This window comes from Erithacus rubecula (assembly GCF_903797595.1).
Source record: "Erithacus rubecula genome assembly, chromosome: 17".
Taxonomy (NCBI): Eukaryota; Metazoa; Chordata; class Aves; order Passeriformes; family Muscicapidae; genus Erithacus; species Erithacus rubecula.
The window spans coordinates 15,112,295-15,234,190 of NC_136669.1; the positions used below are offsets into that span (position 1 = coordinate 15,112,295).

Here is a 121,896-nt window from a genome sequence, read left to right on the forward strand (position 1 = left end):
GCGGCGGGCCAGATTCTGCGGGTGGAGGAGAAGCCCCTCGCGTGCTATTCTCCCCATAGAAAAAGGGCAGATCTTGGATAGATCTGAGGCATGAAATTGGTGTAAAGAGATTGTCAGGGAAGCATAACCATGCTGCTCTTGCTGTCATCAGCAGCTGCAGGGTGATAATTCATCCTGGTAGGCTGCTGCATCCCATCCCACTACAGCAGCACCTCTGGCAGGAGTTTGCCAGACCCAACACCAAGAGGTGTCCAGGCATGTTCCAACCCAGTCATGCTCTATGGTTGGTCTTCTCTGGTTCTTCACTGCCACTCTTGAGCATGGACAGAGCTTGGTCATGGTCTGGGGGCTGCATTGGCAGGTTGGGGACACCTTGCCTCATCACGGACCATGCACCATAGGAAAGTCTCCAGCCCCCCCCTTTCCCTGCTCCAGCTCTCAAAGAAGGCAGAATTCAAGCAGTGACTGTAAAAATATCACAACTGTGGGAACAAAGGGTGAGGGAACAGAGCCTGGCCCTGATTTGTGACTGCTTGCCTGTGTGGGAATAATTTTCCCACTGGGGTTCCTGTGTCAGAGGGCGGCCAAGCCTGGGGCTAGCCATGGCATGCCAGCTGGAGCCCTCCCAGTTCACTGCCAGCCTGGCAAGGCTGTAAGCAGCTCCCTGTGCTTCCAACAGCCAGAAGAGAATGAAGTGGTGCAGTCCAGAGAAAACAGGATCCCACATGGGGGATGCCTTGTTAAAGAGATGCAAAAGAGGACACAGACATCCCGCCCCTCACCTCCCTAAGGATGCTGGCTCTGCAGCCATCTCAGTAGCTTTTCCTAGGTACAGGAGAGGCAGCAGACACCATATCTCCCCATCTAAGCACCAAGCACATCCGTGTCTGCTGGAGGGAGCTGGGGGGCCAATTGGGGGGCTCCACCACAGGCAACCAGTCAGACCCTGCTAGCACCATGGTCTGGTTACTGCAGGGTGAAGGAGTCCATCCCTGCCCCTATAGCACAGTGACAGCATCAGGACAGATCTCTCTTCTCTTCTGAGAGCTCCACAGCTCCTCCCACTGCAGCATCTCCTCCATCCACCCTCATCAGCATGGTCCAGGCAAGAACCTGACCAGGCCAGGAGGAGGCATAGAGCAATCAGCTGGGAGACAACAGCTCAGTGTCAGCATCTCCCCGGAGTCTCCACCCCAGCAACCCCTGCAGCCTCAGGCAATGGGCTGTGCTTTGCTTTTTCTGGGGAAAGGCACAAATGAGCATATGTCAGCTTAATCCAGACAGCCACACAGAGGTGATGGGTTATGATTTTAGGGCCAAAGTGACATCACCAGCCACCTGCTTCATCTCATGTGGGCTCTGGAATGGTAGAGCAGGCAGGACATCCAAACAGTTCCAGCCACTGGGCTTACTGGGCTGGGGACAAGCTAGAAGACTGGCAGCTGTGAGGAATCTCCTAGCTCCAGAGCAAGAAGAGCCACTGGGCTCCCACCACTGCTCCACCAATTTGAAGCAGAACAGAGAGCAAAAATGAGCTCAACTTCCAGAGCAACTGCTGGAAACCCATGAGCTCAACTTCCAGAGCAACTGCTGGAAACCCAAACAAGCCATCCAGCTGCACCACAGAGAGCTGGGACTCTCCCCATCCCTCCTTTCCAATCCCATGGACCACTTCTTTGCAAGACACTGCAAAAGCTGTGCACCAGCTCCTCAGCCTGTAGAAACCACAGATCCCATGCCTTACACACTCTGTTGTCTGTCAGTCGCTCACCAGACACTGTGGCTTGGCCCGTGCCCCACAGAATTGGGCAAGCACACCCAGAGCCCCAGTTAACAAACAGCCTTTCCTCCAGGGCTGACGCCTCCGGCCACCACAGCCACCTTTGGCTGGGCCAGCTGTGCCACCACACAGCTCAGGGCTTCAGCAAGGTCCAGCCCTGTGGTGGCTGTGGGCTCAGCTGCCAGCCACAGCCTCCCACCAAGGCTGGCTGAAACAAGGCACAAACAAGGAACATGCACAGCTTGGCTTGGCCTGCACACTGGAAACAGAGATAAGCTGCTCCAAAAGCTGAGTCCTGGGCAGGCAGTGGAGCAGGAGGAAGAGGATGGTGGAGCTGCCATGGGCTGCTGAGGAGGAGACAGCCCTGGCAGATGCCTGATGCCACGTCTGGGTGCTAGGGAGAGGGAGCACCCCAAAGTGCGAGCAGAAGTGCTGAACTCTGGCCACAGGATGCAGGAGGTCTGCTGGCCAAGCACACAGTGATAGTGGCATACAGTGGGCAGAAAATCATTAAACTGTTAATTAAGCAGTTAAATTAAACTGTTCCGACTGCTCAGTTAGACCCTCCACTGGAACATCTGGGTACCTCACCCTGCCGGTGACTGCATAAGGGCTAGGGTCAGGGTCTGAGTCTCACCACTCTCTCCCTTGTACAGACCCTTTTGCTTTGCCCCAGAGAGCAGCTGCCTCGCCCCTTCAGCTCATTATAATTTTCTAAGCAACCGGTCTTGCAAGGAATGCTTAGTGCAGAGCATCTGCTGGGTTATGTCTGCAGCCCTGATTCTTTGGAAACAGCTGAAGCAGGCAAAGTCCCCTTGAATGCACCCAACCTCCCCAGAGAAGGTGGCTGAGAGTGATTTGAGCAAAAGACTTTTGCTTTATTCCCAGCTCAGCCACTGACTCACTGGGTGGCTTTGAATCACTTCCCTTTTCCTGTGCTTCCATGTGAGAAGTGCCAGCCCCACACTGCTGCTGCTCCCCAGGTACCAGGTGGACGTACCTGGCTGGCTGCAGGACAGGCAGCAAGGGCACAACATGTTGGAAAGGGGCACCTTTCAGGACCCTGAGGACCAGGATATCCCTTCTAAAAGGCCCAAGGTAAAGCAGCCTGACTCCCCAGCAGTACCCAGCCTGCCACTGCAGACACAGAATGGACAACACCTCACCAAAGAGGTTTACTCCCTCTCTCCCTTCTGTCCCCTTCTGCCACCCCTACATCCTTGGAGCCCATCTTGAGCTTGGACAACCTGATACTCCATCAGGCCAGGTCAGATGGGGTTCCTCCACCCTCCTTCCTAGTGCCAATTGAAAAGACCCAGATCAAACACAGCAGCAGTATCCCCAGGATTTCAGATCCTTTGGGAAAAAAGAGTCTTGGTGCTAGAAATAAAACTATAAATGGTCTGGATAATGATGACTCAATGCTGCTAATGCTGCACAAGCTCTGCATCTTGTGGGTTTGCACTAGCAGAGATGCACAGCACCAGAGGAGCTGCACTTACAGGCCTGCAGGGTACTGCTCCCATGGCACTGGGCTGGGCAGTCAAATCCATCAGGGGGTTGTGGTAGGGATCACCAAGTTTCTGGAAGAACTTCCAGAAGAGTGGTCCCTGGGATGTTATGAAGGGATGAAGTGAAGGTAAGAAATGCAGGAAGTGGTCGAGAATGTGGACAGGTGTCCCAGGCCAGGACAAGCTGGGAGGTGCAATGGGCATCATTTGGTTGTTTGGAAAACAAATGTCAGTCCATGAACACAAATTCTGCATTTTCTTGAAGAGAAAATCGTGACAGGAGTCAGGTGTGGAGATTAGCAAGTGTATGAACATAGAGAACAAGCTTGGAGCACCCTGACCAGCACCTCCACCATGGACAGCGTTCTCACAAGGGCACTGTTCCCCTCTGCAGGGTACAGAGGTACCTCAGGTGCACAGCCGGGTGCCAGACTCATCACAGTGCACAATGAGCAGCCACAGAGACAGAGAGAGGAAGAATACATGTGCCAGAACTCAGGTATCTTCCACAGATAATGCAACTACTGGGATCTCAGGGGGAAAACAGGATGGGGAGCAACACACCAAAAGTAACACTCAGTGGTCTCAGCTCTGTCCAGCTCTGTCCCCAGGGCTGCAGAGGTTTGGGATCATCTCTCCTCTGCCCCAGACTCGGCTGTGGCCCTGGGCATATCAGCCCCAGTGCCACTGAGGGCATTCTGCAGGCCATGGCAGCCAAGCTCCCTGCCAGGGAGTCTGCAGGCAGCTCCTGCTGCAGCCGTGTCATGACAGAGCCCAGTGAAAGAACAGGGATTTCTCCTGGGGCACCACAGGAGCCACCTCCAGTCAACCCACTCCCAAACTGAACAGCCTGCTCCCTTCCCTTCCCAGCTGGCTCCAGGTAAGGTAGGGTTGAGTGTGCACTAGGCAGGCAGCTCTGCTTGCCTGCCTGACTGGGCAGTGGGCAGGGTCAGAGCACTCTCTGTTGCTGCTCCTGATCCAGCACCCAGAAAAGGAGAGAAACTCCAAAGCCCTGGCTTGTCACCTGTTTAATAGGGACAGTAAAAGAAGTATATAAATCCAATTTACTCATCTAAATGGATTTGCATTTGGCATCCCTTTCAACAAGGGCAATGAAAACAAACCTTTTAATATCACATGCTACAATTTTACTAATCAAAACAGACCCCAATTGCCAAATACATCTGAGCATCTTAAAAGTGCTCTGTGAATTAAAGTGACATTGCCAATTTGAAGGGCAAGTTCTTAGTTTAGAAGGTAGCGTGCATCGGTTAGACACAGGACAGCAGCAGAGATGAGGGACACACTGAGTACCCCAGTGCGCTCCTGCTCACAGCTCTACGTGCACACAGCTGCTTGCACGGTCTGGCCTCCGCACAGCTTCTCCAGCAGCAGCATCCCCGGCTGCCGAGCGGATGTCCTGGGCCAGCTCCCTCCGCACACCTGCCTGGGAAAGGCGGGCTCCCGCAGGAACCGGGCGCGGAGCTGCAGGAAGACGCAGGCTGCAGCTGCCCGTGCGGTGAGCAGCGCGCCTTGCCAGCGGCAGCGCCTCTCTGCGCTCTCCCACGGCTGCGCAGCCTCCCGGGGCGGTCCCACCTGCGGAAAAACCTGGTGGGTGAGATCACTTCGGGAATCAGCCGGATGCCGAGGTGAGTTCACAGCGCAGAGCTGGGAGCCCTCGGGTTGGATCCGTGACCTGCACTCAGATGGGAGCCAGCACCTCTCCAGCTCCGAGCATCTCCTCCAACGTGACTGCCTGCAGTGAGACACCGGCAAAGGTGCTGCTCCTGCCATCGGCAGCTGCTCCAGAGCTTGGCCCACAGGGGTGTGGATCAGGGTATCAGGGTCCTGCTTTTGGGAGAGAATGAGGACTCAGCAGCTGAGACAGCTACAAAGCCTGTCCCTGCACATTTCCATCTCTGTGTAACTGGCTGATGCAGGCTAACAATACAGGCAGTTATCAAAAAAGCAATTGTTAGAAGGGATAAGTCTGATTGCTCTTGTCACTGTCTGCCTAAACCTGTCTGCATACCATCTCACAGTGTCAATACAGTCCCCAAGGCTTGGAAAGGCTCCCACTTCCCAAGTCAGCAGTTTGGAGGGCTGCTTTGAGGAGTCCCAGCTTCCACTCAGCATGCAGGAATGTGCAGAAGACCGGCCATCACTCCTGCTGGCCTTGTCCCCTGGCGAGTGGGGACCTCTGTGCTGGCTATAGATGCCAAACTCTCTGCATTCCAGGGCTCCTCTTCTCAGCTCCTCACAAAGAGGTCTAAAATTGGGAGAGGTGAATCACCCCCTTCTTTGCCCTTAAGGCAAAGTTGGTCAGGAATTTTCTGTCATTGTAATTTTCCTAAAGGAAAATCCACTTGTGCCCAGCCACACTTTTCAGCTCTGTGACCTTTAAGACTGGCTGCTTGCTGGGAAAGCAGGAAACAAACAGATTTGTTTGGATCAGTTTGATCCAACTTGAAATATTTTCGGTTGTGGTCCTGATCCAAAGTGTTTCATCTCAGAGCAGTTGCACATTAATCTGTAATTCCCTGGCAGGCTCCACTGCCAGCAGCACTGTGGCTGGGACGTTGCTCCCTCCTGAGGCCCTGCTCCTATGCCAGGATGAATCTCTGTGACTGTCTTGACCAGCCCTGGCCAGGTGTACCATGAGAGTCTCAGAGAGCTCAGCAGGAGTGTATTTCAGGAGGTGCAGTTTGGGCAGTTCAGTGCCCTCATCTGTGCACTGGCTGAGGACTTGGCCTATGGAGCATCAGGCTTCAGAGTTCAGCAGAAGGCTCCTCCGAAGCAGCTCCTCACTGTCTTCTCTGTAACTGTTTTTGCTTCTCTCTGCTTTGGGACAATCTCCTTTCTTCCTAGTATTTGCCCTATCCCTAGATCTTTGTCTTTTGACACTGTACCCCTGCCCTGCTCATAATGCTGTGTGTGAGCAGCATGGGGGAACCTGAGCCCTGCATGACCAGACAATAAACCTTTGCTGTCTTTTGCTGCCTGGTGTCTCATTGGTGTAAGGCAGTCAATGTTTTGCAACACAGAGCCATAGCAGGGGAAGAAAAGCGAGGGCACCGTGTCAGGATCAACAGTGAACAGGGGCTGCAGACAGCCTCTGGCTGTGTGTGCCTGTCCCACACCAGCCCCAGGCAGACACAGCCCCAGTGCAGGAGGTGTTGATGGAACCACAGGCCTGGGTGGAGCCTGCTCACAGGCAGCTTCATCTGAGACAGAGCAGAGCTGCTCTGTGACCAAGGGAAACCTCTCCCTGTGGGTAGAGACTCCAGGCTGGGTCAGGTCCTGATGTAGTGTGAACTTGAGGTGCACATAGCACAACCATGCTGTCCTTCTATTTCAATCCTGGGTGTCCTCAGCCACAAGCAGAAAGGGTTTGCAAAGCATAAGGGTCTTGTCCTTCCCCTTGTTGGGATGCAACAGGTGTGCATACTCAGAGAGCTGGCCTGTAGCAGGCTCAGCCCGAAGGATGCCTCTGTTGGACAGGCACACCCTGCCCTGCTCTGTAATCACAGAGGAGGCCTTCTAGCATCACTCACCTACCACCACTTGCTGTAGAAGTTTATCCATGCACCAAAACATCCCAGCCAGTCTCAGTGGCATTATCTGGAGGGTGGGAAGGAGCAGCCAAATGAACCTCTATGCCAATATTAGTCTTCCCCTACCTATTTCAGAGCAACTGCTGGGGATGTAGGAGCCAGCTCACTTCCTCAGGAAATGGAAGCAGAAGGCATTTTGAAGCTAAGTTCAAGTTACAACAGTGGCCTTGGGTGGAGGCAAGATGTGCAAGGATCCTGATGAATACCATGAACCTCTGTGGTCCAGCACAGCACAGAATCCACAGCCAGGACAGTGAGTTCAGAGGGGGAATCTGCAACTTACCTTAGCATCTCTGTTTCCAACTGTCCTGTAAAATGGTTTCATACATGGCCAGTTTTTGCCATGGCAGACAGGTATACACACAGCCTCCAAGACTTTCAGATTGGTTCTGCAGAAAAACCTTATAGTGTCTGGGCATTTCAGCCGGCCTGACTGTAATAACAGACACACACTATCATCTCAGGTAGCCAAGGTTCCCAGGAGCAGCATTGAGAAAGCAAACATTTGGTTATTTGAGGTTGTGCTCCATGGACCCTAGGCACATCTTTACTGTCTTGTTTATAAAGTACTCCAGGTCTCCTGGCCAGGTCCCACACAGGGCTACAGGACACACATCTACACAGTTCAGCAATTTAGCACGTGAGTACCCAGCTTCCTGAGCTCATTTCCCAAGTCTGAATACAAGACTACCTGCCCCAGCAGGGGAGCACCTCCCACACCTACAGACCCCGGGTGCAATGCCAACCCAGTACCAGAACATCCTCCCCTGTAGGGGGGAATCCTTACTGTGTAGAATGCTTGAGGGTGGAAGGGACCTCCAGAGGTCACCTTGTACAATCCACTCAGGTAGGAAGGGGACTCACATGGAAAACACATAGCTCCAGGGCCAGGCTATTCTGAAGTGTCCAGGGACAACCACCACAAGACAGTGCTGACATGCTGATGTGTTGTTGCTGCTTGGCACATTGCTGCCAGCTGCCATCCATGACTGCATGGGTGCTGCAATCAGTGGGAAATGCATGGAATACTGCAGCCATGAGTTGGCTTCACAAACTGCTGCATGACTGCAATGCATAGAGCTGACAGGCAGAGTCTCATGCCAGGAACTGCACTAGGAGCCAGACAGGTCACAGACAGCATTGGCATGGCAGGAACCATCTCCATCTACCACTGGCAGCATATCTGCTCTCATGGCATCACAGCACCAGAGAGGCTGCAGGAGGGAGATAAAGGATGGGGCAGAAGGGTAATGGATGTTCACAGAGATGTGGAAAACTCAGAACCATAGAATATAATGAGTTGGAAAGGGACTCACAAGGGTCATCAAGTCCAGCTCTTGGCCCTGTACAAGACAACCACAAGAATCTCACTATGTGCCATGAGAAGAACTGGGAAAGGGAGACTGGCTGTGTGACTGGTCATAATAGAAAACAGGAAGAGTATTTTTTGTAATGTAAAAATAAGATCTTTCAGCTCTTCATCTTTGCTCTCCAAGGGTTTCTGTGATGAGAACTGAGAAGTATGAGACAGTCCAAAGAAACAACAGCTATACCCAAACTGTAGGATCCAGAAACACATTTCAGCACCAGTATTTTGTGGGAATCAAATCACATCACAGCTCTGCAGCAGGGTAACAGTCATCCATCCCACTCGATGCCAAAGTCAGTCAGTCCAGGCAACAGGAGCTGAGCTGTCAGGCACTGTCCTGGACTTAGAGTCCACCACTACACCACTGTCTTTAGCAAGACCTCAAGGTGCTGGGAAGATGTTTGCAGAGCATCAGACATGTGGGAATGATGTGCCTGGGAGCTCTGCCAGGCTCCTCCTTCAGGTTCAGAGGAGGTCACAGCCTTCCCAGTTGTTCATGGTCTCTTTATTCAGACTCCCTTTTAAAATGGTTGCAGTTCTTTGTCTAGAAACACCTTTGTTGCTCTCAGCAATTGTTCTAACCCACCAGTAACTCACTTTGTATTGCTTTGTTTATCTTACCAAGGATAGTTTGCTGGGTTCTCCTTATCTCTTCTATGCTTCATAAAGAGTCTTGAATCACACCAGGGCAGCAACTCCACTCCCCATTTTTGGATTCAGAATATGTTGTCTGTGCTAAACCATCACTCACACCAGCTGCAGACTCTTTGACCTGCCCTCTCCCTCACCGGGTTTTGTGGGAAGGAAAGATGGTCTCAGAACCTGGAAGGAAACGGTGACATGCTTGAATCCTGCTGATTAGGCGTACTTTGCTGACACACATGATGAAGAACCAAAGCATGAATCTTTGTCAGAGGAGGTTTAGATAAAATATTAAGAAAAGACTGTTCACCCACAGGGTGGTTGGGAACTGGAACAGGCTCCCCAAGCAGTGGTCATGTCCTGAGGCTTCTCAGAGTTCAAGAAATGTTTGGACAAGGCTCTCAGGCACATGGTCGGATTCTTGAAGTTGTCCTGTGCAGGGCCTGGAGTTGCACTTGATGATCCTTGTAGGTCCCTTCCAATTCAGGAGTTTCTAAGATTCTATTATTCTGCTGTGGTGCAGAGGGAGACTGGGCCCCAACTTTTACATTTGCATCACAAAGAGAAGTCCCAAGCTGTGAGTAAAATCAGACCAAAAAACTACTTGGGTGACCTCTCCCAGTATCTTCGTCCCCCTGCTTGTTGAAGTCTGGTAGGAAGGACCTATCTAGAGCAAGCCCACTCTACCAGGGCCAGTATACTCACTTTGAAAGGCCCCAGCACCTGAGAACAGGACTGGTCTTACTTCTGTGTCCCCACTGTGTCAGCGGGTCTTGCTTTCTTGGCAGAAGCCCAAGATCATGCATTTCTTCACCCAGTTTTCCTCTCTGATTGCCTGTTCCTTGAAACCCTGGTGCATCAGGATCTACCATTTCAGGCCAGCTGTTGCATATCAAGATCTGTCAGCTGTTTCCAAAGGCACAGAATGAGTTTACACAAACAATAGATCCCATGCAGGTACCAGGAAGCATGACCTCTGCAATGTTTTTGGTCACAAGCAATCCCATAGGGAATGGTGGAGCTGGCTCTGGTTCTGTACTGAGGATGTCACAACCATAAAACAGCAAATTTAACACTGATAAGCAGAATGATGGGAACACCTGCACCTGATGGGCAGAAGCAGCCCCCCACTTTGTGAGACCAGCACCCCAAAATGTCAGCATCAAGCACATGGCAGCATCAACCACGGCTAGGTGCCAGAACAGCATAAGGGTCTTGATTTTCTCACCCTTCTAGATAATTTTCAATGATAATGGTGTTTTTTCTCCAGGCTTCACCAAACACTCAGAGCAAAATCCAGGCGAAACAATTGATGTCAGTGACTGATGTGCCCACTACAGTGCTTAAGTTGGTCATACGAAGAAGCACAAAAATAATACAATTTCATTGTTTATCTAACACCAGCTAAGGGCAAAATCAACAAACAGTCTTGGTATCTCTCAGGAGACACAAAGCTGATAGCCCCAGCCTACCCTCAACAGACACAGGACACATTGACTTTGGCAGCACTGACTGCTGCATGCTGTCATGTCAATAAACATACCCATACAGATATCCAGGGGAGGTGAAGAGTCATGGAACATGGAGAAGAACAGTGTTTGCTATAAAAAGACAAGGGAGAGAGAAAAATCAGTCTTATTAATAATAACTCCTCACTTTATGATATGCCCATAAATAAGGAAAAGTAGGAACATAGATGGAGGAGGCTGTCTCTGATGTACTCCAGAAGACACAATATTGCTTGTACTGCTGTACAGCTGGTCCCAGCTAAGGAGGCGGTGATGCTGCTGCTTTCCTGTGTGCTTACAGAAACACCTTTACCTCACCACACAGGGTGAACCACTCAGGTTACTCCTCTCTGAAAACACAGTCCCCATGTGCCAGTTTTCATGGAGAGGGAAGCAGCTCTGTGCCAGGCTGTGGCTGGAGAGCTAATGTGGAGCAGGGTACCTTCAAGCACACACCTCCTCTCATAACCAGGTCCTTTCCCATCTCACTACCCAGAGGCAAGCCCTTAACAAAGTGCATTAGGCTGATGCAGTGGCTTACACGTGACAACGCTGTGATTACATCCTGGTGCTACTGTTACTGTGGGAAACCCACAAACATACAACTATGGCTCATGGTGCAAATTTAACTCGCTGAGGCGTGACCAGTCTAACACAGTCACTTCAGCTGCTTACTTAGAGAAGCAGTGTTTGTTTCCAGCATCTTCAAAGAAAGAGGGCTGCCTGAAATGGGAGCCAGAAGCAAATAAGCACTGCAGGCAATGCACATCACAACACAGGATAGAGGACAGCTTGTGAAGTGCCCTTTGACTACCAGCTGTGCCCTCGGAGGTCCCTAATCTTGCTGAGAGTGCACTCTAAGCCATTGAAAAGGGCACTGAACATTATGGGTCCCAGTATCAAAGAAGTGTTGAATATCTGCCTTTTTCATGCCCATGTTTCTAGGTCCTCTGCCCCACTATACAGCAAGCCCACACTTTTCCAAAGCCTTCATTTTTGCATCTGGCCTGGAAAGAGGCCCCTCTTGGTATCTTTCACGTCTGCTTGCTCCAGCATTTTCGCTTTGCTCATTCCATTCCTGAAAGCCCAGGCAATGCCTCAATACCCACTGCAGGTAACTTGTCCCTGTGTAAATTCTTGGATTCCCCACCAAACATTACTCTTACATCAAGGAAGCTGATCCTTTGTACAAGATGCTGCTATTTCAGTGGATCCAGGGTGAACAGGAAGATAAAGTTTCAGTCCAGTCTATCCATGGGGAATCAAAAGTGAAATTCCACTCTTCCCAAAACATCTAAACAGTGCATACAGTATAGGGCCATTTTAAGAGCAACAATGCCCCCTGGCTGTCTCCACTCCTGCACACTCTTCCCATTCCTTTGAATTTTCCACCTACAAATCAGTTGCTTTAGATCAGTCCCTTCTGTCATAACATAGCTACAACTATGGTACAACTCCAGGTTTAGGGGAAATGGAACTTTTTGGACTAAATTCTGTTTCAACATGGTGTAAAGTGTGGCTTCACTGAAGTTTCTGCTCTTCAGCCTGAACCAGTGCTTGGTCAAGAATGACACATCCTCAGGAGCACCCAGAAACTCAGCTCCTTCAATTTTCAGCTTCATGTTCCACATTAATAACTTCATCCTGCTCTCCCCTTTCAACTCCATCACCTTTTCCAAATTCCCACTGTGACAGAGAGAAGATACTGCCAAGATCTTGCCACTGACGTCACTAGAGTGCTCCACATCTTCTTGTTCTGTAAGGGTAGAGCCATGTTTGAATTCTCTGCTTTCTCCAAGTGGGGAACAGAAGTAAAGATGGAGAAGAGGCAGGTCCTAGTGCCCATGTCCAAGGAGCCCTGCAGGGCTGGAAAAGGTTTGTGGAGTGAGGGAATACACTCTGAGCCATGACCTGGGTTCCAGAGAGAACTGGCTGGCTGAGTATCCTCAGAAGAGGTCAAGGAGAGCCTGAACCTGGAGCAGATCATTGAGACTCCATGGAGCAGAGCAGGAGAGTTGCCAAAACTACTCTCTAGACAGACACAGGCTGTGGTAGGATCACAGACATCCCTGACGCAGAGGAAACCAAGCACTGGGAACCTGGAACAAGGGACTGAGAAGCACAGCAAGGGAAGAGTTTGGGGTGATGAGTCAGAGGCTGAGCGCAAGCACAGGATCCGGCTATCACGCGGTAAGCGGTTACTGCGTGCCAGCCTTACAGTCCATGTGCATTTGCTTAGTCCGTGCAAATAAGGTCACTTCAGCCAGCTTAGTGCAGTTCTGTCACGTTGGCTAAATTGAACTGACTTGCATGTGCCATGGATTAGGCATGTGCACACACAGCTGCCCCCCACTGCCAGCTGAGGTACAGCAGTGTATTTCTCTGTGACAACTTGACCAGTCTGTCCACAGCTCTAGCTTCAGAACAGCGCCATTGGTGGGACAGGAGAAGCCCAAGAAAAAGCACCTGGAATATGGTAAAATAGCTAAGGTCACACAAACAAGTTGGCAAGTGGAGTTAAGCTAAAGCATAATGAGGACATCCCATGTTGTTTCAGACTTCCATCTTGGGTATGCCTTATCCAGGACCACAGCCTCCCATATTCCTCTCCTAGGCTGAAGCCTACTGGGCTTGGACGGCTGCTTACAGAACTGCCTCATTAGGAGGTTTTGCAATCAGCTCCCTGTGACTGTATTAAGCAGCCTGCATCATCTGTTTTGACTTTGCTGGATTTGTCTGTGTTCAATATATTTCTCGCAAGGGTCCCAGTTCAGCCCTCATTGACGTCAATGGGAGTTGGTCCATTCCCTTCAGTGAGAGCGAGAGCTGTCCCTTGGTGCTTGTATCTCAGCTGTTCCATTTCAGTGCCCAGCTCCACATACCCTTCTACCTTTCCCATCCCTTCCACATGGCTGGTGGCTCTACCCTCTCCCTTCTGGCTGAACAGCAGATCCTGTCCCAAACTCTCTCCTGTTCCCTGAAACTGTTTTCCATCACAAATCTTGATTTTCTGACTGCCTTCAGGATTGCATTTCCTCAGCTGGACCCTCAGCAATGTTTCCATTTCCTAATCCTTGACAAAGCAGGTTTTGTTGGTTGGCCTCTCCACCTGGCTATGTCCTTCTCCAGTACAGTCATCTAGCTGGACAGTAAGGAAGGTTTTCCCTTCAGTTAGGTTTATTTCTGCATTAGCTCGAGGGGAAGTTCCAACCCTAACTTAGATCTCTGTGTGGGTGATTATCAAAGAGGAAAGCTGAACAGTCACAAGAGTCTGAGAATCTGGTTTCAACATCACACGCTGTTAAGGATTCCCACTGAAATTTCGGATAAGTCATTTAAATTCTTCACTCCCTCCTGTAAAACTGGGAATCATGCTCCCATCTCTACAGTGTTTTTTGATGCTGAGATGTCCTCACAGTACTTTTGAGACCACTACTAAAGCTCATGCAGAGAACTTTACATCCCCAAGCCTGACTTAGCACCATCTAAGACACTTCAAAAATGGACAAACAAAAATACAAAATATTTGCTGATCATCCACTAGATAAACCTTTCACCACATCTATGGACCATCAGAGAAGAGGCAAGACAACACATGCCATGCATGCATTGTTTCCAGACCTTTCCTACAGCACTCACTCCAGTGATGCTGCGGAGAAGATCCTGTACTCAACAGCTCCATGGCGTGACCCACTCCAGCCTCGCTTACGTTTGCACGTTCATCCTGGAGCCAAACTGTCTGTCTGATTTATGTTATCCTAAGGAAGATCTTGAGTTAATGGCAATAAATTTCTTTAGAGAAGACCCATCTCATGGCAGAGGGAAAAAGACAAGGAAAGAGGGAACCACGGGAATTCTCCTTTCATATCCCAGCTGGGCTTGGCTGGAGCTGGCTCCAATTATGCTGGTGGAGCCCTGCACAGCGTGCATTTCTGAGGCTGCCACAATGACTCCCAGTGCCAGAGATGTGCTCTCAGGCAAAGTGGGAAGCAGACGGGCCAAACACTGCACCCCCAACTTGTGCAGCAGGCACGGTTTGAGAGAAGGGGATTGTTTTTATCAATCAAGAGATTCTGCTGGAAGGGGAAGGCTTCATGTGGGCTTCAGCAGCAAGGAGGGAATGGCAAAGCACTCAAAGAGCAGTCAGCCACAGTTCCAGGGAAACGCTTTCAAGATGTGGTCTGTCACACTGATATGCAATCCCAGAGAATTCAGCCTCGGGAACAACCCTTAAATCCCACCAGATACAGAGATGAGAAGGAGGAGACACAACTCTTCAAGGCTGATGGTGTCCAGGGTACTCCTGAACATCATCTTCCTGAGGATCTGCTGAGGCCTGTCAACTCTGTCATAGGGAAAGCAGCTCAGACTGAGGTGGTCACTCCCAGCTCCCATTACACAGGCAAATCCAGGGAAATGAACTGTCAAAGACATGGCCATCTAGCTCTGCATTCCCCCAGAACTTCACCTGCACAGCACCTGGACCAGAAAACAGGCAGTGAATGGGGACATGCAGTGACATTCCTGTCAGACTAAGAAGGAACCAAGGATGTGAGGAAGTTGAAGGAGGAGAGATGGAAAAGATGAACATGAGGTGCCAGAGCCTCACTCAGGTGGAAGCTGGGCAGGAATGGCAGTGAATCCACTATTTACGAGGAGTAAAGTGCTACAGGGCACAGCTGTGCCTGGACTACCTTCACCAACACCACAGCCTGCCAAGCTCCTAATAAAACCCAACACAGGTTGACTTGGGTTGTCATGCTTCTCCAGAGCAGCAGTTTCCCCCTCCCCACCTGGGGCCCATATGCACTGTGAAGCAAGTGCTTCTCAAGCATCTCACCACATCCAAGGTCTCCAGGGCTTCCCTACACATCTCTACAGCCAAGCAGAGCAGCCCAGGATCAGTGGGTGCAAGCCCTCACTGCTTAACTCAACCTCTGAAGCCCCCACCTTGCCACACAAGCCTCCCCACTCCAAGCAGGGATGGAGTACGCCTACAGTCTGTTGTTGGTTTTGGCTCAGCAGTAGCAGGCTCCTTCCAGCAAGAGTGGTATGAATAATTGCCCAATTAACTGAAGGAACTTCCAGATGTGTGTTTGCTTTCATACCCATCCAGCCCCCCTCAATCCCACGTGCCTAACGCTGTGAAGAGTGGTGGGGGTGGGAGAGCCACAGCTCTGCTAACTCGTGCAGCAGTGTGGGTAGGGCTTGCCTGCTGCCTGGCTCAGCTCCCCTTTCCATCCCCATCTCCCTCTCACTCTCTAAATAGGGAAATGGTCTTTTTTAATGACCCCAGGGAGAAGAAAATTTGCCCTGCCTGCCAGAGCCTGGTTACACATGCCAAAAGCCAAGAAAGCAAAGAAGAAAGCTGATCCCATGTTATGATTTTTATCAGGTGCACATACAGTGAACTTTCTGAAGACAGGTTGCCATTTTTTGCCATTTCCCCCCGTCTTTTCCCATTGAATAATCTCACACCCAGCAGAGGTTTTATTGTCAGCTAAACTGCTTTCACCCTGCAAGACACTGGGAAACCTTTCAAGATCATGGTTCTCCCCTGTTTTCAGCAGGATACAGCACCACCCCTCTGCTTCTCACCATCTGAGAAAGGGGGGCTCTTTCTGGGATCCAGGCAGAGATTTGACCTGGGCATGGGGTGTCTGGAATTCAGTCAACAGAACTAGGCTTAAAGGTGCCTCAGACTCCACAAATGATATGAGCTTCCCACCAGCCCTCCCTCACATACAAAGTGAAAGGAGGGCTTTTTGTCTCTGGTTTTAGCACGCAGTTTGGCACCTAAATATCTAAGCTCCAGTGAAAAGAAGTAGAATCAATTCCAGAGCAACCTGCTACACCCAATAGTGCTTAAGACAAAATGAGCTGATTCACTCATGGGAGGCTTCAGTCTCTTCCCACTGCACAGGACAGATGGAGCTCAGAGGACAAAATTACACCAGATGGCAAACTGCTATATCACTGCTGTTTGGGGAAATAAATGCCATCCATAACACACATTCTGTCCAACCACAGCAGAAATGAGGCAACTCCGGCTCAAGGCATTCTCCCAGACCAAACCCTCAGCCTTGAGACCCTTTGGACAAGATGTACAGAAATAACAGCAACTAGGGATGATGATTCTGGAAGCAGCATTCACTTGGCATTTTGGGCTTTTCACATCTCCTTATGTCATCCAGCTCCCAAGGCTTTATCTTGCAGCAAGTAGCAGAGAGCATCCAGGACTCAACCCCAGCCAGAACATCCCCTTTAGCTCCAGCCCATGAATGCACACATAGAACTGTTGAAGCAGAAGGCTCCTGCTTCTTGCAGAGACCTGCTTCTCACTCAGCAGCTGGCAAAACCTGAACCAAAAAAAGAGGACAAACTGCCACGGGATCCTTTCCCACAGTGTACAGAGAGCCTGCCTCATTGTAGGCCAAGAAAATGCTCCTTCTAACTGAGCAACTTCGGGCAAAGTGTGCTCCTGAACCTGGGAAATGGTTTGAATGATCTCTGCTCCCATCCTTTGAATCACAGTAAGTGGACAGGGCGAACTCCAAGCCAAGATCCAAATACCTCTGAAAGATGAACAGCAGTATTTTCCTGAGAGGAACTCAACAGTCAACATTAACTTTTCAGTAACCAGCAAATAGCCCAGTGCAAAAAACTCTTTCCCATGCCAAATTTCCATACCACCCATCTCAAGACTGGGATATAAAGTCCCATTTCTCACAAATCTCTCTTCAATCACTGAAAAAGTCACTGCTGACAGGACTTTCCCTTGCCCTTAGATTGCTATTCAAATCTAGCCCATCTACATCAATGACAATTCATTTGCCCCCTTCTGTCCACAGCACATTTTCAGGTCAAATCCAGACATGGAAAGCAAAATGATCAGGTTGTTTCTTACAGTTAGAGCATGAACCTGGTTGCTGGAGGGCAGCTGCCCTGCTGCAATGCCTTTTGCAGCTCCTGTCTTGACCTGCTGCACAGGAGGCAGCAGCTGCAGAACCTCCCATGAGAGAACAGGGACTTGAAGCCAGGGGAGGAAAGAGGAGGTGATACTTGTATGAAAAACACGAGGAGGGCAGGTTCTGAGATCTTGCCTGAGGGGTAAGCTTGTACAGGACTAAAAGCAATACAGATAGGGAATTCAATAAATTTCCAAAGGGAGAAACTGTGTGTTTCCTAAGGACAGAAAAACCTTCTGGGTTTCTGGGTATCTGTTCTGGGCAGTGGTGTTTCAACCCATTCTAACATCAGCAGAGAAGGGCACTGAGCCCACTGCCCACAGTGCTGCTGTCAGAAGGCAGAGGAAGTCTTTGGACTGTGCTGTATTTTGCAAGGGTGGAACAACTGGCTTCCCCTCCACAGCCATTGCTCTCCCCACCACCCCACAGGACTCAAAGAGGGCCATAAATGTTTTCAGCATGGCACTTTACCAAGCATGTGTCATAAATTACAGTCCCATGCTGATAATAAGTCAGGTAATAGTGACACTTTTTTGTCCTGCCAACTGCAGAAAAGGTGGTAAAGGGGAGGGAGGTAGGTGGGGGGAGACGCCTATTAGCACCAAGCTGGATTTTACATGCGATGGAAAGTGTTTGTTCAGCTGGAAGTGAGAAGGGTCCTTAACCAAAGAGCACACACTTATGAAAACAGAGTGTGCAGAGGGGTGAGGGGCACCAGCACAGAGTGGCAATTCATGCTCTGGCACAGGTGCAAAGGCTGCAAGGACCAGGCCTGGGCCAGAGCACCACCGAGCCTGCTTTTGCTCCAGCTCCATTTCACACCTTCTGGAAACACTAATTGCAGGTTCTGTTTTGCATTAGAGGAGAACACAGGCAGGCCTGAGAGCACCCAGTGCCATGGATTTTGGTGTAAAGCCCCCCTGAGAGCTGAGCCTGCCCTGGCTCTTTGGCTGGGACAGACAGGATCCCTCTCCATAAAGAGGCCATCTAGGCACCAAACCCTCTTACTCTTCACCCAGGGAGGTTCAGCATATTCTCAGGTCTCTAAAAAGCAGATCCATGGGATCGCAGCCTGGTTTTGAACTTACTTATCCAGCCACCTTTGTTTGGAATTCTGCAGATCCCTCACTGCTCCCACTCAATCACACTGTGAGGTAAATGCACCAGAGACCCTGAAGACCCAGAGCCAGTAGCCCAGACAGAGACATAATTCCATGAGGGAACCCAATTCCCAAAAAATGTTTGTGCTTTGCCTGATGAAAGTCAATGAGTCTCCTGAGAAAAGGTGGTGGTGTGTTTGAGTTGGTGCAGCAGACTGCAGGAGGAAGAAAGGGATCAAGCCAAGATCAAGACAGTGCAGGACACAAATTAAGCAACATTCAGTTATCTGTCCATGTCTGTAGCATGTGACTGACCAACAGCCCCTGGAGCTTACATGATACACCTGCACTTGCAATAAACCAAACTCCTTCAGAATCACCTTGCCAGGTATGAGCCATTCCCCGAGATCCCACAGATCATCAGGCAGGAACCCCACGAGGGGAGGCAAACTGTCATGTACAAGATCCTTCTGCAATGAACTCCCCTCCTTCACAGTCAGGAGCTGGTAAGAGGTCTCCAAAAATGTCCAGTGGCCAGAGGAATCTCTGTGGATCAGACCCTACCAGAACCCCACAGCAGGACTTGCAACCAAAGCTGGATCCTAACAAGCAACATCACACTCTGGAATACCTGGTGGGATATGCAGGTAATGTACCACACGCCACTACAGTCTCCTCACACATGAGGGGCATTAAACTCATCCTAAAGGGAAACTCCTAATTCCCTTCTCACAAATCCCCTCTCCACACCAAGAGGATCACCCAGTACCAGAAGACAGCCTTTCACATTCATGGTACAATGTGGCTGCTCACCCCTAAAGAGGCAGGAGTTGCCATAGCTGGGGCAAGGGAAGGGACAAAGAAACAGGAAAAGCCGACTGCAACCCATCCAGCCAAATGGTAAACACAGTGTCCACAGAGTACTTCTTTCAGTCACAGAGAAATGCTTGGCTGCCCTTATGACCACATTCCTTTTGTGTCATTAAAACATCCACCAGCACTCTCCCAGTTTTAGGACAATCAGATTCACCCTCATTGTTAGGAGTAACACCAGCAGCTCATCTAGAGGAGCAGGACCACGTCTGGCTGCTACAAATGGAAGAGAAGTGATCCACACCACTGAGCAAATCTCTCATTAAGTTGCTGGCACGTGATAGGAAAAAGATTTGCTTAATTGTCCCTAGTAATTCCCAGTTTTACCCACAGGAGGTCAGACTTTGCCGAGGCTTATCAGCTTTCCATGCAAGCAGCTCAGGGCAAATCCCATTGCTATGGGACCAGTAAAGCCACTGTTTTACTAGCCCAGCTTAGGTTTTGACCTAAGACCCTTCTGTGCATCCTGGCATTCTTCAATCATCCTCCAGCTGCCCCTCTGCCCACCTTACCAGTGCAAATCTCCTCTCCAAGGCTGTTGGACACACAGGAGGATAAGTCTCATGTTATGGATCATTCCATCCACTTAGCCATTCCTCACTTGCTTTTCTTTTCTTGCTTTCATGTGGTTTCCCAATCTAGCTTTCCAGTCCCTCCACTGCTCCTGTCAAAAAGCCTCCATTATATCAAGTGCCTAGTCCATAACTCCAGCCTAGCTTCATTAGAAAATGTGAGATATACAACTGTACACACCAGAGAAATTTCTGTTCCCGTAGGTTCTGGAAAATGTATGTTCAGGAGGAATAGCATTCCCACACAAAGAAACAGTTCAGTATGAGCCCACTTGTTCTTCAGAGAACAGAGAGGAGCCACCAGCAAGGCACAAACCCAAAGGTCACAGGCTTCATCCATAAAATATCTCTCAATAATGTACCACTGAGCATCAGGACAGAAGTTTGGAAAGAGCCTTCAGTTATTCCTACTTTCAGAACACTGAGAACAACTGTCTGGCTAAACAGTATGTTCAGCTCCAATCATGGCTCACATTACAGCAGAGAAACTCTGGGAGTTTGGTCCCTCTCCCTGTGCCTGCTCTTGCTTTTCTAAGGCCTGTCAACCCCCAGCTTTTTTTCCCCATGTGAACACACTGTCTCTGCCGCAGTTTCCTGGGAGGGACATGAGAATAGAGCACTGCTTTACCTCGGAGGGGCACCATGAGCACAAGTGTGCAAAATACATAGGTCTCACATATTACAGTCAAACGATCTATAAATACTGAAGACAGATGAAAGTTTTTCATCCTCCTACAAAATCTTAGCAAATGCTGCCCACAGTTATCTCTGTCCTCACACTTCTCCATCTACTTTCATCCTCTTTTAAACCTGCTTTCCTTACTAGTTCAGCTTCATTTAGCACAAGGAACATAATGTTTTACACGTGTGGAAGTGCCCTCTAGGACTCTGCAGAATCAAACACGAATCAAGCGAATATAAAATAATGTATTATATTTCCAATCTGTATTTGGATAAACAAATTATTTCTCATCACAGCTTCTGGAAATGGCTCTTATGCTCTGCAACACAAGTTGATTGCTGTCCACAGTGGCACTAGCCAGTCACAAGGAAGCACATTAGAAGGACTGCTTACTGCTTCCCCCCAGTTTGGAGCAGTGGGACTGCCCTGCCTGGCCACCAGCAGGGGCACTGCCCGAGACCCCACTGACCATTTGTCACAGCACAGTGGCTGCTGTGTCTGTCTGCAGGACTTAACAGGGGTCTGTAAGAAAGGTGAGGACAGGCTCTTCTGTAGGGCTTGTAACAATAAGAAAAGGGAGGATGATTTTAAACTGAAAGAGGGAAGATTTAGACCAGGTATTAGGAAAAGTTTTATACAGTGAGAGTGCTGAGGCCCTGCCACAGGCTGCTCAGAAAAGCTGTGGCTGCTTCATCCCTGGAAATGTTCAAGATCAGGTTGGATGGGGCTTGGAGCAATCTGGTCTAATGGAAGGTGTCCCTGCCCACGGCACAGGGTGGAACTGGATGGGCTTTAAGGTTCCTTCCAACCCAAACTACTCTAGGATTTTATCTTTCCTCTAATCAATGCCCAGTAACTTTAAGGTAAATACAAAACACCCTCTTAAGTCCCTGTTTAAAATGCAGCTGCAAATGGCTCCAAGTCTTCTGTGTATTTTATGTTTCATTATCATGTTTTGTACTTTCCTTTTGGTCCTTTGTGGTTTCCTTTAGATTGTAAACCTTCAGGGTAAGGGATTTGTTATCTCTTTGGCAAGATTCAGCCGTCCCAAGCTGTGTACATGTACAACACCATATAAAAGATTAGTGCTTTATTGGCCACTGAAGCATTGCTAGTTAATAATCTTTAATGTGGCAGTTATTTACCCAGTCATAAACAGAACACTGATGCCAAGCCAAGTCAAATAAACTCTATGGAAATCTTTCATCTTTAAAATGAACCAATTTCTGTCCTGGCCATTGCAGGCTTTGGGGGAAAAAAGAAAAAAAAAGAAAAAAAAACCCAAACAAAAAACAAACAAACCAAAAAAAAAAACAAAACAAAACAAAACAAAAAAATATAAAAGCCCCCCAAAAAATCAGACACATTGTTACTAAGCACAAAAGCAGTCAGATTTTAAAGCTTTCCTAAAACAACAATCTTTTCTAGTATTTGCGCTTAACTTTTCACAGCCCGAGTTCTCCTGGCACAGCACTGTTGTCTGTGGGATGATGACCAAGGAGCTAAGCAAGGGCTAAGGCTTAATACCTACAGTCTATGCTGTGTACCCTCTGTGTTATCTCTGTGGATGGAGAGCTGCATGGCTGGCATCAGGAAAGGCCCTGAAGGAGCAGGTCCTGTGGAGAGGCAAAGATCCTGCTCTGGGTCTGATGAATGAAGCAAATGAGAACAAAGTTATACAACCAGGACTTCGAAGGACACCAAAACAAAACAAAGCAAAGCAAAACAAAACAAAGCACAACACCAAACAAATAAACAACTTTTTCCTGATTAGGAGTCATTTGGATATTAAAATGCACAACCCTGCATATGCTAATCTGCTTAAGTACATTAGTCCCATAGATATTACTGTATTACACTGCTCTCTGCTCAGACTATGCTATGTGTGAAGAAGGAGCAGCAGGATAAGATTGGGCTCTATATAAGGAGGGTAAAAATTTCACCTAGTTAGGAGGAAGACCCAAGAGGACATCAGAGACAATTGATGGGCTACTACGCTCCCTCCTCCCAAGCATTCATTGTAAGCTTCTACATAAGATGATGGTTATTACTATTACCTGGACTAACACTATAATGTTGTTACTGTTAGAACTCTATCACAGCTCGTGCATCCATCTATGGCAATTCCAAATCTGTGTTTAACAGGATCCCAGAATCTCAGAATAGTTTGGGTTGAAAGGGATTTTAGAGCTCATTCAGTTCCACCCCCTGCCATGGGCAGGTACAGCTTCCACTGTCCCAGGTTACTCCAAGCCCTGGCCAACCTGGCCTTGAACACTTCCACACATGGGACAGCCACAGCTTCTCTGGGCAACCTGTGCCAGGCCCTCACCATCCTCTTTACTCACCACTCTGTGAGTAAAGAATTTCTTCTGAAAATCTAATCAAAACATACTCCCTTACAATTATTCCCCCTTTCCATTCAGCCTTGCATTTCTGCTGCTTCAGTAAAACACACTATTCATGACTCTGTGATGGTGAAAGTTCTCGTAGAACATCACCAGACTCAGAGCTGAACATGCACTATTTGAGCATCTGTGCTCACGGAAGTTCCTATTGAACACAACCATGTAGAGTGCCAAACTGTTATAATCAGAGATTAAGCCCAGCTACCATCACCGTCTCTGATCTCCGACGACCAGCTGGCTAACAAGGGGTTTGTTTTCCACCGAATTTCTATACTCTTAATCACAACACTGCCCCAACCACCCTGTCTGCCCCACACTGCCACCCACCACCCCTCACAGTCCCTCTCACCCTCCTCAGCCTTCATCACCCCTCACACTCGCTCAACTTTGACCTGCACCCCCTCACAGTCCTTCACTGTCACCCGTCGCAGTCTCCTGTTCCTCCAAAGTTCCCACCAGCCCCCACAGCTCTCACCACCGCTCCATCAGTTCCCACCGCCCCTCAGAGCCCGCGGTCCCCGCTCAGCCCCGCTCAGCCCCAGTGCCGGGGCCGCTCCGCGCGTGCCCGCCCGTCCTCCGCCGCCGCGCGCTCTGCGCAGGCGCGGGGCCGCTCGCGCCCCCGGTCCCGCCGGACGCGGCCCGGAGTGGCGGAGAGCGGTGAGGCGGCGGGGGGTGAGCGCGGCCGCGGGAGCCGACCGGGGGGCATGGTGTTCGGTGTCGAGCGGTAGCGCCGCGGCGGCATCTTCCGGAGAGCGGCCGGGAGGGACCCGGAGGGGGCTGGCTCCGAGACCGGCCTTCATCGGGCCCCCATGGCATGGCCGCGGATCGCTAGCCGTGATCGCGCGACAGCGGGCAGCAGCTGCGGAGAGGCTGTGTCTGTCCGTGGGCTGTCTGCCCTGCCGCTGTGTCTGTCCCTGGGCTCCAGGAGCCGGGGCGGAACCTCCGGGGGTGTCGGTGGCCGGAGAGCGGCCGCGGGGGCTCTGGGCTGCGCCTGGGGGCTGGTTCGGTGTGTCGAGAGGCTGGTCGGTGTTCAGATGGCTTGTGCGAGCCTCAGGTGCCGTCAGTGCCTCAGAGTCTCCTCTGACCGCCCCAACACGCAGTGTCCACCTATCCTGTCAGCCCACCCCTGCAGCGGGGCCGTGGATCCTCTCAGGGAGAGCTCTCTAAACCCAGCATTATGTTCTGCAACCTCTGCCTTCAGTGTTTTTCAAATTTCTGTAACGAAAGTAGCATTTTGTTGTGAGCTTGTTTTCATGTTAATCTTTCCGGCCCATGCTTCAGTGAAAATTGCTGCTGGAATATTGGGGCTGGCACACTGTTAGCTGCCAAACACCAAATTTAGAGTGCTGGCTAGAACCTGCCAAAATGCTCCCCGGCCTCTCTGGGCCTGTGAACAAGCGAGCAATAGCGGGGTGGGTGCAGCATCTCAGGTGCTGTGTCCTTGTGATGAGAGTAAAGTGGGACCTTCTCCTTTGAACTGTTTTATTTCAGTCCTGGTGTTTTTATGTCCAATTCCTACAATAAGGTGGAGCATCTGAAAGCTTCTCTGGCTTAGAGGGAATCCCAGTAGGATTTCAGAGCCTCCTGGAGTACCCAGAGCACAGAAATAATGTGGATCGTACCTAGGGCACTGTTGCTGGAATTTCCTTCATTCTGTAATCACTAGCTGTTAGACTGTTGCAAAGGACTCCTCCAAGATAGTTACTCAGGAACAGCAATGATAACTAGAGTCCAAGGGTTCCAGCAGCATTTTGTGGTAACAGTAGTCCCTTCCAGTCAATATATGATACATACATCCTTTGTAATTTTCAGAACAGCTGTGGATAGTGTTGTGCAATAATTAGCTGTTGGGAATCCTTGTACTGAAAGTCTTTTCTGTCATTAATATTTGAAAGTTTGCAGGTGTTCCTGTGGCCAGAAATTTTAATCAAAGGAAAACCACTTTCTCCCTGCTTTTTGTTTTTTGGTGTTTTTTGTTTGTTTGTTTGGGGGGTTTTTTGTTGGTGTTTGGTTTTGTTAGGGTTTTTTTTTTTTGGTGGTAGTGGTGAGTTTTTTGTTGTTTTTTTGTTTTGTTCTTTGTTCCTGGGGGGTTTGTTTATTTGTTTGGGGTTTTTTGCTGTTAATGATTAAGTGCTGCCAAGTAAATGTTTCCAGCAGGTTTTTTTGTGGATTCTGTCACGTGTTTAAATACCTCTGCTCTTCCCAGCTCACTCACTTTGTTGGGACCTTTGTTTTCTCCCCTTGGTTGTATTTGCTTATTTGTTCTGTTAATCTGAAATCTTTAAGGGCCTCCATATTCTGATCTTCCTGTTATTTGGATGTAAACAAAAATGGGAAAAGACACTATCCCTGTACTAAAATAACTGTATAATTAAGGCAAGCAAAGCAAACCAGTCCACACTGCAAGGGTCCCTCATCATCTCCAATACCAAGGTTATTGCAATCTGATAATGCATCGTTTAGGCATTTTTGTGGTCTTGTGTTGCATGCATTCTCTGGCATTTGTTTAGGTCATAAGTGCCAATGTTTTAGTTCTGAAGCCTCATACAGTCAGTGACAAGTATTGGTAACATACCACAAGTTAGGTCCTTGCTGTTCTTCTGGCACTGTAGAATTCCCTGCCCTCCCTGTTAGGTTGGAGAGCACCTGGAACTGCTGCTGTTGGATTGTGTGGCTGCATGCTCAGGTACAGGTAAGTGTGTGCTAGCACTCAAAATTGATAAACCATGGATGGTTGGAAAGGAAAAATAGCTCCTTATATTCTGTCTGTACAGCCTCGAATCAGAACTAAAGAACTACAGTTTCTCTCAAATTCATCTGGGGATGCCTTTATTTTCAGGTTTATTTGCAATAGTCTGACACAATGGCGTGGTGTATATTGGTGGGTGCAGTGGGTTTTGTTGCAGAAATGGTGTTCTTGAGCTATTTCCTTCTTTGGTACTTGACCAGACAGTCACCTGATATAAAAATAGATCTCATTGCACTATAATTAATGACTGAGTGGCTTGGAGTCCGTGTGTGTTGGTGGGAATATGTGCTGGTGAGGTCCAGTTCTGGAATGTTTTAAAATCTCTGACCTTAATATATAAAAGTGCTCATGTCTGTGGTGTTCACACTCTTGGGCTTTAACATAACCGATTTGTTCTCCTCCTGCTTAAACTTCTGCAGTTAGAGAACAATTGCCCAAACTTTCAGACGTGTTGTAAAAGACCATGAGCCATTGATTCCCACTGTCTGGGGAGACTCAGGAGAAATCTAGGAGACTACACATGTCTGTGTTAAGGAGTGTGTTGAATGTGTGTTTGATGTTTGGGGTGTAGGCAGCTGCATCAGCGCAGAACCACAGACTGGTTTGGGTAGGAAGTGCCCTTAAGGGTCATCTCATTCCAGCCCCTGCCATGGGCAGGGACACCTCCCACTATGCCAGGTTGCTCCATCCAGCCCCATCCAGCCTGGCCTTGGACACTTCCAGAGATCCATGGGCAGCCACAGCTTCTCTGGGCACCCTGTGCCAGGGCCTGCCCACCCTCATAGGAAAGAATTTCTTCCCAATATCTAAGCTAAACTTATTCTCTGTTAGTAAAACCCTTTCTCCCTCTCCTGATTGTGTTGTCAAATAAATGCAACTTTGGTAGCTGTCAAAATCCAACATTCATTTTTTTGTTATGTTTTTATAGGGAAAACAACTTAAAGGAGAAATAACTTACACAGAAGTAAAAGTGTAGTGACTGTGTTTCAGAAAACTTACACTGTGTTATTGCCGAATCTGCTATGCTGAATATCAACCTTTTGAAAAGAAAAATAATGTTAAGATTACTTTTTTTCTTACCTAATGGGACAAAGCTCACATACCAGTTCTCAGCAAATCAGCTGTTCTAACCCCATAGTCCACTGCATATCATCAGAGTGTGGTTGGGTTTGTTTCAGAGCTGGGCATCCAAACACTGCAGAACTGGAATTCCAAAATCATGTACCCATGCAGCAAATACCTGTTAGTCACCGGAAGAGAGGATTTCCAGAGACTGCCAATGTAATGCAGACTTTGTATGTCCTGTATAGAATAGGGAAAGCTAAAAGTATTTGTGACACAGCTGGTGCATGCACTTTAATAATGTGATTAATTAGCTGTTCTTCTCTTCAGTGAGGTGATTTGTCACCTCGTTTCCTGTAGTACAATTTCAGGTATGAAGGTTGGAAGCTATGCATGTAGATATCTTTATTTTTTTTAAAGGTATGGAGGTCTCTGATGTATATCACTGTTGCCCCAATGCACTGTTTAAAAAACAGTCTAATAGTTAAAAAAAAAGTCTACTATTTACATATTATTTTTCCCCTTTATAAACAGGTCCAACAGAAGGGAGTAAGCTATAAGATGTATACAATGATGAGTTCTAAGGTAAGGGTTAATAAAAGCACTTTAGTCTGAGTGGTGCAAGAGTTTTGGAGTTCTTTTTGCTTAATATTTTTGTTTTGTAGTATCTTCATTCTATAAAGAAAATGTTTGTCTTCTAATCTGGGCCTGTGTGGAGACAGGATTCCTGCTCTTGGTTTACATTTCAATATGCCTGTATCCTCCTGGTGAGAGGCTTGGAATCCAGCCAGTGCAGTGCCACTGGAGAGACGAGTAGGTGTGTCAGGTGTGTTAAATCACTTCAGATTTGAAAAGTTTCCTGTAAATTCTGTGCCCTGGACCCTGAACTCTGTGACAGGGCCAGTCTCCCAAAGTTCTCTTCCCAATAAGACTAGCAGATTAGCAATATACACTAGTAGTAGGATTATGAATTTGGCAACCAATCTGTTGTTATAAATGCCCTTTGATTTTGAAATCACAATCAAAATAGTGCAGGATGGGATTCCACACTCAGTTTTTCATTACGAGGTTCTGTTTCCCCGTACCTTTGCTGCAGCACAGAAGTGTTTATTGCTTCTCTTTTAATAGAGCATAAGTTTAGAAAAATGACACAAGTAAGTAACAAAATAAAGCAATGTTGTTCCAGTTCCCCATAATGGAGCTGTTGGCTGAGCTTAGGTTCTCCTTTGCTTGTAGAGTGTAGGGTAATCTACACTTCATTTCAAGAAAAGGTAATCAATTACAAGACATAGCAGATTTTTGAAGGTTTTGTCCTGAGCAACATCAGAAGAAAGGAACAAAATCTGTAGGGTTTTGCAGAGCTGGAAGAAAATAAAATTCTGAGTAAAGTGACAGCTTTAACTTTCATTTTTATATGCTCATCTTACTATAAATTGACTTTTGCTTTCCAAGAGAAAACTGCTGTTCCCTTATACATAGTGTAGGCGCTAATGAAGTAGTCTGAGATATTAAGATTTCCCTATCCTGTTTTGAGCTGCTGGCTGAAATTTTGGAAGCACAGATCTCTCCTGGAATAAACAAGTTGTAGGGATAACTGCTGGCAGGAATGAAGTGTACATCTCCCTTTGCTTACAAGAGAAGGAGTGTGTGCAGTGATTACCATAGGCTCAGCAAAGATTAAAGACTTGTGTGCTCCATTACACCAGGGTTACTGCTGCATCCACCCATTTCCCAATTTAGGTACCTCCAGCACTGCCTGTTAAGGCTTTGTATGTTCATGTATTGCACTGAGGGGGTCTTAAATCACTATAAACATGTGTTATCAGTTAATTTTACAGAAGAATTAAACTGGCCTAAGTATCCACACTGATAGTTGGATTGTTTTGACTACTTTGTTTGATTTTAAATATGATGTGGGGATTTGGGACATTGGCTGGTTTCCTTAACAGACTTTAAATGGCACCATTCATATTTTGAACCTTCGCAAGGGAGAATGTTCAGCAGTCATCTGTGTGGGTATATTTTTGATAAATATGAATATTGTGGGGAATTTATTCTAAGCATTAGTTTTTAAAAATTTGATATGTATGTATTATATTCTATATATGCACAATATTGCCATGAACTGGGAAAGGCTTCTTGGCAAATGTCTCTCCTAGGGAGGCCCTTTCCTGGAATCTTGGATTGTGTTTTCTTCTTGTAATAATCTACTTGTGTTTCTACTTGTGCTGTCAGCTGCTGTTCTGAACCTAAAGAAACTCTAAATGTAAAAGAAATAACACGTGGCTGCATGTACCTGTAAAGTAAGTCCTGCACCTTCTGGCTTAGATAAGAGAAAAATTAATAAATCAGTGTTTGACAGAAACCAGTGTAGACACTGTGTCTAAGAGGAGAACATATCGACAGGTATTTAAATATGTTTTTCTGCCAGTAAATGTAGTGGAAGAGGGTCTCAAGGTGATAGATGCCAAACTGACAGTATCCAGTGCAACAGAGAGAGGAAAGGGATTGGATTATTATGTATGGATTTGATACCATGTCAAGTTTTTCACTGACAGTCAACATTTTGGTTCTATATAGTTGACTGTACTTCCAAACAGAAAAAGATATAAACTGAAGTGTTATGGGAAAATTAAAATAATAAGACTGAAGATTATATGTTCAGTCCAAGTTTGCTGTTGAAGAGAAACATGTTTGTAGTTATTTCTGATTTTGCAACAAAGAGAAGATGAATAATTAGCACAACATGAAGGCTTTTTCAACCTTATGGTTTGGAAGGATCAGAAGGAAAACTCAATGTAGTCAGAAAATTGTATTGATTTTTTGCTGTGCTTTGACAGGTATCTTTTTTTTAATGGATCATTTTTAATGCACCATGTAAGATAGTTTTGCAGGTTAAGTGAAGTTTTCTTTTGATCTGGAGGGGAAAAAATGTAGAAATTACCCTCTCTTTAATTTTACTGTTTTTTCATTGAGTGTTTTTATGATGTAGGCTGAAGGGCTACCTATGGCTTTGATAACATTTGACTCCAGTATCTTCTTACAATTCTGTGCTCTTTAGCCATTTTTAACCTTTGTGGAGCCATTAACCACTTCTTTCCTCTTACATTTTTTTCAACAAAAATATGTTGTGTTTTACCCCAGACTTTTACCTTGTTTGGCTCTGTGTGTATACCTTGTGCCCTTTTGGTATCTTACTGCTCATAGCATCCACAGGGACTGGACATCAGAAGTGCTTATGTCATTCCAACCCAGAGATGGGAAGGAAGGGGTGCTTTGTACTGAGGTGGTTGCAGCTATGAGATGAATTTAAATTAGATATTAGGAAGAAATTCTTTACTTAAAGGGTGGGGAGGCCCTGACATAGGGTGCCCAGAGAGGCTGTGTCTGCCTCTAGAAATTTTCAACTACCGGTTGGACAGGGCTTGGAGCAACCTGGGATAGTGCAAGGTGTCCTTGCCCATAGTGGGGGGCTGGCATGAGATATCTTTAAGGTCTCTTCTAACCCAAACAGTTCCATGATTCTATGGCAAACACATTCTCCTCAATATAAGCTATTATCCCTTACTTGCCCAGCAGTGAAGAACTTTGGACTGTAATAAAAGTGCACAACAAATTACAGATAAAGACTGTTTAAGAAAGTGATAGTATGTTCCTAAGAAGGAAAACATTGGATTCTAGGACTAACTCTCTGTTACTGTGCTTCATATGCAGTGGTGATATCCCAAGAGAAATAGTCTAAATGTCTAAAAGTATTTGCTATTTGCCCTGTAGGTGCTCTGATATCAGATCTTTATCAGTTATCAGAAATTGAAAGGTTTTTAGACTTTGTCCTAAAAGCATAAAAAACCTCATTAGGAAGCACCTCATAAACTGCTATCACACTATTGCTAAACTTCTAATAGAACAGTGTCAGGAATTTTACCGTGGTGCCCAGTTTGTGCTACAGAGTGCCCAGGGCACATCGCAGAGATCGAACTGCATTTAACCACGTTAAATCAATCCATTGAGCTGTGTGTACTCTGCTGGAAGGGATCATTGCTGCACAATGCAGCCACGTGCTCCCAAGCACTCTGCACATGAGCTGGTCGCTCTTTAATGCTAAATGGAGTGTTTAATTCAAGCTCTGAAACACATCTGGCCCAGGGAGGGGTGACAAAGGACGTCACCGAGGCTGCACAAGTGACAAACTGTGCTTCTAATCAGGAAGTGTTTGGGCGTGGGAGAGGGAACAGTGGTGTCCAGTCTTGTTCCTAGATCCATGGAGCAGAGATGTCAAGGTGTGCTGCTTTAAGTCTGGGCTTGAGAAAGCTTCAGGATGCACTGAAATACTGTGGGAGGAGAGGGAAGCTGCCTGCCAGTTGTTCTGCTGTTACTGCTACCTTACTGTGTTGCTTTGTGCTTCTGTCAGACTTCCCTTTGGGAAGCAAACATATCAGAGGTGATTGAGTATTCCTCAAGGATGGAATTCATCTCCACAGATTTTTGGGGTTAATTTTCTTTTACTGGGAAAAGGACTACTAGCAAGCAGTCTTGAGGAAGCAGTTCTTATTATCTCTTCATGTGCCTCCTGCATGGATTAGTTTAACAAAGTTATGAAAAAGAGTAAATTTGAGTCTTTTCTATGCCTACAACGCTGGTCAGAAATACAAGTACCAGATTATATGCTGCAGATCTGGAGGATTACATTACTCTTGCTTTGCAGGGCAGCAAAAGGGAGTATTTGATTTCTCTTAGACCCTTATAAAATGCCTGCCAAAATATTGGTTGTCCATATCTAACTATATCTGTACATAGCAAAGAGCTGAATCCAAGGTGGTGTAACTGCCCATGCATGAGATGAAAAATGTAATTCTCAAACTTTAGTAGTTCCTGTTATGGAACAGTTGTATTGGATTTAAATGAAGTGTCTTAATAACCTTTTAAACTGTAGGCACACTTTCAGAACACAAAGTTGCAAGAATACCTAAATAGAATAGGGAACCAGGATCTCCTGATTTATTATAGCTTGGGATTTTTAGGACACTCTCTTATGTTTATTTAAAACAATATCAAATAATGTAATCTCAGGCTTTAACCAAAGTTGGAATTTATTTTTAAGAAGTTTAGACTGTGAAGATTTCACTACTGTAGAGTATTTCATGTCCTCTCCATTTGAAAGAAATAATTGCCCTCTGAGTTAGTTAAGTTCAGATATTTTAGTTTGCTAGTTCCTGCATTTTGGAAAGAAAAAACAAATAAACCCCTTTAATAATAAAATAATTATTCTAAATAATAAAATTATTGAAGTTGCCCTCAGCCATGTTATCTTTAGTAAAATTGTAACCTCATATCCCCCATATTGAAAGTAAGTAATAATTCAAATCTTTGTTTTTGATGTATTTTTAGATACTGTCATAGAATTTTTCTTCATAGGTAGTATGGGAATTTCCTTGACTTCACTGCTACATATTTTATACAGATTCAGACTGCTTTCAGCAGTCTTGTGAAAGCAGTCCAAAGGACAGTGGGAAGAGATAAGGGAATGAAATGAAAAATGTGGCTAGAATTGCAAGCTAAATATTTCCTGAAAATTCAGTCACTGACTTAAAATCATGCATGTTACTATGGCCTGTGCTTGGGTTTGAATTGTAATGATTGCTTGCCTGCTTCAGAGTTTAAACTTAACCTTGAAAAAGCTTTTGCCAGTGCTGCACCCTTTGTTGGCAGATCCTCAGTATACATTTTTCTAATTCTACTTCTCACTTGTGTATTTGTTTTTTGGGTTTTTTTATATTGCACTTACATGAAGAATTCAGTTAAAAACTAGTAAATCTAACAATCATTAACTACTAGTAAATCTAACAATATACAATTGTGGGGCAGGTACTAAGAAGAAAGCTCTTTCTCCTGGTTCTGTTACTCTGTGTTAATTCCTGCTTCTTTTTAAAAGTCTGATTAGAAAGGAGAATGGCTGCTTACCCTTAGTACAGAACTTTAAAGCTTTGTGGCTGCCCCATTCCTCCAAGTGTTCAAGGCCAGATTGGACAGGGCTTGGAGCAGCCTGGGATAATGGACAGTGTCCTTGCCCATGGCAGGGATTGGACTGGGATGGGCTTTAAGTCCCTTCCAACTCAGAACATTCTGTAATTCTCTGGTTCTTATGAATAACGCAATTATTTTTTTTGCTGGTTGTTACAATGCCCTTATCATTCCATGCTAACACATATTAGATTGCATTTCAGTTCTGTGCAGTTCAGGTGCTCATCCATCCTGTTGTCCCAATCTCCAGTTAGAGGATATTTCCCATAACATGATGCTGACTTCTCTAAAACAGGAGGGAAAGAGGTTTGCTGCAGTAAGGGTCTGTAAATGAGTCTTTCTCTGCCTGCCTATGGCCATATCTATATACAAACAGTTCATTCTGAAATGTTGTTTCTGTTCTGCCTGTCTTACCCCTCCTTTATATGGAGGGGTAAACAAGGTAGTTTAGGTGAGTATGGTACTTTGTGACACAACTGCATTCTCACACACCCATCCTCTTAGATTTACTCCCTAACTGAAACTCCAGCCTCCCTCCAAATACAAGTACTGCCTGCTTGCTTCCTCATGTTGGGAGGGATGAGCAGGAGACAGCCCTGGCTCACTGGCTCTTGACTGCTGAGGGTGAGACATCTTCTGTCTCCTCTTCCCAGCAGCCCAAAGTTAAACACTGCTCTTTACACGATTACTAGAAGAGAGAGAACTTGCCTCACAGGAGAGGGGAAGGATGATTCAGAAAGAGTTGAGGAGGAGTTGAAGGGTGGCTGGAATTTTCCTGAGATTTCTTGGGCTCTTCTCCTTTGGGATGTAAATCCTTCCTGTTTGAGACCTGCTGGCTTACAGTAGTTGCTGGCAAGGTATCAGCAACTATGCACCATTACACTGAAGCACAGAATTTCTGTTGGTTTTGCAAGCACAGTTAAGAGCTGGTCATGCTCTGGCAGCCCTGATGACGCCCAATTGTTTTGCTGTCAGTTTTTATTGCAGCATCTAGACCTGTGAAAACCATAAGCAGCCAGACCTACTTGCAGACACCACAGTTTTATCCCAGCCAAAATATATATAAAACTGTGAGCTCAAATTAAAACTTCTGGCAGTCTGACTGCCATCCTTTAGCCACAAATTTCAGTGGGCTTCAAGAGCACATATTCATCAAATTTATTCGTTTCTGGAACAGGCAGTAATTGCTAGAGTGAAAAATGTCTATTTGATGCAGCCTGTAAGTATACCTGTGTATCTTAGAAAATAAGACAGGAGAAGAAAGTTTACAGGGGGAAAAAAAAAAAGCCAAGATGGGTGTCTTAGAAGTTGTCTTATATGATAAACATTTTACGTAACCCTCTCTAATGTAAGTTTAAGCAGCTCCCAAGGGATAAAGTCAGAAGGTGAAAGTGTGCTGGAGACACCAGCAAGCACAGGGCAGTGGTAGTTCCTGTGCTGAGGTGTCCTGGAGCAGAATGGTTCATCTCCCCATGCTTCCACCACTGCAAAGTAGGATTAAATTTCTCTTCTGCAAAAGGACCTTAGTATAGGCTTTGAATTAAAAATGAGTGTTTCTGATTCCCAGGTGGAGAATTACAGAAAAATGTTCACTTCCCTGGAGCTGACGTTGGCCCTGCAATGGACTAGTGTCCTACTTTTAATGGATCTTCAGGAAACACATGCTAAGCTCACACTGAGACCTCACAGCTGAACCATGTAAGACATCTCTTTCAGAACTGGAGTCAGGACAATGTGTTGCCTCTTTTAATTACAATCTGACAATTAGTTTCAGATGTGAAAGAATGCAACAAAAAGAAATGGTGAGCATTTCTGTGTCACCCTTACACTGTAAGAAAGATGATCCAAAACCAGTCTTCTTTTTATAAAATGTCCTTAATTAAGTATGGTAGAGAAGAGCCATCCAAAAGCCTTCCCTGAAAGGCTCCTGCATGCTGCTGCCTAGATTTTAAAAGAAGAATTGAATTTGGGACTTTCAGCATGTACTTCCAAAATACCAGATTAGCATTTATTCAGAATCCAAAACTGTCTAGATTGACTGCTATGGATGCTTCAGGCAAAATGTTTAATTTATTTTCCTATGGTGCAGGTAGGAGGATGAGGTTTCCATGGTATATCTAGCTTAAGAGTTTCAAATAATTTGAAAGCACCTGATTTATGGAAGACCATGCCAATAAATGTCAAGTTCCATACATTTTCCAATCTGTCAATGTAGGAATGACTAAGGTTTCTTTGGAAGGCTTTCAGTGAATATTTTTATTTATTTAACCTCACTATATAGTGTTTTAATTGGATAAAAAAGTTTTATGGGCCTATCAGATTTTATAGAGACTGTTTGCCTTTGCAGAGTGGGCACCATTCACAGCCATGTTCTCATCTTCGGTTGGACACTGAGGGCAGATGTGCGGAGGTTCCAGCCCTCGGCAGTGCTGCTGCCAGAGTGGAGGTTATTGTGCATCCCCTTCTGGCTTTGCTTTGGCTGATTAAAGCCTGACTGGTTCAAGCCAGTTTGAATCTGGCCTTTAGTGGTCACAGCCACACTCTCTGCTGGGACACAGGTGTGCTGTGAACCTGGAGCCAGCTGGTAGATCAGATAAACCTAGCATAAGGCACTAGGGGCCAGAACCTGATGTTTCAGCTCCTCATGCTGTTACAAAGGTGTCTGTGGCATCTCCATTGGAAGAGCTGTTGTATGCCTGTGTGACAGAGCATGGCCAGCATCCAGAGGAGCACTTAGAAAATATAAGTGCTTTAATGAAGGTGTTTGAAGCTGACTTGACCCTGTGCTGCAGTCAGGAAGCAGGATTCTTGTCCTGCATGAGTCTCTCTTCTGGCACTAGCAATGATCTGGCTGACTCTACAGCTCTACACAGTCATTGAGTATGGAAAAAACCTCCAAGATTGAGTCAAACCTTTGACCAATCACCACCTTGTCAACTAGACCAGAGCACTAAGTGTTATATCCAGTCATTTCTTGAACACTTCCAGGGATATTTCTTGAGCACTGTTCAGTGACTCTACAAACTCCCTGGGCAGCCTGTTCCAATGTCTGACCACCCTTTCCATGAAGAAATCTTACTCAATGGAAAAGAAGAACTGTACCAGATTAACAAACTAATCTCAGTGACTATGTGGTCACACAAGTGCTAGTACCAGCACAAAGAAATTACTCAGAGGACATGGCTGTGTTTAGTAGGAGCACAGTATTTCTTCTCGCTGGCCACACAGTCTCAGAACAGCATACTCTACTTGTGACACTGCATCCTTCTAGTGTAAGTTTCACTAATACTTCCCCAGAGAATTGGAAAAAGAGATTGCAAATTGAACAAACTTTGCAATGTATTTTTTTGCAGTGGGAGTCTTCTGTTCTTTTAAGTGGGATGTTAATGTGAAGGTCCACGCCTCAGCTTGGACTTTCAGTTAGGGAAATTAATTTCCTGGGGAGATGTCCTCAGGAGCAGCCTCTTGGCCCTGCAGTAGGAGTTACTAGTGGAACTGAAGAAAAGTTTGGCTTAAAAAAAAAGCGGCATCTTTAACTTCCTTTGCTTTAGAAAACAGTTTTGCCATTGAAGGAACAAGTATGTAGATATGTGTGTTCAGAAAGAAAATAAGAGATTATCTGTTACTTAAATATCTGGTTTTTTACTTTTCCTTTTGCAGAAAAATACAAAAGTCTATCAATAAGTATCTAAGGTCTCTGTTCTCATGATTTATGTGATTTGCTTCTCTTGGAGCCATGGATGAATACAGCTGCTTTGTGGACTGGGACAAAATGGATGTGAGTGCCCAGAGCCAGGATACAAAAGAGCTCACCTGCACAGACTTCCATGAGCTCAAGCAGCTGGCCCGGCAGGGCTACTGGGCCAAAAACCACTCTCTGCGAGCCAAAGTGTACCACAAACTCATCAGCAATATCCCATGCCGCACAGTGACTCCGGACGCCAACGTGTACCGGGACATCGTGGTGAAGATCATTGGAAAGCGCAGCAGCAGCTCCCTTCCCCTGCCGGAGTTTGTGGACGACAGCCTGATCCCCACGTACTGCCTGAACGCGGAGGGCGTGGGGGCCGTCAGGAAGATCATTCTGTGCATCGCCAATCAGTTCCCGGACATCTCCTTCTGCCCGGCGCTGCCCTCGGTGATCGCGCTGCTCCTGCACTACAGCAGGGACGAGGCCGAGTGCTTCGAGCACGTCTGTCGCATCCTGGCTTGCAACGACCCGACCAAGCGGCTCATCGACCAGACCTTCCTGGCCTTTGAGTCCTCCTGCATGACCTTCGGGGACCTGGTGAACAAGTACTGCCAGGCTGCCCACAAGCTGATGGTGGCAGTGTCCGAGGACGTGCTGGAGGTGTACTCAGACTGGCAGCGGTGGCTTTTTGGAGAGCTGCCCATGGCGTACGTTGCGCGGGTCTTCGACGTCTTCCTGGTGGAAGGGTACAAAGTTCTCTATCGTGTTGCGCTGGCTCTTCTGAAATTCTTTCACAAAGTCAGAGCTGGGCAGCCCATGGAGTCTGACAGCATCCAGCAGGACATTCGAGCCTTCGTGAGGGACATCGCCAAGTCGGTGTCCCCAGAGAGGCTCCTGGAGAAAGCCTTTGCTATCCGCCTCTTCTCTCGGAAGGAGATCCAGCTCCTGCAGATGGCCAACGAGAAGGCTTTGCAGCAGAAGGGCATCACAGTCAAACAGAAAAGGTAGGGCTCAGAACAGGTAACTTGAGCAGCCCTGGGTCACTGCTGGGGAAACTCCACTGATGCATACTGGTGTCTTGCTGATGCATTTTCTCTGCAGAAAAACTCAGCAGCTCCAAAATCAAGCATTGCTAGGATTGTAATGGGAAGTGTAACTGAAGTGTTATGATACAAGAGGAACAGAAGTTTCTTGTAGGTTGCCCAGTTATGAATTTATACAAATATATATTAATTACAAGTGTTATATCTCTAAAGTGTGTTTCATAAGCAGTTTTTAAACTAAATGTCATTTTAGCAAAGTTGGAAAAAACACTGATCAATTACTTTGAAGAAATACCCAAAGAAATGTGAAAATTGATTCTTAAATTTGTTTGTAAAAAGTGTCAATTTGATGCTGCCCAGTACTGTGAATTCAGTAGTTTCTTTAGTGTAAGGCACTGTCACAGCTGGTAATGTTTTGCCTGACTGAGGAGCTGTTTTAACAGAGCAAGAAAGAAATAAGAGTTATTTACAGGTTACTTGTAAAATAAGTTTGACTGCAAACCTCCTTGATGTCAAGAGTATTGTACTCACATGTAGGAGTTGACCTGTTTTGTGCCAGGTTCGTGCACTATTAGAAAAAATAATTTTGAAAGAGCCATGGAGGAATGACTATATAGATCCAATAAACTGTTGCATAATCACAAGCTCTTCTCAGAAATAAGGGGAGGAAGAACCAACTCTGAAACCAGTAAATGAAATCCTGCTCTGATGTGACAGTAAAAGTCATACTAATAAAAAGCTCAGCTGATAGGCCTCTTGATGGATATAGAAAAGGCAGCAGTGTATTAATCTGAACACAATTAGCATCGTGCCAAGTGCAAATGTATATGCAGGTAAGTGATGCATGTTCTGTTTTTCCAGAGGCCTCTGACATCAGATAACTTCTCCCTACCATTTCTGAACTCTCAAGTTTAAGGACTGGACAGTTTTATGAACTGCCCTGCCCTCTGAAGAGAGGTGTGACTTCTAAAAGTCCCCTGGGTCATTGAGTGTGACATCTAGAACTTGATATTCTAGACAGAGAGTCTCATTTTCTCTAAATCTCCACTGATGTAGTGGAATCTTGCCGCCAACTGCATTGCTGAGTTAGTTACAACAGTTGCAGACAGATACCATTCTGTGGCATGGCAACACATACTCAGTACATTTCAGCCTAAGAGATCACATAAATGTTAGCTGAACCTCCTTCATCAGTCTACATACATGTAAAGCTCCCCCTGGTCTCTTCCAAGGGTTAATTTCTTATATTCACAGCTTGGTTTACAATCAGCTTCATTATTTTGCTGTCAGTCTCAAATATTTCAAGGCCTTTAGCCACTGGATTGTCACATTGTGGACAGTTCAGACCATTGTATTTGAGACTTGTAGCAAAACATTGACTCCTCCATTGTGTCATCCTGTTAGGAAGTTTAGGAAAGTTGTAATATCCTTGAGTATATTGTTTAAAACAGAATTAGAGCTTTCAATAAAAATAAAATTTAAAAAGTAATTTAAATAAACCAGAGAAAAAGAAAACATGCATCAACCAATCAGACACTCCAAAAGCTTCTGCTGTGTTGAATGTTGAAGAGAAATTCTCACTGACAACAATGATATACATGATATAAATGACAACAATAATATAACCAAATAAAGCCGGTAGTTACTGGTGAGGCAGAGCTACTGAAAAATATTCATCCTCTCTTGGCTACCTTTGTAAACCCACTGAAATTTCTCAATGTCCCCAGGTACGATGCTGCCAGGAGCTTGGCTTGGCTCAGTTTGGGTGCCAGTGTGGGCAGATGGAAGTGCAGGAGAAGTGAGCTGTTCTCCAGGGCTCCATGGGGTGCTAGTGAGTTCTCTTCTCCAGCTGTGTTTGGCCTGTGAAGAAGATGATTTATTTTCCCATCACATAACAAAAAAAGGGGGAAACAAATATAAATTTGTCTGATTGTTTTTAGTGCTTGGTGACTCAAATCAAATCTTGCTTTGTTTCTCTCCAGGCTCCTTTCACTCACTTTGTCATGGATGTAGGAAGTCACTGATCTTTTCTATCTTTTTTGTCTTTCTCCTTGTATGTTCTCCTTCTGTCCATTCCATCTCCACTGCACCACTCCTGTTTGCAGTCTTGCACTTCCCAAAAGGTAGGTTAAAACACTTGAGTCTCTTCACTTTGCTCATTCCTGCTGTCTTGGCTTGTTTTTTCCAAGGCTGTCACGTTTTGCTAACATTGGGGCAGGAGAAGCAGGGCAGCAATCAGATTGCTGTGCCACATCTCCTGAATACCCTCCTGCAAAGTTAGTTCATAGCACCTGCAGAGCTGGGAGAGAAGGGTAGTGGGCCCAAGGAGTCAGTGCAGCACTTCAGATACAACACACCCTTGTTTTCTGGAGTGGGAAAGAGTACTGGACGTGGAGAAAGTATGTGGTGGGTTTATGGTTATGGCTATAAAGGGCCATTTTAATAATGGTCCTTTCTACTCTGGAAGAAAAAGTGTAATTTTTTAAACATGTCAAATAACAGCTCAGAAGAGCTGTTAGGTATCATCCCACCTCCAAACCTGTATATGCTGTTGTATTAGATGTGAAACAGAGTCAACTTTATATCTTCTTTGGAAACTTTCTGCAGTTAATTGGAAAAATTTTGGACTGACTCCAACTTGGCACACTCCTGAAAGTAACATGTTTCTATTCATAATAGATTATATTTATTTTTAAGTAGGTAGAGTTTTTTTAGAGTGGAGAAGACAAGACTCTTTTTCTGTGTCAAGGAGGTCAGAATTACTCAGCCAGGGAGCATTAATGGTTAATGAAGTAATTTAACAAGTCTAAGCCTGAAAAGTAAATCTTAAAGAACAAGACCCAGTGAGTGGATTGTGATACCTGATAAGCAGAGAACTTGGAAAGAGAAAGGGTGCCCTGTGAGTATTAAATACCACAGATGTTTGGTTTTAAATTCATGCCTTTGAGAATCCTCTGGCCTTGCTGCAGGTGCCCTGACTTAACTTTAGTAAGTGATGCACACTAACATTTGTACTAATTTATCATATCAAAGTTGGAATTAACTTCCTCATGTTTTCATGTTTGAAAGAGCATCTTAAGAGACTTAGCAAAGCATGTTTCATGCCACAACTTCTGTGTTGAGGATTTTATCTCTAATAAATCAGCAAACTGTTAAATCCAGTCAAGCAAATCTTCAGCATCTGTGTATTATTTTTGCAGTTAGTTTGTTCTGAAAGCAGCAGAAAGCCTTGATTTATGCTAGGAAGCAGTTTGGGTTTGAGGGGCCTTAGGGAGAGCAGGGTGTCTGTTGATGCTGATCTGGACACAGGAGTAGGTTTCAGGTTTATACTTATATTGCTATTTATGACTGAAAAAGAAATCTCCTTTTACCATACAATTATGCCCTCACTGAAGTTATAATGGATTTTAAAGATAATGCATCTTGTCTAAGACTTGATCCAAGCCAGAGTAGAGCAGGAAGATGTAATTCAGTGAGTAATCTTTGGAGTTGGGTATTTGTTGTTATTTTAATAATACAGGGCACATCCACTTTGTCAGGTACTGCTGCATGTCCTCAACCTTAGCTTTACCTTTAGGGACTATGAGGTCTCTGAATCACATTGTATAAATTATTTATCTGGAAAAGCAATATCCCTATGAAATTAGCAAATGCTGCTTTATTAAACATCAATTGTGCTGGTTTTCAGATCTAATTCCTTGGAATAATAGCAGTTGAACAGGTCTTTCTAATATCAGCAGTTGTAGCAGCATGGAAATGGATGGTGATTGCTGCTACCTTTCCAAAAGTATCTTCTGAGGAAGCCACTTGGGCAGGCACAGCCAGTCACTGAATCCACACACCACAGATAGGTCAGAAAGACAGGAAGGGTCTCCTGGATTGAGTTCCAGCAAGGTTTATTGCAAAGTCACACTGAAGGAGTCCAGGGACAAAAGACAGAAATGAGTGCAGTGTCCCAGGTTAAGTGTGGGGTCAGGGGCCAATGTTCTGAGGGTGTGGGGGGTACACAGACAGGGCAAAGGGCAGTGACCTGTAGGGAATAGAGGCAGGTTATCATAGTGCTGCAATTATGAGGCATTCTCAAAGCCTGTGGCAGACTCTTCCTTAGAAGTTCCCCTGATAGGCTCAAGGGCCTCCACAAGCAATCAAGAGAAAGTTGTTCTGTGGATCCCAGTAGCTGAGGAAAACATCAATGCAGGGTAAAATTTTGCGAATTTGTTCAGTTCTAATGGTAGACTCAGATGACCCTGAAAGGAGTGGGGTGGTAAAGGCTGAACTTAATTTTCCTCAATGAATATAAACCAAAACATTTGGTTGTTTTCTTAGCCCATTTGTGTTCTGTTAATTTTCACTCATTTACTACTTTGAAGTAAACTGCCAAACTGAACGAGATGATTTTCAGTGTCATTAGATCAGGTTTCAGTCTCAACCATCCGCAGCTGTGATTTGTTACTGGGAAATAGGTCATTTTGTTTTGTATTCTGTGGCCATGTTCTTTGATTTAACTACATGCTGCCAATAAATCTAAAATTATTTACCATGATAATCAAAGGGGAGGAACTTTCTATGCCTGCTACAGTTTTAAATGGCCAATACAGTGGTAAATGCTTTCTAGTAAATCAGAAGGATTTACTGGAAGGATTAAAAGACTAGAAGGATTGAAAAGGTGATATCTACCTGCATGGAAGAGTTGTGGGAAGGCACAGAGTACTGAAAGGGATGTGCTCAGAATGCTGCTGAACATAGGCTTTGAGAGGGGCTTGGGTAGGAAAGTCTTTAAATCAACAGCTCAGAGTAGCCAGGAGAAGGAAAAAAGTTAAGAACAAAGATACTCTACATGTGAGAGCCTTTTAGTTGCCCAAATAAGCTCACAGAAATGTGGGAAATGTACACACCAGGTATACAAATAATTTTGAGGCTTGCTTGAAGTGTAGATTTAAACCTGTTTTGATATTTGTTATTGACTTTTAGCCTATTTATCACCATTGCTTTTCTGCTGGAAATTCATTCTAATGAACAGTTGACTGCCCTGAATATTGTTTAATGTGGGGGGAAGAAAAATCTTAATTTCTGCTGAACTGAAATCAAGGCTTTGTCTCTCAGCTCTGTTCCATAGTGACACCAGTTTTAGCTGCAGACCTGCCAGAACACAGAGAGTGAGACCTAAAGTAAGATTCTGGGCATGGCTGTTCAAGGCTGGGTTCCTACTTTGTTTCAATGGATGTCTCCTTTGCCTCAGATTGCTGTGATTAAAACTACAAATAATGTCCTTAGTCACTGATACTGTAAGTTGTGAAACCCATAAATAGTTACAGCTTGCTTAAATAGCTGCCCACAGAAGTTCCTTGCATTAAATAATGCAGGGTAGCAATGCAAATTATTTCATTCATTTGGATAAAATAAGCAGTAATTTTAGTAATTTTTTTAAGTGACCTAAAGAGTCACTTTGTTCAAAATGCTAACACCAAGGTGCCTACAGTGAATTCCAAAAAGCAGTTCCTAGTGTCTCCAGGCACTGCTCTGCATTGCAAATGCTGCTGATTTTTTGGTACTATGAGCATGAAAAATAAAAATTTTATATATATTGTGTGCTTTAGGGAGTGAGCTAAGCTTTTTAGATCCATGCAGACATTGAGGGCAATACATACATTACTGAGGGTACCTTCATGATCATGAAACTGAGTGAAATGTGAATGGTCAAAAACCACCCAGAAACTGGCAAATACTTGCACCAAACCCTTGCATGCAGAGCAAAGTAATCAAGCTTTACTTATTTAACACCTGGCTGCCCAGTAATTCAGTGACTTGTGTAAATTGTGTGTCCTTGGCTGTCACCATTGCATTTTAAGCATTTAACATAGTGGAAGCAAATAACATTTAATCCCCAGGCTCTAGATTTGTATGCTTGTTTAGCCTGAAAAATGAAGGCTGGTTAAGATGGTGATGATTGTTACCTTCAAGTGTTTAAAAGCCATGAATCAATCCTTCTAACTGTATCAGACCCTTCTGGGGGGTACAGGGATTTCCTTCCCAGTGTCAGTGCCCAGCATTCTTTAATGTCCTCCAGCTCTGACTGTAGCCATGATCCCAGGAACATTTTTGATTCATAATGAAGTAGAAGATATTGGTAATGACATATTTCCAAGTGGTGGAACTTCTCAAAAGCTTGGATTAAAATTGCTTGCCCTGGAAATACTGATTCCTCTAGAGTTTCTGGGGAGTTTAGGATTTCTCTAATCCCATTATATGAGCAGTACCTCAGAGACAGAAAAAAATACTATCCCTTCCTCTTAGATCCTGGGTATTTGTTTAGGTATTCTGTTCTCTGTGCTTAAATACAACTGCCAATGAGACTGTCACAAACAGCAAATATAAGGCCATGGTCATTTTTAGTGATTCAGTGTTGTGGCTTCTCTGTGTGAAGGTGCAGGCCACCACTGCTGTACAGAGGAATATTTTCATACAGTCAAGCCAGATCTCTGCTTCTGAGGATTATGTTAAATTGCATCGTTTATTACATTCACTGGGTCATGGCCACCTAATCCTGTGGGCTGGAGCTTTGACCAATAATTTTTATGCTGTTAGTGTTCAGCTGTCTTCTCATGTTTCAGTTCAGTAATCCAAAACTTGTTAAATTATTGCTTCTCAATGTTTTGTGTTGTATTTCTCAGGCAGAATGTGCACTTGGCAGTTCATGCTGAAAACTTCAAGTCAGAAATTGTCAGTGTGAAGGAGATGCGGGATATCTGGTCGTGGATCCCAGAGCGATTTGCACTGTGCCAGCCCCTCCTACTTTTCACCACTTTGGAACATGGCTGCAGTCTGAGCAGGTAAGGAAAACCTTCCTCTTCTTTACTGCAGGGCACAAAGAAGCAACTGCTGAAGTGTTTACTGGATTGACAAAAATGCAGGATTGACAAAAAGGCAGTTCTTAGTCAGAACTTGATCTGAAGAATATTATTAACCATGGAATACAGATGTGACAAATTGACTGGGATATTTTCTATGCCAGAATAATTTAAACTGTTCAAGATCAGTTGGAAAAGTCAAACTTGGATCAGTTCACAGATTCTGCAGGTCTGAGTCTGGTCTGTTAAGGGTTTGAATAGTTAACTCAGTAGTTGCTCTGCAGGCACTTTCGATAGATAACCACATTCAAACTGATCCAAGGAAGAAGAGAACTAGAAACTGGAAATTACCTGTGGATCTGATTGGTTTTGGGTTGTTTTTTTTTTTTTAAGTGAGATAAACTAGATATGAGTTCACCTTGCACTTGGTAAAGAAGACTGTAGCCCTCTAGTTCCTAATAATGACTTTGCCATCAGCAGTTGAATAGCAAAAGCAAGCAAAGAGAATGCATCACAATTAATTTCCATGAAGACCAAAAGCCCTTCAGACATTGCCATCAGTCCTCTAAGTTGTTTTACAATTCTTTAGGTAGTTTCAATTCAAAATGCCATTAAATGCTGCAGTTGATCTAGGTAAGCTTCTAGTTATTCTTCAGAGACATAAATTGTACAGGAGACTGAGTAGAGAACAGCTGCTTGATAGTATTTGTTTACTGAGCTGTATTATTTACATAGACTGTATAAAGTATTTGCAGGATTATTCTTAGTCTTCAGGTGTTTTTTTACTGCGGCATCAGTTGGAGAAGGAGGTGGTGCCTGATGTTGAGGAGGAAAGGAGTTGCAGGTGGTGGCAGTCAAGTGCTCACTTTGTTGTGCTCTGCACTTCAGGTTCTATTCCCACAGCGAAGGACATGAACCAACTCTGCTCCTCATCAAGACAACAGCAAAGGAGGTGAGTGAGGCAAAAGACAAGTGATTAAATTGGGTTTTGGGCAGTGTGCAATGCTGTGTTGCAACACACAGCTGTTTATAATAAAATGAATAAGCAAGATTTGGCTTTGGATTTTTAAGAAACCATGCTTTAAATTATTCTGTATGTTGGTTATAAGACTGTGCATTCTTGAGCAGACCTTGCAAACTAGGTCTTGGATAACTGCTTTTTCTCTTGCAAGTAGTGTGGGGTGATGGACTAGAGTAGCTCATTTTGCTCTTGGAAGACTCTGAAATGCAGAATCAGAGGGACAGAGTGAGAATTGTGCTAAAGTTATGATTCATAGAAGATATTTTCATTTTCTCAAGAATATGAGAGAAAGAAGCAGAATGTAAATGGTATGAGTAATGTTGGACTATGTAATGTGAAAACAAAAGCCTTAGCTTCATCGCATTCTTGATTGTAAAAAATAAGCCAAGGAAGCTCTGAGAACCTGAGGAGGAGTGCACACACATCCCTTATTTCTGCTCCTGTGTGTGACAATACTGGACAGCATAATGTGGAAACAGCAACGTGCTTGTTTAATAGGTTAACACATACAACAAGAAGTCTTCCCAGAACCTTCTCAGGAGGGCACACAGGAACTTCCTGTAATGGTGGTGGTGTGTGCTGCTGTACATGACTTCTGAATATTCTCTATATAACATTAAACTGTTATTGCAGCCTGTGGGCTTTATTCCTGTATCTCTGCAGGATGACTGAATGAACAAGCCTATTTCTACTCTTATTTACATCTACCTAATGCTCATCCTCCAGGCTATTTTGTAGTTCTGCCTGTGGTTTCTGCCCATTCAGACCTGTGTTGCGATGCCAGTGGCTTATGGAATGCCCATGGTGTCTAAAGGGTAGAGGGGGGAGCAAGTTTTTTTTTTCGTGTCTTGGAGCCTGTCAAAAGTCTGGCTTTGTAAGGGATTCTGTTTTTTTTAAGATGGTTTGTTTCTCACTCCTAAATAAAACATGTATTTAAAAAAAAAAAAAATACCCTAGGAGAAAAATATGGGGGTTTGCTTTGTGCGTACGGGTTTTGGAGGGTTTTTGCAAAGGGTTGTTCATCCTTTAACTGTCTACAGTTAACTTTTAGAATGAAGAAAATTTGCCTTCTGATTTTCTGCCTCTCATACCCATTAGGCATATCTCATCAAATGGACTTATGGATCATTTAGATTTAATTCTGAATCTAAATTTAGATTTTAGTCTAAATACAGATTTATCATTATAAATATATTATATAAAATATAAAAATATAAATATATCTATATTTATCTATCTAAAACAAGTCTAATTTTGTCCTAGGAGCTCTGCTTGCAATGCTCATGAAGGCCAAACAGCAAATGTATCTTAGAACAATTCTGTATAATCATAATTGTTTTTCTAGTGTCTGGGGGAAAAAAGCACAGATGTTTTCATCCCACTCTTGGAGTTTCATTGTTTCCTCTATCTGCACTTGGCAGGGATGTGTATTGCTGGTAGCAAAAAATTCTAGTGCAAACACAAAGAGACCAGCTCAGCCCTCAAAGGGTGCTTCTCTTTATTGGAGACTAGTAGCCCCCATGTGGTTCTAGTGTCTGCTCTAAATATTTGAGCTAGTTCAGCATTTGTTTAACCTACACTTTGAAATGCAAGAAAGCCACCAGGGCCACTGTTTGACCAAAAAGTGTTCAGGCAGAGCTCATATTGTAGCTTGAGACAGCTCTGCTGCTTTGGTTGTCAAAGTGAGGGAGTCAGGCTTTACAGGCCTGCAGTGATCTGTGCTTTGGTACCTGGGGTTGTGTTAGAAAATTCTCACTTAAGGCATCAGAGGTAAGAAATAATTTATGACACTCTTAGGATTTAGAGGTAACCACTGGTGGATTAAAGCAGTTTAAATCTGTCTTTAGATATAAGTACTTGTGCTGCTTTAATCCACTGGTATAGAGACTCTGAAACTCAAGCTAAAGTCAAGTCAGCAGCTTTGGCCTCTGAAATGTCAGTATCAGTGTGTTTAACCCACTTTCTCCTTCGATGGGAAGCCTGACTATGGTGTCTGTGCCAGGTGTGTGGGGCTTACCTGTCCACTGACTGGAGCGAGCGCCGGCGAGGTGGGAATAAGCTGAGTTTCTTTGGAACTGGAGAGTGCTTTGTGTTTAGGGTGAGTAAAATTTTGTTGTTGCTGCCCAGTACCAAGACAGAACGACTGTACTGGTTAACTATCACCTCCCTTCCACTTAAAGAGGCTGAATTACATGCCTTTCTAATTTATAAAGTTTATTGAAGTCTTAATATGAGGAAAAAATTTAGGTTTTGTGGTGACTCTTTCTCCCCTTGAACAGAACATTTTCTTTAAAGATCATAGAATCATCAAGGTTGAAAAAGACCTTTAGCATCATGAAGTCCAGTCATCAACCCAGAACTACTAATACCCTGAAAAGTGTTCACTAGTAAACTATGTCCCCAAGTGCTGCATCCGCACATTTTTTGAACATTTCTAAGGATGGTGTCATGGTTTGACACTGGCTAAATGCCAGGTACCCATCCTCTTCTGCTACAGCTGGACAGAGGAGAAAAAATTTAGCAAAGGGTTCATAAGTAAAGGACTGGGAAAAAAAACACTCCAATGGCAAAACAGGTTCAGCTTAGAGATATGATGTAAACATTTTACTTACAAGATCAGAGCACAGAGATTAGAAGTAAAACAAGCCCTTAAAAACACCTTTTTCCTCCTAGCCCCTCCCTCTTTCACACCATCAGTGCAGGGAGAAAGGGCATGTGGGGTTTGGTCTGTTCAACACTGGAGGTTTTCTTCCACAGCTCCAGGAGAAGAGTCCATGCTCTGTGAGACCATGGGGTTCTTCCCACAGGAAACAGTTCTCTGTGAACTTCTCCAGTGTGGTTCCACTCTCACAGGCAGCAGTTCCCTGTAGATCTCTGCATCCCCTGTGGATCCCCATGGGCTGTGGGTGGATCTCTGCATCCCCCATGGATCCCCATGGGCTGTGGGTGGATCTCTGCATCCCCTGTGGATCCCCATGGGCTGTGGGTGGATCTCTGCATCCCCCGTGCATCCCCATGGGCTGTGGGTTGATCTCTGCATCCCCCAGGGATCCCCATAGGCTGCAGGGGCTCAGCTGTTTTACCATATTCCTCACCACATCCTGCATAGGAATCTCTGCTCCTGTGCCTGGAGCACGTCCTCCCCCTTCCTTTGTTATCCCAGAGGTGTTACCACCATTTCTAACTCACCCAGCAGCATGTCCATCTTCAGAGCCATCGTGGATTGGCTCTGTTGGACATGGTGGAAGCTTCCAGCAGCTTCTGACAGAAGGCACCTCTGTGGCCCCCCACTGCCACAAACCAGGAAATGTAGAACTGATGGTCACTCTGCCCCTTCACTGGGCAGCCTGTGCCAGTGCCTGGCAACCATTTCAATTCCAATCTAAACCTTCCCAGGCACAACATGAGGCCATTTCCTCTTGTTTATCTCTTGTTATATCTGGAAGCAGAGCCTTACCCCAACCGACCCCACCCTTATTTTATGCAGTTGTAGAAAAAGATGATCTAGAGATGAGAGATGTAATAAGGTAACTCAGAGATTATTGCATCATTTCTTCTACCACCTAAAAAGCAAAGGAATAAGGGATAACATGTGGCCTAAAAGAAAGGCTGATCCAAGCTTTTCTGCTGACTGTGCAGGTAGAGACTAAGGGGCTGGAATGTTCTTTTCTAAGCAGAGCTCTGTGTAGTTTGTGTACACTAACGTCAGCTCTGCCCTTCTCTGCCTCTCTGCAGCTGCAGCCAGAAGTGGAACGCTACGAGTGGGTGATCATAAAACACCCAGAACTGGCCTCGACTGGATCAGAGGCAGAAAACCATGCCCAAACAGCTTCCAGCACCCTTTCCTCCAGCAGCATCCCCTCAGACCCCTCAGATCGCCTTTCTCCCTTCTTAGCAGCGAGGCACTTCAACTTGCCTTCCAAAACAGCCTCCATGTTCATGGCTGGCAGCAGCGAGTGCATCATTGTAGGTGAGTCAGTGAGAGAATTTTCAGCACAGATTCTACCCCAGCTCTTCCTGTCCACCTTAGATACATGGTAAATACACCTGACCCCTTTATCTATTTCAGTATCACTACATGTAGAGATAAAATTGCCCAAAATCTGACATAATTTCCCAACCAAAATCTGTGGGAAAACCTGCATACAAGCATTTTAGAGAAGAGAGTAACTCATGGATTTAAGTACAGCTATTCCTTCATACTGCCTAATGCACAATGAGAAGTAGTTCTCAAAAGGGAGATTAATTTGCATCAAGGCTTTTGAAACAGAGTAAACTGAAAAATATTTTAATTCTCCAGGAACTTTATTGGATCTGTGGTGCTGCTGACTTTGGCTAAAGTCTGCTTAGTAAAGTTGTCACTTAAATGGGATTTAAAAGGAACAGATTAAAATTGTAGTTGTCATTTTCCCAAAAGTCTTTACTTGACACTTGTTAGGAGAGCAACTGGTCTATAATTTCCTCTGTCATGTCAAGTGTTGGCTGATTTCCCACTTAGCAGCATGTGCTCGAATCATAAAATCATGGAATTGTTTAGATTGGAAAAGCCCTCTAAGACCATGGAGTCCAGCCCAGCACTGCCAAGGCCACCACTATCCCATGTCCCCAGGTGCCACATCCACATGGTTTTTGAACACTTCCAGGGATAGTGACTCCATCACTGCCCTAGGTAGCCTGTTCCAATGCCTGACCACCCTTTCAGTGCCAAAATTTTCCCAATATCCAGCCTAAATCTTCCCTGGTGGTAGAGGCGTTTTCCTCTTGTCCTGCCACTTGTTCCCTGGGAGCAGAGCCCAACCCCCACCAGGTTCCAGGCTCCTTTCAGGGAGGTGTAGAGTGTGATGTGTCCCACCAGCTCTTCCTATCAGCCTTATTGAAGGGAGTCGCTTATATTTACCATATACTACACTATGGATGATAATAAGAGAGATAAAGGCCTGGGCATAGATACATAGAAATTAATGTTGTACACAGCTCCCATTGTGGACCAGAATTCCCACCATTTTGATTCTTCAGATGGCTTTAGTAACTGTTCTTTGATGGTTGCCCAATAAGCAAAAGGGAATCTTCCTTTTTTGTACTCCTAACATATTTCTGCCTAACTTTATTTCACTTCTCTGTGTTTTCTGCCTGAAAGCTCTGTGAATTTGGCACAGACCCACAGATAACCAAAATGCTTTCAACTCTTACATGTTTCATAGTGATTTAGAAGACCAAGCCAGTGCTGTTACTTACTGATTTTGTTCTTCTCCCAGCTTTGATTTTCACTTCTAACAGAATTACTTGGTTTTCCTTTACTGAAGAAAAAATTGCAGTTGTAGCTTCCAATATCCTCCAGCACTGAAACAGAAATCTTAAATGCAGGTAGTTTTTGTTCTTACTGAGTTGCATTACTTTTCTTTATTATTATTAGAAGAAATAATACAGTTCTGATATTATCGTTCAAAATCTATACATCTCATGATATACTGTTATATCTGAAGACATCAAGTAAACAAACATTGCTGAGGGCTTCCAGTTGCAACCCTTGGGAAAAGCACTAAAGTCTTTGTACAGCTGTTTCCCATAATTTCCCAAGAAATGCAGAGACATCCTCACCCTGCCTTTGTCTCTTCCCAGGTGGTGGTGATGGCCAGGCTCTGTACCTCGATGCAGATCTGAACCACGGGAGAACCAGCCACTGCAACACTTTCAATAACCAGCCACTGTGCTCTGAAAGCTTCCAGATCTCCATCCTGGAGGTATGGGGCTTCAGGGACACCATGAATGGTTGATGTGATATCATTAATCAGCTAGTTTTTCAGTTGTCCAGGTAAATTCCGATACAGAAGCTGAATTGGAGCATCCTTCCTGCTGGGCTCAGTGCTGGGAGTCATTCCTAAGTGATGCACTTGCATGCAGGCCTAGTTGTTTACTCTTACTTTATTTAAGACAGATCAAGGTGAAGTAATGTATCTGGTTAACTGCTTGTCCCTTTACCTCTAGAGATCTGTATTCAGTGACTGTTGGTAAAAATGAAAATGTGATGGGTTCAGAGGTGGATACAGGTCTGAATCATGGGATAGGATTAAGTCCACAGTTCCTCAGTGTCACAGCTCTGGCTGAGCTGTGCTGCAGAGCCCTGTGCCACGGGCACCAGTACCTGGCCTGAGCCAGGAATATCAAATGTCTCCTCACAGGGAGCACTGGTGACCTCAGATTTTACAAAGAATAGTAGTTCATAAAATCACTGCTCTCCTATGAGGAGACATTGTGCAGACAGATCAGTACTATTAAGTTATGAAGCTCTTACTTTCACACCAGAACCATGAGTGCTGATGTACTTGTACCAAAACCTTTGGCATGTTCCAGTTGTGTATGTTTGAGCAGTCTGCCTCTGAGAAATGCATCCAGGCTGGATGGTGATATCTCCAAGTCTTGATTTTGTTTACATTCCTGTTCCATATCAGTAGGATGGCTTTGCAGTCACTCCCTGTATCAGGCAGCTGAAAGCCAGAGAGTATCTGCAGTGCTCAGAAATGCTCCTTTCCTCATCTTTTCTGGGAGCTGAAATGAAGCATTAAATCTGAAAATAACTGTGCTGATATCCCCATGTGTTTGGGGAATTAGACATGGTGATAAGGGGAACTTAATCCTCTCCCCACAAGTAAAGAAAGGAAGGCAGGAAGCAAATCTCGGAGTGAATGAGTTTCCCAGGAGAACTGGAGGCAACACTGTTTCTCCAGATGTCTTCCCAGTGATGAGATCCTTCCTGAGAAGGTAACAGTTTTGCTTCCTGTATGTTCTGGTAGGGTTTGAGTGATGCAAACAGGCTTTGCTCCTTCTTGAGCATTCCTACATTCTCTGCTGACATGCTCTGTGGCATGTAATGCCTGGAGCCAACTCCCCAGAGTCTTTATCCAAAAAATGCACTATCTGTTGTGGAACTTCTCCCACATGAAGCACAAATAAACATCAGTGAGTAGTCCAGAACATACAACAGGATGCTCAGAGCTTCATTGAGTAACTCACTAGTAAGATTTATGACAACAGGGAAAATGAAGGAAAAGATAAATTACTGATTTTCTAAATAGTTCAATGTAAAAAATTGCTTAAAGTCAGTTTGCTACTTAATGTTATTGCTATTAAAGCTTGAAGTTCATTAAAAGGAAAAATTTATATAAATAATGATAAAAGATAGGCTGAACAGGATCACATTCATATTCAGAGGTGAGTTTTTGGTCATGTTGGCTTATCCAGCTTGACAGTACCTGACGACTTGATTGCCTCTTGCAGAGTATATGCATAAACTTGGCAAAAATAAGATTTGCTTTTTAGGGTGCCATTTTGAATTTCTGTCAAAATAACTCTTTGAAAAATTAGGCTATGTGCAGAACAGTTTAAGAAGTCTTTTGCACCATTTGTATTTGGAATTGGATTCTCTCACCCTGTCTGAAAGTCATTGAGCCTCCCTATCTCCTTCCCACACAGTGAGTTCTGCCCTGTTGTCTTTTCACTGGTTTACCATAAGCTTGATTGAACTGCAAGAGGTAATTCAGTTATACTAATATATTTTGATGTGGAAGAACTTAGTCATATCTGGCTTTTTGCAAACACTGACTGATGCTACCCTCTATTTTTCAAGCCACCCATGTTACTTTGCCCTTGTAGGTATCCCACAAGCTTCCTCAGACAAAAGAAATCACCCAAAAGTATAGATTCTCCTTAGTGTAGGTGGGATTTTCATTTGGTTTGAGTCTCCTCTTTTGAACTTGTCTGAGGAAGTGCCTTTGGGAGCAAAAAACAACTCAAAAACACAATAGTATTGATTTCCAGCTTGTTGTCAGAAAATCCCTGGAGCTGTGTGCTGATAGGATTTGTGGGAGTGTAATCTTCTACTCCAAATGAATAAATTTTATCTGCAAAAACTTGGCTGCATCTGGCAGTGTGGTGGGATTTCCTCGCTCCAATCCCTGCCAGGTGCAACTATGTCAGTATCTTGTCTTAAGCCATATCTAAGAAACATGCCTCAGAAACGTGTTCATTTCCCTGCTCTGTTCTTGGGGCACAGTGATTTGGGTGTTTGGAATCTGAAATAACTCCTGGTTGCTTGGAAACTCATCATAGGATACCAGTGTGAGAATCCAAGGAGCAGTACTGGAGGCCAGGCACAAGACTGGTTTGGCTTGGTAAAGCACTGCCCTGCCACAGCCACCCTGTGGGACTGGTCTGTGTGGTTTGAACTGGAATATCCTGGGTGAGCAAGAAGCTGCAATAATCCAGAGAGAGCAGTTCTACAGTGTTCAGTAAAAATGGATATTCCTTGTTGTGCAAATCCTTATCCATCATTCCTGTTGTGGTTGTGAGACACCTTAGAAGAACAGCATTTTTACTTGGTTGTCTTCCGAGCAGCAAAGAGGCATTTTTTCTCTCTCTGCAGTTAATTGTTGTTGCTGACCAACTCTATGTCAAAGTTCAAACAGTTTGTTTCATGTGGAGGTCTTGAGATGGAGGCCACAGGCTGGTTTTGAAGACAATGACTACAATAGACATCTTTTCAGAAAGTGGAGTTATCTCAAGTACTCCAGCCATTAAGTGCTTTCGTCGTCGGTTACTACTTGCACCTCTGTTGCAGTAGGCTGTAATCCCTGTCTGTGATCGTGCTGGCAGCAGTAAGAGTCACAGGATGGGCTTGGGCTGGGAGCTGCTGGCTGGGCATTGGTCACCTCGGTTCTGTGAGAGTGTCTGTGCTTTTCTGAGAAGCTGATTTTTGCTTGGTCATATTTCTTGAAGGCAGAAAATATTAGAAACTCCTGACATCTGAAACCTGACTTCACTGTAAATGGCAACCAAGCTGTTTGCAGGCCACGGGAACTATATCCAGCCAGGCTGGACAGACTTCACTGCACCTGAGCTGTCTTTCCTGCAGCTCCTGCACTTTGGCATGCTTCTTTTTCTGATACAGCACATTAGTCAACCTTCTGTTAATAGAGGCAAATCAGCAAAGGGGAAGGAAAAATTCTCATTTCCTCTTTCATGACATATCTGAAGTCAAAATGGAGTGGGGGCCAGTACTTTTCTTTGAAGAGTTAAACCATGCCTGTAGAGATCTGTGGTAACCCACAGAGAGGTGACATGAGCAGATCCATCAACTGCTCTTCATGTGTGTGTATTGCAATTGTGAACTTTGTCCTTGGAAATTCATCCTTATTTTTGGTGAGGCATGATCTGCTTTGCCCATGGGGACACTGATGCCACAGCCAGGAGCTGACCCACAACCATGGCACTGCAAGAGCTCAGCTTCTATGAGTGATACTGAGTCAGGCTGTTGGGTACAGCCGAGGCGTGGGCACCTGGCTGTTCTGCAGCTCTCTGTCATGAATTTCAGACTATTCATAGTCAGGTTGAGTGTGTGTGTACTATTTGGGGTGATGTTTTCTTCAGATGAGTGGTGATGTGCTGCTGAATTGGTTTTCTACCCTATCTTGAAATCACTGCCCTACGTCAATGGTATTTTTGTCACTGTGCAGAGTCTTGGATTATATTAAAAGTATTTGACTGTGGAGGCTGCTGGCTTTGTCCTTTGTTCTTGTCTTTTCCTTCCAGTAGAGCTCATAGCAAAAGGCACCCTGAAACTGAGAGAAACCCTGGAGCATGTGTTCTCTGACAGAACTCTCACTGTGGTGAGGTGGTTACACGGTTCCTGATTTCAGATATCACAAAACTTCCCCTGAGATCAGGTGTCAAACTGACTGTGAAGTCTCTAGATAGCAAATTCTGACATGAGCCTTCTTCCCTTTGCAGAGCCAGGGAGCATGGTTTGTCCCAGCCCTGCCTAGGTTTAGAGTGGAGGTTAGGGGTGTCTTCTGGCCACCAGCACCTGTAAGTTGCAATCAGACCATGCAGTGACTAAGGATGTAAATGAAACAGGTGGAATTCCATGAAATTTGGGGGTTTAAACAGGCTGATGTCAGACCAAAGGGATTTGGGTATTTCCCCCCAAAAGACTCCCACCCGTCTATATCCATCTCATATACAAATCTGGCCTGCTGTGCTGCTGAACCACAGAGCAGAGCTGTGATTTAAGGCTCAGTGTGGAAAAGGGATTGCTGAGCTGGCAGAACCAATTCCCAGATGATTGATTCTCTGGCCAGCTCTGTGCTGCCAGGAGGTTTGCTGCACAGGAAGCCCGTGGCCACTAGAGGTTCCTCTCAGCCTGGTCCTGTGCCTCCATCACCAGCAAATCCATCCTTGCAATCCAAAAGGGCTTTCTTCACATGGTTTCCAAAGGTGACCTGAGTCTTACACACCATAAATCAGAATTTTACAACTCCCTTAAAGGCTGTAAACTTAATCATGAAGGTGCTTAGTAGCAGGAAGATGTAAGTGAGGGGTGTGAGGAGCTGAGCAGTGCAGGCAGCTGTTTTGGGACCTCACAGCTGCTGTAAACCCAGTGACTGAGACCTGAGAGGGAATGTGCTTGATTGCATCAGACAACAGAAGCTAAGTGTCCTGCCTACAAAGTGTAGTGGTGGAAAGGTTCTGGATGATGTCTCAGGGCTGGTAGCAGCTGCAGGAGCCTAAACTGGAAAAGGAAGGCTGTGCTGTGTCTTGCTGTGCTACTGCAGTAGAACAGCCTGATGTTTGCCAGTTGTGCTTTTTTTTTTCTGGATTTTCTGTACAGGCCTTTATGTAAATGTCTCAGAGACACATGCTTCCTTGAGAGATGTTTTATAACCAGCTGTGGCACAACATTGTCTCTGGCAGTGAGTTTAAAGGGTTTTCTGCCTTTTCAAGCCCCTAACTGGGTGCTTCCAGCTCTGCCCTGCTATTGCCCTTCCCAAGCACAGCTGTGGGCTGCAGAGCCTGTGCCTGAGCCTCTGGGAGGGTTGTGGCTGCACTCCTTGGCTATACTCTGGTGACATAGGCTGCTACTGACTGATTTCAGACCACACCAACGGCTCTTGGGTGGAGCTGGGTACAGACTTCAGCTGGGAAAAAGTGGAGTGTGTTTGTTCCTGCTTTGCAAACCTGCAGCTGGATGCTGCTGGGCAAGGGTAGATAAGGCACCAGAACTGTCCTGAACCTGACCATGCACCTCCCATTGCTGACACAGCTTTAATCCATGGCCACATGTTGAGCCACCTCCCTTTCTGTCATTAAATGTCCTCCAGAGTTATGGCTGTGCCCTCCATGTGTCACTGACTGAAGGATTTCTGACTGGGCTCACCCTCCTCGTCCCTCAGCCATGAAATTAAGGAGGCAGGTCTGGAATCCCATGGGGAAAAGTGCAAGCCCAGCAAGCCAGTGATCATCCTCCCAGCCTGTGTAATGCTGGATCCTCTGTCCCATAAAGGACTGGGAGTACACATTTTTGATCCGTGAGCATTCCAGAGCAGCACCAGCCTTGGCTGCACCAGCTCAGCAGCCTAGCTGGCTGCAGCCAGAACTCTCCCACTGGCAGTGGCTGGGCACAGTCTGTTCCTCTTCCTTAAACATCCTCCTCATGCTGAAATCCTCCTCCTTAAACTTCTCTGGGTTTATGTGAAGACCCACTTTTGCCCCCTCACTCTGTTAACTCTTGGCTGTGCTGCAGGGAGCCAATTCTTCTAGAATATTTTTTTTCCCTTTTGCATCCTTATCTGCTCCAAGGATCTGAGTACACCGTGCTTGGCACACTCAGCTTGATAATGCTCTGAATTCAAGCCCAAGAAAGACCACAACTCAAGCGAGGTTGGCTGCGCACTGTGAATCCTGCAGAGCAACAACTTGTTCAGTTTTGTTCAAGGGAGGTTTAGGGCTGAATCTCCACAAACTACCACTGAGCTGAGCTGGGTCCAGCTGTACATCTAGTCCGGTATCTTATCCATGGACTTCCTGCATGGCAAGTCACACCTGCCTGAGGATAGCCCTGCCAGCTCCAGCAGCACAAAGCCAGTGGCTGTGGGGTTCCTGCTGAGCTGTGGCACCCTGCAGTCTGGGTTCTGGCAGCCAGCTGGCACGAGGGGTACATCTGCATCAGTCCTTGGCACCCCCAGAGCTTTGCCACGAGCAGCTGTGTCTTTGAATTGCAGCACTCCGCAGCCACCTGCTCCCCTCAGCTGGACAACAGGATAGCCCTTGGGCACAGTGCAGCAGTGGAACTGGGCTTCCACAGCTGCAGGGCTTCCCCATGGCCACACTCACACCAAGTTATTGGAGAAAGAGACAGCAATATCTCAGAGATCTGGTTTTCCCCAGGTTTAGCTGCCTGTTTCACAGAACCGAGGCAGTGAATTCCAGCATTGCTTCCTGCAGGGAAAGGCTGTGCTGGGGCTGGAACCATGCTGGGAAGCAGAATCCCTCCCAGTTACCCACCATTCAGACAAAGCCAGAGGGAAATGGATTTCAGCAGTTCCACAGCTCACAGAAATGGATGCTCCTGTAAGGATCTGCCCAACAAACAGTCATAATCTCTCTCTCGAGCTCATTAGGCTTTTCTTGCACTTCAGAACACCAGCCACAGCTCCTGCAGGATACTGTGCTCTTGTGGGGTGAAATATTTCTCAGAGTCACGGCTTTCTTTGCAGCCCATCATGCGTTGTGCCCAGAGTCAACTCCAGCTCGGAAACTGAATTCAGCAGTTCAGCTGAGTTCAGTTTAAGGACTGCAGAGCCATAGCTCCTAGAAGTCTTGAGGGTGTGGGTCTCCTCAGGATGGCTTTCTTCCTTAATGAGCAATAACAGACTCATGAACAGATTTTTGAAATTGCAGAAGTGGAAACCACAGGAGGAATAACTGACTCACTGAGAAAATCTTATTAAAGTGTTCAACAGAGCCTTGGGAGGGAGGCAGGGGCAAGTTAGGGCTTTTCAAGGATGTGTGGGAGCACCTCTCCAGACCAGCTGCCTGCCTTGTGCTCAGCCCTCTGACAGTGTTGGAGATGCCTTCAGCTCAGACCAGTCTCTTGGGGAGCATTTCTAGCCCATATTTAGGAGGAAAATGGGCTACTCCTCTGGTTGGTGGGAACAGGTGTTTGCTCTAGCCTATTCCCTTGGTCAGAGCAACCTCCAGCTGGGTCAGATCCAGTCCTGGGCTGTCCTGAGAGCTGCTTGCAAAGAAGAGGGTCCAGGGCTGCCCAAAGGAAGTGGAAGGGCAGGCACTTATCCTGCAAACCAGCACACACTCACTCCAGGCAGAAGCTTTTGGCCTGATTTGCTCGTGACCTTGGCCATGGTGCGTCCCTCGGACGGCCGGAGCCTGCTTGTCAGGGCTGGATCTGTGTTTCTTTGTACACACAAGGCTGCACTCCAGTCAGCTTCTGCCCTGCCTTTACGCTGGTTTTCTCAGGCAGGAGATGTTTTTAAGGGTTTAATATTTAATCTGCACCCTACTGAAGAGGAGAACTTGTAGAGGTTCCAAGAGCCTGGGACATAGCTGCTCAAGGTCCTCATCCTTCCCAGGCTCTGTGCGCCTCCAGCCTGGGAGGTTTTCAGAAGGGCAGTGATGTGAAATCCAGGGATGTGAATCCATGTGAAAAGCCACTTGCTAGGGATGAAGGGAGGATGAAAGGCACATGATGAACATACCCCCTCCAGGAGGAGAGCTGCACTGCAAGCATAGGGAAAAGGGGGAAGTTTTTTACTTCTGGGCAGTTTTCTGCAGAAACACACTGCTTTTGGCAGGAGCAGCCATGTCCAACAGTGAGCCCTTGTGGCTCCAGGCACTGCCACGACAATGCTGGTCACCCTGTTCACACCAAGGCTGTGGGAGCAGCTCTGTTCCTCCTTATGCATGGGATAAGGGTCTCCCTTCTCCCAAGGCTGCAGAAATGGGGATTATCCAACAGGTCCCTCTTGATGCCTGGAGCCAGCTACTATCCTCTGTGGAGCAGCCCTGCCCTGGCCCCAGCAACCCTGGTGTTCTCCAAAGGACCTTGTCCTGAGCCCATCCTCCCTGCTGCTGGTTCCCCACTGTCACCAAAAGAACCACAGACGGATCTGTTCTGAAAGCTCTTGGGGGCCAAAAATCCCTATATCCCAATCCCAAACGTTCCCTGCTGCCATTTCTGCAGGCTGTGCCATCCTCAGTGCTGCCTGGTGAGATCCAGCACATGGAGCTGCTGCCTCCCACCCGGCAATCCCAGCTCCCAGTGAGATGCAGAGATCTCCAAGGGCTGCTGCAGCAGGAGTTTTCCTGCAAGCATGGAAATGGGAAGGGAGGGCTGGAGCACGAGGATAAGTGTCCAGGGAACAAGCAGTAGTGGGGTGAGCCAGTGCCTCAGCAGATATTACTAATACACGTGTACAGGCATTCTGAAATAACCTGAGCTCAGCTTCCCCATGTGATCCTGACTCTGTCAGCTGATGGGAAAAAATTCTGTATGGAAGAATTGGCTGTTTCTTGGAAAGGCCTGGGACTGTGCAGGCCATCCCTGACCTCTGGGGTCAGCCAGCCTGGAGCCAGCTGTGTGTGAGAATGGGTGAGGACAGAGCCTTGTGTATCCTGGAGGGAAGATGGAGGAGGGACCAAACTGAGATTTGATTGAGATGTTTGGCTGGTGGGGGCTCTGTCCTGATCTTAGATACAGGGCTGCAATCTTATCACAGTCCCCCTATGTTGAAGGGAGGTGTCTCCCCTTTCCCAGTACACACCAAGAGAGCCCAGCCTCTTCCTCACTCCAGGGAGAGGAGAATGTTTGGAAGAGGAGAGTCCAGTGCAGGACCAGGCTGTGAGGACGTGGTATGGCTTCACTCATCCCAGTTGTCTCATTTCCATCAGGGACTAAGGTGATGGTGTTTCCCCCTTTCCCAAAAGGAAACACAAAGCTGTTTTTATGCCCACTGTAAAACCTCCTGTTTTTTTAAACCATCAAAGCAGTGCTGAAAAACACAGTGCTCGATTGTCACTTTTATTGTTCCCTGGGCTTTGGGCCATGTCTGTCCTTATCTCTGGCTTTCTGAACAATGCCTAAACTTTCTGAGCTAATAAACAAAATATATAAAATCAACTTCTTTTAATCTGTTCAACATATGCTGCCTTTTAATTTCTGCTGTGCTTAGGGGATATGATAGAAAGAGGAACTAATTGCTTTCATATCTCCCCCACATCTTTCCACTGAGTCTCTTCTTCCTCTTCCCCTTTCCCGAGCCAACATCCCTGTATGATCTTTTGTCATCTGCAAACACTCTTGCTCTTTTTATCTGCAGCCACTGAACTTTGCCATCTTGGCTGTGTCTTCTCCAAACCTCAGTGATTAATGCAGCCATGGCTCTGGCCCAGCAAGGAGCCCAGTGCCTGCCTAGCCCATGACAGCTGTCTGTGGTCAACAGTGACCAGTGACACCTGGCCTGTACCAGCCATGGGGTGGCCACAGGCCAGGACAGTGACCAGCCCCTGTGCTGGGCACTGCTGAGGCACCTGCAGTCCTGGGGTCACTTCTGGGGTCCTCACAACGAGAAAGACACTGAGGGGTTGGAGCATGTCCAAGGAAGGGAACAGAGCTGGGGAAGGGGCTGGAGCACCAGGAGAGGCTGAGGGAGCTGGGAAAGGGGCTCAGCCTGGAGAGAAGGAGGCTCAGGGGGAACCTTCTGGCTCTGCACAACTCCCTGACAGGAGGGGACAGCCAGGGGGATTGGGCTCTGCTCCAGGGAACAGGGACAGGACAAGAGGAAATGGCTTCAAGTTGTGCCAGAGGAAGTTCAGATATTAGGGAAAATTTCTCCATGGAAAGGGTAGTTGGGCACTGGTACAGGCTGCCCAGGTGGTGATGGAATCACTATTCCTGAAAGTGTTCAAGAAACAAGTAGGCTTAGGGTATCTAAGAACATGGTTTAGTGGTGGCCTTGGCCAAGCTCAGGTAGTGCTTGGACACAATGATCTCAGTTGTCTTTTCCAATTTAAACTATTTCATGATGGATGAGCAGCCTAAAAAGCACTAGAAAACAGAGGACTAGGCTTTGGAAACCCTGGGGTCATTATGCAGATCTGCTGCTTTGGTGGCATTGAGGTGAGCAGGTCCATGACACACAGTAATTTCTCCTATCAAATATCATTTTTCTTGGGTATTTCAGCCCTGAGGGCAGCATATTTCCTGCCAGTAGTGGTGGTCATGGGCTGAGGCCTGGGATGCACCTATAACACAAATGTGAATGGCCAGCAGGAACCTGCAGGTAACCAGCTGCCCCCCACTCTACAGAAAACTTGAACTGGAGCCTTTGGGGGTCTCTGAATTTCCCTGTGGTGTGTTATCTTTGCTAGGACAGGTCTGAATAAGGCCATTTATGACTGGGCATGAGGGAGCTTCCTTCAAAGGAGTTGTTGGATGCCACACCCATGGTCGATGATGGGCATGTGCAGAGGAAATCCCAATCAGCCTCTGGCACACAGGTCCCCAAACTTCAGTCCCACATGGGTCTGCCTCCACTTTTCCTGTCTGCAGCAGCCAGAGACATTCAGGGCTCAGTCCCTTTGCAGTGTGACAAATCCCAGCCTTGGGGCTGGGCTGGTGGTGAAATGTGCAGTTTTTTCTTCTCTGTCCTGCCAAGGCAGCTCTAAAATACCATCTCCTGGGGCTGGGTATGTTCCTGTCTGCAGGCACCAGCACTTTGGTCTCCAGAGGTTTAGAGGAGAAGGCAGCACATGAAGTCAGAGATAGGGCAGACGCTGAGAGCTCAAACCAGCATACCCAGTCTCAGGATATGGATTTTGGGTTTGGGTGAGCATTTCTTCCAGCCCAAGAGGAACAGAAACTCCCTCCCACAGCCACAGCTTTTTCTGCTTTCTTGTAGTCTTGCTCCTTGCCAGCTTGTTCATTCCAGAGGAGGTGCCCATGCTTCTGGGAAACAGGCGCTGGTCCTGCAGCCACCAGTGCCAGTGGGTACCATGGGCTGCCCGCCTGGGCTGTGCTCATGGAAGCAGATGTCACCCTGAACCCATGATTAGCCATGATTAGCCAACTGTCCTTTTGCCACTGGTTTCACAGCGGGGGTTGGAGGAGAGGAACTGCCTGCAAGGGAGACGCCAAACCCAGAAAACACAAAAATTACACTTAAAATGAAAAGGTCTCATGCCTCTCTGCTCATGCCTCTCTGCTCACCAGCAAACCAAGAAAGGAAACAACAGCCTGAGAGGGGAATAACCATAACAAATGAAACAGATTCCTTCTGCCTTTCAGTTTGTCTTTTCTCGAAGAAAGCAATAACCAAGTACTGGTTAAGTTGGCTTACCCACAGCATTTTAGGTTGAGTGGTCCTGGGCAGCAGGGGCATGGCCAGGAAAGGCACCAGCTGCCACATCCTTTGCCCAACGGTGGGGCAGGGAGAAAAGGCTGTGGGATGTGCTGACCCACTGTGAGCTAACAGGGGCTGCCAGGGGCCAGAGCAAAGCTGCTGTGGTCCCCCTGGCAAGGCAGAGTGAGATTGGGGCACTGCCAGCACCCACACCCAGAAATACATCTGCAGAAAAACTGGTCGCCCCAACCCATGCACAGAACAATTGATGAGGACAATCTGACCCTGTTTTGGCAAATTCTTCACCCAGCCAAAAATATCCTTCTCTAAGTGCATTCGTCAAGCCCAGCAGAGTGTGTGTGCAGGAAGGGAGTGGGAGGTGGGGGTAGCACTGCATCCGTGAGCTGCAGAGGACAGGAGCTTCAGGGGCTCCTAGACAGCTGCCACTGGCACCAGCCCTATCTCAGCCTCATCTCTGGCTCCTGAGGGCTCCATATGGATGGGAACCCTGGAGGAGAGGCTGGCATGGTGGCATGGCAGAGGTGATGCTCCATCAGAGTGCAGGAGCCAAAGGAGGAGGAGCCAAGCACAGCAGCTGTGTAGGAATACCTGGGAAGTGCCAGAGGGATTGTATTTAATTTGATAATTGGTAGTGAGAGCTCTGATACGAGCTGAGCCAGGCAGGGAGGGGAGAAGAGATTCCTGCCCTGGTGCATCTCATGGCAGTGGCTTTTCAGCACCTCGTGCTCAGCAGCTCTGCAGGAAGGTGCTGTTCTGCCAGCCAGCCAAGGGTTTATCTCCCTACCTGCCAGGGCCATGGGCCAAGGGAGAGCAGGCAGCACAAAGAAGCAGCTTGTGGGGGCAGAGCCATGGCACTGTCCCAGCTCAGTGACAAAGGACACATTGGGAGCAGCCCAGCACATGGTTCTGAAGCAGCTCCTACCCAGGTGACAGAAAGTTACTGCCCTCACCAGCCCAAATTTTCTCCCCAAAACTGAGTGTAATGACCCAAAATCATCCTTCCCATCTTTGGTGCCCTGTGGCTGCCTATTCTCAGCATCTGCCAGCAGCTCCATCCTCAAAAAAGATTGTGGCAACCTGGGCCTGGATTTGTCCTGCTACATCCTGTTCCCAACATGCTCCTCTCCCTGTATTCCCAGGGCAGCTCCCACAGCTCGAAAAGCATAGCAGTTTAAAAAATACTTGTATATAACTTTAGCCAGACTTGTTTACCTTTGCCCTGGGGGAAGGGAACTGAAGCTTCTTCCCAGGACATTGTTGCTCTAGGTGAGGCATGATGGGCTTAACATACCAATAGACTGGGAGTACCCACAGATACCCAGAAAGATAAAAGGCCATCGGCCCAACATCAGCGGGCCACCTACGAGCATCTGCCCCAGACTCTGCCTCTGGCTGAGCTGGATACATTTCCTCCAGAAAGGACTTAGAAAAAAATCTGAGAACGAAGATCTAATTAACATCGGAGGCAAGGAGATTCAGATCCAATGGGAAACTCAATACTGGGGGTTACTCAATTCTGGACAAATCAGCTTTGAAACAGTGCATTTCTATGGGTTTTGACTGTAGAAAGTTTGGGGGAATCTGTCATGGAATGAATCTCTCTGCACAATGGGGCTTTGTGTGGATGAGATGGTTTCTGCAGTACATCCTGGCCAGAACAACATCCTGACAATATAGTAAAGTAATGCCTTGACTCTCTAACATAAAAATGTTGTTGGAGGGTTTTTGTTTTTCCCACTGTTTCGGTGGGTGACACAGGGCAGTAGGAGAATATCCACAGGCAGGAGAATCCCAGTAGCATCCCAGGCTGGCTCCAGGCTCTCTCTCTGGGGTGGTGTCTGCCATGGCTGTGGGAAGATAACAAATACTGCCTGCACCCAGAAACCTCTGGCAGGAAAACCCCATGGCTGGAAGGCCCCAGTGAAGGACTAACCCAAGCATTGGTTCTGTTCTTCTCTGGGTGTCTCTGCAGGGAGCCCTGGAGCACAGCCCACACATGGCTCCCAGCCACCAAGTGTCCTTCCCATGCTGCATCCCCATCTCACCGTGTCTCCAGCATTGCCTCTCCAGGATATGCCAGCTGTTCCAGGCTCCCATTTGCAGACCAGCTTCCCACCAACCAGGGCTGGAGTATGGTGGGAGGTTGGGTGTGCTGGCTTTCAGTGTCTGCTTCCAAGAGCTTCAAGATGCAGTGTAGGGACAGGTGCCACGCTGGGAGAACCACATTGGCTCCTCCTAGAATTACAAACCCTGTGACTGGGGACTGAAAATCCACAACAGCACTTCAGGTGCAGCCAGCAGGCTACTGAAGGGTACCAGGGTGGAAGGGGGCATCCCATGCAGAACCTACCTAATGCCCAAGAAATTCCTGCCTTTTCCATTGGTGAAGGTAGAACCAGATAGTGATGCCACAATGGAGAGAATCTCCCAACCCGGCAGCAGGAGCCACACGACTTCTGCCAGTAACTATGGCAACCCAGAGCAAATAAATGCTATTTTCAAACCACGGGTATAACTTCCTCGTGGGAAGCCCTGGTTTGATCCCCACTGCCAGCTGAATGCTGGCAGCCAGCATGGATGCCCTGTGGAAGGAAGGATGAAGACCAGCCCCACACAGTATGTGGTCCTGGAGAAGCCCCTGACAGGACATTTCAGGAACTTCTCTCCACACCATTCCCAGGAGCTGAAGAATCTGAAGGAACACGGGTGTTTTTCCAGTTGCATTCACACAGAAGCATGGTGTGGGAAAGGGGAAGATCAGAGGGTTTATACAGGATAGGAAAGCCCTAGACAGAGAGAAAGCAGAGGGGATAGGATAGGGTAGGATAGGATGGATAGGATAGGATAGGATAGGATAGGATAGGATAGGATAGGATAGGATAGGATAGGATAGGATAGGATAGGATAGGATAGGATAGGATAGGATAGGATAGGATAGGATAGGATAGGATAGGATAGGATAGGATAGGATAGGATAGGATAGGATAGGATAGGATAGGATAGGATAGGATAGGATAGGATAGGATAGGATAGGATAGGATAGGATCTCCCTGATTGCCTCATCAGGAAGTCCAGCACTGAGGAAAATCCCAGGTAAGGGTTAACGACAAAGGGTGAGCATCAGTTAATTAAGACCCAAACAGAGCAAGAGAAACCCCATTTTCAAATGGCCCAAAGTCCTGCCTCGGGGAGGGAGGAAGAGCCGGGGATGGGCCCCGTGACTCCTGCCCTGTGATTTCGGTGAGACACCGCAGGAGACACCGAATGAGGAAATGCTCGCAGGGTTTGCTCCCTGGCTGGCCAGCGCTTGATGCTGAGGCTGGGGACAGTGCAACACTGCCAGACCTGCACTTCTCATTCCTAATCACAGCACCAGCTCAGCTCCACTGAGTGTATCAGACCTCCAGACTGAAAGTCCACCTGGGTTTGTCCTGAGCTGAGCTGCATTTTTAACACCTTTTCACCAAATTCCCTCGTGGCACTCAGGGCATTCCCTGCCAAAGCAGCTCTGTCCTGCAACAGTGCAACTCCATTGCTGGCACCTCTGTACCCAGACCTGTCCTGGAGGCATAGGGTGCTCCCAGCTGGCTTTCCAGACCCACCTTGCTTCATGACATAGGCAAAAACCGCCAGTGCTGTGGCTTTTAGAAACAGATGCCCTGGCAAACAGCTCTCCAAATTGCCAAAAACCAGCTGGGTCAGGGCAGGTCAGCAGCTCTGGAGTCATGTCAGCATGAGTACGTCAGCATGGAGCAGCCAGTGTCCAGCTCTTGCTTACTGGAAGCAGCTGACAAAAGCTGGAGCCCTCTAAAATTGCTCTCCAAGATGTTTGGTCCATGCACAGACAAGGCCCAGGGCAGCAGGAGACTCATCTGCCACGAGGCCACTCAGAAAAAAAACCCCAAAGGTGGTGGCACCTATCGCCTGCACCTGCTGGAAAGCTCACTTCATCCCTCTGCTCCTTCCTTGGCATAGCAACAGGCAACCCACACTCCTTCTTCAGCTGGGTTTGGTTTGGTGCAGTGTCATGCCATGCTGTGTGGTGAATCCAGCTCAAAAGGAAAAGGCAGAACTGGAGGTGCCACCTGGCAAGTGTGGGCGCGTTGGTGCCAGCCTGGAGAGCGCCGGGCGCCAGGGCCGGGGGGTGAGTGCTGGTTGCTGTGGGAACAGGAATTCAGCGTGTTGTGCATCCAGGCTCTGGCTCTTTGCCTTTGATGTTGTGTCCGCCTCCCAGTGTGCCTTGAATTTTGTTCTCTCCTTATGTTGCCTTTTCCCTGAGAAAGAAGTACCCCTGCACGTCCACAGGACAGATGCAGAACTGGCATGAGAGCCTTGGTGTCTCCCTGAGGGGTGGCAGGGGGACAGAGACATCCTGGGGAAGGCTAGGTGTGTGCAGCCACCATGGGGCCAGAAGAGAGCCAGGTATGACTGAGAGCCCCCAGCCAAGGATGCCATCACTCCCAGACCTTCAGGGGCCAGGAGGCACAGCTGCAGCTGCAGGTCTTAAAGGACTTAAATTGCTCTTGGGTACCTGCTGCATCTGGCCAGGCATGAGAGGGAGCGGAGCAAGGGCACATGAGCTGTCACTAGTGTCCAAATAGTCCTTCCCCTCCTCTGGCCCACATGGGCTTTGTGCATTCTGTCCGCTCACTCCACCAATCACAGTCACACCTGGGCCACAGTGTGGCTCCACAGGCATCTCAGGAGGATGCTTGGCACACAGTCCCTCCACTGGCCTGGTCAGTCAAGGATGATGTGGAGAGAGTGAGGAGGACTGGGCAGTCCTGTGTGGGTGAAAGGAGGTGGATGCTCTCATTTCCAGCACCCAGAACTTCCCTCTGTGCAAATCCTTAAGTGTTGGCACCAAGATGTGCAGGGGGAACCACGCTGGCTCCACCATGACCTGCCTGGCCCCACCTGGGTAGGAGGCCAAATGAATACCTGCCACAGTGAAAATGTAAAATGCAACGTTTTGAAAGGAAATTTTGTTGCCAAGATCTTTAAAAACATCCTTGCTGTGAATCAGCAATTTCAGGTGAAACCCAACCAATTTATTGGACCTTTAGTGCTGGAGAACTGAGACACAGAGACATTGACTGAGTCCCAAATGAAGAGCATGGGAGGAGAAGGAAGGAGAAGAGGGCTTGGCTCAAGGCGCTTGTCCACAATGCAGGGGCAAGAAGACTCCCAGCATCCTGCAGTTCCAAAGGGTGGAGGGAGGGAAGCTCAGGGCCCCACGGCTCAGCCTCTCCGGAGACACGGCATCCCCAGAGCGTCACCACCGGCACAACCCGTGAGCTCCCGGCTACAAAGAGGATCTTTGTGCGCCGGCAGATAGAGCGAGGAGCGGGGACGGGGCCGGATGATCTGTGGGAAGCCACCAGGCAGCGAGGGGCAGCGGGGCCAGGGCTGGAACTGCCCAGGAGGAGGAGGTGGCAGCGATCCGGTGGGTACGGCTATGGAGCCGCTCCGACAGCAGCGGGGCCCACCGGGACCGGGGAGAGGCACAGAGAGGCAGTGGGTGCAGGCACGGGGGGAAAAGCATCCTCTGGGGGGGGTTCCTAAAACCCAGCCTGAGCCCTGGGTCCCTGCTCCAAATACTGATGCTGGTGTAGCTCCAGTCTGTTGATGTCCTTGGGGCTTTGAAGCTCTCACCCAACAACAGGACAGCACCCATCACCCACTGATAAATTCCATGGGGCAGATATCTGGGCTCATCCCTGGCAGCCAGGATGCTCATGCCACTCTCTGTCTGGGCTTTGCACCCTGCAGAGTTCCCTCACTGCAGCCAAGTCAGGCACAGTATTGGAAGAGATGCCCACTCCAGGTAAGGGCTGGTGGCAGCATGGCCAGACCCAGCCCAGGTGAGCACCAGGAGGGCACAGATCTGAGTGCCAGGGTGGGATGAGGTACCACGGGCCAGGCCCCATCTCCCCTCACCAGCCTAAACCTCGTGAACAAACTGCTGATGCTGCCAGAGGCCTGAGCAATGAGAAATTCACCCAGTGATCGTTTGCTCTGGACCCTAGAGGCAGGGATTGTCTCTTTGGTAGTGAAAGGTTAATTTGAGCTGCTGGAAACACTGCTAGCAGTGACAGCCACCACACAGAGCAATGACAACAATGGCCACACTGAGAAAGAGCATGTCCCAGGGTGAAAAAGCAGCAGTGGAGGGGAGTGGTGATGGCAGTGGCAGTGAAGATGGTTGTGGTGCTGGGGGCAGTTATGATGGTGGCAGTGGGGATGCTGGTGGCAGGGGTGGCATTGATGCTGGTGGCGGCAGTGGTGGCAGTGGTGGTGCTGCTGGTGACAGTGCTATGGCAGTGGTGGTGGTGGTGGTGACAGTGTGTTCCACACATGGGATGCACAGTCCCTGCACTCACCTCTGCCAGGGCTCAGGACAGTCTCCCTCTGTGGCTCTGACCCCCAGCCTGCTCCTCCTCTCTGTGCCTCCAGCCGGCCCCTGCCATGGGGGCTGGATGTCCCCACAAAGACAAGGTGACAGTCCTACACAAGACAGTCTCTCTCTCAGAACTAGCATGGCCTGATGCCAGTCCATAGCACAAGCCAGCCACCTCTGCCCACTGCAGTGCTAGAGCCCTTTGTGTTCAAGCAGCAGGAAGGAGTTTGCCCAAGTAAATTCTGTCCTCAGCTTCCCTGTGGTCTCCAGCAAGGCTGAGGTATCCAGAAAAGTGGCAACATGGGAGAAAAGGTTCTTGAGTAATTAAGAGATCTGGTGTTTTGGGACATGGGAAGCTCAGCCAGATTTGTGGCAGCAGGAACTGTTAATGAAACCCCAAATCCTGGATAACAATGTAATCAGCCACCCTTCCAGGACAGGCTGTAAGAGCATCCACCTGGCATGTTTTGGGATGGGGCTGGCTCAGGGGAGTGCGTTCAGGAGAAAGCAGGTGGCAGAGCCTATGATACTATGGTCAGACCCAGCCCCCCATTCTCCTCTGGCCTGGTGAAAGGATGAGCTGGAGAGTGGGAGTCACATCCAAGGGAGCAGGATGGATGGATGGGATGGGGGTAGGACTCCAACAGATGCTACCAATACGGGACCCTGGGAGGATGTGGAGTGCCGGGGCTGGAAGCCCCTAGAGGGGACCCAAGCCAGCAAGGCCCCGGGGGGGCAGCTGATGCTCATTGGAAGCCCCTGACAGGTCACCACAGCTCCGGCGACAGGGCTCTGACAGGGAACGGGGCACAGGATGCAGGCAAGGCACATGGAACGCAGGATGTGCTGTGGAGGACATGGCACATGGGACACAGGACATGGCACGGGGAACACGGCATATGGGATGCATCTTGGGGGATGCGGCACCGAACATGGCACACGGACACGGGGGTACGGGCAGCCGCGTCCTGGGGTCAGGCAACAGGGACACGGCCCGGGCGGTGCTGCAGGGACAGGACACACGGACACGACAGAAGGACAGGACATACGAACAGGACACGTGGATACGACACACGGACGCGACACATGGACAGGACAGGGGCACAAGATACACGGACACGACATGAGCATCCCCGGCCCGGGGCAGAGCCAGCGCAGCGCCAGCGCAGCGTGGGCGGGTCCGTGACGGGACACGCCCCTTATGCTAATGAGAGCTGAATCACGCTCAGCGGACCCCGGCCGCTGGGCAGGACGGGCTCACCCGGGCGGCGCGGAGGGGGGAGTGAGGGCAGGGGATCAGAGCCTGGCCGCCGGCGAGGCCAGGCGGCGTCGCCGCGCCCCGGGGCGCGCGGGGGAGCCCGGATGCCTCTGGGCCTCGCCGACTGCCGCGCCGCGGGAACGGAACTGAGGCGCGGGGCGGGCGGTGAAGAGCGTGCGGGCGGCCGTCCCCCCTGCAGCGCGCGTGGTGTGCGCCGAGGGCGGGGGCGGTGGGTGAGATCACGTGACGGGCGGGCCGCCGCCATTTTGTCCTGCGGAGGCCGTATTTAGGGCGCAGCGCTTGCGCCGCCGCCACTCTCGCCGGGACGGAGCTTCTGTGTCCCGGGCCCTGCCGCCGCCACCCCCGTGCCGCCGCCCCAGCTTCCCTCCGCCCCGCCTGCTTCCCGCCGCGCCTCCGCCATTTTGTGGCCGAGCATTGCCCGCTGAGGACTGACGCCGCGGCGGAGCTTTCCGCCTTTCCCCCGCCCTCTCGCGCTCCCACTCTAGCGGCGCCTCGGCCTGCCCAGCGCAGCCATGTCCTCCAGCGCCAGCCCCGAGTACGCCTCCTTCTTCGCCGTGATGGGCGCTTCGGCCGCCATGGTCTTTAGCGGTGAGCACCGACCGGCAACCGGAGGGGCCGCGGAGGGGTGGGGAGGAGGGGGAGCACGGTGTGGGGGAAGCGGCTTCTCTTTCCCCGTCGCTTCCCTGCCCCGGCGGGGCGCCATCGGCGGCGGGGGCTGGAATTCTTTGGGCCCGGGTGCGCCCCCCTCCCCCACCACAGCTCCATCCGGGCTCTCGGGGGCAGCAGAGGGTCCTTGCTGGTGACGTCACCGCCGACGGAGCCCCCCCGGGGCCACGTGACTGCGGCGGCGCCGCCCGGGCCGTCCCCCCCCTCCCCCTTCCTCCGCGTGGCGGGTCGGGGTCTCCCCGCGGGGCGCGGCAATGTCGTGTGTCCTCGGGGCTCTGCCTGCCCTGGCCTCCGCGGCGGCGGCGCTTCTCCCCCTGTGAATCGGACGTGGTTGGTGTTCAAACCATTCTCCAGATAACACAAAACCAGTTTTTAATGAGATTAAACATAAATGTGCTGTCATTTGGTGGGCTAGTCTGCCTTAGAGACGTTAATGCCATTGCAGGCAGTGGATGGGCTCCTGAGCTACCCCGGGGAACGGGGATGCCGGGGCACGGGGGAAGCCCTGCTCCATGGCCCTCCCTCTGCGTCTCCAGGCAGCGAGCTCAGTGCGGTGTAAATTGGGTCATCCTGCGGCACTGCTTTCCCCACTGAAAGAGCACAGATGCAGGGACTGTAAATGCTGGTTTACAGCAGAAAGACCGTCCTTTAATGCCCTGCCTCTCAGAGCCTTGTTAAAACCTCCTTCAGAAGGCGACCGCTGTTCCTGCATAGCATTTGCTGGTCCCTGATGGGTGCAGCATCCCTTTGGGATGTAACATGGGGAAGGCTTCAGCTGGTTTTTTTCCCAAATGCAGGTGTCACAGTAATTTGGAACAAAAGAATTAGGAGCTAATCTGGCTTTCCCTTCTGAAGGCTTAGCCCATGTCTCCACAGATGTGAACATACTGGCTAGTCTTCATCTCCCACCTCATTTGGCTCCCTTCTAGTATTGGATTGGTTATAGCTCGAGCTGTGTAAGTGCTCTTGAGGTGTTTGAGACCTCACTGTGTTAATAGGCCTCTGGGATGGTGGCTGGGTCTGGAGGATGGATTTGGGGAAGCTGCTGTTGATTGATGAGTGTGAGAGATGAAATCATGCAAAGAGCCAAGTGGACAGTGGATTAAAAGTAGTGTTTGAGAGGAAGTTGTCTAGCCATGCTGGTTAGGCACCATAGACTGATTCCACACCAGCCATGTTTGTGATTTTAGTTTTTTATAAAATAAAAACTTGGTTGGCTGTGTTCAGTCTTGCTTAGTTTGTACCTGGTGGTGGAATGTGGATGTCCATCCTGAGGGCAGTCAGTGGCCTGCCCTTGGATTCCAGACATTGTACTCTTGCTTGACAGGAAAGAATTTTCATGAAAACTCAATGGTTGAAATGCCATAGGAGCCAGAGTTGGGACTGCTGACCTACCTGCCACTTGGCTACTAAATGGAGGAAGAAACTACCACCTAGTTACTTGTTAGGAAAAAATAGTCAGCAGTTCACAGCATTTTGCAAAATGGTCCTAAATAGTGAGCTTTCCTTTTCCAAGGAAGGAGTTGCTGGTTTCCTCTTGTAGAATGGATTTTGGAAGCAAAAGAGTATGGCTGTCTGGCTTTAGGCACCAGGTTTGTGACATGTGAGTGTGCCTCAGCTGAAACATCAGTGAGGGATGTGGACTTGAGTCAGCGCTTCAACAGCAATTGGGAGTGGTGCTGGCTTGTCTAAACCAGCAGGGAAGCCTTTCCTAGAAACTACAGCATGGTGCTGTGAGATTGCAAGAGGGAGGTTTGAGTAGGGGAATGCAAAGTCAGTGCATAAGCTGTATTGATGAAGGTTTGGTATCTGTCATATTGCAGCCAGTTTGTGAGAGGTCCTGGATGCAGAATCTGTGTCAGGTTATCCTGGATTCAGTGAGCTCAGAGGTCTTTCCCGACCTCAATGATGTAATACTGGCAGGTCTGAGCCATGTGGGTACTCTTGCCAGGGCCAGTGTGTTCAGGCACTGGACAACAGGTTATAGATACTGCTGATGGGAAATTGTTTCCTAGATGTGACTGTTCAGTGAAGCGGTTTGTGTTTTTAAGGCAGTATAGCAGAGGTGTCAGCACTGGATAAGCTACAACTTGCAGTATTGTGTAGCTTTTATTACAGGTATGTAGCATCACAGTATGTTCTGATGTTAGTTGTTAAAAAAATCATGCTGGTTTTGAAGTAAGGAACTAAATCTGGACAAGCAGTGTAAACTCTAAAATTGTCTTGGATCTGTGTTAATTAGTGCAGTGATCATGTCTGACTCATGCTGTATCTAAAGATCACATTCTTGTGGAGCTTGTAGTTCCAAGACATGTTTCTAGTAAACATGTTCAGGTTCTGTACTGTCCAGGCTAGTTTGATGTGAAAACAAGTGACTTGGTGCAGTCCTATGTGATGTGTGAGCATTACTTGCTGATAGTAAATAGATAGCAGAACTTGTTCTGGTCAGCAAGAGACAAAAGCAGGCTGCTGTGACCTTGGCCATCTTTGTGCCTGTCCGGTTATTTGCAGATTACAACTTTTTCTCATTGCTGCAGTTCCTTATTTCCCCTAAGTGAAATGTGATGGCTCAGGTGATGTTGACTGATTCAATTATTGTAGTTTTTTCATGTGATTTGAGCACACCAGAATGAACATGTGTGGTGTTGGGCAGAGCTGTCTAGTTCTGTGTCTGCTGGTGCTCTGTACAAAGCTGTCACAAGTGTGCCCACTGTGCCCTCCATGGTGAGAAGTTGTCCTTAGGCCTGAACTCCAGCTGGGTATTCAGTGCCTTTAATACCTGCTGCACTGCCAAGCAGCTGTAAAATTCCTCATTAACAGAACTTTAGCTAGCAGTGTTAAATTAGTCCTGTGTCTTCTCATTTTTGCTGCAGAGCCAATGATACAGTACTTTTCTTTTAAACTAGTGCTTTAGATATTATAGCAGTTGGTTGACTTTTAAGGGAACTCCATGGTGAAATAGCTGGCTCAGAACATGAAGCTTGATGCAGCTGGCAGCCCAGCACAGTCCGATTCTGGAAGGTATCATGACTATAAACAACTTGCATTGTCAAAGACAAATGACACCTGTGCTTCCCAGAATACTGTCTGAGAGGTGGGGAGGTGGAACAAAAGAGCTGCTTGCAGGTAAAAATGAAATGGTGGAATGCAGCTCAAGGTAATTTTCTGCTCCAAATGAGGGTGCTTGTGATGTGGGCAGGTATGTGAGCTACCAGACTGTCTGCAGTAAAGATTAGCTGAAGTCTTCGTCCTTAACAGCAGGTAAAGCAGTGGATGGGTAAGACCTAAGTGCTGTAACAGAAGTGAGGTAGGCGATATTTCTGCAGCTTGAGAATGGGGGAAGGCATCTCAAAAAGGGCATCATTTCCTCTCAGTAAATGCCAGTCTTGGGAACATGTGAGAATTGAACATAGAAAATGAGATGGATCATCGGTATAAATCCACGCTCTGCAGAATGTGGCTTAAGCAGTTATGCTGCAGTTTGTACTGTGGCTTCCTGATGGATTCCTGTGTCACCCTGGAGTCTCTATACAGCCTGCAGGTGCTTCTCCTCTGGTGGGAACACTGGGAGCAGCAGTGGACATGGATGAACTCTGCCTCAGAACCTCTTAGTTAGCTTCCTTTATTTCTTTGTAGAATTGGCCTCTTCCATCTCCAGAGCCTGACTGGTTGTGCACAGATGTTGCAAGGTGAACATCCTAGTGTGACCAGGCTGTCGAGTACTCCTTGCAGCAGTGGTTTACAGCACTGTGTGCTTCTCCAGTGAGGCATAAGTTACTCCACTTGCTTCCTTCAGACTGTGAATCCTGTGAGCACGAGGCTTTGGGTCAGGCTGCTCTGGCCACAGGAGTGTCTGCTGGGTGCAGGCAGGGGACAAGGGGCTGGATGCAAGCAGCTGCTTCCCTGCTTGCAGAAGGACAACCCTGTGCTCCATGGTGTGTTTTACCAAACTTGAAAAATCAAAGAGCTCTGTGTGCAGTGTGAGACAATCCAGAGTGCCAATTGGAGCAGCTCTTGGGCAGTTGACTGGCAGATCCTTCATTTTCCTTGGACTGCTGCTATTACAGCAACATCTCAAGGAGCTGGTGGTTTGTTCAGTTCTCAGATGTACTGACCCAAGAGTACAAGGCCTGCCAGTCTTGGAGAATTTTTGATAATGCTGTAGGCTGACAGTGCCAGGCCTGGTGGAAATGCCCACACCCTTTCATTACATTATAGAAGAACAAAAAGCTGTCCCTAATCTTGAAACAGGTGACTCACTAAAATGTTCAGAGTCTACAGCTTCCTGTAGGGCAGCTTTGCTGTTTACCCCTCAGGTTTTCATTGGGGAACAGGCTTCAGCCAGTGTGATGTGAATTTGATAAGCTCCAGTATGGTTCCTCTAACACAGCTTGTCTGTTCTGTGCAGATGCACCTGTGCAGAGCAGCAGGGTTTTTCCAAGAGTATCGATTACTGTAACCTGAGGTGGAGCTGTTTAGGGTGGGAGGGGGCAGGGCCAACCTGTGGGAAGCAGCCTGTTTCTTTGGAAGTGCCCAGGTTTCTTGCATGGCAAAGCAAGGACTGTACTTGACCTGGATGTTGCCTCTAACATTTCTCCAACCTTTTAAGAAACACATACTCAGGGATGAATGGATGTTGGTCAGTTGATGCCTGTCTGCTCCCAGGGAAGTCTGCTTAATGCAAAGGGCAGCCCATTTGATAATGATTAGTTTTAAAAGGCTCCAGATGTAAGAGCTTGTCCCAAACGGTCTTTCATGCTTGCTGTGATGGTAGCCAGTGGTATCCTAATTGGAAATCTGCCCTTTTTTACTAGCTCGCTTGTAATGCAGGGGAATTCTGCATGTTAGTGCTCTGGAAATGTGCTTCATCATGGTGGGACATGGAAGGAATCCCTGGCTATGAATGGGCCAAATGCTGCTGGAGTGTATGTGGCTAGTTCTGAGCCTGTTCCTGGGCTGAGCCTGTCTGAATGTATCAACTGGTGAAACTGGATCTGTGCTACTGGATCTCCTGACTTGGAAAGCTCTTCACAGCTCCTTTCTGTATCAAGGAGGTGACTTAGGTATCTGATTTATCTGCAAAGTTACTCTTCTTGGAGTGTGATCTGACTGAGTAGAGTCACTTGCTGGAGCTGGAAAAGATTGGTTTTGATGCTGGGACTGCCCTTGATCTAAGAACAGGATGCTGGCAGAGACCTATGGAAAGCTGTAGCCAGTGGTTTGACACTACTGCCTATCTGGCAAGTGACTGTCTAGTTCATACTTGATCCTGGAGCTGCACAGCCTCACTCCCTCTATCACTTTTAAAGGGACAGTTATGGTGAGCTCCCAGGTGACAAATCCTCCCTGAGCCCTGAGGGGAGGGCATTTTGCCCCCAGGATGAGTTCAAGGAGTAAATCAGGTGTTTCACAAGGGAGTTAACCTTTGAAACAGGCTTACTGGGAGTAGGTGGTTTTGAGTGATGTGCATTGCAACTTCTCTGTATTGTAACACCATTGAACTTTTAAATGGCACAATTGCTGGTTAACGACCAGCATGTATTTCTTCTCTGGTGAACTAGATACATGGAGTGCTTCTCCACCTGCCATGTAAATGTTTTGACAGGTATACCTCCTTTAAGGTAGTGTTTGGAGCTTGCTTGGGGTCTATGTTAGAGGTGGGGGAGCTGGATGAGCTGATACCAAAAATCCAGAGTCTTGGTGTATAGCAGATACAGCTCTTGCCCAGTTTCCAGTGTATGTGCCACAGAGATGTCCTCAAACCTTGATCAGTGAGATATGGGAAAACATGTCCTTCCAATCAGTCAGGGATATTTAAATGAAGTATATGTGCTTCAGTTTTTCAGAGCTGCTGCAAGGTAGAGGTGAAGGTGTGCAGGAACATTGTACAGGTGTCCATAGCCCAGAACTGAGTGGCTGTGCTGCTAGAGGCTAGATCATGGTAGGAAGCAGGTATGGTCTTTGCCAACTTGCCTGTAATATTGGGATAATGTCAAAGATGCAAGGACAACTTTCCAGGCTACTGAAGCACTGTAAAGCTGCCTTGTAAGGTGCTGGAGATGCCTCTTGTTTGGGGAGGTGGTAAAGGCTTCCTTGGGAGCAGATGTGGCAAGCTCTGAAGCTCTGTGTGGCCACCAGTGGGAGTTCAGTAGAACTTCAGTGACATCTAAGACTGTCATGTGAAGACAGTAAACATAGGCTTTCTATGAAACCGTGTCTAAAACAAATTCAAGGCATAAGATCTGGCCTCTTCTGAATCGGAACCTTTCTCCAAGGAATGATGTGGAGTGGTAATATTGGAGTTGGTTTCTGTCTCAGTGTGTTTGATGAAGCTGCAATGGCATGTTTAACTCCAGGGCCGAAGCATAGGCAAATAAGTTTTGTGGGAGAAAGGCCCCATGATAGAGATCTGTTGCATCAGTTCAGGTGGCCCAGCTCTCAGCTCTGTTCTGCTGGGGTAGACATATGCTGTGTTGTGCCTTGCAGTGTGGACTCTGGGAGGGCATGAACACTGGAGTTCCCCTTGGGACTTTGGGATTTTGGCTCCTAAGCAGGGGTATAAATGGCTGCTGGGATGTGCCCTGCTGTGAAGCTCACCTGGGAAGATGTTCTGCTACCCGTAATGTTTAAATAGAGTCTCTTAACTCATCTTTGGAGTAGGACTCTGGGCAGGTCACTTCCTCATCCCTTAGGGGAATATTCCTGGCTGTCATATGACTGTGTTGGCTTTGCACAATCCTTCCTTGTGTTGGTTTTGCACAATCCTTCCTTGTGCTGACTTAGCTGTTCTAACTGCAGCCTAGTGAAAGACATGATATTTGGGGATGTGTCTAATGCATTTTTTTTCTCTTCCAGCCTTGGGAGCTGCATATGGAACAGCAAAGAGTGGCACAGGTATTGCAGCCATGTCTGTCATGAGACCTGAGCTGATCATGAAGTCCATCATCCCTGTGGTCATGGCGGGTATTATAGCAATCTACGGCCTCGTAGTGGCAGTGCTCATTGCCAATGCCCTCTCACCTGAAATCACGCTATTCAAGTAAGTTGCTGCATCTGGTGATTCTGTTTCAGACTGTCCTGTCACTGTTGGATGCTCTGTGTGTGGGTGGTTTTGGCTCAAGGCCGCTGGAAGGGCTGGCAGTGTTAAATGCTGCTGAGCTGGGCTTTGGAGCACAGGCTGGATTGCAGCTGTTGTGCTGGAAGCCTCAGCCCCAGTTGGAGCTGCCTGCTTAGTTGGCTGTTCTGGCTGTCACAGATCAATCAGGCATCCTGCTGCTCATGTGGTGGGGCTGTAGCTTGGAAAAAGCTGTGTACAGGTAGCACTGGGATAGGAGACAAAGCTTGTGTCATGATGCCAGACTCTAGACCTGGATGCACAGGTATTTCCAATACTGTCCAAATAGTTCTGCTGTTGCCTGGGAGATGCAAGTGAATAATTAATATTGCTTTTTCTTTATGTGCTGGTAAATCAATCCTCGAACTGTACATTGGGCCAGTGTAGCAGCTACAGTCTGCAACTTAATCTGCTCTTGTCTTCTGAGAACAACTGGAAACTGGTGTGATTGAGCCTTCTTGAAATTAAACAGTGCTGCTGAAGTGTGACAGGTATCTGTGTTGCTGTACAGGCTATACCTATGAGCAGTGTGCTTGACCTAACAAGAAATGGTCTAAAAGAGCAGATACAAATGGTCCTTTGCAATTACCAGGTGGGCAGACCCTGATAGGGACTACTGCTCATTACTGTTCTCCTTCTTGGAAAACCAGACCATTCCTGCCCAGCTTCTGCAGAGCAAGACACTTGGATGTACTGTAGTTGTATATAAGGTTGCTAAAGGTTGGAGATCAGCTGCTACTAACAGGCTGCACAGCAGCATGGGACAGCCATTGCTGCAAGTGCTAATAAGTGCTGTTCTGACAGCACACTGAGTCTGCTGGCAGCCAGATGAGCCCAGTAACTCAGTTTGGTGTATGAGCGACACATGAACATCAGGTGAAGATCCTTCACTGCTGCCTTGTTTCTTTAAGTATCAAAGTTTGGGAGTGTCAGTAAGCATTTGCTTTGAGACATGTTGGACTTGTTGAAAGAGGGGCTTAAGGCTGGGTGTCCTGTTCCTTGCCACTGAAACTTTTCCATCTCTGTCCCACAGGAGCTTCCTTCAGCTGGGTGCTGGCTTGAGCGTGGGTCTCAGCGGTCTGGCTGCTGGCTTTGCCATCGGCATTGTGGGCGATGCAGGTGTCCGGGGCACAGCACAGCAGCCCAGGTTATTTGTGGGGATGATCCTCATTTTGATCTTCGCTGAAGTCCTGGGTCTCTATGGCCTCATTGTTGCCCTTATCCTCTCCACGAAGTAAATGTTGCAGTATGATGTAAAGAGATGTAACAAATCTACATTTAACAAAAAAAAAAAAAGCTCCAGAATGAAAATGGTTTCTCCAATGTGTACAGTTGTCCCAATTTGGTAGTTGATCTCTTGTAAATGCGCAATATCTGTTAGTGACTCGTCTGTCCTGTGTGTACTTCAATATTAACTTGGATGGGCTGCTCCAAGCCTACTGCATGGCTTGGGGTGGCCTATGTGCAATTTTCCACCCATTGCTGTTAGTATTTTATGTATAAATATGAACTAGAAATGTAATTTTTTCTCTTCACTGGATGTTTATTTATAAAAGACTTGACATGTTCATACATCTATGGAGCAAGGATTTTCAATTTCCCATGCTATATATATATTAATCTTATATATAGGTAGATTACACTGTGGGGTCAATTGTAAGTGCAGAGAATTCCTTGGATGTAATTTTGATTCTAAAGATTGCTGTAGTGTCCTGGTATTGGAGTATGAGAATTTTGTGTTTTATTACAGCAATTGTTCGAAACACTCCTGTGTTTCAATAGTAACTGCATATGCTCCGGCATCAGTCGTGCACCCAGTGTTGGGTTACAAACTTCTACCATGTTTCCAAATAAAACTTCCTCACTACATTGCTGTAATGAGTACCTGGCTCTGATTTCCAGCTGTTGCTGTTCCTTTGGGAAGAGTGGGTGAGGTTCCTGAAGTGGCTAGGCAGCATGCTGGAGTGATGCTGGCCAGCTCTGCCACAACTTTCTCCTGAGCCATGGCAGTGTGGTTCCCAGCTGCCACTATGGGTCATATTCATGGTGAGCAGGGATGCAGGCCTGTGCTCACCTTGATCACATCTGGCTCAGTGTGGTGCTCTGTAACCAGGGGTCAAGGAGCTGCAACCTGCACCTAGGGCCAGGGAGAAAGGCTGCAGCTGTGGTCAGGAGAAGGAGCTGCCTTGTCAGGAAATAAGCAGCCTGTCCTTGTGCTGGCCCTGCAGAAGCTGAACTGCTTGGGAGCTGTACTGTTACAATTACTGTCTCTGAAGTACTTCAACAATAGCCACATCAACAAAATTCCTTCAATCAAGAATTTGCATTTTTATCTTTTAAATCACAGGACCATTTGAGCTGGGAGATTATGCTGCTGCAACTACTGAGTGTTAGAACAATCTCCTCTGGCCTGAGGATTTGAGTACTGCCAAGCTTATATGGGGAAATATATGTTGGACCCTTTCAGTGGTAAAGCTTGGTCCTTTTTAGCACTGGGAAGTCTGTAGGTTGGAGAGCAGAGCCAGATTTAAAGTCAAAATATTACTAGTCAAGACACCTGGTGCTAGCAGTGCTGATGCATGTGGATGGGTCACCTGGTTGGGAATGAAAGTGTACATGTGTTTCACCAAGGTACCTGTTCAGTGAGTGGTACAAATACCATGAAGAGCTGTGGCAGAACATAAGGAATTCACTGAAGCTGTCAGGAGCATCTAACCTGGCAAGGGTGATGCCCTCTGTGTATCTTCTGGGCATTTGGGAGACTAGATAGAAGCCAGTCATCCTGTCAAGGTCAACAATAATTATTAACAAAAGAATGGGCTTATTTTTTTTGCTATTTGCTAAAACACTAATCTCTCTGCAGTCACCTCTCAGCAGGCTGGGCTGGTTGCATTTTGCTTGGGAAGGGCTTTGCCTTGTGGCACTGTGAGCAGAGATGGTGGGGCTGCACAGAGGTGTAAGCTGACTGAAGGAAAATCCAGTGTGCCTGCTGAAGCAGTGGCTGAGGGAAGGAGAAATTCCCGATCTAAATAGTTTGGGTCATTATTTCCATCAGCAGAAGTAGTAGATACACCTCTGAATTAGGCTTCTGCAGGGGTCATAAAGGTTTATGAAATCTGTAGGTTAATTGTATCTCACACTGACTGCAGAGGGGGGGGCTTTCCTGGTGTAGTCTGACAGCTTGCAGCTGGGGGGTGAATCCCAAACCCAGACTCTGGAGAGGATGCTGCATCCAGCTTGCAGTTCTGGTGAGAGGAATTGAATTTGGCAAGTCAAATTGTGTGGGAGGACAGGAGAGGGTCCTGGCTGGGGCTGCAAGTATGCTTAACATCCAGTTTTACCTTCTGTAAGGGGACTCTACTGCCAATTTTTTTTTTTTGCCAATTGACAAGAATGTGAGCAAAATTGCATTTAAGAGAGAGAGCTAAATTGCTCTAAGGGCAATAAGTGATTGAAAGGCACCCTGTTCCAATCACCCCTAAGGTCCCTTGGAGGTTGGTGGCATCATGCAGAGACAGTTAATAGGTACTTGCAGAACTAATGCAGGGGAAATATCAAATGGCATTTTGCTCTACATCTTAGAATATGAAGCCTTTGTCATTAATATACATAAACCTATGCAAGAACAGAGCTGGGGTGAGTGTGGACTGGGGGAGGATCACTGTGCCTAGTACCTACAAATACATCCAGAGTCAAATTAATAGTCTGCACATGCTGCCTTAGCCATGATAGTGATGCTCTGAATCCTCTGTGGTGGCTTCTGGCTGAAAACTCACATTTCAAGTCTTTCATTGGTGCTATTGCATCAGCACATTTCTCAAACGATTTGTGCCATTAATAATATGAGGAATCTTTGGAGTTTTTGAAATTCCTTTACTGTCATGAGCATGGCAGCTCAGAGAATGTAGCTGAGCTTCATCCTAGCTGGCAGGGGTTGGCTTGGTGGTCAGTTTGGAAGAGGGGAAGGGGGTGGCTGTGCTGGCACTGCCATGGTGTTTTTGTGCTCCATATGTGGCTGGGAGTGCTGCAGTGAGTCAGCCGAGAGGGGAGAGGGAGAAGAAAGGAGCCTCTGCAGCAGCAGCAGCACAGGGCCAGGGTCGTCTGCAGTCAGTGCATGCTCAGGAGGTTCAGGATCTGCTGCCAGCACAGACAGTGCCTCCACAGAGCCTGCTGAGCTTGTTCTTTGTTAACCCTTTCACATTGATTTTTGTTTGTTTTTTTTTCCAAAGGCTGCAATATTTTTTTTCACTGCTGTCAGAGAAACATTTTTAAGCAATCTCTGACTGCTCAAGGATCAGCTTTCCTGGGGAGTTCTGGCTTACAGAGAGGCATAGTAACCTGGAAAAGTAAGTAAGCTTTGGGGAAATAAAAACCTTGTTATGAGAAGCTGATCCCCAGAAACCAAGTCGCTCTTTTCAATTACAGAGTAACAGCAGAGCTAATGACTACAGCTCTCAGTAAACCTTGTTTCCTTCTCAGACTGGCCAAGGGAATACTGATTGTAGGGCTTTCTGCTGTTAACAGCTGACTGTACTCTTCAAACCATCACTGTGCTCAGGTGAGAGTTACTTGTCTCTGATGGACAGGATTTGCAACTTCTGGCCTTAGTTTTAGAGCTATTAACCATCTTTTTCTCTTGACATGATTAAATTAAACCCAAAGCAAGTATTTGCAATACCACTTGTCTTGCAGTGGGAATTTTTTGTTTCAGTGTCCCAAAATACTTCTCTATTTTTGTACCTGCTAAAGCTAATGAATGCTGTTATTTTTTTCTGCAAGACACTTCAGTGAGCTCCTGAGAGCCACAGCTTTGCGGCTTGTATCAGTGGTTTCCAGCACAGCTGTGTCACAGCACAAAAGCACAGAGGGAAGAATCCTGCCCTGACCTTACAGCCTTTAGGGGACTGAGGCTTTTGGGGCGCACACTGTACCTACAAGGTACCTACAGACCCCTGACAGCTCTCTCTGACCTGAGAGAGCACAAGTTGGGCAGGACACAGCTCCTGGAGAACTGTGGTGGCTTGTCTTTGCCATTTTCCTTTTGCTGAGGGACAAGCTGCCCTCACCACAGGATCAGATCTAGCTCTTCAGATTTCATCAAGGGAATACCAGGGACTGTATAAGTTCTGGGGCCTTTTCTGGTACTTTGAACTGCCCTGTCTGTGGTGTTACACCTGTGCTTTCTTCCTTTGCCTCTGGCAGAGGGGAAAAGGGTGGCTTGAGTGGCAGAGAGTGAATTCAGCCACCCTCTCCTAATAGCTGTCTGCATGAGGTAGGCTGAGGGACAAATCTTGGGAGATCATGTATATCCCCAAGACTGGCAGTTTGTTCTAAGCAGCTTCCACGCTTCTGTGTGGCTTGGGACAATTTCTTACACATCTTTGTGAATGCCTGTGAAAATCAGAAGACAAGGCTCTCACGCAGTAGCAGTGTCAGCCCCAGCCCAGCACTTACAGCTGCTCCATGTGCTCCCCAGCTCCTCCCAAGTGCTCAGGTACAACTGCTCTTGCTGCCAGGCAGTGAACCTAATTTGGGAATTGAGCCAGGTTAAAAATAACTCAACCTGAAGGAAAAAAAAACCACATTTGCTAAAGAAAATGCAAACAAAACTACAGCCTGTGATTCCCTCTGCTTGTTACTGGGGCAGTGGAGAGAAAGAATATGGAATTATTATTAGAACAGTGTGCAGTATTGGAGATGCAAGACAGGGTTAATTTAATTCTGAGAAATAAAAGGAGAACATCCAAAGGAGTAAGACTTTAGCAGTACATGCCATAAGCTGGGCTGGATGACATACCTGCAGCCTCGAGGAACAGATTCCCATCGCTTGGCACAGGCTGTTCAGTTCTCCCAGCAGTGCAGACAGGAGGTCTCAGTGCTCTCATCCAGGCTTGGGACTGCAGCCTGAGGAAGCCTTGGATCTATGGGGCTCGAAGGTTCTCAGGTGAAGCTCTGTTACTGCTCCGGGTGGGCCCGAGGCAGGATATTTATAGTGTGTGTTTGTATCCTGTGCAGTCAGTATTTGCCTTTACCTCAGCATCTCACCCAGTGCCAGCTAAAGTTACTGTCACAACCCTGTCAGCTTGTATGTTCCTGGGGAAGGGACCTGTTTTGGCCACAGGCGGTTTGGGTGCCAAACATGCCTTCTGACATCCAAATTCAATTTAGCAGCTTGGATGGGTCCTTTTCTTCTTCACAGACAGATAAGCAGGGCTGAGAGCTGTTTCTAGGATTCATCTTCTCAACTTCTAATTTTGGGGTGTCCTCAGCTCCTCCTGTATGAAGCTAAAAATCATTCCTAGCAATACAGTGCTGTGTGTCCCAGATGTTCATTCTTTCATGAGGAAAATCTTACAGATCATCTAGTCCAACCCCCTGCCATGGGCAGGGACACCTTCCACTATCCCAGGTTGCTCCAAGCCCCATCCAGCCTGGCCTTGGGCACTGCCAGGGATCCAGGGGTAGCCCCAGCTGCTCTGGGCACCCTGTGCCAGGGCATGCCCACCCTCCCAGGGAACAATTCCTGCCCAATATCCCATCCAGCCCTGCCCTCTGGCAACGGGTAGCCATTCCCTGTGTCCTGTCCCTCCAGGCTCTTGTCCACAGTTCCTCTCTAGCTATTCTGGAGCCCATTTAGGCACTGAAGGGGACTCTAAGGTCTGCATGGAGCCTTCCATTCTCCAGGTTTTTCTTCCTAGCTCTGCCAGCAGGGCTCCAGAGCAGAGGGGCTCCAGCTCTTGGAGAGTCTCTGTGGCCTGAAACCATTCTTAGCCTCAAATTCCCAAGACAGTGCCTCACACAGTTTTCCCAGCCTCAACCAGCATCATTCTCATCTCTCCCTTTCCCTGTATCCTGCTGACAATAGGAGCAGCTTGTATTGTGGACAAGTACTGACATCATGGAATGATAAGCATGGCTCAAAACCTAATTAAAATCCAATTTCAGGCCAGACAGGGATATTACATTCATGCACAATTATATTCCCCATAATTTTTCTTTCCTGGGAGAGATTCATCAGCAGTGATGGAGCTCACATCAGCCAGGTGGAACCACCTGTCATCAGTTTCCCTCGGGTACATGGGGGCCAGTGGGCCCAGGGTGTCACAATGTGGGTCTTGGGATAGAGGTGTCAGCATGGGGATCTCAGGATGGGGTTTCTGGATGGATTCTCAGCACGAGGTCTCACAATGGGGTCTTCGGATGGAGTTTCACCATGGGTGGGGTCTCAGCATGGTTTCATGATGGGGTCTCGTGATGGGGTTCAGGATGAGATCTCACACTGAGGGTTCAAGATGGAGTCTTACGATGGGGTCTTATGATGGGGTTTCACAGTGAGGTCTCAGGATGAGATCACACGATGGGGTCTCATGAGGAGGGCTTCTGCCGCCGACCTTCTCAAGATGGCGGCGCCCTCCCCGTGATGGCGGCTGCTCGGGGCCGGTCACGTGCCGCAGGGCGGGTGGGGAATCCCGGCACGTGCCGAGAGCGCTCACATGACCAGGAGCAGGCGATGCTGCGGGCGGGGCCATGCTCAGGCCACGCCCCCGGGCCGCGGTGCCCCCGGAGCGGGGACTGCGCCCCGGGCCCGGTGCTCATCGGGCAGCGCGGCGGGGCTCGGCCGCACGGCCCCACGGGCCTTGTTTCTCACAGTGTCGGCTCAGAGCTCCGGGGAGGGGACGGAGCTCACCCTCCGCCTGCCCCCGGGGCGGTGCTCCGGTTCCTCCGCCCCTCACCTGCTGCTCAGTCCCGCGGCAGCAGCTCGTACCGGAGCCGCGGCCTGGCCTTGCTTCGCCACGCCCGGTCCCGCCCCCTGCGCTCACCACCGGGGTTCGCGGTTCCCTCCGGCTCCCGCTTCCCCGCGATGCCATCCAATAAATCCGTTTCGGACGCACCCATCGTCCAGTTCACCAACTGCCGCATCCTGAGGGACCACCAGCTCCAGAGGTGAGGCGGGGGGTACCGGCGGCACCGGAGTGGCTGGGGGTGCCAGGGCTGTTGGAGGTACCGTGATGTCCGGCGGTACCCGCGCTGTCCGTGGATATTGTGATGTCCGTGGGTACCAAGGCTGCGGGGGTACCAGGGGTGTGGGGGCTCCCCGACGGGCTGCCGACCTGACCTGACAGCAGAGCTGAGGGACTGTCCATGTCCCCTCTGCCAGGTTTTGGAGGGACGTGGGGCAGGTGTGGTGTACGGTCTCTGTCGTTTCGTCTCTTCTGCCAGCCCCCTGGCGCTTTGGCCATCATCACCACCACCTTGAGGGGCAGCCCATGAAAACCCCATTCCTATGAGTTTTGTAGAGCTAGAGCCAGGCAGAGAAGGCTGCTCGCTGTGTCCCAGCTGGAAGAGCAGCTGTGCTCTGGCAGACATCGCAGTGCTTGTGGCCGGAGGTGCCGGTGGGATCCACTCTGCCCAGGATCACTGTCACTGGGGCAGGGCCGCCTGCTCCCTGTGCTGCAGATGGTACCAGAGCTTGGTGTGTGTGACTGTCCCTCCAGGGAGGACCTGTGGGTGCGGGAGGGGAAGATCCTCAACCCAGAAAAACTCTTCTTTGACGAGAAGGGCTCTGCTGATGTCCAACTGGACTGCAAGGACAGCATCATCGCCCCAGGTTTCATCGACGTCCAGATCAATGGTACAGTAAAGCTACATGCGCTAACCTGGGTTTGTCCATCCCTGACCCCCAGCCCCACTGCGGGCTTCCTGCCCATGACCAGGTTTCAGCTGCTCAAGGGAGGTGTGAGTCACCCAACCAAAGACAAAGATCAATTTTGCCTCTGGTTGCTGCTGTTGTATAAGTGATCCCCTTTGGCCAGGTGAGGGTTTCCTCTGAACTAATTTTTATCTATATTTTATCCTGCCTCTGCACTGGCAGGATGCCTGCCCTACCCTTTTCAGGACATGGGAGGAGAGGACAAGACAATTAACAACAATTAACTGCAATAGCTCTCTTCAGAAGGAAAGGGGCTTGTTCTGTGGTAGCTAAAGTTGTAAGTCAGATCCCTTTTCAGCTGGGAATAGTTATATTTTGCCCTGTATCAAAATAAAAACGTTGTTCTTGCAAAACACTGGAGTGCTGTGGGGAAGAGCACTTCAGCGGGGCAGCGGTGGGGAGATTGGTACTTGTGAAACCTTGGAATGTAGGACAGAAGTGCTGGTGGAGCTCTCTGTGTCAGGGCCCTGCAAATGGAACATCTCCCTTCAGTCACACAAAGTCTTTCTTTCTTTGGTGTTTCTGGGTGGGAACTCACCCACTGGGGAAGCTGCAGTTTCATCCCTGCTTTGTTTGTGGTACAGGAGGCTTCGGGGTAGACTTCTCTCTGGCTACGGATGACTTCAAATCAGGTATTGACCTGGTCAGCCAGAAAATCCTCTCCCATGGAGTGACTTCTTTCTGTCCCACTCTGGTGACCTCTCCTTCATCTGTGTACCACCAGGTAAGGGGCCTTCTCCCCTCCCACCTGCAGGGTGATCAGGGACTGAGGTTGGTATCAGGAGGTGTGTGGGCCAAGACTGGGATAGCTGGCAGGGCAGAAAAGCCATGGGCAGGAGGAGGTGGACTCTACCCTGGGTTTCTTGCCCTCAGCCTTTAGAATGCTGAGACAGCCATGTCTCCCAAGCGAGCTCTGCACACCAAAGCTTGGAGATGGCTTTTCCTTTGTGGGCTATGATGGTCCTAAGTGGTCCAGCTACACATCTCCCTGCAGACCTGATGTTTGGGTCTGATTTGGCAGGCTGGGGGCTGTGTCTGGGTTGCTATGTCTGACGAACTCTTTCTCTAGGTTCTCCCTCAGATCAGTGTAAGAAATGGTGGAACCCATGGAGCAGGAATCCTGGGTAAGTGGATTTGTCCCTCTGTGGTGCTACTCTAGGTGGGCAATTATTTTGTTCACGGTTGAGGTGGAAGAAGTTACAGAGCAGCACAAGTAGGGACTGGAACTCTCAACGGGAGGAATGCACAGGTGAGCAGAGACCCGCCTTGTTCCTCAGGCTGTGCCTGCCCTTTGCTGTGTTTTTTTGTCATTGTGCACACACTGCTCCAGCCCCTTTGGGGCCCCTGGAGCAATGGCAGTGGGCTTGGCCAGTGGCCAGCATTGCATCCTCACTGTGCTGAGCTCACAGTTGCTTGAGCCATGTCTTTGGCTGCAGAAAAATGACAAGAGTGTGACTGGGGCAGAGTAGACATAGCAGGTTTCTTGGTCTTTGGCAGGGGGAGGAAGGGTCATGGTTCTTTGTTCCTGTTTGGATAGGAGTCCACCTGGAAGGGCCGTTCATCAGCAAGGAGAAGAAGGGTGCCCACCCAGAGCACTGCCTCCGCACCTTTGAAGCAGGTGCCTTCCAGGACCTGCTTGCCACCTATGGCTCCCTGGACTGTGTCCGGATAGTGACCCTGGCCCCTGAAATGAGGAGGAGCAGTGAGGTGATCCAGGAGCTCACCAAGCGGGGCATCTGCGTCTCCCTGGGTAAGGGCTGGGGCACCCAGGGCTTAGGGGGGCTCTGGTCACCCCTCCCTTGGGGCTGTGGCATCTCTAACAGTGTGTCAGTGCAACTGGATGGGGTGGGATTCTCTTTTGCCTGGCCTGTATGGAGATGACAGACCTGTCACAAAAGCAGTCCTTGCTTGATGCTTTCAATCTGTCATGGCAAGGGTCAAAGTTTGTATCACCTGAGGAGCCCCTGCAGTAAACACAAGGTGCTGTTCTGACACACGAAAGAATAGCAGTCTTAACTGGAGGTTTGATGATGTGGAAGGGTTCAAACTCTGAAGTTCCACTGCTTTAGGCCTTATGTGACAGGTGAAATAATTTTCCAAAGGTTACTGTTGGTTTGATAACTCTGTTTTTTAACTGCAAGTGCAGTAGGAACCTTTCCCTCCAACATCTGGCTGGCTGCTGACTTAAAACTGGCTGCATTTTTTTTTTCCCTTTGCTTCACAACCTCTTCTTTGTCTCAGATCATTGAAGAAGTCTTTTATGTTTAAAGAAGGGAAAATGGTCAGGCTGAAATTAAACCTCAGGTGAGAAGAGCATTCATACAGCAGATTATCTCTTATCCCACAGCCACATAATGAACTCCAGAAAGGCAAGGTTAGCCCACAGAGTTGCTGTCCTATTGGGGAAACCGAAGTTTCTTTCTGGATAGTTAATTCCATATGCCTTCCTGGCAAAGTCCCCAGTGTTGTGAGGGTATCCTCTGATACCTCTCTACAAAACTTTAAATATCTGAGGCCAGCAGAAAGGTGTGTCATTGGACCTCAAACCTAGCCTGAAGACAACATAGCTTGAGCAATGCAACATTTGTGACAGCTGTGATGTGAACACTGAAGGAGTTCAGGTGAAAACTCACCCCCAGAGTCCCCCTAGGTCATGGACACATCTGTGTGGTTCTCAGGCCAGGGTGGGCATTAGAGCATAGTCCAGTGATGGAGTCTTTGCTTCTGTAGGGAAATCAGTGGAGAGATGAGCAGAGGAATCAGGCGTTGGTGTGTGTTCCCAGGTCACTCAGTGGCTAATCTGTCCCAAGCTGAGGAGGCTGTGCAGCACGGAGCAACCTTCATCACCCACCTCTTCAATGCCATGCTGCCGGTGAGTCCCCACAGGCACCTGCCCTGCTCCAGGGCTGCTTTTGGGCTTTCTCTGCTACTCTCCATGGGTCTGTGTTCTTCCCAGCTGGTTTTGTACCATGTTTTGCAATGAGGTTTTGGCACTGAACCTCTGGCTTTGCATTCCTACTGCTGGATCTGAAAGAAATTCAAGGCTGTAGCAGACTCTTGAAGTTCATCACTGAGAAGGACTAGGAAGTGTTGGTGGGTGAGAGCTGGACATGCCCTTGCTGTGTGCACCCAGAGCCCCTCCTGTGTGTGGGCAGCAGGGGAGGGGGAGATTCTGCCCCACTCAGGTGAGACCCCACCTGCAGAGCTGCCTCCAGCCCTGGGGCCAACAGCAGAAGGATGTGGAGCTGCTGGAGAGAGTCCCGGGGAAGTCATGGAGATGCTCCAAGGGCTGGAGCCCCTCTGCTCTGGAGCCAGGCTGGGAGAGCTGAGGGTGCTCACCTGGAGAAGAGAAGGCTCCAGGGAAACCTGAAAGCCCCTTCCAGGGCCTAAAGGGGCTCCATGAGAGCTGGAGAAAGGCTCTGGACAAAGGTCTGAAGTGGCAGGACAAGGAAGAATGTCTTCCCACTGCCAGAGGGCAAGGTTAGATGGAATACTGGAAAGAAATTATTTTCTGTGAGGGTACTGAGACTGGCACAGGATGCCCAGAGGAGCTGTGGCTGTCCTGTTCCTGGAAGCATTCGAGGTCAGGTTGGATGGGGCTTGGAGCACCCTGGGATAGCAGAAGGTGTCACTGCCTGTGGCAGGGGTTGGAACAAGATAAGCTTTATGGTCCCTTACAACTCCTGTGATTCTGTGACTCAAGGCAATGTCCAGGTTTGCCGGTAAAGCTGCCAGGCACTATGTGATAGAGATGACAGCTGCATTCCCTGAAGGGAAGTCTCAGACATCCTGGTGATCCTCCACAGCTTATCCCCTCTCTCCCCTCGAGCAGTTCCACCACCGTGACCCTGGCATTGTGGGGCTGCTGACAAGTGACAGGATTCCTGCTGGGCGGAGGGTCTTCTACGGCATGATTTCTGATGGCATCCACACCAACCCTGCTGCCCTGCGCATTGCCCACCGAGCCCACCCCAAAGGTGAGCCACTCAGTCCCCACAGTGTCACCAGCCACTCCAAGCACTGCACCATCTCCCCGAAGACATGCATGCTGCCCTTGTTGTCTGGAAGGTCACAGCCGCATGTGCTAATCCCTCAGTCCTCTTGCTTTGGTGGGATGTGGGTGGAGACAGGTGGTCCCTCTCTGGGGGGGTGAACAGGGCATAGTGCTTGGAGCTGCAGCAAAATCAGCTGTGGTGTTGACAGGGCCCCTTTCCTTGTGCTCTGCAGGGCTGGTGCTGGTGACAGATGCAATGGCTGGCATGGGGCTGGCACCGGGTCGGCACACGCTGGGTCAGCAGGTGGTGGAGATTGATGGGCTGAACACCTACATCGCAGGTAAGTGCTGTCCCTCTTGCTGAAGAGGTGGGGCCAGTGCTTCCACTGGCACCATTCCTGAGGAGCTGAGCTCACCTTGCTGTCCCTGTTGGTGTGTGGCAGCATTTGTGCTGTCCTGTTGGGTTTTGTTGCCTGGTGGATCTGCAGGGACTTGTCCTTGGGAATAATGAAACTCGGGTAAAGAGAAGTGTGCCACCCTTGTGGAGGAATCTGTTCAGCTGTAGCTGTCTGCAACACCTTTAAAAGCCTCATTGCCTAGTGTCAAAGGTGCCTGAATTTCAGGGAGCCAGTAGAGACAGAGAAATATTAAGAGATATTTCTTTTCCCTTTTTTTTTTTATTATAACTTCCCTAAGTTTCAAATTCCCAAGTAAATGAAGACTGGGAAGGTATTTCAGAGAAGGAGCATTTCTTTCTCCATTCCCTTCCTCTGGCAGCAGATGGCTGCATGGTGAGCTGGTTTCACCCAGTTCATGGGTCTGATAGTGGAGCTGGGGGTAACACCCATGTACTTCTTCCTATGTTCCAGCAGGAAGTTGCTGCAGGCCCTTCATCTTGCTCCTCCTGCCATCCAGGACTTCTGCACTTCTGGTCCCATTATGCTTCCATAGTGCCCTGCTTTTTGCTGTGAGCTTTAGGCACTGATCAGTCCCACTCTGTTTCTCTCCCAGGCACAAAGACCCTGAGTGGCAGTGTGGCAACAATGGACACCTGTGTGCGACACTTCCAAGAAGCCACAGGTAAGAGAGTCACAGGCTTCTGCTTCTTATGTTGACATGGGAGGAGGTTTTGCTTTTGCCAGATGTGTCCATTCCACCAGGAATGTTCCCTCTTACCTGAGACATGGCAAGGGTTGGGATCAGTGCCCTCAGTTGAGCCCCTTCTTGAAGGGAAGTTTCACTTTAACCCATAGAACTAATGGGAGGTGAAATCTCATGCTTCTTCCTCACAAAAGTGAATGGTTTTCTGGTCTTCATACCTTAAGTATTCAGTTTTCCTATGCCTGCTCTCTCCTGTAGGGATATTTCACTTCCCAGCTCCAGCTGGCTGTACTGAGGGTTTTCCAGCTTGGGTCCATCAACTGCCTAGTTGACAGTTGCCTTGTCCAGGGGGATTTGGGCTGCTCTGGAAATGGGGCTCTGGCTGCCCTAATGTCTCCCCAATTCTCTGCCCAAGGGTGCTCGGTAGAGACGGCGTTGGAGGCAGCGTCTCTGCATCCTGCTCAGCTCCTGGGGATTGAACATAAAAAGGGGACACTGAATTATGACTCCGATGCAGGTACTAGAATGGGCACAGCATGTACTGGCATGGAGACAGTGGTGTCAGGGCTCACAAGTGCTGGAGCAAAGCAGGGCTGCTGTGAGCACATGCTCTTCCCCTGTTTCAGTGGGAGCTGCAGGGAGACTTGCTCTGCCTGGGATATGCTCTGGGCTTTTGCTCCAGTGGTTTTTCCTTTGGATGTTTGGGAAACCCTTTGGAGTGTCCCTCCACATCTCAGCAGAGCAGAAAGCAGTGCCATCCTGGGGTGGGGAGAAGCCCTTCCCCACTGAGCTCAGCTCTCCCAGCCAGCTTCAGCAGCTCCATTCTGACAGCTGTGTTCTTTCTCTCTTGTCCAACACAGATTTCCTAATGCTGAATGACAGCCTGTATGTGCAAGCCACGTACATTGCTGGCGAGGAAGTTTGGCGACAGGATGTGTCAGGCATGTGACACTGAGCTGTCCCAGTGCCCTCCAAGGCTCCCTGGCACTATGGTTAGCAGCTCTGGCAACTACCCCACTTCTCTCTTATGTCTTTCTTTCCCAATTCCTTCCTGCAACTCCCTCAAAGGAGCCTCATACCAAAGAGCTGCATTTTCCAGCTTCCAGTTACAGCCATGCCTGTCACGAATCTGTTGGTGCTCAGTTGGTGGCATGGGGAAAGAAGGCAGCTCTGTGCTGGCAAGGAATGCCAGTCCTGGAGCGACCTGGACTGCACAGCTGTCCTGCCCCCAGATAGGTGCTCCTGTCACCATCTGACAGCAGTGAGGAACTGTCCCAGCCTTCGCACGGTTTATACAGCACACACTAACCTGCTCTGCACCTGAGGCAGGCTCAAGCCATTCCCATTCCTTTGCCTGCTGTTTGCTTCGCTCCCAGACAGACATGACTTGTTAGACATCAGCTTCCACCAGCTCAGCTCGTAGCTCTTCCCGTGACAAGGTTTCTGTTGTGTCAGCAGAAGCTGAGGATCACATTCGGATCTCCTGACAGCCCTTCTGTCGTGTGTCTTCAGAGCAAGGCTGCCACAGCTCTCTGACTTGGTGGCCTTGTGGGGCTGAATCCTCAGGGCAAACATCAAACCCAGGAATACCAAGGCATTGCTGGTCCTTTGTGCCTTTTCCCTGCATGGGCATTGCTGGAGCTATGAATAGAGCTGGAGATATGAACAGCGTCCTGCTATATAAAACAATGTTCCCTTCACTCCTTGCTCTGTCTGGATGGGTTCTGCAGGTTCTGTGCCAGCCATACCAAGAAGAGCCTTTGCATCACCTGATGACTTTGTGTATTCCTCAGACCACGGATGGGGAGCTTTTGGTGTAGGGGATGCATCCAAACTGGTAGTGACAGGCTCACGAGCCCTCAGTCCAGCTCAGGCATGGAGAGAGAGGAAAGCTGCAGTGGGATTCTGGCCTTTCAAAACAGATATGATGGCTCACTATTTTGTGCTCATTATCTCCTCCAATACTTGACTTGTCAGATTTTTTCCTGATGCTTGGACACTTGGATGCGAGGATTGATGCTGATTTCAACTCTACTCAAGCACTCAGAATAGGCCTCAAAATAAAAGTCTCAAGACAACCTTGGACAAGGCTCAAACCACTGAGGTGGTTTTTGTAATGAGGGGAGGGCTCAGACAACATCTCAGCAAGGGTAGACATTGTAAGGCAGACAGAAATCTGGTTGGGACTGGCAGAAGTGTACCAATTTTTCCAGTACCATTTTATAATCTTTAGCAGCAACATTTGGAAGTGCTTTCCCAGCACTTTAGAGCCCTTCTGTGAGCCTTGGAGATTTTCTAACATCAGCTGCCACTATCAAAAGAAATTATAACCTCCATGGTTAGAAGCATTTGAGAGACACCAAACCCTGCGCTGTGACATGCTGGGCTGTTGCAGTACTGACCTCATCGGGGTCTTCTGGCTGTTGTTGGAAACAATCCAAGGGGGAAAAATACATATGAAACAAGGTGTCTTTTTATTTACAAAATTAAATAATCAGAAGGAAATCTAAAATAGAAATGGAACTAGACAGTACCTGTAGGTGTGTATTAAGATTTTTTGCCCGCCCATGGTAGTGCTTGCTGGCATGGCCTTTGTCAGGCTGGCATGTGAGGCCAGGGCTGGTGCGGGCACTCCTGCGGGGATCTGACGCGCGGCCCGGGCCGCTTGTGGGCACGCGGCTGTGCGGCAGGCGCCTGTGGGGCTCGGGGAGCAGGAGGGGGGCGCAGGGGTCTCAAAGACGCGGCCAGGGTGGGCGCTGGAGACTCCGGGCGCCCTCGGCGGAAGGGCCGGAGCGCTGAGGGCGGCGCGCATGGCCCCGAGCCCGCGGCTGGGGCGAGGCTCCGAGAGGGCTCCGGGGAGGCGCCGAGCGGGGCCCGCGCTGCAGATGGCGGGGCCGGGCGGGGCGGGGCTGCTCCCGGAGCCCACGCGGGGCCCGTGACCGGAGGTGGGCGGTGAGGGACGGTCGCTTCCTGCGGCGGTGGCTCGGGGGGCCCGGCATGGAGCAGGTAAGGCTGCGCTGCGAGGCCCGCACCGGGCCCGGCTCCCGCAGCTTCTCCTTAACGACCTTCCCAGCGCTGGTGCCTTTCCCAATCCCTGCCCATCTTCTTACCCTGAACATTTTTTTCGCTTCCAGTGTTTTAGTGTGCCTTGGCCCCAGGCGGGCTGCAAACCGTAACTTCCACCTGCTTAGCGTGAGGCAGCCAGCGTAGAAGTGCAGCACATGGGGCCTCAAGGGCTCGTGTTTAGCCTAAGGATAAATTCTGTGTGTTGCCCGAGCTGCGCTAAAGGGAAATTTCCTGCTGTGGAGACATTACGCCATTGCCTAAACTTCAGGAAAAATGAGAACTCTTCCATTTGAAGCCTTTAAAAAGGGACAGAGAAATGATGAAAAAGGAAATCTGTGGGAAGTCCTGGCTTGCTGGGAGTGGCGGGGTTTCCTCTGGTAAGAGCTGTGATTTTTGTAATGCAGAAGGCTCGTTTGGTGCTTCCACACGGGACATGTGTCCCTGTGCTGTGTTTTTTTATAAATGAACTGTTAAACAGCACACCTCCAGTGTAAAGCCAGGTCTGATATGCTGGGAGAGGGGAGAAGGCCTCAGAAACTCAGTTTTGGAGGTGAGAGATTTGTGCTTCTAAACATTGTGCCTTCCCCACACGATGTCCAAGGCTCCCCAAGGTGTGTTCCAGGAGGAGCTGGAGCGGTGCGTTTCGCAACTGGAGGCAGATGTCCACCTCACCCCACATCCCAAAGTAGGTATGTTCTTCTTTCCCACCCCACACCATTTGTATCCTGGCCTTGGGTGTGATTCAGCAGATCTGAGTGTTTTTTTGTTTCTTCTCTCCTTGTGTTCCTTGTTCTTGTGTTATTTGGGATTTGTTCTAAATACAGAACAACAAAAAGGATTGGGCTTTAAGGACTCTGTTTCTGGAAGCGCTTTTATCTTTTATTCATTTAGTGCTTGTTCTTCCTGTTTTCTGTATTCTTTGTCATGTTTTCTTTTTCCCATATAATGGCTTGTATGGTTTTGCTACAGCTCTGCCTTTGTTTTCCGTCTTAAGGAAATACTGTGCCAGTGTGTCTGGCCCTTAAATACCAGTAGGTTTATTTTTGTGAAGCTTGTTCAAGGGAAAAATTACATGGAAGATAAAATTATATAAGGCCATAGTTTGATCTTGTCAGACCAATTTATAGAGCTGCAGACACACGTCCTGCTGCTGGTTAGTACCTAACCTGGGGAGAGGGCTGTGAACCCTGTGTAAGATGCTCAGGGAGTGTTTGCTGGTGCACCTGAGGATGCAGCAGTGACTGATTGGTGCCCACACCCTGTGCTTGAGCATCAGGCTCTAAAAATAATTAAGGTTGAGGGGATTGTGATTGTTCAGCCTGGAGAAGAAAAGGCTCTGAGAAGACCTCAGAGCCCCTGTCTAAAGGAGAGCTGGAGAGGGTCTGGGGACAAGGGCCTGGTGTGACAGGACACAAGGAATGGCATCTCACTGACAGAGGTTATGCTTGGATCTGATACTAGGAAGGAGTTGTTCCCTGGGAGGGTGCTGAGGCCTTGGCACAGGGAGCCCAGAGAAGCTGTGGCTGCCCCTGGATCTCTGGCAGTGCCCAAGGCCAGGCTGGGCAGGGCTTGGAGCAATGTGGGACAGTGGAAGGTGTCCCTGCACAGAAAAGAGTGGATGAGCTTTAAGGTTTCTGCCCAAGCTATTCTGTGATCAGATCATTTTGTTAAACATGTATGCTGTGCTGGTCCCCAGTGCCCAACGGCAGGGAAGGCAGCTCCTGGAGGGGAGGCAGGAGCTGAGCACAGGAACGGGCAACAGAAGCAGTGCCCTGGCCAGAAAAGGCACTGATCCAGGTGAGCTGAAGGTAGATCCAAGCTCTAGCCAGAATTTCAGGGTCTGGATCAATGAGTTATTTGGCTGTAGCCCTGTGTGCATTGAGGTACTCAGAGTAACTCCCAGGGGTGGGAGGAGAGCAGCTCCCTGGAGCTTTCTCTACTTCTTGTTGTGTAACTGGTCTGGATTGCAGCTAGCCAAACCCTCAGGAGCCTGACACCCAGATGTTGTGAAGGTACATCCACTTCTGTCCCACCATGGGGGTGCATCACTGGCCGAGACAGGGAATGGATTGTCCCATTCTGGTCGGGCACTGCAGCCAGGAGAGGTGGGGTGTTCCCATTCCACAGCATTACTCTCAAGTTGTTCTGTGACTTAATAAGTTAGACTAACACTACAAGATTATATTTAGGATTTCCAAATGGAGGTCTTAGGGACCACTGTCACAGAACAGCTCTGTTTTTTAGAGAATTTGTTCTAAAACAAAACCTTGGGATTGCTGTTGTGGTCAGGCTGGTTTCTAAGAGAGTCAAGCAAGAGTCCTGCTTTTCAGGGTATGCCCTCTACTCAGATTTTTTCCAGTTTTCCAGAGAAGAGACACTGAGCTAGGTTCTGGGATTTGTCTTCACCTTGAGGGAAAGATTGCTAAACCCTCTAGCTTCTGTGCCATTAGCAATGCACTTACTGCAGTGTAAGAGTCCAACTGTATGTAGTGAGCAGTTAAGACTTTTTTTTCCCTCTGTAGGAACATCTCACAGTATTTGAGCTTCTAGAAGCACTTGGAGTTCCCTTTCAATTGAATGCTACTTATGGATTAGTCAGGGGTGGTATGAACACAGAGCACATTCAGAGAAGAATCAGTCATCAGCATCCCACAATGTGGATTTTAAGGCCCACCGTAAATTGTTTCTTGTCTCTCCTGGTGTTTTCTGAGTGCAGTAGAAGAGACCCAACACATCTTCAAGGTCCTGTGCTCCCCTGAGAGTACTCTTGCAGAGAAGCAACAAGTGATGAGCAATGTATTTGGGGATTGTCATCTCAAGATAGATGAGGGTCAGAAGAGCATGGAGAAAGGTTAACTTGAGCTGTCCCTTGAGGGATGGTGAGATTTGGTTCTTTTTGGTAGATTTCTTAGGTTGCAGCATTAATTGAGTCACCTCTCTGGGCAGTGCCTTAGAGTGGAAGTTGCAGTGGCACCCCCATGGCAGGAAATGGGTGCATTGAGAACACCAGTATTGAAATAATATTCTTTGTCTTTTCTAGGCATGAACCCTGATATTGTGAAAGTACAACCGAGCAAGGGGCAGGTTGCAGATGCTGTGAAACCATCTGACCCAACCCCTGAGGCAAAGCCAGAGTTGTTCACATCATCTGGCAGCAGCTTTCGATTTGATTTTACACTTTCTGAGACTGACCCAGAAGCTCACCCTGGTGACAGTGGTGCTGAGCAGGTACAAAACAATGTCAGTGCCACCAAGCAGGAGAACTGGAATGGAGCCTTGAGGTTTGCTTCCTCTGAACAAGAGCCCAAGTTTGCTTTCAACTTTGCCATCCCAGATGAAGACTGTCCTCATCTTCAGTTACTTCCAGCAAGCCAATATACAGAGCACACAGCAGATCCTTCACTGTCTGCTGAATCAGCAGCCCTGCCACAGGCTGCAGCCTTGCAGAAATCTGAGGTGACTCAAGTGACAGGGAGTACACCCAAAGAGGATAGAAGCCATGTCACTTCCAATATCCCCCAAACAGAGACAGCACCTGCAAATGAGGCAGGGACAGCGAAATCAACAGGAGGTGGAGCTTCCCAGAAGAAGAAAAAGAAGAAACAAAAACCACCTGTCAGTAAAAACAAAACAGAAGAAACTGAGACCAGCAGGAAGGCAAAGGCAGAAGCTAACAGCTGTCAAAATACAGATACTTCCCATCAGAATGAGAAGACCTCTCAGGTAGTTAAATACTGATGGGAATCCCACAATTTATAAACCCTTGAGCTAAAGATACACTTTATCTCTTTGCACAGATGAACAATTAGCATATTGCCTTGGTATGGAAGCTGAAAGACCACACTGGCTCCTTACATGTTCCAGCAGCTGTTCACTTTCTCTGCTGCACAGCTGAGGAACCTGACCAGTGCAAAGGAGGTTAATGGTCCTTCAGATTTGTGCTGAAAGATTTTATGTTTAGGTTTGTGACAGCTAGTCCTTGGGAGCTGGATGCCATGTTTTCTTAAGAAAATAAAAATAGGAAATGGAGGTAACTGTCTTCAGTTGGTGCCAAGCTGGTGCCTGTGGGTGCTGAGCCAGGCCCTGTAGCTCTGATGTACAAGTTGCAGGATGAATTGCTTCTGCAGTGCAAGGAGCAAAGCCAAGGCACAGAACTGCCACCTGGTCCAGCCGAGGGCCTGTGGTAAAGCTCAGGGGTGCTTCTGAGAAGGTTACTCTCTAGGGTGTGGCCCAGAAATCAAATGAAGTTGCAAGTTTTATGTAAATACAACATTAAGGCACACCCTGAGGTTTTCTATTGTTCTAAGGTCCAGGTTTTCATTGTATTTTACTTTCTAGCACTGCTGTAGGTGTTATTAACAAACAGTGCCAGCTGATCAGTACGGTAATACAAGATTGCACTAAGCCTTCCTTTTCTTAATACTTTACAAGGAAATTGCGCCGAGTATTCACCTGCCTCTGGAATGTTGAAAGGTCTGCTTCACCTGCAGTCCTACCAATAAACACTGCTGAGCACCACAGACTTAGGAAGAGTTGAAGGTCAGACAAAGCCCTTCCAGTCCTTTGGAAGGACACTGCTGTAGGTAAAAGGAGACAGTGTGAGGGCATTTGTATTTACATGTACATAACAGCTAAGAATTGTGCAGGTTCCAGGGTTCAGCCCCGTTTCCCTGTCCCACTGTTGAGAGCCAGCAGGCTTTGCTCAGTGGGGCTTGGCTTCCTTCATGGGCTTCATCTTCCTTCTCCTCATGCATTTCTGGTTGACAAAGCACAGAAGAGCTGAGAAGAAGGACTCCGCTTCTGATTTTGTCAATTGTTTGCTTTTTTTTATTTTGTGCAGGTTTGAGGATAGGGGTTTTTTTATTGTTAATGTTTATTTCTCCCATCTGTAAGTTTATTTGAAAGCTGAACAACTTTCCAGAAAACAGCACCTTCTGCATGGCAGCCGTGTATTAAATCCATCTAATAGAGACACCAAGTTGCAACTAAACATTTGCACAGTGCTTTTCGTTTATCTGATGAAAAACACTAGAAGGAAAATGTAATGAAGTCTGTACAGTGATCACCAGAACATGCTATTTGTAATAGTGCTGACTTTGTAGAGTTCCCTTTTATCCTGTGTAGCAACTGCTCCTTTTAATTTTTGGGTGACTTGTTTCCTCACTGTGCCTCATGTTGATAGCAATCAGATGAGCAGCTGCGGAAGGAGGTGGACTGGTGTGTGAACCAGCTGGAACTCGGCTTGAAGACACAGAAGCCCACTCCAAAGCAGAGTAAGCTTGAAGTAAAAGAAGAGCTCTCTTCTGGGGGGTGCATTGGCAGGAATGCAGTGGCAGAGGCAGCAGGGAGCCTCAGCCTGTGTGTTGTTTCTCTTGTGCTGCAGCTGAAGAGGCTCTCAGGGCAATCAGAATACTGCGCAGTGACAAGGCTCCACTGGTGAAGAAACGTCAGCTCATGAGAGCCATGTTTGGAGACTATAGGAAGAAGATGCAGGAAGAGCTGTGCAGAGAGCTGAAGCTTATGGAAACAGGTAGGAGAACTTTGCTTGGTGAGGAGAAGAAGAAAGGGTTCAATCCTACACTATGCTTTGCAGACTGGGGCCTGATTATATGAGATAACTGAACATCTCTTATTTTTTTCTCCCCTCTTTAAGCTGCAAAATCTGCCAGGATCGTGGAGTTGAAGGGAAGCATCCGCAAGAAGAATGGCCAGTTCATCCGGAAGTGCTCAGGAGCTTGCAGGAAAAGCCAAGGTTCAGCAGAATCCCATTCAGAGTCACACAGGACACTTAACACAGGCTTATTCAATTGCACAACTCCCCAAGAATTTCGTTTTAATTTCTTCTAGAAAAGTCACTTTGACTAAAATTGTGCCAGATCTCCTGTAAACTGAAGAACAGTGGAAAGATGCTGTGGGAAATGTTATGCATGAATCTCTGGTCCTCTTCTAGGGTGCCTTATCTAGAAATTTAAACCAGATCTATCTACTGTGCATATGACCCCAAAACTCAGCCTACATAAGTGCTGACACTGGAGAAAGGCACCTTTGAAAGGGTCAGCAGTATGGAAGGGTCTGCCTTCTTTCCTGTAGAATTGACCATAAGATTTTCCCTTTCTTCTGTTGCTTTTAAATAGAGCAGAGCCTTTCTAGCAGCTGAGGTGCTAGCAATGCATATAGCAGGCAGTGGTTTGGAATCGAGATCCCGCAGAGTCTATGTGAATGCAGCTACTGGCATCCAGCAAACACCAGCAGTGTGTCAGCCTTGACATGGGAGGAGCACAAGCTCAGGGTCTTTGGGGGAAAGTGAGTGAGTACCGTTTTTACTCATTCATCTCTTTCACTGACAGGTACAGACCTAGAATAAGGCTGCACATCATGGTTTAATCCAGCCTAGGGATGTAAGGACAGTTGTTCCCAGGAAAACAGGGAAAATTTTTGTTGCTGAAGCCAGGTTCTGAACAGCTAGGAAGGATGTACAATCAACTCTTAAATAAAGTTTACTTTATAAGTAGCTCAGTTTCAACCACAGTGTCTCAGAGGGAAAATTAGCTGCATGCCAGCCTTGGGTGGTGGTAAAATCAGCTGTCACAGCCTGAGGACTCTCTTGCATTTGATTTGTATTAAATTTTGGCTATGTGAATGTGTGTCTCTAGACAATATTGCTTGAGTCACTGAACTCATTTCTTAAGTTCATGCAGAAAATCTTCCCACCAAGCCTAGAAAGTTCTGAAGGAAGTGCTGTGAAAAGCTACATGGTATCAGGTGTCCCTAGGGAGCTGTGCTTTCCTTCCTTTTATAGTCCAATCAGCCTGTGTGGAAAGTGAGAAATGGGAGTGTAGGCAGATGCCAGGGAGTGCTGAGAGCAGCTGAGAGATGGTGAAAAACATTGGCTGTGAAAGACTAAAAACCTGATCATGGCTCTAAAAAATGTATTCCTAAGCTCTGATGCAGGCAGTTATATCTGTGAGACTTTTTATTTTTTTTTAATTCTAAATATTTTAAAATATTTTAAAGAATTCATGTCTGGACGTAAGGAGAAACTGAACCTGAGTAACATACGTGATGAGAACTATCATATAAGGAGAAATGAATTTGTCTTTTGGAAGTCAATAGGTGAAAACTGGAAATCAAAGTTGGCATATTTTATTTGCCAAGGAGCACAGCTGTTACTTTGAGTGTAAAGGACAATCTTAGTATTTTTTTTTTTTATTTCCAGGATTTTACATTAAACATACAAAAGCTGTAACCTTGTTCACATTTGTGTTTTCATGCCATTTGCTGAGGTTCAAGAGCATTATCTGTATGACCTAGGAACTACAGCTGTTTGCTTCCCTGGTTGATTATGCAGGAGATGTCTGGGAAATAGTTATTTTTTTCCTTGTCATGTCTCAGGTAAAGCTAGTGCTGCTAAAATACTATAAAATCCTTGCTGCCAAAGGCTACAGAGTTATTTTGGAAAACATTCTTATATAATGTTTGTGCTGTTAATTAGGTATTCACAGTTAGACTAAAGATGCCAGTGAGGTGGATGTTTGGTGTAACCCGATCCAGCAGTTACCTTCAAACAGGTCAGAGAAAACTCTAATATGTTCTAATATAAGAACAACTCCTGTTGTTTTCCAGAGATCTGCATAATGCTGATCTGCAAAGCTAGTTCCTTTTTCTGTGCTTCATTACTGGAGGACTTGTGTGTGTGTGTGGGAAGGCAGATGTTCATCAGTATGATACCTCATGTCCCTGAGTGTCATGTCGGGTCAGTTCCTCGAGTCAGCCATGGGATCTTGGACAAAGCATTTTGCCTTTTTCTATCTACTCTCTGTTTTTATAGTCAAGGTTATGCCTCCTGAGTTTTTGACAGATGAGCCCAAGTTATTTCTTTAGTGATTGTATCTTGAAGAGGTGTCTGAAACTACAGCAGTCTGTCCTTCACTTTTAAGCTTTGCTGTATTATATTTATTTGGAAGGAAACAAGCAATAGTATTTGAAGTTAGGAAATGCTGTGGCTGCTCCATCTATCATTTCCCTTTAGAGAGGTCACAGTGCAGTCTTAAGGATGTTTTTTAAACACTGTATTTTCCCCTTTTAGCATTTTTTTATTCAGGATCTCAGTGCTGTTCAGGGTTTCAGTGATGTCTCTTAGTAGAGTGTCAGGTTTGGATCAGGGCTTTGCTCTACTAGTGATTGTAGTCTTGGTCTATGCGCCAAGGCATTAATGATGTACAGCAGTGAGGGAGAAGGGAAGTATTCTGATCTATCTGGACATCCCTGTTCCACTGTTCTTGCTTTATAGAAATGTATCTCAGTTTTGATAAAAAGCTAAACTCAGTTATGACCTGCATGTTTATGCATTCTCTCCTCAGCTTTGTGCCTGGCATTTGAGTTCGGTGCCATGAGGGTGGCTGGACTGGCAGTACCGTATCTCTTTGCTGACTGCCCACCTCAATGTAGAGCAACAGTGCCAGGCCCAGGCTTGTAGGCAGCAAGCTGCTGACAGGAGTATCCAGCACAGCTGAGAGCTCAGGAATCAATTAAAGGCAAAAGGGGATGGGAAGTACCACAGTGCTTCTAGAGCAAAACTTGCTTCACAGCATCAGTCTTGGAACACTAAAGCTGAGGATCAGCTTGTAAAGATGGGGACACTGTAGCTTGTCTTAGACCATTCACTGTAGTGAGGCAGAGGAAATGTCTTACTTTTGGGAACAAAGTGAAAAATTTAATTTTTATATTTTCTGGTTATTTCTGTGGCAGGATGAGGCCAAAAATGCACACAAGAAGCAGCAGAAATTTAAGTGTGATCTCTGCTCCTTTTAGGCTTGACACCCTCCTCTGTAAAGAGATCCCCTGAGCATTGCCTTAGGAAATGCAATCCCTTTCCAGACAGACCTTGCCTTCAGATGGAGATCCTGCCTTCAGGGGATGGCTTGCCTGCCCCTACACAGGCTGGCTCCCTCCCCCTGCTGCCATTCTGGTTGTTATCCTGGACACTGGGCACTAATCACATTTGTCCAACCCCTTCGCCTGAGCTTGGTCAGTAGAAATGCATTTATTGGTCCTTGGGCTGCCCATCTCTGAGTAATCAGGGGGCAGAGTCACTGAGGAACAGCCCACAAAGAATCTCCAAGGGATCCCTACAGAGTTCCGCTGGAATTACTCCCAGAGTCCCAGCAGCCACTTCTAGGGAGACTTCCAAGACCAGAAATAAGCCAAATTGGTCCTACTGATCCTATATTTCAGGTGACTGATATTACCTTGTCTCACTTTGATTTTCAAGGTGCTGAGATTGTGGACTTAGCATCCAATCACTTCTAAAGGATAACACATTCTCTTTATGTGGGGAGGAAAATCCTAACTTTTCTTTGAATTAGAAAGAGGAATAACTTACTACTTCAGAAAATACATTAACTGGAACATTCTAATAGAAGGAAGGTTAAATACTAAGGATCATTTAATCTGCTGCTATTTTAGGGCTATACAGAACTGTGACAGATGATCCTATATCTTTCTACTGCCTAAAATTTTTCTGCTCCTCATTATTTCTGCTGCTTTCATCTTTAGAACTGTGGAAGATTTGTAAGACACACTGCTTTGGAAAATCCAGCTGTGACACCCCCAGTGGTTTGATTCCTGGCACTAGTCCTCCTTTGTGTGCTGGCAGCTGGGGAGTACTGACCACTGGCAGTGTTTGGTCCCTTTGGCTTCTTCCCTGTGAGTCCATCAACAGGCACAACCAGCTCCTAATATCTCAGCTCCAAAATGGAAGAAGTCTGGGTTATGTATCTCTGGCTGATCTTGACTATCACTATGCTTGTTCTAATGAAACAAAACCCACATGTGGAAGAAGCCAGGAAGGAGAGGGAAAGCAAACTGTTCCTGCCATCTTCTTTTTCCCCCAGTAATGTTGGCAAAGAACTGAAGTGTACCCAGGAAGAGCGGGATAAGTATCTGGAGAAGCTAAACCATGTCTTCTCTGACACAGCAGTTCAGCAGGCAGTAGACACAGAGCTGGGTGAGAGAAGATACCAGTATCAGCCTGCTTTCAGGAGATACCATGAATGGTACTGGTAAAGATTGTTCTCTGTGAGTTTCTTGTCTTGGCTATTGCTCTTGTTGTCTCCCTTTGCTGTCTTTCCCTGCACTTCTGGACTCTGCTAAGCTCAGCCACGTATTTAATGGGTTGGGATGAGAAAACAGCTGCGGGCAGCTCCTCCTGGTGTTGGTGGCTCCCTGTGGGAGGTGTGGTGTGGGGCAGGAGAGGGCTGGGGATGTGGGAGGCTGTGGAGATAGGGATGTGAAGGAACACAAAGGGTTCTGGGATGTTTTCCCTGTTAGTGTGGGGCAGAAGCTGTGACCATGTGGGAGGAGAAGAGCTGAGGAAGGGATGGTCATTTTCTCTGTGTGGTGGGGGGGGCTGTCTCATGAGCGATTGGGAGAATGGCTTCTGTCATTCACCTGGTGTCTGTGTGTCTGAGGGATGGGACAGTGGCTTGTCTGGGAATCACCATGGAAATGGAGAGCCCGTTCCCAGTGTGTAGTCCCTGGGTGGCAGCAGAGCCCTTGATGGAGCCTGGAGTCTGTCCAGCATCCCATGGCTGCAGGCACTGCAGCTTGTTATTGGTTATCTGAACTGTATTCAGTGTGCTGGAGGCTACACCTGAGAGGAGAGGGAAAGGTTTTTCTGTTGCTGAGCCCCTTCACAGCAGGCTCAGGGACCCAGCATGAGCCAGGTTCCTCTTCCATCCTCCTGAGAGGGGCAAGAGTGGGCCTCTCTCTCTGCTCCCAGCATGAGAGACTGCTCTGTACTGGTCCTTGTTGTGAGATGTGGGACATGCCTCTTTCTTACTTCCCTGGGAGGCTGCCAAAGGAGCCAAGTTGGTGTACTGTGGTAGAAGGCCAGAAGACTCATCTGGCAGGAGAGGGCAGAGGAGAGTAGGAGGCAGAGGAGGGTGGGATGAGGACAAGTGTTCTGCAAGGAGCACATAGCCAGGAGTTTACTAGCAGTCCTGAACCACACCCAGAAAAACCACATCTCCTCTTCCCCTAGACTGTTCCATGTGGACCCTGCAGCACAGGAGAATGCTGGAAAGTTTGGGAAGCATCTTGAACTCCTTGGAGGAAGATGAGCACTCCTGCAGTGTCTCTGACCTCCACCTGCAAAGTTGGTACCTGGCATCTTGTGCCCAGTTCAAGTGCCCTTCTCCCTTGCAAATGCTCATCCACAGCTGCCTTATCAGGACAGTCCCTGCTCCAGCTCATCCTGCAGGCTGGCACTGGAGTGAGGGGACCTTGAGGAGCAGTGGTGAGCGCTGGGATTTCAGTGACCTGGGCTGCTTGTGAGGCCAAGCTGGAGGGGCCATGAGGAATGGCAGTCTCTGCTGATCCTTGTGGTGTCTACCAGACAAACCTAAACCCACAAAGCAAACAGCCCTTTGCAATCCAGAGGACTCAGGTTCCCAGCTCCTGTATTTATTCAAAGTACCCAGACCAAATAGTTACTTCTGAAAACCTTAGGGACTACAGCTTTTGAGGGATAGGAAAAATGTCTCCTGGGTTTTGGCTGGTTTTGTAAGGAAGATTGCTGCCATGCTCTCTCTCCCTCACCCAAATGCCTTTTTGACCAGTTGAATGATTTCAGTCCATTCTGACCAGGGGTAGAGATACAAAGGTGTAGTAAAAAGTATTCTGCTGGGTGAGATGACAACCTCGAGTCCCTTTTGTCACCAAAAGAAAGGTTGAGAATGTGCTCAAGTTACCTGTGATGCAGCATGGCAGCCTGATTTCAGAGCAGCAGGGAGAGAAAGGTGAAGAGCATTGGAGCAGGAGGGCACAAAGTCATGGGAGCAATATGATCCCTGACATCAGAGGGCTTCTGACCACCTAAAATGTGCTGTTGTTTCTTGGCAGAGCTTAACCTGACATGTATGGGGTCACTGGTGAAGGTCTGGGCCCAGGTGTGGGCTCAGCAGCCAGAGCAGGAGCAGTCCATCAAAACCTGTCTTCAGGGATTCCTGGCCAGCCCCCATACCTTCTCTGTGGATGGGAGAGTTCTGAAAACCAGTCCTGAGTATGTCACCCCCAAAAAGATGCCATTCATGTCAGTGGCAAGTAGGAGGAGCTCTGCTTCCAGCACAGTGAGCAGGGCTGGGACCAGGGTCAGGCCACGTCTGCACAGGGTAGGTAGGGCACATGTGGGCAAGCCACTGAGCTTCAGTGGGGAGTCCCTTGCTTTTGGACCTGTTGCTCACACAGCCAGGAACCCTGAGGTCCAGTTCCTTGGAGCAGGTACTGGCATGCAGGCTGGAACTGTCCAGAGCTGGGATGTCACAGAGGGTGTAGCAGGGGAAAAGAGATTGGAAGGCTGGGACAGCCAAACCTGTTGCTGCCCTGAGAAGCTGTGGCTGCCCCATCCCTGAAAGTGTTCCAGACCAGCCTGAGTGGGGCTTGGAGCAACTAGGATAGTGGAAGGTCCAACCTGTCAAAGGTAGGGAGTTGGACTAGATGGCTTTTAAAGATTCCTTCCAGCTCAACCCAACCCAACCTGGCCCAATTCAACCCATTCTTTGACTCTGAAGGTGTGACCTCCTAGGGTCCCCTCAGGGAGAGGGGAAAAGGCCATGGCTCTAATGCCTCTTTTCTGCCTTTTTCCCTCAGCTTCCTTTGGGGCTGGGAAATTGTCCTGTTTGTCACAGGATCTCTCCTGCTCCTGTTTTTGTTGGTTGGCCTGGCTTTTTATTTCGTCAAAAGGTGAGAAGCCACCATTGTATCTTCTGTGCATCCCCCACCCTCTCCTTCCCCAGGGCCTCCTCTCTAAGTGCTGCACAGAGACCTGCTCCTTCACTCAGGTGAACACCTACACTGCTTTCAGACCGTTCAACATGCTGCTCCTCAGTTTTGCAGCAAAGTCCTTTCCTTTTTGTAAAGCCTCTTTGTTTCTGACAGAGCAGGCTGCAGGTTCTGTGGGAGGTTGAGATAACACCACTAAATCCTGGATGATGCTGGCATTTCAGCAGGTACAGGCCATTAGTGGTATTGACAACATGCTGTGGTGGGAGAGCAGAAGGCTGAAGGCATGTGGCACACAGATGATGCTGTGGCCACAGGGAAGAGCTCTTTCTTGGAGCAGGGTGGAAATGACAGACACCTTACCTTGGTGGGAAAACCTTCCATGTTATGTGGGTGTCATAACATGACTCTACTTTTAAATAATAACTCAATGTTCCCTGATGTGATCAGGAGGCAAACGGCAGCTTGGGCACTTGGGCTGTATGTCTGTCTGAAATAAATGTCACAGTGGATGGATTAATTAACCAATCCAGGTGATTTATTTTTATTAATTTTTACTGGATTTCTTTAGCACTAAATAAGGGGCTGATGTGCAAGAGTTAGAAGTGAGAAAAGTTCTTAGAATACATTCAGGGAATAGAAAACCTAGTAGATTTTTTTTTTTTTCATTTTTAATTTTTTTAATGTTTTAAGAAATAGCCTAAGTCAGATTTAGAGAAGCTCTTTCAGAAAGCAGGGTGGTTTTAAGTACATATGCCAGGGAATAATAGCTGTTCTGCTCCTGTTTTTCTCTGAAACGTTGACAGACATTAGGAAACTGTGCCTGCTGAGTGCTGGTCATCCAGCCTCTTCTTTTCAAACCTGAGGTGTAAATTAGCTGCCTTGTGCAAAGGAGCAGAGCAACTGATATGTGTTTTTCTTCATTTGTTGCTTTTCAGAGGTCCCCAAAATTACACCAACATCAAAATGAATGACCACAGGCAGATGGCAGCAGACTTCTAGTGCTCCTGGGCACAGCTGGGTGTGACAGCTCTGGGGCCAGTGATATGTCTCAGGGGACCAGAGGGGGTGTCCAGCTCCCCCATTCACTGGGGCTGCTGCACAGACCTGCCACATGAATCTACATCTGTGCATGCATGTACAGCTCTGTGTGTGTGTACAAACACCTGAATTGATTTTTACCCTTAATTTTGACCTCAGACTCAAAGAGACCCCATAAACAGGCTGGAGACTTCTCACAGGCACAGGCTGTGCCAAGCATGGTGCCTGCACAGACAGAAGCCTTCTTGGCTGGTGCAGAGGAAGGACACATGCTCTGCCTCCTCTCAGGACTCACTGCTGGGTGCTGGGCCAAGGCCACTCCCATTAGACCTTTCCTCCTGGCAGGCAAGGCCAGTCTCTGGTCCTTCTGGACTCTTCACAGCCTCCCCTGTGCCCTTCTCGTCCAGGCAAGGGGGTTCTTAGCATCATGCCCTGCTCTGCTACAGCAGCTCTGCACCACTAGCAGCCTTCTCTAGGGGCAACTGGGGATCACAAACCCAATTGGTGGGGTGTGAAGGTAGTGTATGAAGGAAGGTATCCTGCCCAGGTAAATGGGTTAGAGGAGAGTTGAACACCCAGTTAATCAGCTCCTGCCTGGGTGCAACTTTTATTGGTATGGTCCTGCCCATATTTTGCCAGACAGTGGGCAGCAGCAGTACCAGACTCCAGATCTGCTGAGTTGGTGGGGTGAGAAGGGTGGAATCTGCTCAGTAAAAGATTGTTTCCTACACAGTCTTATCTATCCCTAATGGCACAGCAGCTGATCTGAGGCTCCAACAACATCGTGTGGAGCACTGGCACCCTGTGCTGTTCCATGCGTGGTGATAGTGACCCCAGACAGATCCTGCCTGCTCAATGACCGAGCGAGGGGTAGGGAAAATGCAGATACTGATCCCACACTCATTCTGAAACGTTGCATAGACAGATTTTTACTGAACAAGGTTCTGTGGAAGGGAGGGCAAGATTGATCATCATGGCATGAGAAGGAAGCTACCTGTGTCCTCGGAGTCCCACATTGCTGCTGTGTCTGTCTCACTGCATCTTTCCTTGCAGGCAGCTGTCTTCCACTGAGGTCTATGGACCCCAGCCAGCTCCAGTGCCAGCCAGGATGAGCAGCACAGGAGGAGCAAGGCCTCAGGCTTCCCAGTCCAGCCTCTTGTGCCTGGCAGCCCCTTCCAGTAAGCAGGGCTGGGAAGATGAAGCACTAGACACCTTATCTGCTAGGTGCTGCATGTAATCCTTGGGCAGCCTCTGAGAGATGGTTCTTCCTCCCGGCTCCATGCTGCCATTAGCACGACACTGCTGGCACACACAGGCCTTGCAGAGCTCAGATCAGCTCCATCTTGAACTGGCTGAAGTTTGGCATGGTGGGTGAGGGCTCACCCATGCTGCTGAAGGGGCCACAGGGCTGGGTGGCTGGCACAGTGCCATGGCTCACAGTGGAGCTGAGCTGCTGCAGTGTCATCAGCACCTCCTGCTGCAGCCGCTGCTGCTGCTCCTGCTGGCGCTCCAGGCGGCACTGCCGCTCCAACACTGCCTGCAGGGCCTGGCTCAGCTTCTGCACCTCCATCTGTACAGCATCCAGCTTCTCAGCCATGGCCGGACAGCTGGGAGCAGAGGGGGGCACTGGTCCACCGCAAGCAAGGCTGTGATTTCCTGGACCCACGGGGTTTGGTGAGGCAGTCTGAGTGCTGGCATCTTTGACCTGGAATAGAGGGAGGTGAGAGAGAAGGGAATGTGAAATACTATCATCTGCCCATTCAATGGTTTTTAACAAGAGATTCATTCTGCACTTAGCTACAAGGCTCAGAGAAGAGCTCTCAGAGAAAGCCATCACCTTGTTGCAGACCTCTAGACCTCACTATGAGCTCTGCTTCAGCCCCACCCAGCCCCTAAGCTGCTGCTCATCAGAGCCCCTGGTGCACCATGTTAGCACGTGCTGATCCATCCTGGATGAGCACTGCTGATCAGCAGTGGGGCTGCATTTGCTCTTTGTAGGGACAGAAACAACATCTGCCAGATTTTGCTTTCCAGCCTTGGGTGGCTGGAAGAACCTCCTGAGATGGTTCTGACACCAAGCCTTGAAAAGAGGTTTGTGAGCTGCCAGTTGGAGGCCAAGCCTGGCAGTGACTGGCATCTCCATGGCTGGCAGCGAGTGCTGGCTGGAGGTGAGTGAGCCCATGGCCTCACCCCCACCCAGAGGGGCTTCCCAAATACATGCGCCAAGTGTCAGGGTTAGCATTGCTGGGGAGTGCAGCTAGCAGAAATTGGGGGCACTTTCAATCCTATGAGCCTGCCCCACCGCATGGTGTAGCTGTAGCAGGGTGCTGTGCAGGACCGGCCAGACATCAGCAGCTCCTGTCCAGAGCACCTGGGATCTCCCTTCCTGCCATCCTACCATTTTCTGCAAGAGGATAGCTCTGTCCACAATCTTCTTTTTCACCATCAGGACTGAGTTCTGGGTGGGAGGTGTGATCAGCTGCCCTCGGCTGGGCAGTGGCTGGGGCAGGGGGGCCAGGTCCCCCAGAGCAGTCCTTGGAGCCAGGGCTGTGCCTGTGGAGCTGTCATCATCTGCAACAACAGAGAGAGAAACACCTCAAAAGGAGGCTATTGGGGGGTCTCCAGTGGGGAATGGGGCCCTTTCATGAGCCCAGCAGTGCCAGGAAGTGGCCATGGTGAACCCCAGTGGGCCTTACCGTTCCCAGGGGCCAGCCCCACAGGCAGAGTGTCCCCAGGCCGCCCACTGTCCTTGCAGAGCGAGGCCACACCAACAATGTGGATGCTCTCCTTGGTGTCCTGGCTGCCAGCAGAGCAGGGTGCCTGGCTGCCCATAGGATCCCCGGTGGGCAGTGCAGGCTGCCGGGTGCCCAGCAGCCTTGGGGCCTCAGCCTCGTGCCCCTGCAGTGGAGGCCATGGCTGGTCCCCATCCCAGCCAGCTGCCACTGACCCTGGCTCCACACTCTTCCTCTTGAGGAAGAGGTATACGGCCTGTGGCGTCACCTGGATGTCATCCAGCTCCAGCACCTTCTTGATCTTGCGGAAGCTCAGCCCAGCCCTGCGCAGCTCCACAATCCTCCTCTTGGCATGGTCATCCAGCCGGCCCATTGCTGCCGGCACCCCTCCTGTGCCCAGCACTACATCCCTGGAGTGCGGCCGTGCTGGGGATGCTGGCACCCCCCTGCCAGCTCTGTGCCCTGTGATGGTGCTCAGGCTCAGCTAGTGCCTTGCTGTCAGGCTGCTGGCCCTCACCCTGCATCCATGTGGTACCATCCCCAGCAGTGACACAGTTTCCAGGTGGAAAGGGTGAAGGAGGTGGCTCTTCCCACCAGAGTAAATATGGACAGCCCCAAGCCTGTCCCTTGCTCACGTGGAGCCCCTTTAGAGAGAAGGGTCCAGCTTGGTCCCCCAGTCTGCCAAGGGCACAGAGGATGGTGACGGGCTTGGCTCTGCCCAGTGCCCCAAACTGGACATCAATCCCACCCTGCCAGCAGCACAGTGAGGAATCAGAGGTGGTCAGGATCCCAAGCAGCAACTCAGTGTCCCAGGAAGCCTGGTACGAGTCCTGGGAAGTGATAGTTCATCACACGAGGCCGGCAGCACCTTGTTGTGTTTTCCTGGTGGCCCAGGTCACGGTGAGCAGAACTGCAGAAACTCCATGTGGGAACTGCTGGTGCTGTAGAGCCTGCCCTTGAGTCTGGAGACAACAGCGTCCTGTACCTTCGGGAGAAGCAAATGCAACCACTGATATACTCGTTGTAAAGAAAGCACGGCTATAAATATAATGGCTGTACTTCCTGTGCTTCCCTTTCACACCAGGTACATGCCTGTACCACGCAGGGATCCTATATATGTCTATGCATGCACATGTGTGTGTCTATACAACTATGGTGGAGAGTTTTTTCCACTTTCTACCAAATTCCTTAATCTGCAGGCATTTTTTGGACCCTCAGTGCTGCAGCTGCTCCCTAAAGGACACACTTCTGGGTTTCACTTCACTAAAGTAAGTATCTTCCAAGAATTCCCAGAAGGCAGCAAAACACTTCCAATTAAGAGACTACCTCAAATGGCTGCTGCCAAACTTTGCAAGGCACATGTCGATCTTAAAAAAGACAATAATGTGTTATGTTGGCCAAGGAGAGACAGAAACTATTGGACGTCAGCCTCAGAGAGAAATGGAGTCACTTAATTTGACAGAGGAGTTTTGCCCTCTGCATCTTACTTGCTCCCTGGCAAAAGAAAGATACATTAACTCCAGAGATGTAGACTGTACTTTGATCCAGCTCTGTTTATGTCTAAAGGCCACCCCATGCCCTGCTGTGTACATTAGGGACCTTGTAGATAAGAGTTGGGGCAGTGGATATTGGAAAACAGACATCCTTGGATACAGATGCTACAATTGCAGAGCAAGAGCAAAAGGTCAGAAATTCTCAACCTTCCCCATGTCAGGGGAAGATGATCCAAGGAGACTGCTACCTTGAAGCTGCAGGTATGAGGAGCTTGAGCCCTGGCAATATACTCTGCCCTCCTCCCAGAGTGCCTCTAGACATGACCAGAGGACACTGGAGTATCTGAGCAGCTGATGACAGAAACATATAATTTACATAAATGCCAGGAAAGCCAATAGCTATGGCTGCAGCTTTCACCAGCCTCCACATGGAAGATGAGGAGACCACCTTGGAGAAGCACCAACTACACACTGCATCTCCTCCCGCTCCCTCTCCACCAAAGATGTTGCTCTCTGTGTACCATCCCCATGTCCCAAATCCCTCCTTCATCACATGCTCATCCCCTTCAGCCCTTCCCCAGCCCTCAACTGAGGTCCTACCACCCTGCCCTGATGGAGTTCCCTTCACTTTCCATGGCCAGGTTGGGAGTGACATGGTTCCTCTAATGGTTGCTTACACCACTTGGGAAAAGTTAATCCACTGGTAGTTTTGCAGGATAGGAAAAGGGAGCACAAAAAACTCCCTTTGTGTAAGAAAACTCACAGCAATTGTGTGAGCTTACTGTCTGCCTCTTAACACTTTCCCTTTTGTGGATATCAGGAACACAGACAGGGTTCATCTCCAGAACAACAGTCTCATCTGGACTGACTCAACCTTTGCTATTTCTGAAATAGAGCAGCACCACAAAGTTGGCTCAGCTTGCCATTTCCATACAAAGACCAGGTGCCATGAGCTGAGTGTGGACAATAAAAGCCCCCTGTTCCAAAATCCTGCTTGCCTCCACCTCCCTGGCTGTCACACTGTGATCCAGCCACAGCTGCAAGTCCTTTGGCAAACCCAGATTCTGCAGCCACATATTATTCCTCTGCAAGCTGCAATGGCTCCTCATGGTCTGAAAGTGTCTTCCCCCTCCACACCCCTTATGTTTTGCAGTGGGATGGGGATCCCAGGGGGAAGCTGCAGTGACTAGAACACTCAGTTTACTTAGTTCCTATCAGAGGGCTGTCATGCAGCACCCACAGGCTACAAGTTTTTCCCCTTGGTGGGTTGGCTTCTGAGACCTTACACAGCCAGCTGCATATACACATTTGTATGTGCATGCCTTGTTACACCACCATGACTCCAACAGGAATTTTACTCAGCGTGCCAGTTTAGGTGTCTGTCCAAATTTCAGATTAGCTACCCTTTTTTCAGTTGCTGATGAATGCTTGCAATGCCTGAAGTCTTTATGTACTTAGTTGTAGTTGGGAAAGCTCCTTTACCCTGGTATTACTGCTGATACTGCTCTGTTCCATAACTCTGCATGCAGCTATATCCACAGAAACACAGACCAGAGCCTGGAGCAGCCTTCCCATCACTGGGATTTTTTCTAGTTCCCATTCTCTCTGGCCCAGATAACATTACCTACAAAATAAAACAGCCTCAAGAGAGGAGAAAGAAGGCAGCATGCCCCAGACTTCCTTTCAGAGCAGAGTGGATTTAAGGTCTAAAAAAAATGAAGAGCATGAACTCAGGTTTCCTACAATTGAAGTGATGTAACCACTAGCCTCAGGCCAAGCAGACTCTTCCTCTGCACAATTTGTTCCTGTGCTTGTGCAAGCCCCCACTCCAGGAGATGACCAGAGAGAGGACCTCCCCAGTGTCCATCCTGCAAGTCCTTAGGGTAGAGCTCCCTCACCTGCCTGCACACACATTCACCCCAGCCACTATCACCCGTCTCTCCCACAGTTCTTCTGGAGCTCTGATTACCTGGTTTTGAATGCCAAATTGCCCAAGAATGAAACATTAATTGTGTGACTATGGAGTTGGCTCATGTCTGGGAAGATTAACTTCCCTCATTCATCTGACAGCTGCTCTTGGATACAGACAGTTTTTATCCTTGGGAGGTATAAGCAAAGCTGCTTCCAGAATTCATGCTGGGGGGAAGCAAGGAAGTTAATCCTTCAACAGACATGGCATAGGTAGCTGTGCTACCCTGGGACTGTGTTTTCTCAATAGCTGTTTCAGCTTCACCCGTGGCCAGCCTGGCCCATGAGATGGAACAGCCTTGGAGAGATGGAGGCATTTATGTACAGTCATGGGGCAGCAGATATAGAGGTGGACCAACAGGTTCCACCAGAGAAACAAATTGCTGATGCTGAGAACAGATGTGATTGAATGAGAGGAAGGAGAGAAGCAAAGGCTGCGACCCACAGGGAGCATGAAGATGCAGAGCAAGAAGATACAGCTCATTTTGTCCAGTGTCAGCAATTGAAAACAGACACTTTATGTAAACATGCCAAAGCATGTTGAGCTCAAGGGCTTGCTGTGCTGCACAGTGTCATATACTCCACAGAGTCAAAATACTCCTGCCCTAAGAAGGTCCATGTAAGATCATGAAGAACAAAGCTGGATGTGGCTGTTTCTTTCCTTTCAATTCTCTTTGTACAGTGCAAGGACAATGTAGGAGGGCATGGGAAACAGTTTACCTCATTCACAATGGATTCAGTGTTGCCACAACGGTATTGATCCTCATGGACCCTGTAAGGAGACACAAGCCAAATCTCTGAGATCTGGGCTTTTTGATTAATAACAGCTTGACAAGGTTCTCTTGCCCACAGTTTCCTTTGTCTGATTTCCAGACCTCCTCTCAGACCCCAGGCACACCCTGGGAAGCTGAAGCAGCTGCAAGCAGCTGGGGAGGGACACTCATCCATCTTGTTTAGTTTTGTTGTTTTCCCACAGTGTTCTGGATAGCTGCTGCAAAACCTGGCAAGACAAGTCCTTTTTCATTCTGCATTAGCTTGGAGGGGAAAAGAAAAATTAAAAACATCTCCCAGAAGCACAGGGATGACAGTCCTGGTTTACATGGGATTCAGACATGGATTCAGACAGCAAGGAGTGTATCAAGTAGGGAAGAGGAACTGTGATAGGAGTGTCTGCTAGGAATGCCCAAATCCTCACCCTGCAGAGGACTGTGCTCTGAACACAGTGTCCATGGGCAGGACAATCCTTCACTAGGCTTCTTGCCCGCTGGGTCCTGTTCCAGAGCCTGCCTGGCACAGCTTGGAAAGGACATGGATAGTTTTTGGTTATTCATGCAGAGAAATGTTTCACTGCAATAGGGACAGACTGGGAAATCTTAGCTCTGTGGAGACAGGTAATCAGAAAGGGCTCACAGAATCACAGAATATCCTGAGTTGGACCCACAAGGATCACCGAGTCCAACTCCTGACCCTGCACAGGACAGCCCCAAGAATAGCAATGAGCTAGCCAAGGTAGTTCAGTGGAACTTAGCTTGGAAGAAGATGAACAGCATTAGGTGTCCAATGCTGAAATATTGCCAAAGCAGGAACATCTGTGCAAGGGAAAAATGACCATTTCTTCTAGGCTGCAATTGTACACAGTACCACTGTTTTGTGGGATCTCCAAGCCTTATGGAGGCAATAGCATTATTTAACAGCACTGAGTGTAGTGAGGCTGCATCCCACCTTACACTGCCCTTTCTTGGTGAAGGAGCAGCTCTGTTACAAGTTTTATCAAAAGTTGATGGGTCAGATGAATTTAGATGGTGCTGCTACCTGAGCCATGCTGGCTCCCCTCTGAAGGGCTAACCTCAGAAGAAGATTTTAATCAAGTTGTACTTCAGACAAATGCCATCAAAATGGCAGAGAGAAAGGGCTGGCTGTCTGGCCCAGGATCTGAAGTGAGCTGTTTAGAGCGCACAGCTCAGTTTGATCAATCACCTGCTCTGACAACTGCTTCACTCAACTTTAGGCTTCAAGCAGTTGAGGAGCTACCCCTGCCTGGTCACACTTTAAAAATCAGATCCTCACATGGAAAACACAAAAAAATTATGGTTCTACTTTAAGATTTGCAGAATGTGAACATTGAAGAAAGTTGGATCTCCACAAGGTCTCTTTAACAGTTCTGGGGATTGCAAAAAAAATTGTGAGTACAGTGATGCACACAGTTTGCTCTTGCCTCAGACAATGTCACTACAGCCTGGAGCTCATTAGAGAATAGCGTATAGTTATATGGCGGGAAGATAAAGAGGATTGTGTTGGGATGTTCAGGGGCACAGGGTAAAAACACTGCATTAGTGCTGTTAGGCCTGTTACCTCATGTTTGAGGGGAGAAAGGGAACAGTATCAGGAATACTGGAAAATCCTCCCTATCGGTGAAAGGGTCCCAGGCTACACACCACAGAGCAGAGACACTGTATAAAATCACACTTCGATAGCCTCAAACAAAAAGGCTTTGCACTGGATAGACTCTTCCACAGTCCAAAACCCAACATTTTATTACCTGGTCTGAAAAACTCAGTATGGTTGTGATGTTGTGTCTGGTAAAGGTCAGGTATGTATTAAATTATTTGGAGCATCCAAACACGGTATTAAGAACTGTGGAACCACAGCTTGAAGGAACAAGATGCTTTCACAGAGCACCTGGGAATGCTTGTGGGAGAGGTGCAGGCTAGATTTCACATCCTGGCTCCAAAACCTACCTCTGCCTTCACACTGAACAAATTCATCAAGGTGAACTTTAGTATTCAGACAAGCACAATATCTCACTGTCCTGCCTTTACCTATGCATCTCTGTAAAGCATTATGCACTTTGAGTCACTGCTCTCCACAGATACAGCCCTTCCAGCAGAGAGAGCTGCACTGGCTACACCACAAGCACACCTTGAATTTCTAGTCTTTGACATGCCTGAAGAGGAAAGAAATAAATCACTGCAAAGTGTAACATAGCATTTATTCCTTGTAGTGAAACTAGGATGTTTGGCCAAGTTTAGCATTGAGCAGGTTTATTCCTATATCAGCATCAGGGCATAAGAGTATTGCAGGAACATGAGCATCAAGGCACAGTTTTTAAGCTAAAAGCCCTGAAGTATACAAATGTATGCACTGACACATCCAGGGGCAGACAGTCATGAAGTCCTAAACCTGTTCATGGCCCAGCTACCAGTGTGCACTGCAAGAATAGCCTTAGACGTCAAGAGAGGCCTGATGTTCAGGAACTATGGCAGATGACTTAATAGACCTGTAAGTATTTCAGCTAAATTGCTAAATTCACACCATTCTGCAATAACAACTAAGGCTGTTTCTACACATTTGGATAAAAAGTTTCCAAGTCCTCAGAAGAAAAATGCCCCATCCTGTAATTCTTCTAAGGAAGCCACACAGACTGTAGCCTCTGGAGCCAGACACACATCTACCCCTAGCCTCACAGAGGTGCAGGAGTGACAGACTGAACAGGGACGCAGACCAAAGATTTTCCAGCACAGGGAAAATACCAGTGTCCAGAGGCTGTGGGCTGAGCCAGTGGTGCAGTGCAATCCCCATAAATGCTAAGCAATGCCTGGTACAGAGCTCACAGCTCAGCATGATAAAGCCAGTGTTGCTGTGGGCAGAATGACCCACTCATTGCCTGGACCTCCAGGACCTCAAGGAGAGCTTTCTAATAGCTGCCACCATAACCCAAAGCCAATACAAAGGAAGGACAAATGAAGCTTCAGTCACAAGTCGGTGCAATACAGGAGATAAGCATCCTCAGCCTCAGGCAACCTTTGGAGACAATTGCCCCAACCCCACTGGCAGCTCACCTGGGGAGGTGACTGTGAATAGCCTCACCTCAGCAGCAGCCTGGGAGTGCAGGAGGGAAGCAACAGAAAAGCAAGAAGTAAGCTCTGAAGTAAGAGCCAAAAGCAGCACTCAGACAGCTCTGTTATTTCATCTCCTGCTTATCCACCAACACATGGGCAGTATCCACAGGAATCTGCGCTTCACTGGAGAATTGCTGGGCAGGCTTCTGAGTTCAAGAAGCGGATGGAGGACAGCACTTCAGATTGGGCATGGCACTCCCAGCTGTGACACTGAACCTCAGCATGGCACCGAACCTCAGTCAGCATGGCACCAGTCTCAGCATGGCTCCGAACCTCAGCATGGCACCAAACCTCAGCATGGCATCAGCCTCAGCACGGCACCGAACCTCAGCATGGACCGAATCTCAGCACGGCACCGAACCTCAGCATGGCACTGAACCTCAGCATGGCACCGAACCTCAGCATGGACCGAACCTCAGCATGGCACTGAATCTCAGCATGGCACCGAACCTCAGCATGGCACCAGCCTCAGCACGGCACCGAACCTCAGCATGACACCAGCCTCAGCACGGCACCGAACCTCAGCATGGCACTGAACCTCAGCACGGCACCGAACCTCAGCATGGCACTGAACCTCAGCACGGCACCGAACCTCAGCATGGCACTAGCCTCAGCACGGCACCGAACCTCAGCATGGACCGAAGCTCAGCACGGCACCGAAGCTCAGCACGGCACCGAACCTCAGCATGGCACCGAACCTCAGCATGGCACCGAACCTCAGCATGGCACCGAACCTCCGCACGGCACCAGCCTCAGCACAGCCGCGGGCCCTAGAGCCCTGTCCTGCTGCACCGTCCCTGTTCTCACACCACTGCCAGGAGCTCCTCTCATCCTTCCCCACGCCACTCCCAGCACCCAACCAGCTCAATGCACAGAAGCGAAGAGACAGAGCACCCACGTACAGGGACTCCCGACGGCTGCCGGGGTCCTCTCAGGCGACGGCACCAACTCGCTGCCGCGTTCTCCGGCGGCTGGCAGTAGCCAGCTGCCCGCACAGCCCGGCTCTCCCGGAGCCAACTTTCCGGAGGGGCGGCTGTTTGAAAAGCTCCTGCCGTCTTTGTTTGGTTGGGGCAGAGCCAGCAAGGGCTGCCGGGAAGGTCACCCAGGAGGACACCGATGTACAGGGAGGGCGGAGCGCTCCTCGTAACCCTTTCGGGGCAGCCGCGCTCCAGAGGCTGTGGAGCCGCGTCACCCTAGGGCACAGAGCTGTGTGTGCCGTTCGGAGACGGCCCGGGCGGGGCTGGTCACAACCGTGCCGGAGCATGGAGGAGCAGCCAGACGGGGGCAGCGCTGCCGTCCTTACAGGTCCTCTTCAGCCCGGGAAGCGGCGGCTCCGTCCCTGCGGGGGGATGCTGGCCGCGCTGTGCCAGCTGGGCCGGCGTGGGGCACAGCGGGGCCATTCGCTCTGAAACTGAAGCGGACACGTGCTTTGAGCTGTTCTCATCTCTGCTGTACAAGTCTCTCTCCTCGCTCAGGCTTGGCTTAAAGGCTCATCCTGCCAGCTGCTGGCAGCCCCTGGAAGCGGATCAGACCCCCCACACGCTGCCCCCACCGTCGTGGGGCTGGCCCTGCGGCTCGCACCTCTTCAGGAACCTGCTTCAGCTAACAGCTGGCAGGAAACCTTTCTCACAGTACTATTATTTGTCTGCTGGTTCAGTGACCTTACCTGCCTACCCCTGGAGAAATGAGAGCTGGTATGAGAATAAGGGTCTGCAGGGCTTTGGCACCAGTTAGTCTTTATGGCTTTGCCATAACTGAGAAAGAAAAAAAATGTTAAACACTGTGGATGCAGACAGGTGGGTTTCAGGCTCTGCTCCCAGGGAACAAGGGACAGGATAAGGGCAAATGGCCTCAAGTTGCACCAGGGGTGGTTTTGTGTGGTCATTAGGGAAATACTCCTCGCAGAATGGGTGGTGAGGCATTAGAAGAGGCTGCCCATGGCAGAATCACCATCTCTGAAAGTGTTCAAAAACATTTGTAGATGTGGCACTTGGGGACACAGTTTAGTGGTCGCTTGGCAGTGCTGAGGGAATGGCATTGGAATTAGACTCAATGATCTTAGAGGGCTTTTCCAACCTAAATGATTCCATGATTCTAATCTAATAGCACTCCTTTGACATACTGCAGTTTCTCATTGAACCCATGCGAACCTTTAGTAGATTACAAAATTGCCTGTGAGGGAAATATGCCCTTTAGCAAGATGTGTGGAGAACAACTTCCTTTTTGCTTTCTTCGGGGTTTTGTTTGTTTTCTTTCTTTGTTTGTTTTCTGTTAAAAAAGGACTGCAATATGATATTGGCTTTTACATTTAAATAATATATTTTATATTTTGCATTTACATATAAGTGTATTTATATATATATTTATATGCATTTATCATAAGTATTTGGATATATATAGATGCCTTTATTTAGCTGTTTGTTAGTATAATATAATCTACCAGTTTAAGTATGTAGTGCATAGGTTATAGAAATAGTAGTGTGGTGAATATACAAAGGCCTATATATTATAGGCCTTAACTAAACACTGGGTGTTAAAATACCTCTATGTGACCAAAACAAATGGTGTAAGGCAATCATTTTATCCCCCTTTTCCACTGACTGAATTCTCCTAGTAATAAGATAACCATGACACAAACCAAATTGTCCTCCACAGCACTGGAGGACAATTAGAAAATACCAGGTTAGATTTAAAGAGGACATACTAAATCCTTATCAGAGGATGTAAACCAACAGGATGGAGACACAAGGAGGAATAAAATACATTAACTTGACACACAGGATGAAGATAAGACAGAGTACGAAGAGATCAAATAGAAGAATTCCTATAACATCAAACAGTTCACAAGAACGTTTGAATAGTGTATGGACTGTATGAATATCCATGTACCTCAGTAATGTAGCAGTATATATATCACACTCTCTGACTTTACCAGTGTGGTTTTTAGCCAAAAGCCAAGGGCACCCCAGCAGTGTTTAATT

At 48.1% G+C, this 121,896-nt stretch overlaps 4 protein-coding genes and 1 long non-coding RNA gene across 23 annotated transcripts; 3 read left to right on the top strand and 2 right to left on the bottom strand.

Annotated features, from left to right (window-relative positions):
* The first annotated feature begins 23,616 nt into the window (after positions 1-23,616).
* Positions 23,617-60,719, top strand: TBC1D24 (TBC1 domain family member 24). Of its 9 annotated transcripts, none has more exons than XM_079321088.1 (10): positions 23,621-23,684; positions 34,427-34,557; positions 36,520-37,554; positions 39,699-39,716; positions 44,265-44,423; positions 45,330-45,393; positions 47,465-47,560; positions 49,198-49,432; positions 51,082-51,203; positions 60,105-60,719. In XM_079321088.1, exons 3-10 carry the CDS (start codon positions 36,596-36,598, stop codon positions 60,153-60,155), a joined length of 1,704 nt encoding a protein of 567 aa, XP_079177214.1. In that variant the 5' UTR covers positions 23,621-23,684; positions 34,427-34,557; positions 36,520-36,595; the 3' UTR covers positions 60,156-60,719. The 9 variants fall into 9 exon arrangements, with proteins under 9 accessions (XP_079177221.1, XP_079177218.1, XP_079177214.1 ...); XM_079321087.1 differs by having other exon boundaries at positions 34,427-34,661; positions 60,105-60,718; XM_079321091.1 differs by lacking the exon at positions 39,699-39,716 and having other exon boundaries at positions 34,427-34,661; positions 60,105-60,715.
* Positions 60,720-64,370: 3,651 nt separating this feature from the next.
* LOC306809162 lies at positions 64,371-65,074 on the bottom strand. Its single transcript, XR_013776184.1, has 2 exons — positions 64,606-65,074; positions 64,371-64,519 (listed from the first exon to the last, which is right to left on the bottom strand). It is a non-coding gene; the product is annotated as an uncharacterized lncRNA (long non-coding RNA).
* A 5,504-nt stretch (positions 65,075-70,578) lies between these two features.
* ATP6V0C (ATPase H+ transporting V0 subunit c) lies at positions 70,579-80,000 on the top strand. The gene is made up of 3 exons (XM_079321144.1): positions 70,579-70,939; positions 77,873-78,056; positions 79,165-80,000. Exons 1-3 carry the CDS (start codon positions 70,864-70,866, stop codon positions 79,367-79,369), a joined length of 465 nt encoding a protein of 154 aa, XP_079177270.1. The 5' UTR covers positions 70,579-70,863; the 3' UTR covers positions 79,370-80,000.
* A 4,736-nt stretch (positions 80,001-84,736) lies between these two features.
* On the top strand, positions 84,737-107,046 carry AMDHD2 (amidohydrolase domain containing 2). 10 transcript variants are annotated; one of them, XR_013776245.1, is made up of 16 exons: positions 84,737-86,075; positions 86,627-86,763; positions 87,426-87,565; positions 87,911-87,965; positions 88,379-88,591; positions 89,625-89,713; positions 90,674-90,818; positions 91,069-91,176; positions 91,847-91,915; positions 92,352-92,453; positions 95,604-95,691; positions 97,719-97,853; positions 98,043-98,725; positions 100,185-100,275; positions 100,386-100,532; positions 100,656-103,344. XR_013776245.1 is itself a non-coding variant. In XM_079321079.1 (12 exons), the coding sequence occupies exons 1-12, from the start codon at positions 85,489-85,491 to the stop codon at positions 97,550-97,552; spliced, it is 1,761 nt and encodes a 586-aa protein (XP_079177205.1). In that variant the 5' UTR covers positions 84,737-85,488; the 3' UTR covers positions 97,553-97,711. The 10 variants fall into 10 exon arrangements, 5 of the variants coding, with proteins under 5 accessions (XP_079177205.1, XP_079177206.1, XP_079177207.1 ...); XR_013776246.1 differs by lacking the exon at positions 97,719-97,853 and having other exon boundaries at positions 84,740-86,075; XM_079321079.1 differs by lacking the exons at positions 97,719-97,853; positions 98,043-98,725; positions 100,185-100,275; positions 100,386-100,532; positions 100,656-103,344 and adding an exon at positions 97,525-97,711.
* A 2,574-nt stretch (positions 107,047-109,620) lies between these two features.
* Positions 109,621-120,019, bottom strand: LOC306809517 (uncharacterized protein). Of its 2 annotated transcripts, none has more exons than XM_079321131.1 (4): positions 119,818-120,019; positions 111,520-112,534; positions 111,222-111,394; positions 109,621-110,528 (listed from the first exon to the last, which is right to left on the bottom strand). In XM_079321131.1, the coding sequence occupies exons 2-4, from the start codon at positions 111,926-111,928 to the stop codon at positions 110,151-110,153; spliced, it is 960 nt and encodes a 319-aa protein (XP_079177257.1). In that variant the 5' UTR covers positions 111,929-112,534; positions 119,818-120,019; the 3' UTR covers positions 109,621-110,150. The 2 variants fall into 2 exon arrangements, with proteins under 2 accessions (XP_079177257.1, XP_079177256.1); XM_079321130.1 differs by having other exon boundaries at positions 111,520-112,540.
* Positions 120,020-121,896: the final 1,877 nt, after the last annotated feature.

Bases quoted from the DNA above. Each gene is read 5' to 3' on its own strand.
- LOC306809517 (XM_079321131.1), bottom strand. From the start codon at position 111,928: ATGGGCCGGCTGGATGACCATGCCAAGAGGAGGATTGTGGAGCTGCGC. The intron at 111,395-111,519 runs GTAAGGCCCACT...CTGTTGTTGCAG, and splicing joins GGGGCTGGCCCCTGGGAACG to ATGATGACAGCTCCACAGGC. The intron at 110,529-111,221 runs GTAGGATGGCAG...CCTCTATTCCAG, and splicing joins CTATCCTCTTGCAGAAAATG to GTCAAAGATGCCAGCACTCA.
- AMDHD2 (XM_079321079.1), top strand. From the start codon at position 85,489: ATGGGGTCTCATGAGGAGGGCTTCTGCCGCCGACCTTCTCAAGATGGC. The intron at 88,592-89,624 runs GTAAGGGCTGGG...GTGTGTTCCCAG, and splicing joins GGGCATCTGCGTCTCCCTGG to GTCACTCAGTGGCTAATCTG. The intron at 89,714-90,673 runs GTGAGTCCCCAC...CCCCTCGAGCAG, and splicing joins TCTTCAATGCCATGCTGCCG to TTCCACCACCGTGACCCTGG.
- TBC1D24 (XM_079321088.1), top strand. From the start codon at position 36,596: ATGGATGAATACAGCTGCTTTGTGGACTGGGACAAAATGGATGTGAGT. The intron at 44,424-45,329 runs GTAAGGAAAACC...TCTGCACTTCAG, and splicing joins CATGGCTGCAGTCTGAGCAG to GTTCTATTCCCACAGCGAAG. The intron at 49,433-51,081 runs GTGAGTCAGTGA...GTCTCTTCCCAG, and splicing joins CAGCGAGTGCATCATTGTAG to GTGGTGGTGATGGCCAGGCT.
- ATP6V0C (XM_079321144.1), top strand. From the start codon at position 70,864: ATGTCCTCCAGCGCCAGCCCCGAGTACGCCTCCTTCTTCGCCGTGATG. The intron at 70,940-77,872 runs GTGAGCACCGAC...TTTCTCTTCCAG, and splicing joins GGCCGCCATGGTCTTTAGCG to CCTTGGGAGCTGCATATGGA. The intron at 78,057-79,164 runs GTAAGTTGCTGC...TCTGTCCCACAG, and splicing joins CCTGAAATCACGCTATTCAA to GAGCTTCCTTCAGCTGGGTG.